This window comes from Choloepus didactylus, chromosome 1 (assembly GCF_015220235.1).
Source record: "Choloepus didactylus isolate mChoDid1 chromosome 1, mChoDid1.pri, whole genome shotgun sequence".
NCBI classification, from domain to species: domain Eukaryota; kingdom Metazoa; phylum Chordata; class Mammalia; order Pilosa; family Megalonychidae; genus Choloepus; species Choloepus didactylus.
The window spans coordinates 191,851,326-191,973,221 of record NC_051307.1 but is presented as its reverse complement, the minus strand read 5'-3'; the positions used below and the strand labels follow the sequence as shown (position 1 = coordinate 191,973,221).

The window sequence follows — 121,896 nt, the reverse complement described above, 5'->3', positions numbered from 1 at the left end:
AGGGGGCAAGATAGCGCAGCTCATGAGTGCCTCACTTGGGTGTACAGAAGTGTTTGGCTCAGTATATAGCAGATCGAAGGCAGAAAGTGCCTGCATTAGCAAAACTCCAGATCCTTCCATTACTGCTTGCAGGCTGGCTAGATTTAGCTGGCGTTCTCTCTCACAGGACTTGGCTCAAAGCAGCCAAGAAAGGGCTGACATAAACCACTATTCTGGATCTTTCTTACCATTTCCTTAATGCCTCAGATTTGGTCAAATTGTGTTGGACCCTCCCAAGTAATTCAGGCCTCTGCACCTGACCGAACATTCTATTACCATGTAACATGAGGTCCCAGCTTCTTAGCCTGGACACGGCCAAGTATCAGTGGTTCTGTTATTATGGAAGAAGGGAGGATGGACGTTGGCAGACTGCCAGTCTCCTGGCCACAGCTTCCTTCTGGCATCACTTTCTTTTTTCCTTATTAACACTATTTTTGCTTTCTTGAAAAGCCATTATATTATCCTAATTCTTGAATGACAGAGTTGGGTTGACCACTTGTTTTTCTCATTCTGTCTTCAGGCTGACCCTGTTGGTGGGGAACAGTCGGGTGTCCTTTTCTCCTTGGCTGCTCTCAAAAACCCTTTTGTTTCTGATGTTTCTGTTATTTTTCTGCAAAGTAATTAAGGAAAGATTTTTAAAACTTGATCCTATGCACCGTACATTGGGATTCCTGAATTTGTGGATTCATGAGAATTTCAGAAAATTCTCAATCTTATCTCTTTGGTGATGAGTTTCCCTATTCTCTCCCATCTCTCCTTCTGGAGCTCCAATTAGATTGTTTTAGACATTGTATTTTACCTTCTATATATCCTAATTTATCTTTCCTATTTTCTGTCTCTCTGTCTCTATTCTCCGTAGGGATAATTTCTTCATATATATTTTTTCTAGTTCACCAAACCCCCTCTCTCCAACTATGTCTTATTGTTTGATCAGTCCATTGTGTTTTAAATTGGGGTGATCATATTTTTCATTTCTGAATTGCAAAAGCATATGCTAGCACAGAATATAGACATTGTTTAAAATATATATCAGAATTATATTTGTATGAAATGATATAGACTGGTACCCCAAAAAAAAACCCTCCAGAAGGGATTTTGAAGCATATAAAATTTCAAACCAGCCCATTCATTCCTTCAGGCCCCAAACCTGTGAGGCCCCAGTGCAGAGTTATGCATATGGCGATGGTGGTCTGAAGGGCTACTTTCCCATGCTGAAGGCTGAAACTTTCTTTTGCAGATCATTTTTGGAAGAAACCCCTTGGGTGGGGATAGAGTATTAGATGGAAGGAAATGCAGAGGTCAGTGTCTGAGGAGGCGGTGGAAGGACTTCTAGTGAGGACATGGTAATGGATGGGTACTTTGGGCAATGTTGGGTGCTCTTTGCACCAGTATGAACTGAGCCAGACACTGTGAATGGGGAGTCTTCCATGGGCAATTTTCTTTCCATGAGAGGGCAGCAGGGAGCAGGATAGAGCAGATTTCTGTACAATTTTCCTATTCCCGAATTCACTTCCAGACACATCTAAAAGAGAGGAGAGAGAAAACTTAGCTGAGTTTCCATGGGTCAGGCAGTGGAGGTCTGCACCCCTCACAAGGCTTGTGCTTCAAGAGACCTCGTGGTCTCCGACAAAGGCCCCAGGTCCCCCATGAGAGCATCCCTTGCTGATCTGGGGCTGAGACTTCCCCTCTCCGGGGTTTCTTTACTCTCTTTTGGTTCTCTCCAGTGATTCTCTCCATTTGTCTACCTTTTCTATAGCTTGATGCTTATGCTTCTTGCTCTAGACAAAAGCCACCTTCTTGTTTCCATTGTCTCCTCTTCTGTTCCCATAGAAAATAAATGGTTTACTAGTTTGTTATCTGCTCCCCCAATCAAAATGTAATTTCCACAAGGTCAGAAGCTTTGTCTTCATTCACTACTCCATCCCCAGTGCTTAGAATAATGCCTGGTCCAGAGTAAGTGCTTAATAAATATTTGTGGAATGTTGAATTCTTATTTTACTTTGAGATTCTTTGAAAAAGTAGAATCAGATAATTTGGGGGTTATTCCTTAGTGAATCCTGCCAAACCTAGCATATTTTGAAGTGCTGCAAGTCCTGCTCTACTAAATGAATAAACGCTTGGCAGGTATGTTTTGAACAGGCTTTTCATGGATAGAGCTTAGTAAATCTCAACCCTGCCTCACATAAAAGGTGTGGATTGCTCAGGCAGGGTCAGTAACCCCATGAAAATAGTGATATTTACCACTGGACGTCTGTGTTATTTAGAATATGGGTTCAGGTGTTCCAACAATATTCTTCATAGTTTCTTAACCAGGGTAAAACTTACAATAGCAAAAACAAACAAAAAAAATACAAAAAACTCAAGTAACCTAAAAATAAAATTACCAAAAGATGTGTAAAACCTCTACAAAAAAATTATAAAATTTTATTGAGGGACATAAATAAGAATATGGTGACATATATATTCGATTTTCGTAGATTGAAAACCCCAATATTGTAAACCAGTCAATATGTTCTAAATAATTTATAGAATCAATGCAATCCCAAAAAACTTCAGAGTAGAACTGGTTGATTAGAAGCCTTATATGACAATGCACAAGGGTCAATAATAACCAAGACTCTGTTGGAGAAGAGGAGCAAGGTAGGGGGATTGCCCTACACTGTCACAACAGATTATAAAATTCTAGTAATTAGGGCAGAGTAGTGTTGGCAAGAGAATAGAGAGGATTAGACCTTGGATTTTTGAGAGAGAGCAGTTCTGAGCAGTAAAGAAAGGATGGTGTTTTTAATAGACAGTGCTAGGTATTGTGGCTGTGTTTAATAGGTTTTTATGTATGATTGTGAAACTGACGTTATCTGGTGAAGGCAGAGTTTTAAATTGACAGGAAAACTCATGTGCACCAGGATCTGTTAAAGAATGTTCAAAGCAGTCCTCTTGCTAATGGCCCAAACCTGGAAACAACCCAGATGCCCACTACAGTTTACTGATGGCATGGAATGCTCTACAGGCACACAACAGCCAGGCATGAAAATCACAAAGGTAACATTGAGGGAAGGGAGCAAATCACACAAGAAGGTATACTATGATTCCACTTACAGAAAGCTTGAAATAGGAAAACTAAACAATTCATGACTGAAAGTGGCATACATAGGTGGTGAATGATAAAGTAAAGCAAGGTGTTACAAGCATAGAAGCTCTGTGGCCTCGTGGAGGACAGAAAGGCTTTCTCAGGTCCTAGTACCTTCTCATTTCAAAACATGCATCGTGGTTACAGAGGCTGTAACTTGATTCTTATTCAAGAATGTACAGATGTCTTTTCTAATCATTTGCGTGTATGATGCATTTTGCAATAAAAATTATTCTAATTATTAATAAAGGACGTGATGCATTGGATGAGTGTTTGCTACAGTGTCCAGGCCAGGCTAATCATTGTGCCCAACAATCTCCTTTAATCGCAACAGCCCCATGTGTAACTTCACTTTATGGCCAAGCCACTTAGGTCCAGAGACATGGTGTCTTGCCCAGGGCCACACACTAGGAATGGGCAGAGCAGGGCTTTCATCCCAGGTGTGCCCAATTGGAGCCTACACTCCCATGCTCCTCACACTGATGGGAATTTAATGTCCAGAGTCCCCTCCAGCCACGTGGGAATGTGAGAACCACCCTGGTACTGGGCCATGGCCTGTGTCAGACCCGGTCCTCTCACCTGCTCACCGGGAAACCGCAGGCCAAGCCAACCTTAGAGTGCCCCACATCCTCATAACACTGTGAGTCAGCAGCTCTGATGACGCGGCTGCATTAAACACCCTAGTGAAGGTTAGAGAGGGTGGTGTAGCCACGAACACCAACAGAAAATTTGTGAACTCCTGGTAAGGGGTAGAGCTATCACATAGATCCAGCAGTGCTTATGAACTGCCTGTATCACATGGTAGTGAAAAGAAAACTATGTTTGGATTGGTAAAAAGATAGCTATTTCAGCTCATGCCAACTCTGCAGTGATGGCTCCACTGCCATGGGGCAGCTGCTGGGTCCCACAGTGAAGAATGTCCCAGGCCTAGGGCAGCTTGTGATGACCTGGGAACATTCTCAATGAGACATGGGCTGTGAAGAGGATGTGAGACCCAGGGTGGTGTGAGAGTGGATCTCCGAAGCTTCCACTATGCCGAAAATGAACTAAACCTGACAGGAGGTTGTCTCATGTCCCTTAAATTCAGACTCTAGGGAAAAGAAGGTTGTTTGCATAAATGTTATTGGATAGAGGCAGCAGCCAGAAGGGGGCGAGAGACAAGCCACGAGAGGCCTGTAGATTATGGATACTGGGCATTGACAAAACAGGACTGGGGTGGGCTGGGGTGTTGGGGTGTGGGAAGTGGTGGATGGGTTAGTTCTGCAGGAGTCAGCAGTTGCCAAATGGAAGTCAGATCTGTGGTAGGATAGGATGTGCTTTCCACAGTGACGATAAGGTTGCCAGGAAATGATCATCGGCCTCCACCCCTCCTTCTCTAGGTAGCTGTCTGCACAGCCTCCTCCGTTCCAGAAGCTGCTAAGTGAGCTTCTTTCTCCTTATACATTTGTCCTTCCCACTCCTGGCACCAGTGCCAGCCAGTCTCTCCTACTCCCCTCTCGTTCTCCCCCTTCCAGGAATTGTTGACACCACCCGCGGCCACAGGGACTTATGAAGTGAGTGGCGCGATCCTGAACACTGCTAAAGCTGAAAACTGGTAGGATTTCCCAACTTGCTCCTAATAACCACGAAGATGCTTAACTCTACAGATCTACCCCATGTTACTTCCCCACTCTATTAGCAGGCTGTGACCCCTTCAGCATCAGAGTAGCAAGACTGCCCATTTAAATCTCAAGAAATTTTGCCTCAACACAACCCTCCTCCATTCCTCCCTGGCTCCATCACCCTTCCTGGAATTTCCAGCCTTCAGCCTGCTGGTCATTAGGGTCACCAAATTCCTCACGAGCCAATTCCTTATAATCTTTTATGTATATATACACCCACTGGTTCTGGTTCTCTAGAGCAGGTTCTGGTCACTTATGAATTTACTATATAACTGGCAAATAGGATTGTCAGACAAAACCTCCTTATTCTAAAATCTGGGTCCTGTAGGAATTATCAAGGCAAATGGTAATAAAACATTAGGACATTTTTAGAATGGACCACCTCTGAGAACTGGCAAACACACATGCCACTTCTGAAGTACTAGCTGTCTAATGTTGCAACAACCCATAGCTCTTGTGAAAAGGTGAAATAGCTGAGATCCAAGACTGATCTGAATGTGAAGCTCTGACAAAACATACACCAAATCTTGAGAAGTTTTACCATATCTTCTCCAGACAGCAGAGTGAGTTAATGAAATCAAATGAGGGAGCAACCCTATGCCAGTGGCAGCAAGCAGGATTTGTACCACTGTTCACCCAGCTTGTTTCAAAGGGAATGCTAACAGTTGAGTGTTCCTTTTCTCAGGTCAGCACACTGCAGGCCACTCTTTACTCCTAAGTCAAAGCTAGATTTCTGCTGGATAGCCCTATGATGATAGTACAAAATAGCAAAAAGGGTAAACAGGTGGAGGAAAACCTCCCAGATTTTCTAAAACTAATTCTCATATTTGTGCCACATCTCGATTCAGGGATCAAAAAGAAAAAGTTGTGTCCAAATAGTTAAAATTGACAAACACCTTTTTAAAAGAAGGGAAATACAATTTTAGAGCAGAAATGAGGATGGATACAGAACACTAAGACAGCGTCCTCCACCTGTAATAAGAATGCCATAAATCCTTGACCTTGGAAAAACATTCCTGGTGTTGCCATGTGTATGTGTAACCACTCACAGCCCTTTTTTCACTTACATGGAAAGACACAAATTCAGGAAAACTCCCAAGTGGAAAGCAATATACTTTTATATCTACAAGGGGTTTTAGAAGCAAAACTATTGTCAAGGGACCTAAAACAATCTCCAGGATTCCAGATCTGGGATAATAAATAAATGCACATAAGTTATAGAAACTGTTGTTTATTTTCCGGCAACCTTATTTCCACTTTCATTTAAGAGCCTGTGGAAGAAAAGCTTATGACCACTCGGTGGTTGTTCCTACCCACTCAGTGGCCTGAGCAGTGGGGGCTGCAGACCAGTCTTCAGTTGCAGGCTGAGCACTCCAGTCTTCTGTTAAGAAAATAGCAAAACAAGTCATCAGCCCCCAAAAGTACTAGTTTCCTCAGCATACCCGCCCCCTCCAGCAATCTGCCTTGGGTTTCATCAGATAGCATTACAAAGAACAAGGGCAGCCCATTTCAAAAGCACCTAAACCCAACTGTATTAGCACAGCCATAAGGCCATGGGGATGGTTTGTGGATGCACCTGAATGCTGACACATACCAGTAGGGAACTGCTGAATAGGCACAGAGGGGACCTGCACGCCTTCAGACCAGTCTGTGACCTCGGGTTGAGCAGCAGTAAATTCAGGAGCTGGAGCAGTCCATTCGCCCTGAAATTCCTCCTTGGTCACAGCCTTTTCAGCAGCAGCCTGTTCTTCCTTTTCAATCTGGTTTATAAAAAGGTTTAGTAAGAGGTTAGTAACTGACAATTTTTACTTAGTAGAAGCACATACCAAAGTTGTCAGACTTGATTATGTGACCCCAAGCCTGTGTGGAGCTCACCTCTTCAGGATCTCTGTAGAAGTAGAGATCAGGCATGACCTCCCACGGGTGCTCACGGGAGATGGTGCCACGCATGCGCAGAACTTCCCGGGCCAGCATCCACCACATCAGACCCACTGAGTGAGCTCCCTGCAAAAACCAGATAGGTTATTAAAATGTTTAAAATGTTGATACCTGGTCAACCCAACAGCAAGCACCTCTCCATCACCGAACCTGCCCCTCACGTCTTTTAGTTTCTGAGAGCACAATAATGACAAGATTATTCCATAAATCTGTGGTTCTCCACCTTGACTGCACACTGGAACACGGGGATATTTAACAAATACTGTTAGTCAAGGCCTCAAATCAGGAACAAAATGAGACTGGTATTTAAATAAAAAACCAATGTGAACCATAGGCAACCCACCTTTTTTTTAGCATCTTATAGCAGGATTCATCAAGTTGGTCTGAAAACAGAAAGACCAAGTAATACCCGAGAGACCCACATGGAGAAGAAAGTAGGACATGCTTCCTGGTCATTGTCAAATGTTTTAATGTCTCCCCAAGGCTCCTTTATACACTAAAGTTATACTTGTAGCAAGGTTTACTATCCAACTCCACTCACTGGGCCAGGGACCCTCGTGGTGTTAGCGAAAAACCTGCCCATCATGTAGCACACTACCTACACTTGAGAGTTCATCGGCCAGCCAGGGGCCTCAGCTCCAAGCTCTAACAATGTGCACAGAAAGATCCAGCTGTTTCTAGAGCACTCATTAGCAAGCTCTAATCTAGGTCATAAAATTACCTTGTTGTTACATGGGATGGCAATGTCCACATAGCGCAGAGGAGAATCAGTATTACAAAGAGCAATGGTGGGCAGGTTAACATAGGACGCCTCTGTGAGAGGCTGATGGTCAGCCCTGGGATCAGTTACCACCAGAAGACGCGGCTCCCGGAAGGCTGCCTGAATTTGGTTGGTGAAGGTTCCAGGAGTGAAGCGTCCAGCAATAGGAGTAGCTCCAGTGGCAGCAGCAAACTTCAGGACAGCCCGCTTGAAAAATAAGAACATTAATTCAGAAAGTTTTTTTAGGAAATTCCATACTGATGCACCAACACCCAGTTCTATGATCTCTTGAAGCAGCCTGTAGAGTAGGAAACCTTAAATAAGCCCTTCTTCAAACATGAAGACATCAAACACCTAATAACATCCTATATTCCCTATGTCAACTGACAAGACTTAAAAACCATACCAAGAAAACATGTTAAGCATGCCCTCACCTCCTGCAGATGTCTGTGGCTCACTGGCTTCATCACCACCTCTGGAGGCTCCAGAGCTAGAGGTCAGACTGACTGGTTCCAAGAACCAGGGAGGCCACTGTGAGTGACTTTGGTAAGTTAAATGTCTCCAAGTTCTTCATAGGGAACTTGAAAATTAAACGAATACACTGAACAGCGCCTGGTACCTATTAACCACTTCAGGTTTCTGTTCAAATTTAATCACAATCACACGATATGAAGAAGGAACATACCCCAGCTTTCTTTACCCTCCAATACTGTTTCATTTTTCTCCAGAGACTATCAATTTCATTTTCCATATCCTTCAAAAAGTTAGACATGGTTTTCCTACTATATCCCAAGCATCTATCAATACTGACTAGCCCAATCTAGATGTTCAATAAATTTTGTTTAAGGAGAACAAAAACATGAGTAGTTGGTTAGTTCACTCAGAGATAATTAAAATCGCCTTTACTATGCACCAAACTATAGGGGCTCCACGTCACAAGCCAGCCTCTGGGGAATAGCCCTTTGCAAAACACACCTTAAGTTCATGGAAACAAGTCCTGTCAATCTAGAACATTGAAATAGGAAAGGATGGTCTTGCTACACAATTTTCCTATCTTCTCAAAAACAAGTATTTTTAGAAAATTAGAATGGGATGAATAGTCTTGTTGGAGTGCTTATAAATCAATCTTCAAGAAATCCACTAATACCTCAACAAACAAAGTAGAAATGGGCAAGTAGAAAAGACTCAAGTTCTATCTCATTAGACACTTAAAAATACAAATTTAATCAGTCATTTCTAGATATTTAGTGACACAAGAAAATACAGAACAAAATTAAAAACATACTATTAGAAACCAAGTGGCTTTTAAGTATATGAAATCAACATTTGTCGAAAAATGTTGAATATTGGCCATTCTTATGGTTCAGGCCAACTTAATGGTTTCTGAACTGCGTACTATTTTTATTTTCTTATACTTTTCTACACATCCCAAAATATCTCCAGACTTTATTGTTTTTATATTAAAAACCAAGCACCCCGTTTCACAGACCTGGCCAGTATTCCTGGAGGATATGACGCTGACATCAGCAGGGTTTTCAATGGCAACAATGGCACGAGCTGCCAGCAGAAGCTTCTCCCAGGTCCTCTTCAGATTTATGATGTAGATGCCTAGTTGTGGGCAGAAGGTTTTATGACACCTGATCTAGCTTTGCAACGGACATTCTTCTAGTAAGTTGAGCGTATGTGGCAGTGAGTACTATCAAACTCCAGTCATGGAGGCAAGCTCTACTGGTGTTAGCGAAAATCCTGCCATTAATATAGCACACTTCCGACACTCAGAAGTTCACTGGCCAAGACTGGCCTCCACCCTGAGCTTTAATAGTGTGCAGCCTTGGTTCAGGAGGAAAAGAGCACCTTCTTTCTTTTCCTCCAGTAGTCCAATGGGCCCCCATCTGGATTCCTACAAGTTCTTAACCACTTCTTGGCTATTTGCTCTTGCCATTCTTCCCTCTACACATTATCTAAAATAATGCCAGATTCACTCTAACATTCCCTAGCTTAAATCCTTCGGCAGTTCTATCTCTAAGCTACAGAACTGCCTTAACCAACTTAATACTTTTCATATTCTCTTTACAATCTAAGTTCCTTTTCTTTTCTTAAATCCTTCCAAGCACAATTAGGTTTACCCCACCTCTTGCCCTACTTTTCCTGCATCTGTACCTATGAAGCAGAAGGCACTATGAGAGATAAAAGAAAAAGTTATTAAGGACTCAGCTAATGAGATTACCCCTCCTTCACAAACCAACCCATTCCATGATCTAGTAATCGTCACTGGAGCCCAGAAATCCTTCCCCAAAGCCACCAGAACACTTAGTTTTGGGACCTGCTATTATTACTTAGCTGCAAGTCCTCTGAGACAGGTATCTTAAAAAGTTAATTGCTCCACCTACTGCTGCCCCTCAGAATAGCAGGATCAAAATTTCTACCTATAGCAAGAATGGCAAGAAAGTTAAAGCAAGGACTGACCATCACTTTTCCTTTTGTAGATGTACTGTTCCATTTGGAAGTCAAGGTTAGTGCCACCTAAGTGGGTTCCTGCTGCAAGGAATTTGAGGACATCCTCCTCCTTCATCTGCAGGACATCGAGGGCTCCGGACATTGTTTAAGTTTCCCTTTAAGTTACGACGGGAATCTGAAAAACAATACTTAGTGTTTTGCTTTGTTTTTTTTTTTTTATTCCAGCTATTTAAGTGGGTGAAGTATATTTGAAATTGTGCTGACATTTAAACCACCTTCATACTTAAATGCAACCAAGGTGGGTACCTCCTACAGTGTCAGCCATTGCACTTAACAGTCTAGTAAGAGACAACAGACATATACCACATATTATACAACCGTGGCAAATCTTGCTGAAGAAAGAGGGGCATGGAAATGGGCAGAAAACAAAGGTAGTATTTCTCGAGATACAAAGATAGAAAGAAAAAGCTATGGATGAGTAAATCTAACAACCAAGTGTGAAGTGAAGTCATGTGTGCGGACTGCCAAAGTTCAGGAGGTACGGGCAAATACAAGATATTTTCAGGCAACTATAGGAGGGTCCTTCGGAATCACCTCTCGGTGCGGTAACCAGTACTCCTCAAAACTCTGCAGAAAGCCGTAACAACTCCTGACTGAATAACTTGAAAGGGAAAACCGACCACCTCACAGTAATCAGTTTAAATCGACGCGCCTAGGCCTCTGGAATCCCGAGTCGGGGTCCGAAGCGATCGCAGTGGGTACGCTGGGTCTGCTTTCCCCACCCCTGGCCGAGAGGCCGGCCCGAACCCCAGCCCAGCGCCTGGCACAAGCGCGACCTCCGCCCGCTCCCGGGGCATTGTGGGAACCCGCGCGCCCGGGTCCCGCCACGTGCGGGCGTCCGGGCCTGAGGCCGGGCGCGCGGCGCCGGAGCCAGACCTGCTATATCCACCGGCCCTCGCTCCGGGTCTTTGCGTCTATCATCTGGAAAGGAAGCTCGTCCAGGTGGTTTCGGGAGGCACCGCAAACCAAACAAGAGAGAGACTCACCCAGGACAACGCCGTATGGACCCTTCTCTTGAGTAGCGCGGAAAGGACAAGAGAGCGGAAGTGACGTCCTTATATAACCTGCTGTCAGCCAATGGCAAAGAAAGCCGAGCGGAAGAAGGGGGGAACTAGGAGGTGCACTTTGCAGGCGGAGTTTTTCCTCCAGGAAAGAGGGCTGGCGGCGCAGACTCTGCATTCTGAAGTATCGGATCTTAGCCGTGGCCTGGTGGGATCCGGGAAGCTTTCGCGTTTGGGTCTTTTTTGCACCGCAGCAATGCCCTGCGATAATTCGCGGCAAGAACGTGGCTCTGAAACTAGTCACGCGTTTTGCACTTGTGAACTAAATCCTTCACCTTTCTAAGCTGCAGTTTCCTTACCCGTAAAGGAAAGAAGTGTTAAATTCAAAACTCCAAGGGTTCGATAAACAAAAGCTGGAGAAATGACTTCAGATTTTTTGGAGGATGACTTAACAGTACGTAATTAAGATTTTAAATGTTCACTTAGGGTAAATTTTCCTGAATAAATAAAAAAGAACAAGACTACAAGATAGTATACATGAGCATTTTTTTGTTTTTGGTGGAAGAAAAAAATTGCAATATCCATCAGTAGGGGATTAAAGAATTATTCTGTTCAATGCAATACTATGCAACCATTAAAAATATCTTTAAATATGTTCTAGAAAACAAAGAATTGCAGAATGAAGACATGCAAAAATCTTAAAAATTGAAGACTTTTACATTGAGATAATTGTAAAGAAAGAGCCAAATTGTTAATAATTATACACTAGTTTTAGCCCTGGCTACACTGCAGACTCATTTGAAGAGCCACATACCCAACCTCAAACTAAAAAAACAATCTAATTTTTGAAATAGCTTTCCAGGTAACACTAATGTGTAGCCCAGGGTAACAGCCACTGACGGATATAAAAGAGGAACTGGGTGATTTTGTTTACTTCTATCTTTTAGTATTTTCAAAATTTTCGAAGAGGAACAGTCTGTTTTAAAATTGAAACAAAGAAAAACCCCACTGCATTTTAATAAAGAACTGTCATAGAAGAAAAGGAGTAAACTTAATCATTGTGTCTTTAAGAAACTGCTAAAACATCTGGAGACATTTTGGCTCTCAAAATAAAAGACCTGTAAAAATAGCCATCTGAAAACTGGCTGGCTTCATGCATGGAGTTTTACGTCACTGCGGACTTCTCTGGTGGGGTTTCTGGGACATCTCACTTTAGCAACCACCTTAATAACTCATTCCCCTATGCACCATTGATTCTCATGAATAATTCCATTATAATCACCAGGATATTGACTGTAATCATGTTTAGGTGTGTTTCTCCACAAAAATCTTCTTTTCCCATAAAGTAACTTTGTCCTTGAGAGCTAATCTGCATGATGCAAATTCCTAGTCAGGAATGAGTTAAGAAAAGTCCAAAGATTAAAAATGTAGTATAGTGGTTGTAAATCACAGTGAGAAGCCCTTGGCCCAGGAGATAATTGCAAAGGAGGGTAGCAGGTTCCCAGCTATGTGTCCTCCTGCCCACCACCCAGTCCCCTGGTCTTCTGAATACCAGCAGTTTCTCCAGCATTTTTTTATCCATCTCCATTTTTTATAAAACTCCCAGAGCCTTCCTTTTGTAAACTTTGGTATCTGGGGTATTCTTTTTTAATATAAAATAATTATAGGAACTGCTTTTGGGAGCTACATTTCACATGGCATTGAGTGGCTAGCAAAGAACCCCAGTTCTTATTTGAAGCTCAGAGTCCAGAGACATGAAATACAAGGCACCTACCTAGCTGACCCCAGGCATCAATTTCATCTTGGGCAACCTTTCCCACCTTCCCTTCTACACCAGACTTCCCGCCTTGCTCCTCTTCATCAGTTTGTCTGGTATCCAGTTGTCCTACATTCCTTGCCACCATCTTACCTATAATTGCCTGAGCAATGTTCCAAAATTACTCTTCCCCCCATCCCTCATTCTCTCAGTCAAATGGTATGGTCCCTTCTGTCTGCCAAAGGCATTCTGTCTATAAGTTTTGTCTATCACTTGGTACTTTTTGTCTTCTATTAATTAGTCTATACAGTGGAACCCCAGTTCTATCACGTACTAACTGTGGCTCTGAACAAGCCCCTTAACCTCTCTCAGGAAAGAAGAGCTGTTATTATTGCTCAATATTGTGCAAGCCTGCTGTTCAGCTGAAATGAGCCTCTATGCCAGGAAATCCTGGAGGATGCAAATGAACAGAGAAAGTTCCACTGATGTGCACATCTTCTGAAACAAAGAGATATTTTACTGGTCAATACCAAAAAAAAAAAAAAAAAAAAAAGAAATTACATATCAAATATCAAAATTTGATGGTTTAAAAATTAAACCTCACAAAAAATTAGGACACATATATTTAAGAAATCACATTAACTAAAAAGGACACAATTATCCCTGAAATGAAGATAGGACTGGAGATTCTGGGTTACTTCAGTGAATTTGGCCTCAATCTTCAGAGCATTCTCACCAAGGATCCACATTCTTCTCTAAGTCCAACAGTCTTATGCAACTGCCAACTTGAATTCCTAGTTTCAGGAACAGCCACATCTCCAGGATGTTAATAAGCAAGTTCTCTAGAAGTCAGAGCTCACTAAAGTCCAGCTGGATGAGTTCTCAGAGTCAGCTGAGCCAAATCTCTTATACAGATTTCTATATACATAAATATAAAGTCCAAAGCTACACAGAAAGTTAGAGCACAGTTACAGTTAAAACTCATGCCCAGTCCAGAGTTCGTTACTCTAAACACAATGGTCTACACACAGGTTTTCTTTAGAGTGGGATGGGATCCAAGCTGCACCCTGAAAAATGCATAGTATTGAGGAAGCATACAGTAAGAAGGACATTTCAGGCAGGAATGACAGAATTAACTATGATAACATATCCGTGTTCATTTAACATTCATTAATCCACAAGCCCTTAGTGAAGGAAGGGTGAGTCATCTGGTGTGGCCAAGACCCAGGACAAACAGGCAGTACATTAGAAATGTGGGTTGAGGCCTGACAGAAGCGGACTTGAAATTTTTTCCCTAAGAGAATCTGGGATAGGCAGCGGGTAGTCAAAGGATTATTGTTAAATGGGGATGGGTTTTATGAAGAGACTTAGGGGAAGTTTAAGTTAACTCCCAACTTACTGAATTAAAGTGGCTGTGAAACATGCAAGTAGGTGGAGATGGCTAGCAGGTGGCAAGGTATGCAGAGGGAAAGAGCCAAGTTCTGAGGAATGGATAGGAGAATTAAAAGATAGGCATCATTCATTCACTATATATTTATTACATGGCTTCTCTGTGCCTTAAGACATGGATGGAACCTGGGGCTACAGTGATAAATAAGACACAACCTCTGCCTCATGGAACATATGATTGAACTGGAGAGAGATTAAACAACCACTGCACAATCATTTAATTACAGTAGGCTAAACGCTATTAAAAGCATAGGATTTCTTATAAGAGAAAGAGCTGACCTAGCCTGAGGAGTTGGGAAAGTGATGTTTGACTCAAACCTTGACAAACAAAAGGACTTACCTACATGGGGTGGAGAAGAGTGTGACGGGCAGAGAAAATGACAGGTCAAAGGTTCTGGGACAGTAAACGGAAGACTGAGAGCATCAAGGGCACCAAGTACAAGCAAAGACAGACAGGTAAGATTTGAGGATGGTTTACAGAGTCAAAAGAAGATCAGTCTGGCTGCAGACAATGATGGGGGTGGGGAATAAGACAAAACAGAAAATAAGACTACCTTCTGTGTTTTAGCAGTTCCTCAATAGGAGGCTGAGAAAACAAGGCTTAGTACCAGCAACAAATTCGCAGTGGATGGGGTGGGATGTAATCAGCAAGGGAAACATGATAAAACAGTACACAAATAACAGATCTGGACTTCCATGTTTTGATAACAGTTCAGAGGAAAAAACTTCAGAAAACACAGTGATCTTTTTTTAAAAAAAGTAAAATTATTTACAAGTATCAAAAAAGGACAGTTAAAAAAAGCATAGTTAAATCTCAGAAAAATAACATATATACAAAACAAACTGGAGAAGTACCACTTATGACAGAAATAATGCAAAATGATAACCATCAAGACAATGGTAGAGACCCCCACAGCTCATTAAAAAGTCTATTTCAAAGCAGTCCTTATATTTTAAATTTTCCTAATGTCAAAAGTATACAGATTTGGTTAAAGTTGATTCCATTACAAGTGATACTTTTATTGGTTCCTCCTGTAGATGAAATTCACTGTGCACCACTCTGTTATTCACCTGTAAGATAAAAGCACAAGTTTTCCAAAAGAATGTGAAGTCCTGAGCAAAAAACCCGTTAGTAATCCCCATAGGATGTGAGGGTAGAATTCAATGACTAAGCCAGGAGAACAAACATCGTTCTAAGGAGCATGCTCCAGTAAGTGACGGAAGGCAGTACTGTGGGGTGGAAGGAACACTGGACTGAAGATCCTGCTGACCTGGGTTTGAGTCTCAACTTGCCACTGTGTAATATCAGGCAAGATATTAAACCTCTCTGAGTCTTAGTACCTCATGGTAAAATGAGAGTTGGATTATCCCTAAAGGATCCATGAGTTTCACAATTCCAGGGTTGGTTTTAAGTGCATCTGTCATCTGCTACCTTGTTACTTCATGCACATTTTTGGACTTTTTGCCAGTGTCTACTCAGTAAAGTGCTTTAAAAATGAAAGGTGTTAGAAAAGCCTTTAAACCATCTTGAAGAAGAACAAAGCTGGAGGACTCACACTTCCTGATTTCAAAACTTAATACAAAGCTATAGTAGAAGCAGTCCAAATATTCATCAGCATATAAATGGATAAACAAAGCATGGTACATACATACAACAGAATATTATTCAGCTATAAAAAGGAATGAAGACATTCATTCAAAAAGGAATGAACCTTGAAGACATCATGTTGAGTGAAATAAACCATATACAAAAGGACATATATTGTATATCTCACTAACAAGAGAATAAGCAAATTCATAGAGTCAGAAATTAGAATACAGGTTACCAAGGGTCATGGTGAGGGTGAGGAATGTAGACTTAAAAGTTTAATTGGTCTAGTGTTTATGTTTGGGGTGGTGGAAAATTTTGGTAATGGATGGTGGTGATGGTAGCACAATGCTGTGAATGTAATTAGCATCACTGAATTGTATATTTGAAAGTGGTTAAAATGGGAAATTGTTACCAGAATAACAATTAAAAAGCCATAGAACTATAAAACACAAAGAGTGAAATCCTAATATAAACTATGGACCACAGTTAATATAATTACACTAATATTGTTTCATCAATTGTAACAAAGGTACCACACTAACACAAAATGTTAATAATAGGGAAAATGGTGGGGGGGGGCAGTAAATGGGAGCTTTGTACTTTTTGCATATTTCTGTAAACTTGCAACTGCTCTAATAAAAAAAATTTTTTTTTAAATAAAGGGTGTTTGTTAAAGACTTGTTAACGAACATTGATCAGTAAAATAATTTTTTGGTTGGCAGCTAAAATGGATTTATAATTTCAGGTTGGTTAAATCTGTCCTTATTATTACATATTCATGAAAAGTTGACAAGAAACTATTTTCTTAAAGAGAGAAACTGAGCAACATGAGACATCAATAATATAGTTAGAATGACTGTCAAAATAGCTAATAGTTCTCCCCTTCCAAGATTTCCCTCCCAAGAGCTTACCTCAAATGAGGTACAAAAGAGTTTTGAAAACTGGTATCATATGTAAAGTATTAACATTAAATCTTTTTCTTTTCTTCTTCTTTTTTTTTTTTTAAGAAATAAAAATAGTTACTAAACCTTGGGGAAATGAGGAGTAATTGTAGCCAAGTGGTTAGGGCACAAATTCTAGAATCATTCTGCCTGGGCTGGAATCTCAGCTTTGCCACTTACTACCTCTGCCACTTACCAGCCCTGTGCCTTAATTTCCAACTATCTATAATAACAGATGTGAGTCCCAGTACTCACCTGAGGGTGGTTAGAAGGAACAAATGAATTAATATCTCTAAAGTGCAAAGAACAGTAACTGGCACAGAGTGAACCATATAATAAATGTTAGTATTGCTGTTGCTGACCTCATTTAAAACTTTTTCTAATTAGCTTTCTCAAGTACAGAACTCCCAGATTAAGAAGGAGATTACTCTTCTATCCCAATAAGATGAACCACTATAATCAGGATATTCTCCAAACTACAGTTCATGTATAAATCGGCTGCAATTCTTGGCTACTCATTCATTCAATGAACATTTACTGTGGGTTACAAGCTGGAGAGATGGGGATAAATTCGACCCAGTGTCAGTCCTCAAAGAAGCTCCCAGGTACTGATGGGGGAGCTGAGTCAAAACAAAGCTGACACCCATGACTGGATTTTAGAGCAGGCAAGAATTTTAGAGTTCATCTAATATCCAATTTATATGACCAATGAATAGCAAGTGCCACTATCAGTTTTCCTTTCCTTTTTTTTCCTTAAGCTTTTATTTTGAAATAATTTCAAAATTACAGGACAGTTGCAAAAGTAATATAAAACCCATCACCCTCCCCACCCCCACACCGCCAGATACCCAGATCCACTAATTTTAACATTTTGCCACTCTTGGTCTTCATTTCTGCCTTCCTTTCCTTTGCTCCTTTCTATCTTCCTTTCTCTCTCTCTCTCTGCCTATCTCCTAAACCTTTGAGAATAGGTTGCATACATCATGTTCCTTGAACACATTAAGTAGAGCCATGTATATTTCCTAAGAACAAGAATATTCTCTTAGGTAACCATCTCAAGTACAGTTATCAAGTTCAAGAAATTAAACATTAATATAGTTTATAGTCTATTTTCCAGATTTTTCATATGTCCCAATAATGACCTATTAAGCCCTTTCTCCTCTATTATTAGATCCCATCCAGGAGCATGTACTGCATTTAATTGCCATTGCCTCTTTAGCTCTTTAGATACGTTTTGTTGTTGTTGTTGTTGTTGTTGTTATTGTTAACTGTGGAAATATATATACAGCATAAGCTTTTCCATCTCAACCACCATCTATACCAGAACTTTCTCATGGTCACAGTCAGTTTTCCTCAGCATCTGGCTGAGCCATGTTTTCAAAACAATCCTGCCATGCTCATTTAAACAACTCATTACCAGCCCATTATTTAAATGAGACTTTTTAGTATCTCTCAGGTTTTCATAAATAAAGTAAATCTTCTCGTGGAAATCTTCTCATAAAATGCATTGGCTTTAGTGTGTGGTAATGAAGGTGTCAGGGATTGATTTTGGTGATGAATGCACAACTATGTGGTGGTACTGTGAACAACAGAATGTACGCTTTGTTTTGTATGACTGCGTGGTATGTGAATACATCTCAATAAAACGGATAAAAAAATGCATTGGCTTTAGAATGAATGGAGCACATGTTCACTTGGAATTTACTTACTTTGGTGAAAAAGTCAGCAATGTGCCACTTTTTGCCATACTGTTTAAAGACCTCAGTCATTGCTTCAATCATCACAGAACCAGTGCGGGGGTGCCGTAAAGCAACATGATCTATAAAGGAAAAACAAAAATAGGTTGCCCACTTTTCTCCTCTGTTTGCAGTCAACTTGGTCTTTTACCTACAGACAAAACCCAGACAATGACTTTGATCTGAGAATACAGAAACACTCTTGAATTAGCAGGAGGGTGCCTCAGGGCATACGAAACAAAAGCACAAGCAGGGGAGGCACCTGAGCCCCACCTCCCAGGGGCCAGGTGGCAGCAGCTGGACACCCCAGTGATCAACAGCACACAATCCCCTCAAGAGGGCATTCTCTATACATGCGGTTTTTAAATGGAAGTCTTCAAATGTATACAAAAATAGAAGATTATAACAACTCATTTCTCAGATTCAATAGTCCCCGTATCTTGCTGTATTTGCTTCATTTTCCCTTTTCCAATTTTTAAAATTTTTTATTGCTGGGCTATGCTATAGCATTTTAAGCAAGTTCCTGACATGTCATTTTACCCCTAAATACATCTGCGGAATTTACTTTGGAGTCCTCAAAAGTTTTAACAATTGAAATTATTTTTATTAGATTAAAAAACATGAAAAATGTCTGTTTAGTGTGGAAACTTGATGAGAATATCAGAATTGCAACCTGTCATAGAAATCTGGGTTGGAACCAGAAAAAAAAACAAATAAAAAATAAAAAAGCGAGGGGCTATCTGTTCTAGTCAGATATGCAAAGACATGCAAGTCAGATATCTAGTCAGATATGCCAGAATGCAAAACACCAGAGATGGATTGGCTTTTATAAAAGGGGGTTTATTTGCTTACACAGTTTATTTGCTTACACAGTTACAGTCTTAAGGTACCTTCACTGGAGGATGGCCAATGGTCTCCGGAAAACCTCTATTAGCTTGGAAGGCACGTGGCTGGTGTCTGCTCCAAAGTTCTGGTTTCAAAATGGCTTTCTCCCAGGATGTTCCTCTCTAGGCTGCAGTTCCTCAAAAATGTCACTCTTAGTTGCATGTTGGGATATTTGTCCTCAGCTTCTCTGGAGCAAGAGTCAGCTTTCAACAGCAGTCTTCAAACTATCTCTCATCTGCAGCTCCTGTGCTTTCTTCAAAGTGCCCCTCTTGGCTGTAGCAAGCTTGCTCCTTCTGTCTGATCTTATATAGTGCTCCAGAAATTTAATTCAGACCCACCCTGAATGGGTGGGCCAACACCTCCATGGAAGTTATCCAATCAGAGTCATCACCCACAGTTGGGTGGGGAGCATCTCCATGGAACACTCAAAGAATTACAATCTAATTAACACTGATAGGTCTGCCTACACAAGCTTACATCAAAGATAATGGCGTTTGGGGGACATAATACATTCAAACCAGCACAATATCTTTGCAACCTCAGGATAGGCAAAAGTTTCTTAGATAGAACAAAATACCCCCCAAACCATAAAAAAAGTGATAAATCGGACTTCATCAAAACTAAAAGTTTGCTTTCTAAAGACATTAAGAAAGTGAAAAGGCAAGTCACAGATAGGGAGAAAATATTTGTAACACATATCAGACAAAGAACTTTGTTCTAGTTTGCTAAGCTGCTGAAAGCAGATACCAAAGTATGTGTTGGCTTTAACTTAGCAGCTTATAAATCCACACCACAATGCAATACAATTACACACTCATTTAGATTGGATAAAGTTTTTAAAAGTAATTATTCCAAGTATTGGACTGGAACTCTCTCATACACTGTTGGTAGAAACATAAATGGTGCAACATATACCTACAATACAAACCAGTCATTCCACTCCTTGGTATTTACCCAAGAGAAACAAAAATATATATCCAAAGACTTGCATAATGAATGTCCATAGCAGCTTTATTCGGAATAGCCCAAAACATGAAACAACCCAAATGTCCAACAAGTGAATGGATAAACAAAATGTGGTATATCCATACAATGGAATGCTACTCAGCAATAAAAAGAATGAACTATTGTTGCAAAAAACAACATGACCAAATCTCAAAACTATTATGCAGAGTGGGAAAAAAAGCCTTACTTTATTATATCATATAATTCTATTTATATAAAATTCTAGAAAATGGAATCTAATCTATAGGAACAGATGGCAAATCTGTGGCTGCCTGGAGAAGGGGATGGACTATAACATGAGAAAACTTTTCAGAGTCATGGACATATTTGCTTATCTAGATTATGGTGACAGTGTCATGAGTGTATACTCAGGTTATATCTAATCAAATTGTATTACTTTAAATATGTGCAGTTTATTGTACTTCAATTATGCCTCAATAAAGTCATAAAAGATGGTATATATCTGTTTGGGGTGGAAACTATAGGAATTTCAATATTGCTCCCTCTTATAATAAATTAGGTTGGAACCACTACAGCATAAAGCTTGACAGTAGTAAAGAAATCAATTTAATAGACTGAAATCAGCATTTTAAAAAAATGGTATAGAATGGGATATAATAGAAAATATTAAATTGTATGAAATGTATTAAGGGCAAGTACTGTTTCATGAAACTAGTGTTTATGTTACATATATATTTATACTTTAATATAAATGCATGTGAGAGATCATAATGTATTATGCACTTCAATTCTAAGATGCATTTTTTTCACTTTAGCATCTCTAAAATCTAGATTGCTGTATAATTTGTGTGTCAGATTAACTGGTAGCTTCTTCGTTACAAAATAATGATACATTTTACTATTAGTGTATTAGATTCATTAAATTTGATAAAATAAAATAGGTATTTATTATTGTGGGTTATGGAAAATAACATTTGAAAGCCTCTAACCTAATAGTCTGTTATTTTTCTGAAGAATCATATACCACTGCTTTGAAAATAATCAGCGATGCTAAGTCCATGGCCACAGGTTAAGTCCTAAGCACAGATTCTAGACCAGAGGTATGATCTGATGAGTGAAAATGAGAACTTTAAATTCCGACTAAAAGCTAGCAAATGTTCACAGATTTACCAAACCAGGTAAAATAAAAGATTGTGAGGCCACACTGACTGGGATCCTCCCATCCCTTGCAATTCAATAATTTAAATCACTCTGGCCATGGAATATGGGCAATAATCACTCAAGGCTAATACAAACAGCCAATAAACAAATGAAAGCATGTTATACTTCATCAGTTGTCAGGGCAATGGATATATGAATAAGCTTCTCTTACATACACATTGACATGGTTATGTCAGAAACTAAGTGTGACCAACTCAAGGACTTATTGGGTTCAGGTAGCTGGTATAAAGGTGTAAAATGAGCTAGATATCAGAAATTTGAATTTTTGTGTGAAATCCCCCAATTCTTAAAAGCAGGTAACTAACTCAATTTTAAAATGTTTTAACTTCATTTTTTGAATAGATAAGACATTCATATGATTTGAAATTCAAGTTATAAAAGGAATATAGCCAAGTCTTCCTCCCTACCATTTGCCCCAGAGAAAACTAATAATTTCTGTTGTGCATCCTTTCAGATCTATTCTGTACATCATGTAGAAACTTATATATGTGAGTGTGTATCCATCACCACACCCCCCAACCCCTACACAAACAGTGATACATTATACAAGCTGTCCTAAAACCTGATTTTTCACCAGTTCCTCTTGGAGGTTGTTCCATATCAATACATAAAGAGCTTTTTCCTCCAGTTACATATGAAGTACCATAATTTATTTAACCAGTTGACTATGGATAAACATTTTGGTTGTTCATAATATCTTGCTATTATAAACAATATACAATGAATAACCTTGAAAACTCATCATTCAGACATGTACAAAAACATCTGGAAGGTAAACTCCTAGATGTGGAATTGTATATTTCTAATTTTGCTAGGTAATTGCCATTTGGTCCTCCAAAGAACTGACACCAATTTACAGTTTCATCAGTAATGAATAACAATATTCCCTAGTTCTCCAGTGTATATTAAACTTTTTGATCTCTATCAGTCTGATAGATGAAAAATGGTATTTCAATGTAGCTTCATTTACTTTTATGAGTAAGGTTGAACATCCTTTCCATGTTTAAGGTTGAGTTTCTTCTCTATGTTAACCGTCTTCCCTGGGAATTGTGGGACAATAGCCTGTGTCCATTTTTCCATTGGGTTATGGTCTTCTGCTTATTGAATTATGTATTAGGGAAATTAGCACCTACCTGTGTGTTTTACCAGCTCCCATTCCCCCATACAGAAACCAGTAATCTTTTTTTTTTTTTTTTTTTTTTAATTCTTAATTCAGTACACCTTTTAATTAACATTTAGCTTTGTACAGTAAGACTCGACATGCAAGAAGTAGTTGGCTGGAGCTGGCTCGGACCACTTGTGAGCACAATAGTAGGTTGCTAAATTTTAGGAATTTTGTAAACCAGTTCTGCACAGCCATCCTTGAAATCAGCTGGAGTGGGAGTATATTTTGCAAATCAGGGCTTTTTTTTCTTCTTTTTTTCAGTAGAGCCAGCTGTTAAGTTGTTTTTTTTTTTTATTATTAAATTCAGTTTTATTGAAATACATTCACTCACCATACAATCATCCATGGTATACAATCCACTGTCCACAGTATGATCACATAGTTATGCGTTCATCACCACAATCTATCTCTGAGCATTTTTCTTACATCAGAAAGAACCAGAACAAGAATAAAAAATAAAAATGAAAAAAAGAACACCCAAATCATCCCCCCCATCCCACCCCATTTGTCCTTTAGTTTTTATCCCCATTTTCCTACTCATCCATACAGTAGATAAAGGGGGTGTGATCCACAAGGTCTTCACAATCACACTGTCACCCCTTGTAATCTACATTATTATATAATTGTCTTCAGGAGTCCAGACTGCTGGGTTGGAGTTTGGTAGTTTCAGGAATTTACTTCTAGCTATTCCAATACATTAATACCTAAGAAGTGTTGTCTATGTAGTGCATAAGACTGTCCACCAGAGTGACCTCTCGACTCCATTTGAAATCTCTCAGCCACTGAAACTAATTCGTCTCATTTTGCATCCCCCTTTTGGTCAAGAAGATACTCAGTCCCACGATGCCGGGTCCACATTCATCCCCGGGAGTCATATTCTGCATTGCCAGGGAGATTTACAACCCTGGGAGTCAGGTCCCACGTAGGGGGGAGGGCAGCGAGTTCACCTGTCGAGGTGGCTCAGTTAGAGAGAGAGAGGGCCACATCTGAGCAACAAAGAGGTACTCAGGGGGAGACTCTTAGGCACAATTATATGTAAGTTTAGCCTCCTTTGCATTAACGAGCTTCATAAGGGCATGTCCCATGATCGAGGGCTCAGCACATCAAACAGCCAGTTCCAATGTTTGTGACAACATCAACACCAGTCCAGGTGAGGAAGTCCTACACTTCTGCACCTTTCCCCAGATCCTTGGGGCTGGGGAGGGGGAGGCTGTAAATATATTTTTTATTATCTGCCCAAATTACTCTGGGATGTGTCACTATTTTACTCCAGCCTATACTAACCTACCATATCTCACTTCCTATTCAAAGTTCCATGCAATTGTGGTGTTTGAACAAATCGACTGTAGAGTTGTACCGTTTAGAAAATTTACATCCTGTACCAAATAGATTATCTCTTCCCTTGGTCTCATATGGAAGTTGAAGTTTTAAAACACAGTCAGTTTCGACCTTTACCCTTTGGCCTGGCTTGCCCTGGTCTTATCCAGACCTGCTTCATTCATATCACTAATTGAGGTCTGGACTCTTTTTCAGCTTTTTTCTTTTTTTTCACAGTGGCTGTATGCACTAATACTGACATTCATATCTGCCGAGCTCTAGCTCTGAGTTTCAGGTGTCTCAGAGATACGCATTGTTCCAGAGACCAATCAGGTTATACGCTAAGGGATCAGCATCTCAAAGAGAAACCACTAATCTTAATCTTGTATTTACTATTCATGTTTTAGAAAAATTAATATAGTTTTAGCACATATACATGTATTCCTACACAATATACTGTGAGGTTTTGCTTGTTTGGGCTATTTTCTAGATAAGACAAAAGTCTACTATGACTTTTCTCACTTAATGATATATTTCTAAGATAGATACTTTTTACTGCATGTAGCTGTAGTTCCAACACCCTTGAACCCATGATTTTGTCTCCATCCCAAACTATTTTTTTCAAGACCCCCAATAACTTCCACATTTCTAAATCCAATGGTGAATTATCTGCTCACATTTTACTTGGCTGGTCAGCATCATCTCCCTCCTCCTTAAAACACTGCCTTCTTGAGGCTTCCAGGACACCATATTCTCTCAGTTCTCTTCCATATTGGTGGGTGCCCTTAAGTCTCCAGAGCTGATTTTTCTTCATCTCGACATCCTACACATGTTGGAGCAAGTCCTGGGATGTCATCTAGGCCTATGGCCTTAAATAACATTACACGCTGACAACTCCCAAATTTCTTTCTCCATTGCAGATGACACACCTGAACTCTGGACTTAAATAAGTGACTGCTACTTAACATGTCCACTGGGACAGCTAAGCTCACAGCCGAAATGGAACTCTTGATTCCCCATTCCTCTCAGAAGTCCCCTTCCTGCTTTCCCTGGAGTCTTCCCAATGGAGGAAAATGGCAAATTCTTTCATGCATTTGAAAAACCAGCCTAAAATAATGAGGAATTTCCCAGAAAATCTCTCAGTCTCAGGCAAACTGGGATGGTGGTCACCCAATCTCTTGTATACATGTGCAGGACATTCTTTAGGGCAGATATTGCCAAACTTTCTCAGTTCACAGTGCCTTTAATGTTTCAATCATTTTTTCGCGGTGCTCCTAGGTCAGAAGATCTGAGAGATTGGTTTATTAAGTAGTTAGGTCTAAACTTAGTATATTTATGTCCTAATAACTTAGTAGCTATGTGACAAAATACTCACAAATACTGAAAGAAAAATAATTTTTTTATTTCATTCTTAAATAACCACAACTACTTACTAATGGGATGTGTGCACCTGTCGGGCACCGCGTAACTTCTCAGCCGAAAAAAACACTATAGTAGTTGCTTTTTATCTCGGCAACCCCTGAAAACCCAGCTACCCAAAGATATGACATTAAAAGGAATGTGGTGTGCTCTAATTGTTAAAACTACCTTGAGCTAGTAGTACACATGCTGTCTGATGGAATTCAAGTATAGCAATGTGACTTGACTATGGCACCCCAGTTTGAGAACCACAGCACTAAGATACATATCCAGAAGTGAAATTGCTGGGTCATAGAATAAACATATTTTCAACTCTGGTAGTACTAATTTATTCTCATCAATGATAGATGAAGTTCCTGCTGCTCAAATCCCCACCATTGTTGGTACTGCTAGACCATTAATATAGTAGCTTCAAGAGGTAAAAATAGGTGACTATAAACATTTTAACACATGATGCAGTTTTTCTGCTTTGACGTAGGATACTTTAACACTCCAGCTCTTGATTAAATAAAAAAACTTTAATGTTATTCTGTAATTAATGGAAATCTTCAAGGCACCCTGTTCCTCCAAATGAGGGGTTGAAACCTGAGCTAGGAGCAGAAAGCAACCATGACAAACAAAGCTGGAGCGTGCCTAAGGAAAATACTGATATCAGCATAAAAGCCTTGAAGGTGTGGCTCAGAGGTAAGGGAGATGAATTTAAAATTCCTGCATTAACCCTGACACTCTGAAGGGAGCTAAGAAGGTCCTAGGTGAGTGGTAATTCTCTATAAAGGAAAATGCTCCCTATTTATGCTCCCAGGATTCCCACAGTTTAAGTTCAAACACATGAGCTACGAGTTCAAGCACACAAACAAGCTACCATAAGTGAGAGTGAACAGAAACAACCATATAGTGACCACCAAGGACTTCAGATACTGGAATTATTAGGTTCAAAATACAAAATAACTGTGCATGGAATGTTTAAAGAAATAAAAGATATAATCACGAGAAGGAATAAGCAAGGATACTTTCCAAATAATCAGCCAGATTTAGGTAAAAAAAAAAAAAAAAAAAAATGAATTGACCACTATAAATTTTCCCTAAAGGAATTTCTAAAGGATATACATTGAGAAGAAGAAAAATGAGCCCAGAAAAATGGTCTGAGATTCAAGAAAGAATAGAGAGCAAAGAAAATGATAAACACATGGGTAAAATCAACAATATTAAACTGTATAAAATAATTAGAATAGTGTTCTAATCTGTAGGGTTTTTAAAAAGGGATAGACCGGGGGCGGGGCAAGATGGCAGACTGGTGAGCTGTGTGTTTTGGTTGCTCCTCCAGGAGAGCAGGTAGGGGGCCGGGAGCTGCGTGGCCTGGACAAGCGCGGAGCAACTCTGTAACTTTGGGCATACTTCATATAACCCCTCATGAAAACGTGGAACTGCTGAGATCAGCGAAATCTGTAAGTTTTGCAGCCAGGGAACCCGTGCCCCTCTCTGCCAGGCTCAGTCCCGTGGGAGGAGGGGCTGTCAGCTCTGGGAAGGAGAAGGGAGAACGGCAGTGGCAGCCCCTTATCGGAAACTCATATCTGCTGATCCAAACTCCAACCATAGATAGACGGAGGACCAGACACCAGAGAATCTGGGAGCAGCCAGCCCAGCAGAGAGGAGACAGGCATAGAAAAAAAACAACACGAAAAACTCCAAAATAAAAGCGGAGGATTTTTGGAGTTCTGGTGAACATAGAAAGGGGAAGGGCAGAGCTCAGGCCGGAGCTCAGGCCCTGAGACGCATATGCAAATCCCGAAGAAAAGCTGATCTCTCTGCCCTGCGGACCTTTCCTTAATGGCCCTGGTTGCTTTGTCTCTTAGCATTTCAATAACCCATTAGATCTCTGAGGAGGGCCCGGTTTTTTTTTTTTTTTTTTTATCCTTTTTTATTTTTCTAAAACAATTACTCTAAGAAGCCCAATACAGAAAGCTTCAAAGACTTACAATTTGGGCAGGTCAAGTCAAGAGCAGAACTAGGAGAGCTCTGAGACAAAACGCAATAATCCAGTGGCTGAGAAAATTCACTAAACACCACAACTTCCCAAGAAAAGGGGGGTGTCCGCTCACAGCCATCATCCTGGTGGACAGGAAACACTCCTGCCCATCGCCAGCCCCATAGCCCAGAACTGCCCCAGACAACCCAGTGTGACGGAAGTGCTTCAAATAACAGGCACACACCACAAAACTGGGCGTGGACATTAGCCTTCCCTGCAACCTCAGCTGATTGTCCCAGAGTTGGGAAGGTAGAGCAGTGTGAATTAACAAAGCCCCATTCAGCCATCATTTCAGCAGACTGGGAGCCTCCCTACACAGCCCAGCAGCCCAGAACTGCCCTGGGGGGACAGCACTCACCTGTGACATAGCACAGTCATCCCTCAACAGAGGACCCGGGGTGCACGGCCTGGAAGAGGGGCCCACTTGCAAGTCTCAGGAGCAATACGCCAATACCAAGGACTTGTGGGTCAGTGGCAGAGACAAACTGTGGCAGGACTGAACTGAAGGATTAGACTATTGCAGCAGCTTTAAAACTCTACGACCACCAGGGAGATTTGATTGTTAGAGCCACCCCCCCTCCCTGACTGCCCAGAAACACGCCCCATATACAGGGCAGGCAACACCAACTACACACACAAGCTTGGTACACCAATTGGACCCCACAAAACTCACTCCCCCACTCACCAAAAAGGCTAAGCAAGGGAGAACTGGCTTGTGGAGAACAGGTGGCTCGTGGACGCCACCTGCTGGTTAGTTAGAGAAAGTGTACTCCACGAAGCTGTAGATCTGATAAATTAGAGATAAGGACTTCAATTGGTCTACACATCCTAAAAGAACCCTATCAAGTTCAGCAAATGCCACGAGGCCAAAAACAACAGAAAATTATAAAGCATATGAAAAAACCAGACGATATGGATAACCCAAGCCCAAGCACCCAAATCAAAAGAACAGAAGAGACACAGCACCTAGAGCAGCTACTCAAAGAACTAAAGATGAACAATGAGACCATAGTACGGGAGACAAAGGAAATCAAGAAGACCCTAGAAGAGCATAAAGAAGACATTGCAAGACTAAATAAACAAATGGACGATCTTATGGAAATTAAAGAAACTGTTGACCAAATTAAAAAGATTCTGGACACTCATAGTACAAGACTAGAGGAAGTTGAACAACGAATCAGTGACCTCGAAGATGACAGAAGGGAAAATGAAAGCATAAAAGAAAGAATGGGGAAAAAAATTGAAAAAATCGAAATGGACCTCAGGGATATGATAGATAATATGAAACGTCCAAATATAAGACTCATTGGTGTCCCAGAAGGGGAAGAAAAGGGTAAAGGTCTAGGAAGAGTATTCAAAGAAATTGTTGGGGAAAACTTCCTAAATCTTCTAAACAACATAAATACACAAATCATAAATGCTCAGCGAACCCCAAATAGAATAAATCCAAATAAACCCACTCCGAGACATATACTGATCACACTGTCAAACACAGAAGAGAAGGAGCAAGTTCTGAAAGCAGCAAGAGAAAAGCAATTCACCACATACAAAGGAAACAGCATAAGACTAAGTAGTGACTACTCAGCAGCCACCATGGAGGCAAGAAGGCAGTGGCACGATATATTAAAATTCTGAGTGAGAAAAATTTCCAGCCAAGAATACTTTATCCAGCAAAACTCTCCTTCAAATTTGAGGGAGAGCTTAAATTTTTCACAGACAAACAAATGCTGAGAGAATTTGCTAACAAGAGACCTGCCCTACTGGAGATACTCAAGGGAGCCCTACAGACAGAGAAACAAAGAAAGGACAGAGAGACTTGGAGAAAGGTTCAGTACTAAAGAGATTCGGTATGGGTACAATAAAGGATATTAATAGACAGAGGGGAAAAATATGACAAACATAAACCAAAGGATAAGATGGCTGATTCAAGAAATGCCTTCACGGTTATAACGTTGAATGTAAATGGATTAAACTCCCCAATTAAAAGATATAGATTCGCAGAATGGATCAAAAAAAATGAACCATCAATATGTTGCATACAACAGACTCATCTTAGACACAGGGACACAAAGAAACTGAAAGTGAAAGGATGGAAAAAAATATTTCATGCAAGCTACAGCCAAAAGAAAGCAGATGTAGCAATATTAATCTCAGATAAAATAGACTTCAAATGCAGGGATGTTTTGAGAGACAAAGAAGGCCACTACGTACTAATAAAAGGGGCAACTGAGCAAGAAGAAATAACAATCGTAAATGTCTATGCACCCAACCAAGGTGCCACAAAATACATGAGAGAAACACTGGCAAAACTAAAGGAAGCAATTGATGTTTCCACAATAATTGTGGGAGACTTCAACACATCACTCTCTCCTATAGATAGATCAACCAGACAGAAGACCAATAAGGAAATTGAAAACCTAAACAATCTGATAAATGAATTAGATTTAACAGACATATACAGGACATTACATCCCAAATCACCAGGATACACATACTTTTCTAGTACTCATGGAACTTTCTCCAGAATAGATCATATGCTGGAACATAAAACAAGCCTCAATAAATTTAAAAAGATTGAAATTATTCAAAGCACATTCTCTGACCACAATGGAATACAATTAGAAGTCAATAACCATCAGAGACTTAGAAAATTCACAAATACCTGGAGGTTAAACAACACACTCCTAAACAATCAGTGGGTTAAAGAAGAAATAGCAAGAGAAATTGCTAAATATATAGAGACGAATGAAAATGAGAACACGACATACCAAAACCTATGGGATGCAGCAAAAGCAGTGCTAAGGGGGAAATTTATAGCACTAAACGCATATATTAAAAAGGAAGAAAGAGACAAAATCAAAGAACTAATGGATCAACTGAAGAAGCTAGAAAAGGAACAGCAAACCAATTCTAAACCAACTACAAGAAAAGAAATAACAAGGATTAAAGCAGAAATAAATGACATAAAGAACAAAAAAACAATAGAGAGGATAAATATCACCAAAAGTTGGTTCTTTGAGAAGATCAACAAGATTGACAAGCCCCTAACTAGACTGACAAAATCAAAAAGAGAGAAGACCCATATCAACAAAATAATGAATGAAAAAGGTGACATAACTGCAGATCCTGAAGAAATTAAAAAAATTATAAGAGGATACTATGAACAACTGTATGGCAACAAATTGGATAATGTAGAGGAAATGGACAATTTCCTGGAAACATATGAACAACCTAGACTGACCAGAGAAGAAACAGATGACCTCAACCAACCCATCACAAGCAAAGAGATCCAATCAGTCATCAAAAATCTTCCCACAAATAAATGCCCAGGGCCAGATGGCTTCACAGGGGAATTCTACCAAACTTTCCAGAAAGAACTGACACCAATCTTACTCAAACTCTTTCAAAACATTGAAGAAAATGGAACACTACCTAACTCATTTTATGAAGCTAACATCAATCTAATACCAAAACCAGGCAAAGATGCTACAAAAAAGGAAAACTACCGGCCAATCTCCCTAATGAATATAGATGCAAAAATCCTCAACAAAATACTTGCAAATCGAATCCAAAGACACATTAAAAAAATCATATACCATGACCAAGTGGGGTTTATTCCAGGCATGCAAGGATGGTTCAACATAAGAAAATCAATCAATGTATTACAACACATTAACAAGTCAAAAGGGAAAAATCAATTGATCATCTCAATAGATGCTGAAAAAGCATTTGACAAAATCCAACATCCCTTTTTGATAAAAACACTTCGAAAGGTAGGAATTGAAGGAAACTTCCTCAACATGATAAAGAGCATATATGAAAAACCCACAGCCAGCATAGTACTCAATGGTGAGAGACTGAAAGCCTTCCCTCTAAGATCAGGAACAAGACAAGGATGCCCACTATCACCACTGTTATTCAACATTGTGCTGGAAGTGCTAGCCAGGGCAATCCAGCAAGACAAAGAAATAAAAGGCATCCAAACTGGAAAAGAAGAAGTAAAACTGTCATTGTTTGCAGATGATATGATCTTATATCTAGAAAACCCTGAGAAATCGACGATACAGCTACTAGAGCTAATAAACAAATTTAGCAAAGTAGCGGGATACAAGGTTAATGCACATAAGTCAGTAATGTTTCTATATGCTAGAAATGAACAAACTGAAGAGACACTCAAGAAAAAGATACCATTTTCAATAGCAACTAAAAAAATCAAGTACCTAGGAATAAACTTAACCAAAGATGTAAAAGACCTATACAAAGAAAACTACATAACTCTACTAAAAGAAATAGAAGGGGACCTTAAAAGATGGAAAAATATTCCATGTTCATGGATAGGAAGACTAAATGTCATTAAGATGTCAATTCTACCCAAACTCATCTACAGATTCAATGCAATCCCAATCAAAATTCCAACAACCTACTTTGCAGACTTGGAAAAGCTAGTTATCAAATTTATTTGGAAAGGGAAGATGCCTCGAATTGCTAAAGACACTCTAAAAAAGAAAAACGAAGTGGGAGGACTTACACTCCCTGACTTTGAAGCTTATTATAAAGCCACAATTGCCAAAACAGCATGGTACTGGCACAAAGATAGACATATAGATGAATGGAATAGAATTGAGAATTCAGAGATAGACCCTCAGATCTATGGCCGACTGATCTTTGATAAGGCCCCCAAAGTCACTGAACTGAGTTATAACGGTCTTTTCAACAAATGGGGCTGGGAGAGTTGGATATCCATATCCAAAAGAATGAAAGAGGACCCCTACCTCACCCCCTACACAAAAATTAACTCAAAATGGACCAAAGATCTCAATATAAAAGAAAGTACCATAAAACTCCTAGAAGATAATGTAGGAAAACATCTTCAAGACCTTGTATTAGGCAGCCACTTCCTAGACTTTACACCCAAAGCACAAGCAACAAAAGAGAAAATAGATAAATGGGAACTCCTCAAGCTTAGAAGTTTCTGCACCTCAAAGGAATTTCTCAAAAAGGTAAAGAGGCAGCCAACTCAATGGGAAAAAATTTTTGGAAACCATGTATCTGACAAAAGACTGATATCTTGCATATATAAAGAAATCCTACAACTCAATGACAATAGTACAGCCGGCCCAATTATAAAATGGGCAAAAGATATGAAAAGACAGTTCTCTGAAGAGGAAATACAAATGGCCAAGAAACACATGAAAAAATGTTCAGCTTCACTAGCTATTAGAGAGATGCAAATTAAGACCACAATGAGATACCATCTAACACCGGTTAGAATGGCTGCCATGAAACAAACAGAAAACTACAAATGCTGGAGGGGATGTGGAGAAATTGGAACTCTTATTCATTGTTGGTGGGACTGTATCATGGTTCAGCCACTCTGGAAGTCAGTCTGGCAGTTCCTTAGAAAACTAGATATAGAGTTACCATTCGATCCAGCGATTGCACTTCTCGGTATATACCCGGAAGATCGGAAAGCAGTGACACGAACAGATATCTGCACACCAATGTTCATAGCAGCATTATTCACAATTGCCAAGAGATGGAAACAACCCAAATGTCCTTCAACAGATGAGTGGATAAATAAAATGTGGTATATACACACGATGGAATACTACACGGCAGTAAGAAGGAACGATCTCGTGAAACATATGACAACATGGATGAACCTTGAAGACATAATGCTGAGCGAAATAAGCCAGGCACAAAAAGAGAAATATTATATGCTACCACTAATGTGAACTTTGAAAAATATAAAACAAATGGCTTATAATGTAGAATGTAGGGGAACTAGCAATAGAGAGCAATTAAGGAAGGGGGGAACAATAATCCAAGAAGAACAGATAAGCTATTTAATGTTCTGGGGATGCCCAGGAATGACTATGGTCTGTTAATTTCTGATGGATATAGTAGGAGCAAGTTCACAGAAATGTTGCTATATTAGGTAACTTTCTTGGGGTAAAGTAGGAACATGTTGGAAGTTAAGCAGTTATCTTAGGTTAGTTGTCTTTTTCTTACTCCCTTGTTATGGTCTCTTTAAAATGTTCTTTTATTGTATGTTTGTTTTCTTCTTAACTTTTTTTTCATACAGTTGATTTAAAAAAGAAGGGAAAGTTAAAAAAAAAATAAAAAAACAAGGAAAAAAAAAAAAAGATGCAGTGCCCCCTTGAGGAGCCTGTGGAGAATGCAGGGGTATTCGCCTACCCCACCTCCATGGTTGCTAACATGACCACAGACATAGAGGACTGGTGGTTTGATGGGTTGAGCCCTCTACCACAGGTTTTACCCTTGGGAAGACGGTTGCTGCAAAGGAGAGGCTAGGCCTCCCTATGGTTGTGCCTAAGAGCCTCCTCCCGAATGCCTCTTTGTTGCTCAGATGTGGCCCTGTCTCTCTAGCTAAGCCAACTTGAAAGGTGAAATCACTGCCCTCCCCCCTACGTGGGATCAGACACCCAGGGGAGTGAATCTCCCTGGCAACGTGGAATATGACTCCCGGGGAGGAATGTAGACCTGGCATCATGGGACGGAGAACATCTTCTTGACCAAAAGGGGGATGTGAAAGGAAATGAAATAAGCTTCAGTGGCAGAGAGAATCCAAAAGGAGCCGAGAGGTCACTCTGGTGGGCACTCTTACGCACACTTTAGACAACCCTTTTTAGGTTCTAAAGAATTGGGGTAGCTGGTGGTGGATACCTGAAACTATCAAACTACAACCCAGAACCCATGAATCTCGAAGACAGTTGTATAAAAATGTAGCTTATGAGGGGTGACAAGGGGATTGGGAAAGCCATAAGGACCACACTCCACTTTGTCTAGTTTATGGATGGATGAGTAGAAAAATAGGGGAAGGAAACAAACAGACAAAGGTACCCAGTGTTCTTTTTTACTTCAATTGCTCTTTTTCACTCTAATTATTATTCTTGTTATTCTTGTGTGTGTGCTAATGAAGGTGTCAGGGATTGATTCGGGTGATGAATGTACAACTATGTAATGGTACTGTGAACAATCGAAAGTACGATTTGTTTTGTATGACTGCGTGGTATATGAATATATCTCAATAAAATGAAGATTAAAAAAAAAAAAAAAATAAAAGACATAATGCTGAGCAAAATAAGCCAGGCACAAAAAGAGAGATATTGTATGTTACCACTAATGTGAATTCTGTGAAAAATGTACAATGTTTTATACTGTAGAATGTAGGGGACCTAGAGATACCAATTAGTGGAGGGGGAATGATAATCTAATAAGAACAGATAAACTATGGAGGGTAATCTCAATGTTATGGGAATGCTCAGGAATGATTATGGTTTGTAAACTTTCTTCGATATAGGAAGGTCATGTTGGAAGCAATAGAGTTATTTTAGGTTTTTTTTTTTTTCTCTTATTCCTTTGTTTTCTTAGGGGTTGTTAATTTTCTTGGGGTATGGTAGGAACATGTTGGAAGCAATGTAGTTATTTTAGATTATTTGTTTTTCTTACTCCTCTGTTTGGACATGGTTTATTAATTTTCTTGGGGTATGGTAGGAACATATTGGAAGCAAAGTAGTTATTTTAGGTTATTTGTTTTCCTTAATCCATTGCTTTGTTTGAAATGTTGTGGGGTTTTTTTTGGTTGTTGTTTGCCTGTTTGTTTTTAATTTTTTGATAAACAAAAGTTAAAAAATTGAAAAAAAATCAGTAGAAAAATGGGAGTAAAAACTAAATGACAAATAGGGTGGGATGGGGGGATGGTTTGGGTATTCTCTTTTCACTTTTATTTTTTATTCTTATTCTGATTCTTTCTGATGTAAGGAAAATGTTCAGAAATAGATTGTGGTGATGAACGCATAACTATATGATCATACTGTGAACAGTTGATTGTATACCATGGATGACTGTATGGTTTGTGACTATATATCAATAAAACTGAATTTAAAAAAAATAAAAAATAAAAAAATAAAATAAAATGTGGTATATACACACGATGGAATACTACGTGGCAGTAAGAAGGAACGATCTCGTGAAACATATGACAACCTGGATGAACCTTGAAGACATAATGCTGAGCGAAATAAGCCAGGCACAAAAAGAGAAATATTATATGCTACCACTAATGTGAACTTTGAAAAATGTAAAACAAATGGTTTACAATGTAGAATGTAGGGGAACTAGCAATAGAGAGCAATTAAGGAAAGGGGAACAATAATCCAAGAAGAACAGATAAGCTATTTAACGTTCTGGGGATGCCCAGGAATGACTATGGTCTGTTAATTTCTGATGGATATAGTAGGAGCAAGTTCACAGAAATGTTGCTATATTAGGTAACTTTCTTGGGGTAAAGTAGGAACATGTTGGAAGTTAAGCAGTTATCTTAGGTTAGCTGTCTTTTTCTTACTCCCTTGTTATGGTCTCTTTGAAATGTTCTTTTATTGTATGTTTGTTTTCTTTTTAACTTTTTTTTCATACAGTTGATTTAAAAAAGAAGGGAAAGTTAAAAAAAAAAAAAAAAGAAAAACAAGGAAAAAAAAAAGATGTAGTGCCCCCTTGAGGAGCCTGTGGAGAATGCAGGGGTATTCGCCTACCCTACCTCCATGGTTGCTAACATGACCACAGACATAGGGGACTGGTGGTTTGATGGGTTGAGCCCTCTACCACAGGTTTTACCCTTGGGAAGACGGTTGCTGCAAAGGAGAGGCTAGGCCTCCCTATGGTTGTGCCTAAGAGCCTCCTCCCGAGTGCCTCTTTGTTGCTCAGATGTGGCCCTGTCTCTCTAGCTAAGCCAACTTGAAAGGTGAAATCACTGCCCTCCCCCCTACGTGGGATCAGACACCCAGGGGAGTGAATCTCCCTGGCAACGTGGAATATGACTCCCGGGGAGGAATGTAGACCTGGCATCGTGGGACGGAGAACATCTTCTTGACCAAAAGGGGGATGTGAAAGGAAATAAAATAAGCTTCAGTGGCAGAGAGATTCCAAAAGGAGCCGAGAGGTCACTCTGGTGGGCACTCTTATGCACACTTTAGACAACCCTTTTTAGGTTGTAAAGAATTGGGGTAGCTGGTGGTGGATCCCTGAAACTATCAAACTACAACCCAGAACCCATGAATCTCGAAGACAGTTGTATAAAAATGTAGCTTATGAGGGGTGACAATGGGATTGGGAAAGCCATAAGGACCACACTCCACTTTGTCTAGTTTATGGATGGATGAGTAGAAAAATAGGGGAAGGAAACAAACAGACAAAGGTACCCAGTGTTCTTTTTTACTTCAATTGCTCTTTTTCACTCTAATTATTATTCTTGTTATTTTTGTGTGTGTGCTAATAAAGATGTCAGGGATTGATTTGGGTGATGAATGTACCACTATGTAATGGTACTGTAAACAATCGAAAGTACGATTTGTTTTGTATGACTGCGTGGTATATGAATATATCTCAATAAAATGAAGATTAAAAAAAAATCAAGTTAAAAAAGGAAAAAAAAAAAAAAAGCTAAGGTAGAAACAGAGGGAGTTAAGTGAAGAAATGAAAGTGTTTATGCCCGTATTCTTACAGACGCATTTAGTAATCTGTAAGTGAATATTAAATAAGGCCGTGAATAAACTTTTTCTTTTCCTCAAGGAAAAAAAAAAAAAAAAAAAAAGATTTCAAACAGAACTGATAGAAAAATAAAGAAAAGATACAAATAATTACTAAACAGAAGTAGCACTTAAGTGTGGAGGAAGGTGAAAGGAGTTAAAATGTTCTAAGGTTCTTCATATCATTGCGGAGTAAAAGTAACGTTTATTAGCCATAGATTAAGTACACAAGGATCGATGCCCAACCACAAGAAGAAGAGATATAGAATGTATAACTTCCAAGTCAGGAGAGGGAGAAAAATGTAGGAACAATAAACTAAACTCATAATCAATAGAAAACAAGATCAATAAAGAGGACAAAATCAAGGAAAAATGGATAAATAGACAAAGTAAAATGTAAAAGTCCAAATATATCAACAGTCACAATAAATGTAATTGTCCTAACTTGCCAGTAAAATGATTGATAATGTCAGGCTAGATTAAAAAACAAAATCCACCTATATAAGTTTTAAAAAGAGACCCTACCTAAAACTGAAAAGCACAGAAAGGTTAAAAATATTAATTTCAAAGGAAATTAATATGAAACAAACTTATACAAACAAAACAAAATACTATTAGAGACAGTAGGTTCACTATACAATGACTAAAAGGTTTATTTCACCATCTAAGTATAAGAATTGTAAAACTGTATGCCTCTAATAAAGTTACCTCAAAATACATAAAACAAACAGATAAAATAAACAAGAACTACAGAAGAAAGCGACAAATTCACCACCATAACATGAGACATTAACATACTTCTCTCACGTACTGACAGGTCATGCAGACAAATTTAGTAGAGAAATAAAACATTAGAATAACACAGTTAAGCTTGATTAATAGAAAAATATCGGCTGGAGCTACTCGGACGGCCTGACCTAAGCGAAGAGCCCGGAACCTGGGGCTGGAGGGGGTCCTGCCGCCTCCTACTCTTTGCCTCTGGAGCGGAGGTCAGCCCCGCTCTCACGCAGCCCAAGCGTCGCCCCTGGCCCGCCTAGCCCGGGAAGAGCAGGCTCCTGGCTGTGTTGGGGGCAGAGCCCGGGCGGCCGTCCAGGAAGGACTCCGGCGGGGCCTCAGGGTTCCCATGCCCAGCGTCAGGCTGGCAGCACCCGCCGCCGCATCCCTTGGGCTTGGCAGCCTCCCCTCTCTCCAGTCCAAATAAGATGCAGACCTTAATTTTTGTCCGAAAAACAGAAGCAGCCTCCGTGTAGGACTGGGCTCAGCGGAGCTCCCCTTGCTGGTTCCCAGGGTAGGTGGCTACCGAGGCACTGCTCTTCTCTAGTCTAGGAAGGTCCGGATGTCCTCGCTGAGGTTGCCTAGCATGAACAAGATCCCTGGAATGGATTCCTGAATTTGCAGGGGTGCCGCATGGGAGAGTGAGAGGGGTGCTCTGAGGGCCAAGGGTATTCCACGGAGTCTGGGCAGGAAGCGGCAAAGCCTGGTCATCCCCAGCCTTCAACTTAGCCAAGCAACTGAGTCGCAAGGAGCCCCTCTACCTCCCAAAGGGGCTGACCTGGGCTCCCAAGCATAATGTCTGTGCACATGTTCTGTGAACCCACCCCTCACCTCAGCTGCTCAGCCTCCGTAGTGGACTGGGTTGGAAAGGAGTAAGCAGGTCAGTGCCCTTGAGAACCTCACTTTGGTGCAAAGTCAGTGTCCATTAAGCCAGGGCCCAACAGAGAATCCTGTAGACAGCAGGCCCACAGCCAGGAAGCGGGTGATGGTGTTGGGAGCAGTCTGCAGAAGGGCAACCCCTGCCCTGTCACTTTCTGCCCTTCTGTAGACTGCCTTCTAGCCTTATGTATGGTTGGGGTGCGGGTAGAGTACCTCCCACCCCAAGTCAGGTACTGGTGGAAGGGGTATCCAGGGCTGGATGAGCCAGAGCAGACCTGTCCCCTGTCCCAGAAAACAAGCCAGGCCAGCTCTGGCCTTTACGGAAGTCGAGTAGAAGTCCCACAGCCTTGTATGCCTGGCTTCCTCACCTTACCAATGCAGTGTGGGCACACGGGGGGAACATCCTTATTCTGTCACAATTGGTGCATGGAGCCTGTACGGGAGGGATGTGTACAGTGGCCACTCTGTGGGAGGACCCTGGCATGAGCAGAGCCTGCAGACTAGGCAAAGCTGAGACCACACTAGGAAGATGACTCCTAATTAGGGATCCAGAGGACTGAGGAAGAATACTGCAGTGGGAGAATTTCCGTTTGGGAGGAAAAATAGTTTAGAAAAGTCACAAATTGACAGCTCCAGCCCTAAACAGCCCATGCAGTCCCAGAGGAGCTAGAGAACTAGATTTCCAGGGTTCTAACAAAATAAGACTGAGGATGTCCAGTTTCAACAAAAAATTACAAAACATGCTAAGTAATAGGAAAGTATGGCCCGGACACAGAACTTGCCAGAAACCATCCCTGAGAAATCTCATACATTTTAACTATTAGTCAAACACTTTAAACCAATCATTAAATATGTTTAATGAGCTAAAGGAACCCAAACTCAAAGAACTAAAGAATATAAGAAAAACTGCCCAAACAAAACAGAAATGGTAGAACCAAACAAATCTTGGAGCTGCAAAATACAGTAAAATGAAAAACTACACAGATACAATAGCAGATTTGAACAGACAGAAGAAAGTATCTGCAAACTAAGAAAAAAAACCTGAAGAAAAATGAACAGCCTGATGGGCCTGTGGGATACCATCAGGTAAAATGGCGTAAGCATTGTGAGAGTCCCTGAAGGACAATAGAGAAAAGGGCAGAAAAAGGATTTGAAGAAATAACGGCTGAAAACTTCCCAAACCTGAATAAATGATTATCCACATCCAGGAAGCCCAGTGACCTCCAAGCAGGATCCCACAGATCTACACAAAGACACACTATATTGAACTCTCAAAATCCAAAGACAAGGAGAAGAATTCAAAAACAGGAAGAGAGAAGTGATTTGTCACATGCAAGGTTGCCAATAAGATTAAGAGCGGATTTCTCGTTAGAACCCATGGAGGCCAGAAGATGGTGGGATGACACATTTAAATATTTAAAGAAAAAAACCTGTCAACCAAAATGCTGTATCTGGCAAAACTGTCCTTCAAAACTGCAGGCCAAATTAAGACATTTACAGATAAACAAAAGCTGAAAGAGTTCATTACCTGAAGACCTGCGCTACAAAAACATGCTAAAGGGAGTTCTTCATGCTGCAATGAAAGGACACTAGACAGCAACTTGAAGCTGTAAGACATAGAACTACATAGGTAATATAGAAACGTCTTACTGCACTTTTGGATCGTAACTGTCCGTCCCCCCCCTTACTGAGGTTTTAAATCTGTGTTAAGGGGCAGAGTGGATGAGATGCCACCTGAGCCCAATGCTGCCAAGGGGGAGTCTGCAGGTGATGCAGAACAGTCCGTACAATAACCGCTTTCAGCAATATGGAGACGACATGAAGAAACACAGCAACAATACGGTTGGAATCTCAAAATATACATACATGAATAAAAGACAAAAAACAAAAAAAAAACAAAAAACAAAAAACAAAAAACAAAAAACAAAAGAAAAATATCAAATCCTGCGCTCAATAAGCAGAGAATACATAGTCTTGAGCTTACGGATATTTATAATAGTCCAGTAGTTATTAAAGAAATATACTACATAGCTTAGGTATAGATCAAGTTGAAACAGATTTCATATTGGTACCATAGTCTATATTCTTTCTTAGTTCACAGTGCATACACAGTAGACACCAACAATGAAAGGATAAATTTAAAAATCCCAACCATCAAATTTACAGACAAATTTCTAAGTAATTAATGGATAAATGAATAATGGAAATTTAAGAATTCTTAGAACTGAATAATAAGAAATATTACATATTAAAATAAAAAGGATACAGTGAAAGATGTACTTAAAGGGGGAATTTATAGCCTTACTGATGTTTACATTTTTTAAAAGGTAGAAAATTTTTGAGCCAAGTACCCAACTGAAAAAGTTGGGAAAAGAGTAGAATAAACACATAAAAAAAGGAGAAAGAAGGAAATAAAAAGGAACAAAATTAATGAAACTGAAGGCAAATATAAACTAGGATTAATAAAGCTAAAAGTTTATTCTAAAATAAATAAATAAGTCACTGGTAAGACCGATCCAGAACAAAAGAAGCCACAAATAAGCCATAAATAAACTAAATATTAGAAATAAAGAAGGGGCCATAACAATAGACAGATTAGAAATTTCACACAATTAAAGATACTATGAACTTAATGATAAGAAATTTGAAAATAAATTTTTATGTTTTCTCATTTGAGAAGCCAGTTTTCCCAGCACCATTCACTGAATGGCCCATCCTTTCACTATTGATTAGTAACAGCTCCTTTGTCACATTAACTAGTTTCCTTTTATATTTGGTTCTAGTTCTAGGTTCTCCATTCTATTCCACTGGCCTTTTTGTTTATATCTGGGCTAATACACACAGTTTTTATAATTGTTTATAGTTAGTATTCATATCTTATAAGGCAAATTCCCTCAAATACCTTCATAGCTCATTTTCTCACATTCTTCAAATCTTTACTGAAAAGTCAACTTCTCAGTGGGGACTTCTCTATACATCCTTTTAAAAAAAAAACTATATCCACTCTCATTCCTCAAAATTCCCTTTCCCTTTGTTCCGGTTTGCTAAAGCCGCCATTATACAAAATACCAAAAATGGATTGGCTTTTACAAAGGGGGTTTATTAGGTTACAATGTTACAGTTCTAAGGCCATAAGAAGTGTCCAAACTAAGGAATCAACAAGAGGATACCTTCACTGAAGGAAGGCCAGTGGTGTCCAGAACATCTCTGTCAGCTGGGAAGGCATGTGGCTGGTGTCTGCTGGTCCTTTGCTTCTGGGTTCTGGTTTCAAAATGGCTTTCTCCAAAATTTCTCTAGGCTTCTGTCTCGGCTTCTCTCAGCTCTCTGCTTGGTTCTCCTGGGGCGTTTCTTTCTAAGCCTCTGGGGGTCCTCTCTTAGCTTCCCTGGGGCAAATTCTGGGCTTCATCTCTTAGCCTAGCATCTCCAAATGTCCTTCTGTCTGCATCTCCCAGTGTCTCCAAGCATCTAGGACTGTGTCGGCTCTTAGCTTCTCCCAGGGGCAAACTGGATTACTACCTTAGCTTCTCTTCAAAAGACTCCCTCAGCTTCTCTGCAGTTCTCCTCTCCATGAACTCTCTTCAAGTCCTCCAGTGAACTAATCACTGAATGGGTGGGGCCACACCTCCATGGAAATAATTTAATCAAAGGTCTCACTCACAGTAGGGTGAGTCACATCTCCATGGAAACACTGAATCCAAAGCTTTCACTCCAATTAAAAGACTAATAAGTCTGTCCCCACAAGCCTACATTAAAGAGTATGGCTTTTATGGGGGACATAATAGATTTAAGCCAGCACACCCTTACTCATGTATTATTTTTCTCCACAACACTTATCTCCAGCTTACATATTTTATATACATACATATATACATACATACACATACCTATACACACATACATACATATATATATAGATATATATATGAGAGAGTGTAAACTTACCACTGAAGGGTAACTATCATAAAGAAAGTGCTCAAAGCATAAGGACATAGAATAAGTCAATGAATTTTCATAAAAGGAATACACCCATGTAATCAGCACCCTGATCAAGAAGTGAAAGGTACCAGCACCCCAGAAGCCCCTTCCTGCCCCCTTCGGGTCATTACCAGAACAAGCACACTCCGCCCCCAAGGGCAGGCAGTATTTTGACTTCTAACACCATAGATTATTTTGCCTGTTTTTGAATTTTATACAAATGGAATCATAAAGTAAAACAATATAGTTTATCTGTTTGTTTACTGACTCTCTCCCCCACTAGAAGGTAAACTCCTTGAGGGCAGGGATTTTTAGCACTTCTGCTCAGTTCTGAGTCACGAGCTCTTAGAACAGCAACTAGCACACAGTCATCCATTCACAAAATTTGAGCATGAGGTTCATTCTCTGGACTCCCAACTGTTCCTTGACAATTTGGGGATTAGTTTGTCAAATTCCTTGGAGAAAACACTTTGGAATTCGATTTATAGATTAATTTGGGAAAACTTGTTATCTCTATGGTATTCAAATTCCCCATCTCATCATTTAGTCAGGTCTTCTGTTATTTCTTTCAGGAATGTTTTGTAACTTTCTCTAATAAGGTTCTTGTTCATCTTTTGTTAGTCATTCACAGACATCATTCACTAAAACTGGAAAAAATAACAAGTATCCTTTTATTTTGTATTATATATTGTAATTGATTATTGCTACTGTATTCAAAACTATTGTTTTCTAGTATATTGATCCTTACACATTTTTTTATCTTAATGCCTTGGCTAGCATCACTCATATATTAAACAGTAATGGTTAGAGGGCATACTTGTTTACACCTAACTTCTTTTATTTTTACAGCTTATTTAAGTATCATTAACAACTGACAATCATTTATACCTATTTTAAATATACAATTTGATGTTTTGACATAGACATATGCATACTTCTGTGAAATTATTACCACAATCAAGATGATGGATATACCAATCACCCCTAATGTCCCCTGGATCCTTGGTAACCCCTCCCTTCCAAACTGTCCCCCCATCTCCAACCCCCACCAATTTGTTTTTTGTCACTATAGATTAGTTTGCATTTTCTAGAATTTTATATATATGGAATCATATGGTACGTACTTATTTCTTTCACTTAACATATTATTGCAGCATGTACCAGTTCATTTCTTTTTATTGCTGAGTGGTGTACCCAGTATGATATACCACAAAATATAACAATTTGTTTATCTATTCATGTGCTGATGGACATTTGGCTTGTTTTGAGTCTCTGACTATTTCAAATAAGGCTGCTATGAACATTCGTCTGCAAGCCTTTGTGAGGACATATGCTTTCATCTCTCTTGGGTACATAACCAAGGAGTGGAATCTTACATTTAACTTCAATGGGGACATTTTTAATGTCTCATCATTATGTATGTTTCATTTTACTTTACTGCTTTTATATTCCTTTCCTACCATTTTTGCACTAACATTTTATCTTGAATTTCATACATGTATTTAAGTAAACTACCTTGATCGTTTTTGAAGGAAGGTAAGATAAAATTACATAAATTAATGTTACAGACTACTAAGTCTTATCTTCTCCACATTTTCTTGTTTCCTCTCATAAGTGACTCAAGGCCACCACTTCAGCATACAAGAATCTTTTGGGCTTTAACTTATTATTAGTAACAGTATTAATAATAATAATAGAAGTTATTGACATAATATAGTTGTAATAATAGTTATATTTTTTCTTTTTTATATTTACTGTGCCAGTAAGTGTGATAAGCACAATATCTGCATTACATAATTTCATTTATACACCATCCCAAACACATAAGTAAATTTCATCAATCCCATTTACATGAAGAAACTAACATTTCTAAATCTAAAATTACTAAAAAATCCCAAAGCTAGTATGTGGTAGAACTAGCATTTGAACCAAGATCTTTTTCACCTGAGAGCAAATGATCTTATTTACTGTGCAATACTTTGCTAAGAAGCTGGTGCCTTCTGGGAAGTAAAGCACAGAAGATGCCAACCTGCAGGCCCTGCCCCCATCAAGATGGTAGAGTCAGACACTTCAGGGCTTCATCTCCCTACAGGGGCTCCAAACAACCAGCAGGAAGTGGCAGAAACATCTTTGTCAAACCTCCAGAAAACAGTTAAAGGACTGCAGTAAGAGGACAAGTGTCGAATCAAGAAAATGTTTACTTAAAAGATGTATGATCTCATGCCGCTCTGGCTGGCCCTTGCCCTGCCTCTATAGCTCAGCCAGCTCACACTCCCAGTGTGGATCCCTGGTCCCAGTTCTGGAAGGAGCAGAGTAAACCCTCATGTTTATCCTGGGAGCATGTATGTCCAGCCCAACCTGTCTAGTGGCAGAAGGCAGTTCATACAGCTCTTCATAGAACCTTATGGGACAGCAGTCAAGTAGTGCTGCCCAGGGCAAGGAATTGTGGGCTGTAGGACATAGAGTGAAGTGCCTGGGACCTTGAGGAAATGGTTTCCTAGGGAAGAGGTGAAATTTGGAACCATATAAATGAGAAAATTCCTAGGACTAGACCTGCATGTCTAGAAAGGATCAGGGAGGCCCCTATGCTTTGGCCTGGAGCTATTCTCTAAACTCATTGTACAAATAAATTCTGAAGGAGAACATTTGCACAGGTCAATCTGCAAAGACTGAGAAAGGTGTTTTCTTTTTTCCTCTTTCTTTTTTGTTAGCTTCTGGCATTCAAGGAAAGCTCTGTCATAACATTAAGCGGCTATAATCTTAAGGAATTGATACCTCAAAGTCTAAATTCCAGCAGTAACACATTAAAATATCAAAATACCCAAGTTTCAACAAAAGATTACAAAACATACAAAAAAAGGAAAAAAGAAAAGGAAGCAATGGCCCAGACAAAGGAGAAGATTAAAACATTAGAAATCTTCAATGAGGAGGACCAGACCTGGAACATTCCAGAAAAAGACTTTTAAAAAATAGTCCTAAATATGCTCAAAGAGCTAAAGGAAAACACAGACAAAGAACTAAATGAAATCAGGAAAACAATAGGTGAAAGCAAAGAAAATATCAATAGAGACATGAAAATTAAGAGAAAAAGTACCAAAAGAGCTGAAGACCATCATAACAGAAATTTAAAATTCCCTAGAGATGTTCACAGCAGACTGGAGCAGGCAAAAGAAAGAATCCGAGAACTTAAAGATAAGCAATTGACATCACTCAGTCCAAGGAGCAGAAAGAAGAATGAATGAAGAAAAGTGAAGAGCCTGAGGAACCTGTGGGACACCGTCAGCCATGCCCATATGTACATTGTAAGAGTCCCAGAAGGAGAAGACAGAGGGGGATAGGCAGAGAAAATATTCAAAGAAGTAATGGCTGTGAACTTCCCAAATTTAACAATAGACATGAATATACACATCCAAGATGTCTGACAAGCACCAAACAGGATAAACCCAAGACAGACCTACAATGTGGCATATTAAAACCAAACTGTCAAATGCCACAGATAAAGAGAATTCTGAAAGCTGCAAGAGAGAAGCAACATGTCACATACAAGGGAGCCTCAATAAGATTAAATTCCGGTTTCTCATGAGAAACCATGGAGGCAAGAAGGCAGTGGATGACATTTAAAACACTGAAAGCAAAAAATTTCCAACCAAGAATTCTATATCTGGCAAAACTGTCTTTAAAAATGAGTGAGACTCAGTCCCACACAGCTTAAGAGTCCCACAGAGGCAGCACGGCATGGTCCCTCATGCCTTGGATGCAGACCACAGACCCACTCACAGCAGCACGTTAGAACCCCACGTATATCCAGGCACAGGCACCCAGGCCCACTGAGACCCAGGGTGTAGTACAAGTGACTAAGGACTGCTGCCTACAAAAGTGCCTCCATGGAAAAAAGAGCCCACGGCAGAACTGTGAGCAAGAGGCACACACACTCAATCCAGTCTCTGTTAGGCTAGACCACCTAATTGCAAAACAGACCATTCTGGGTTGATCCCATCTAGTTTACCAGGGCAGGACATACTAATGGGGAAGAAATGCAGGCAGAAAAGCATTGCTGGGGTGGGGGAAGTTGGATGGAGTGGGTGGGACTGAACTACTGCAAGACAGAACAGGTCCCAGAACTGAAAAAGGGGACACTGAATGAGGGAGAGAATTAAAATAGATCATAGGAGCTGGAGAGAACGTTCTACACAAAACAAACAGAATAGATCAAGATACCTGAGAACAAACAGAGGAAAGGAAGCTGTCTCCTGGACGTCAAAGAACTTGCACACAAAAAGGCCATCTTAAAAATTTTACCACATATCCAGGGCAAGAATCAGGTGCAGAAGAGTTAAGAAAATCTTAACAGTTAAACACAGGATAGTCTAAAAGTCCAGAATACGTTAGACAAAACATCAAAGAAGAGCCTTAACACAAAGTCAGTAAACAATAAAACCCGAGGCAAGAGGGAGAAACTGACCTTCAGAGTTAACACATCAAAATAATCAGATGTCCAGACATCAGCAAAAAATTACCCAAGCCAGACATCAGCAAAAAATTACCCAAGCCATACCAAGAAACAGGAAGATATGGCTCAGTCAAGAAAACAAATTAAAACTTCAGAAGAGACACAATTTGGAACAACTAATCAAAGAAATTGAAACAAACCTCCTAAATCAATTAAAGGAGATGAATGAAAACGTTGATAGAAATAAACTAAGGATGGCTAAAGAGCTAAAAGATATTAAGAAGACATTGTGTAAGCATAAAGACTTTGCAAGTTTAAAAAGAAATGTAACAGAAATTATGGGGATGAAAGGCACAATAATGGAGATTTTTAAAAAAAGGGAAAAAACTAAAGAGACAGTGATATTTATACGCAATATATGATTCAGGGTGGGATCTAGCAAAGGAATAGGCTCAAAGGGACATTACGTAATGTGAAAAAATTCAAAAATAGACTGTAAGCTTTATATCAATGTTAAATTTCTTGAACTTGATAAATGCACTTAAAGTGGTTACATAAGTGAATATCCTTGTTCTCAGGAAATGTACATGTCAGTATTAAGTGTTCAAGGAGCAACACCTACACTCAAGTGTTCAAAAAATGGATTAATAGACAGACAGACAGAAAGACAGACAAGATGGATGGATAGATACAATGAAAGGGCAAATGTGGCAAAATGTGGTAGATCTGGGTACCTGGAGGAGTGGGAAAGCAGTATGCTGAAATTCTCTGTATGTGGTTTGTATTATTTTTGTAACTGACCTGTAAGTTTAAAAGTATTCAAAAATAAAAAATTAAAAAAAAAAAAAAAAGTGCTAACCTGCCATCTCTGAAAGCAGGAACATTTTTTTAAAAAGAGATGGAAGGTGCCCTCCCCCCTACATGGGACCTGACTCCCAAGGGTGTATATCTCCCTGGCAATGCAGGATATGACTCCCGGGGATGAATCTGGACCCGGCATCGTGGGATTGAGAACATCTTCTTAACCAAAAGGGGGATGCAAAATGAAACGAAATAAAGCTTCAGAGGCTGAGAGATTTCAAATGGAGTCGAGAGGTCACTCTGGTGGATATTCTTATGCACTATATAGATAACCCTTTTAAGGTTTTAATGTATTGGGATAGCTGGAAGTAAATACTTGAAACTATCAAACTCCAACCCAGTAGCCTGGACTCTTGAAGACAGGTGTATAACAATGTAGCTTACAAGGGGTGACAGTATGATGGTGAAAGCCTTGTGGATTGTACTCCCTTTATCCAGTGTATGGATGGATAAGTAGAAGAATGGGGACAAAAACTAAATGAAAAATAGGGTGGGATGGGGGGATGATTTGGGTGTTCTTTTTTACTTTTATTTTTTATTCTTATTTTGACTCTTTCTGGTGTAAGGAAAATGTTCAAAAATAGACTGGGGTGATGAATGCTGTTCTAGTTTGCTAATGCTGCCGGAATGCAAAACACCAGAGATGGATTGGCTTTTATAAAAGGGGGTTTATCTGGTTACACAGTTACAGTCTTAAGGCCATAAAGTGTCCAAGGTAACACATCAGCAATCGGGTACCTTCACTGGAGGATGGCCAATGGTCTCCGGAAAACCTCTATTAGCTGGGAAGGCACGTGGCTGGTGTCTGCTCCTAAGTTCTGGTTTCAAAATGGCTTTCTCCCAGGACGTTCCTCTCTAGGCTGCAGTTCCTCAAAAATGTCACTTAGTTACTCTTGGGGAGTTTTTCCTCTCTTAACTTCTCTGGAGCAGAAGTCTGCTTTCAATGGCCATCTTCAAACTGTCTCTCATCTGCAGCTCCTCTCTCAGCTCCTGTGCATTCTTCAAAGTATCCCTCTTGGCTGTAGCTCCTCTTCAAAATGTCACTCATAGCTGCACTGAGTTCCTTCTGTTTGTCAGCTCATTTATATGGCCTGTGATTTAATTTAGACCCACCCTGAATGCGTGGGGTAACACCTCTATGTAAATTATCCAATCAGAGTCATCACCCACAGTTGGGTGGAGCACATCTCCATGGAAATACTCAAAGAATTATAATCTTATTAACGCTGATAGGTCTGCCCACACAAGATTACATTAAAGATAATGGCATTTGGGGGACATAATACATTCAAACTGGCACATTCCACCCCCTGGACTCCAAAATGACATTATCTTTCCATATACAAAATACATTCATCCTATCACAATATCACAAAAACTTAAATCATTTCAGTAAAAATACGTAAATACAAGATCCCATCAAAATCAATTACAGACATGGTTTGTCCTAAATCAAAATACCCCTCTGGCTCCAGACCTGTGAAACTTAAAATAAGCTATCTGCTTCCAATATACAAAGGAGGGACAGTCACAAGGTAAACATTCCCATTGCCATAAGGAAAAACTGAAAGGAAAACAGGGTTCACAGGATCAAAACAATTCCTAAAATCTGCAGGACAAACTCCATTAGATTTCAGAGTCTGAGAGTCACTTACAGAAGGACTTGCATCCTTGGGGCTTGAGAGAGCGGGAGTTTAACCCTTCCCAAGGGCCTTTTTGGCAGCCCTTTCCTCTCCAAACACTGGGGTGAGTTCTCCAACATATCCACACACTGGGGAGACCACCTTCTCGGGTCCACTCTCCACAAACATTGGGGCAGCACCCAGATTCCCTTCCATCTCCGGGGCACACACTCAATCCCTTCAGAACAGTTGGGTGGCAGCCAGGCTCTACCCAATTCCCTGGGAATGTGCTCCACCTTCTTTGGGGCCTGGGGTGGCAAAACTCTTCCGGAGCATCGAGGTGGAAGGCTCACCCTCGACCTCTGGGGCAAACTCACCCTTTCCATGTGTGTGGGCCACTCCACTCTCCCAGCCCAAGGCCTCCTGACTCCAGAGCTCAACCTCCACAGCTCTGTCTTTGAAGAAATTTTTCCTTCAGTTTGTTCCTTGTCTTTCTCCTCCAGTCCCAACCGGCAGTAGCTCTGTCTATAAAGATCTCACAAAAACTCTGTTAGCTTCACATGAAGCACACGGGTCAAAGCCGTCAGACAATAGGACTTTCCACAAATCCTTTCTGCTTAACTCCTTTTCCAATCTTGGATTGTACTGAAATGGTGGCTGGATACCATGTTTGGTCACATCTTCATGTTGGGCTGTAGCTTCTGGGATTCCACCCCCTGGAAGCCCGTAATTTTCCAAGCCATCAGCTTCTGGTTTCTTTGAACCTAAGAGTTCAGTTCTAAGTTTATCTCTCTCCGCTTGCATTTTACTATAAGCTGCAAGGAGAAGCCAGGGTACATCCTCCACACGCAGTCTGGAGATCCCCTCAGCTAAGTATTCCAGGTTGTCGCTTTCAAATTCTTCCTTCCATCTGACACCAGGACTCAATTTTGCCAAATTCTCTGCCACTTTAAAACAAGGATCACCTTTCTTCCAGTTGGCAAGAACACATTCATCATTTCTGTTCAAGTCCTCGTCAGAAGTATCTTTAGAGTCCATATTTCCATAAACAGTCTCTTCAAAGCATTTAAGGCCTTTTCTATCAAGCTCCTCACAATTCTTCCAGAATCTTCCCCTTACCCATTTAAAAAGCCATTCCAGCATGTTTGGTATTTGCAAACTCAGCAGCACAAGCACCCCACTTCTCTGGTATCAAAATCTGTTCTAGTTTGCTAATGCTGCCGGAATGCAAAACACCAGAGATGGATTGGCTTTTATAAAAGGGGGTTTATTTGGTTACACAGCTACAGTCTTAAGGCCATAAAGTGTCCAAGGTAACACATCAGCAATCGGGTACCTTCACTGGAGGATGGCCAATGGTCTCCGGAAAACCTCTGTTAGCTGGGAAGGCATGTGGCTGGCGTCTGCTCCCAAGTTCTCGTTTCAAAATGGCTTTCTCCCAGGACGTTCCTCTCTAGGCTGCAGTTCCTCAAAAATGTCACTTAATTACTCTTGGGGCGTTTTTCCTCTCTTAACTTCTCTGGAGCAAAAGTCTGCTTTCAATGGCCATCTTCAAACTGTCTCTCATTTGCAGCTCCTCTCTCAGCTCCTGTGCATTCTTCAAAGTGTCCCTCTTGGCTGTAGCTCCTCTTCAAAATGTCATTCTCAGCTGCACTGAGTTCCTGCTGTTTGTCAGCTCATTTATATGGCCGCAGTGATTTAATTTAGACCCACCCTGAATGGGCAGGGTAATGCCTCCATAGAAATTATCCAGTCAGTCATCACCCACAGTTGGGTGGAGCGCATCTCCATGGAAATACTCAAAGAATTACAATCTAATTAACACTGATAGGTCTGCCCACACAAGATAACATTAAAGATAATGGCATTTGGGGGACATAATACATTCAAACTGGCACAAATGCTTAACTATACGATGATACTGTGAACAGTTGCTTGTACACCATGGATGATTGTACGGTATGTGAATTATTTCAATAAAAGTGAATTTAATTAAAAAAAAGAGAGATGGAAGAGTTAATGAAAATTTCGCCATATATGTCAATTTGAAAAGCATAAATAATTTTCTAAAAAAGGTTTTAAAACATTAGAAATAACCAAAACCTTCTGGAAGAATGTGTATCTCAGTATCATATACTCTCATCTTACCTGGCTGGGTAGGATAGATGATGAAATAATCACTGAATGTGGGCAGCCTCCTCTTCTCTGATATGTTATCAGAGTCCATGGGTTCGTCATCCGTTTCAACACCACTGTCTCTTTTCTCTATTTTTTGAGGAAAAGAAAATGCAAGCCATAAAATTTACACAACAGACACCAGTAATCTTTAATGAAAACCATCACAAGCTTCTATCACAAGAGAGAGAAATATTCACAAAAGCTGTATGTCAGATGTTAGTCCCCAAAGCCACTTGGAATCACTAGGATGACAGACATCCCTTGGAAATTACACACAGACACCACCATCTCCCTTTAAGTTTGAGACCCCCCCACCCTACCTCATGAAGTTAGTAACTTGTACCCTTTCTCAGTCTAAGTTTACTATTCTATCCCAGTTAAGTTTTCCTTCCATTCTTTCTGCCCTGCTGAAAGTCCCTAGTATCCTACCCAACCAAAGTTATATCAGCTAAGCGTCTGTGCCAGTTTGGAACTGTTATGGACCCCAGAGGAGACATGATCTTTTAACCCAACCCTGTCGGGTGGAAACTTTTGATTGTTTCTGTGGAGATGTGACTCACAACTGTGGGTGAGACATTTTGACTAGATTATTTCCCTGGAGGTATGGCCCCGCCCATTCAGGGTGGGTCTTGATTAGTCCACTGGAGTACTTAAGAGAGCTCAGAGACCAACGCAGACACTGATGCCTAGAGATGCTTGTAGGTGCAGACAGAAGGATGTTTGGAGACACTAAGCTAAGAGATGAAGCCCAGAGTTTGCCCTGGAGAAGTGAAGAGAGGACCCTCAGATGCTTAGAGAGAAACACCCTGGGAGAAAGAAGCAAGGGCACACAGAAGCTAAGAGAGAGGAGCGAAGACAGAAGCCCAGAGACATTTTGGAGGAGGCCATTTTGCAACACAATCAGGGAGCAAAGGATCAGCAGACAGAGGTGTTCTGGATGCTATCAGCCATTCTTCAGTGAAGGAATCCTCTTGTTGATACCTTAGTTTGGACACTTCTATGGCCTTAGAACTGTAAACTTATAACCTAATAAATCCCCTTTACAAAAGCCAATCCATTTCTGGAATTTTGCATAGTGGCAGCTCTAGCAAACTAGAACAGGGTCCTCTGTTAAAATACAAACAATCGCATATACTTTTTTTTCTCTTCTTTTCTCAATCATCTAATACAAAAATTTTCTAGAAACACAACTATTACAAAGAAGTCTCCATTTACCTCCTCTGCAGGCCTGAATTATAAAGATCTTTGGTTTCTCTTGAAGTGCTGGGCAATTTTTATTGTTAAACATTTCAAAAATGTCTTCCAGGCTGACTTTCTCACCATCATTCATTTTAATAAAGCCTTTTTCTCCATGAGACATAAGAGTAACAAGGCAACAGCCAATTTCATCTTTAGTTTCATTTAGACAATCACGAAATGATGTTATTTTTCCAAGTAACTCCTGTAAAACAGTATAATACATTAAAAAGAATAAAAAAACCACAAATCTGTAAGTGGGGGTTAAAATCAGAAATGCTACCAAGATGGACCCTTTGCTAGGTGATCCAATAAGATAATAAATATGAAAATATTACGTCTCTAACAGTAAACACGAGGTAAATATTAGTTCCTTAACCTGTCACTTCTCTTTTGGCTACTCTCAGAATTCATATGATTTATTCCTGTTGTGCCCCTGGCTCTTGTTTGACATAATTAAGGTTTTTCTGTTTCTCTACCACAGACCACAACAGAATTATAGTTCACCAAAGGGTTAATATATTAAAATTTCATACTATTAACTTATTTTAATATATACAAATTATTTTATAACATTAATACCTTCAATAAGCTAGAAATGGAGGAATACAGTCAATAATGTATACCTGCCAGAATCTACCAGAAATGTCATCAGTATTATTGCCACTAAAAAGAGAAGACACAGAAATGCTGCTATCCCAACTCCTACACATGTTGCACAGAGATACCAGCCATTCCATTAGGGCAAAAACAAAAATTAAATTAGGTTTAAATACTAGAAAAAAAAGAGCCAAAATTCATTATTTCTGGAAAATGCTTATCTAGAAATATAAAACGATCAACTAAAAAACTATTGGAACTAGAGATAAGCAAGTTGACTGGATATAAGGTTAACTTACAAAGATCTATAGCTCTCTAATTATTCACAAGGTCATATAGAATGGATATTGCTCAAGAATGATTTGAAGCAAAAAAAAAAAGCAGTGAGAGGGGATAGATCCTATGACATTCAGAATGTATTAGAAAATCATGGTAAATAAAACTGATAAATGGGCATAAGAATAAGCAAAAATACAGATGGAATATTTTAGGCTCCAGAAACCAATCCAATTTAGTTTATAATAAAGGCGGAATTTCAGAAACGTGAGGAAAGAATGTACCATACAATGAATGTTGAAACAACTGACTATCCTTTTGGAAATAAAGTTAGACCTCCTACCTTACACTGTTCCAAAAATAAATTCCAGACAGTAAGAGGGCAAACTATAAAAATATTATAGAAATATAATTTTAAAATCTTGAAGCGGGGGTGGGGGTGGGGGCTTGAAGTTTATCCAAGACACAAAACCAAAAAAGCCAATGAACAGAAAGACTGACAAGTTTGAACTTGCAAAAATAAAAAGACTTCCATATGACCTAACAAACCAAAAAAAGTTAAAAGGCAAGTTAACAGTAGAGGAGAAAAACATTTGCATGCTATTTTGTAAATGAATATCTAGGAGAAAGAACTATGGAATAAGAAAAATAAAAAGAAAATACAATAGAAAAAAGGGCAATGATTACCATAAGGCATTTTACAGAACAGAAAAAAAAAAGGCCAAAAGATACTTAACCAAATTAATAATTGGCAAATTAAAACAATGAAATAGTTTTGCCAGTCAGATTGCTAAATATTTACAAATAAGTGTTATTAAGAATGTAGAGAAGACCTCTGGGAGAATAAACCAAAAGAACATGGGCAACATCTGCCATCTGTAGGGAAAGCACTGGATTAAAAATCATGTAAGGTGAAAGAAAGTCTGGTACAATCCTTGGGGAAAATGAAATCTGTTTTTTTAGCTTTGAAGTAAAATAAAATAATTATAGTAATTGAATAATTACTACAAAAGCCAGGTACTATTCTGAGAACTTTACACTACTCATTTAATCCTACAAGGTAAGTACTACTATCATCACCCCTATTCTAAAGATGAGAAAGTAATTAAATAATTTAAGGCAGGGTTTAACACTGCTGACATCTAGGGCTGGATAATTCTTTGTTGTGTATAGTGTCTTGTAGTATGTTTAGCAGCATCCCCGGCCTCTCCCCACCAGATGCCAGTAGCAACCCAAGTCCCAGTGGTGACAATCAAAAACATCTCCCGACATTGCCAAAGGTCCCTGGGTGGGCAAAAATGACCTGTGGTGAGAACCGCCTGTTTAAGAGGCAGAAATTCCATTCTGGCAGTCCAGAGCTGCAGCCTGTGTTCATAGCCCTTCTGCTATGCTGGTCCTTGAGGTTCAGTAGCAGTGATTCGCTGGCTCTATGGAGGAATTTCCTACGTTATTGTCCCCAAATATGGCAGGTGTGGGCCATGATTCAGTCAGGGTCAGAGAGATCAAAATGGAGTTTCCCTCCCACCCACCACCACCCTTAGACCTATATTTTCTGTGTCATCTGGTTAGTCAGGGCTCTCAGCCCCATCTATCCCCATACCCCACACTGTTCCAGGTGAGTCCCACAAGGACTTTTCAAAGTCACTGGGTTCCAAGGCTGCCAGGAATCCCTTGGGCCTGTCCTGCTAATCCTCTCGGAGCTGTTTCCTTGGTCTCCCCTGTTCTCAAATGCTCTGGTCCTTGCCCACGCTGGACTCACAGCTTGCCCTTGGACCTCTTTGCCCACCCAGCCTGGGATACCATCATCAGCTCTCTTCTCTTCAACTGTGCAGCCCTAGCTGAGGTGAGAGCCCAAAAGCTCCCTGCTTGACTGGAAAGGTTGCTGGGCGGCCACACACTTAAGTCTACAAAAGCAACTGCAATCAGGTAAGCTGAGTAAGAATTCCAGCAAGTTCATGACAGAAAGTACATGGCACCATTCAACAGGTCCTGGTCGTAACCAGAGAGTAAAACCCCAACAAAAAAAAGGAAAGCAGATTTTAAAATCCAATTGTTTTCATTTTCAGTTTTGTTACCATTTTGTCGGGATCAATGCACGATGTATGTTCAAAATGGCACTGGCCAAGCCACTCCTTCATCAGTATGATGTCCCGGTGAGCCCCTGGCCTGTTCTTCTTCACACACATGAGGAAAGCCTTCCGAGAACCGCTCAGATCATAACAGTCCTGTTTTCATGGAAAGCCCAGAAACAAGATTTAAACCAAACCAAACACAGACAGCCAAATATGCCGTATACATGGGACAAGTTTTCTCCGGGATGAATGGTAAGGGCACAAGACTAACTGACTCTCTTATCAGTTCTGGGGATAAAAGGCATGACTTGATTTGTTATGCTTTCAGTTACTTTTATTGGATTATGACTAATAAAACCAGTCTCATTTTTCAATTCCTACAGCCATAACCACCAGTTTAAGGAAATAGAGAGAGGACACGGTAAATGACAATACAGGGCTGAAGCCATCTGAATCCAGAAACGTGGGACCTTCTACAGAACAAATACCTGGTTCCTTCACAAATAAATGACAAGAGAAAAGCTTTAAGGGAGGCAGAGTTATCATAAATTGAGTCTTAGACAAACCAATCAAATGCAATGTGTAGACCTTGCTTGAATCCTGATTCAAACCAACAAACCATAAAAGACCTAAAAATCAGTCAAGGAAATCTGAACATTAACTGCAGATTTGTTTTAAGGAATAATAATGGTATTGTGGTTATGTTTTCAAAAAGCCTTTCTTAGAGATACATACTGACGTATTTACAGATGAAAGTGATATGCTGTCTGGATTTGCTTTAGAATAATGAAAGGGAGGGGAAGAGATGAAACAAGATTGCTAATTGTTGAAGCAGGGTGATGGGTACATAGGGCTGGAGATTGGGGAGGTTCATTTTTCTATTCTCTCTTTTGTGTATGTTTTAAAAACTGCCATTAAAAAAAAAATCCTGTAGCCAGTAGTTTAGATAGGTTGCCAAAGTCACAAAACCAGCCATTTTATCTCTCGGTGCCTCACTTTCCTTATTTGTAAAATGGGGATAATAACAGTGTCTACTTCAGTTGGTTAATGCAGGCCAAATGCTCAGCAAAGCATGTGGCATATAGCGTTTTTAAGTTAATGTTTTAAGCTAATGTTTTTACTATTATAATAGAAAGCAAACAGATCTGACCACTTGAGACAAGCACACAAACCGCCCCCTTTTACCCAAAAGGAGCAGCAGAAAAAATGTCCAAATGGTGACTAAATACCATCTTTAACCAGTGTGTAGTGTTAGAGTAAGACTCAAAATATTTACCAATTCATCTTCCACACTGTCATAGCTTCTCTTTAGAATCTTTCTTGGAATCACTGAATGAATTTTCACAAAGAGAATAAAACAGAAAATGAGCATCATTATTTCTCATCTTTTACCTTTTTAATCAAAACCTGCTGTCCCTCTTCTTAACAATACCCCCACACCACCCCCAAGGAGCTCAAATGCCTTTTAAGCTTTGGGGTTCAGCAGGCCACAATCTCATCTTGGACTAAGAACACCCGTCCCAAACCCATGAAGCTGGAAACTCAAGGCAGAACTCCCTTAGACCCCAGTCAGGGGCAGCAAGACCAAAGCCAGAGGTTAAAAAGACAACATGCACTTCCCAAACAGGAGACCAAGGCATCAAGGAAGACAAAGAGGAAGTAAAGTAACTAGACCCCATCTTATTATTTTTTTTAAATTTAACATAATCTCTTAGAATTTAATTCAAATATTTCTTGAGTGTCTACAACATGTAGCCATAATACTGTGTAGTTTGGATGACCCTGAAAAAACACTGCCAGTAAAAAAAAAGTCACAATCTAAAAGCTTGACAATAAAAGTGTGACACATAGACAACCAAGCGCTGAGGTACAATACAGGTGCTGTGCAGGTGCCAAGGGTAGAAGAGTAAGGGAAGGGAGATCAAAGGTCCCACAGGGCAAGGATTCTGCCTACAGGCCATGTTTTGTGGCAATTACACCTGTCCTCCGTTATAAACCTAAAAATACCAGCAACATACCTAAAATCAACGGGAGTCTAAGCATGCTGCCGACAGAGACCACCAAAGTACTTTAGTGTCTACCTCAATGCCTGCATATAAGTGCTTCTCTCTTATATATATATATATATATATATATATACACTCACACGAATATTTATTTAATGGGGAGACTAACCTCCCTCAACCTGTTACTCTATTTCTTAAGCCACACCTTCACAGATTCATGGCAAATTGTGCACAAGGGGATGGGGGCCACCCACTCTTTCTCACACACACACCAACAATCGATGTTGTGGAGGGGAGTTCATCATTCGGGTTCTCACTACGTTAGCTACAAACTTCCCATATCACAATCACTTGGAAGTACTTGTCTAAAATGCATAAAATGCAGACCTCTTCCTTCATCTCCGGCCTGCTGAGTCAATCTGATTTATAAACCCACTGGTAGATCGTGAAGGACACTTCGACTGGACACTCGGCTTCCACGCCTGGGAACGGCGATGCGCCTGCTCGCCTGCCCACCCACCCCTTCAACAGGGTCCCTCAAAGCCCGCCTCCTGGTCAAGCCGGGTACTCCCGCCGCTGACCTGGGCTCCACGCTGCCCCTCGGGACGGGCCGAGGAATGTTCAGGGCGACCGGGCTAACCCTAGGCCCTTCCTCGCCACCCCCACCCCCACCCCCACACAGCTTCCACCCGCCCACCGGGCCCGGGAATCCCCGGGCAGCAGGACAGTTCCCCGCGCTCACCGGCGCCCTCGCGGGCTGCGTAGGTCTGCCAGCGCGGCAGCAGGTCTGCGCGGCGCAGCTGCTGCAGCACCTTGGTGACAACGCGCGGCGCCGCCGGCAGGTAGTAATGCTTGGCGAGGAGGCGGGCCAGCCCCGACGCGCTGTCGCCCTCCAACTCCAGCTGCAGCGGGCTCACGCGAGGCTCCTCGTCCAAGTTCTTGAGGATGACGCGGAAGGTGCGCAGCTCCTGCGAGGACAGCACATCCAGGGTCTCCTGCAAGCGGCTCTGCAGCTCCTCCATGGCCCGCGTCGATCTCTGAGGCGCCCGGGAGCTGTCGGACCCCGAGCGGGGACCGCTTCCCGGGCCTCCCTCCATCTTCTCCAAACGATGCTGAACCGCCCAGAGGCCTGAAGGACAGGCCCAAGGAGGTCGCAGCCCCTCGCGCCGCACACGCCTCCCGCTTCTCTTTGTTTTGTAAAGAGGGGGCGTTTCCGCTTGTCTGTAGAAACCCAGCTCGAAGGCCGCAGAGGCCTGGAAGCTCCCGCCTTTCCGTCTCCCGGGCTCCGTTACGCCCCCGAAGCCACGCCCCCCTCGGCTCCCCGCCCTCAGCTTCCTCCAACCGGAGCTACTGCCTCTGGAGGCCACCTGAGTGTGCTCCGGGTTAACCCTTCGAGTCTCGGTTGGGAGGAGCCGAGTGGTGAATTCTGACCTGCAGGGCTCGTGGTTCTCAGCCTTTGGCTGCGCAGTGGAGTCACCAAGGGAACTTTTAAAACTTCCCGTGCCCAGGCCACAACCTACGCCGATTACATCAGAATCTCTGGGGGTGAGACCCAGGCATCAAGAGTTTTTAAAGCTTTCCAGATGATTCCAATATGCAGCCAAATTTGAAAACCACTTAAGACTCCAGAATATATCATCAGCTACCTAAGCCAGTGATTCCCCAAGGAGCAGGGAAGGAGAACTTGGAAGCTGAGCTAACACCTAGAGGCTACTGCATTGAGCCAGCTTTGGGACGTGTGTGTGTGTGTAATGGGTGGTGACAGGGAAGGCAAAGCTGGAAAAATATTGCTAAGAAAGAAAAGCAGGGATTTGAGAACACAGCCTTGTTGAATTTTAAAGTCAGCAAGAAATTAGAAAAGCACAGTGCTCAGTCTGGGTGCTTTGGAAGAGGCATTACTATGGTGAGCTGATGTCAGTTTTGCAACCCCCAAAGTCATTTTTTCTAGGCGCCCCTCAGGAATTGACTCACTCGAACCTTGGTTTGCCTCAAAATTAATGTCCCTCATAAATGCCAGTGGAAGAAATCTCAAAATCTCCTCCTGTCTCTGGGAAGGAAGCAGCTGAAGGAGAGAAATAGAAGTTGCATCTGCACTCACAAGTTTGCCGAGTGAGAGAACCCCTATCATGCCGTTTCAGACTTTTCATCTTCCGTGGCAGCTCCAGTAATTCTGTTAGCCAGCATAGACTGAGTAGCAGAGAGAGGGGTTTGGACACAGGCCCTGAGGCATCCTTGAGCTTGGCTGACCTGTGCCCAGAGGAAGGCCTAGGGCACTCCCTTCATTCCACTTGAATAGCAGGATGGAGGAGAATCCCTTCCCTTTGAACCGTAGAACAGAGCACTGACTCCAGCAACTTGGTTAGATCCCAGGCTTGGTTTTAAAACTCTTCAAAGGAAAAACGTGTGTGGGTGTGTGTGTGTGGGGGGGGGTGCCAGTTTTTTACTTTTTTTTGTTTCCCAGCACCACTCTGATCTGACTGCAAGGCCGGGCCTTCCACTGGCCATCAGAGTTCCCCTCCAAGAATGAAGATAGTTTAGCAGTGCCATCAGAGGACTCTAATCCATCCTCGTTGGGCTGGTGGCTGAAGATATGGGAAAGATACATAAAATTTCTATATGAAATAGGGACCGTGAGCAGATGTCAAAGTATATTGTGTATTATGGAATTAGATTGTGGTGATCAGTGCACAACTTTGTGAATATACTAAATCCCACTGAATTGCACACTTTAAAAGGACAAACTTTATGATATATGAATTACATCTCAATAAAGCTGTTATTTTTTTAAAAAGGCACAACATCACTTCTTGACAAAAATTTATAACCTTAATCAAATCATGGAGAAACATCATACAAACCCAAATTAAGCAAACCTGAAATGTTAAAAAAAAGTCAATGTCATCAAAGGCAAAAAAAGAGAAAAAAAAAACGCTGAGGAACTGTTCCAGATTAAAGGAGATTAAAGAGAAATGATGACTACATGCCATGCTGTTCTTGGATTAGATCCTAGATCAGGAAGAAGAATCGCTCTAAAGAACACATTTTGGGGACAACTGGCAAAATTTGAAAATGGGCTGTATATTAGAAAATACTATTGTGTTAATGTTAAAATTCCTAAAATAAAACATATACAGTGTAAAGGGTACATTCTCTCACTCACTCGAACTCTCCCCTTCCCTAAAGCCTGAATAGCAGGGCTGAGCAAAGTAGGCAGTGGGGAGGTATCAATATGAACTTGTGGTTTTCAATATATATAGATGGACACAGAAATAAACACAGATATCAATGTCTGTATGTGTGTATTCCCTAGCTCTGTCTAATTACAGGGCCTGGGACCAGCGATTCCCCACCAGTGCCAAGATTTTGGCTTCCAAATCCCATTTTTCACTAAAAGGAACTGGGTCAAGAAGGGGGATAATCAATTTCCCCACCTATCCTGAAGTTAGGCAACAGTCATGGCCAAGTGGCTTGCCTTGACCTCGAAATATGAGTGGAAAATGTAAAAGTCAGGGTAGAGTCCATGTTCCTTTCCCTCTGCCAGGATTGCAAAGACTCCGTTGCCCAGTTTATTGAAAATATGGGGGATAGAAGAACATGGTTTCAACATAAGGGGAAAAGAAACCTATAGCTAAGGCTTGAATTGACTATTGATAGATTTAATAGTTATGTAAAGTGTATGAAATTTGCTTGGAACTAGATCCAAAAAAAAACCAACAAAAATAAGCATGAGACAAAAGGAGAAAGCTGAACAGTGACCGGGTATTTGATATCTTTAGGAGCGATACTGTCTATGTAAAGAAAACGTCTGAAATACTTATGGGAGAAATGAAGAGATTACTTCAAAATAATCCAGCTAGTAGGATACGGGGAATGGGTGGGAAAAGAGATGAAACAAGACTGACCATAGGTAGATAACTGTTGAAATTGGGTGATGGGTATATTGTGTATATGCTCGAAAATTTTCATAATCAAAAGTTTAGAAAAAATGATTGAAACACATAAAAACCCATGAATTCATAATGCTAAAACAAAAACCACAATAACAACAGAAACACACAAGAACTACTCCCCCACCTTCACCCCCAAAAGAGGAAAAAAAACTAATTGATCATTTTTGGAATGAACTACCACACCAACTTCAGATTCAAAAAATTGATATTAAAGATAAGAATTCTGCATTTGTCTTGCCTTTCCTACACTGGCTGTATTTCAAGGCAATCAAATTGCCTTTGTTGATAAGGGAAAGTTCTTATTTACAAACGAATTCCAGTTAATAAATATGGGAGATAAGATACAACTAGAAAATCTCCATTTTGCAAACATTAATGAAATAATTGATTTAGGTAAACTACTAATAGATGAAAAGTTGATTGAAATTTGCAATGAAGGGATTAAGCTGTCACCACATGAACCCACTCATTCATTTTAGCATTAATAAAAATGGGACAGCCAGATCCTCAGGGTATCCTGTTGCCATACAATCAGAGTTATATAGCACCAGTCCCAAACTATTCTTGTCTTGTAACAGTGAGTTTAAAAATATAATCTAAAACTGTAAGCAAGCAGGAAATTGTAAATTAACCTTAAAATGTACCCTAAAGCAGCTTTTAAATATAATCTTAAAAAGTAGGCAGGGAGTGAAAATCTTTAGTCTCACAAAAGAGCAAGATGTAAAGACTGCAGCTAAAGCCTAAACAAGTTCTCATCTATGGTCCCCAGACCTCCCTTTTCATCTATCTCCCTAGACACCTAGGAGGAACTTTTTACAAGTGTTACCTAGTTCCTAGAGGAAATAGGAAATAACTAAATTACTGAAATTCTCCAAACCTTGGTTACATGTTAACTAAAATGATTAACTCTTTGTCCAGCTCTAATTTGTTTACCCAATTAAAGAATTACTTCCAACTCTCCCAGAAATAGATAAGCCTTTGTCTATCATTCTTGTTGCATGTTAATTAAATGATTATCTCTCTTTGTCTCTAAACCTGCATAAAAGCCAATTGAAAAATCACTTGTGGGAGGCAGATTTGGGAAAGCTTCCCCTGTCCCCTACCAGCATAAATAAACCCTTTTCCTTCTCAGCCTGGTTCGGTGTGACTTCTATTAGCCGTGCGGAGCTTTGAACCCAAATTTGGGAAGTGCCCCTTCTACAGTCTAAGAATTTGGACCTGAATCTAATCAGGCCATTAGAGCTAACATCCAGTTTATAGAAACTATTCAAGAAAGAGGGACAAGTTAAAACCTCAAGAAAACAGACAAATCCAGAAAGTAGGACATTCTACAGGACAGCAGGGGACAAAACAGCAGGGAGGAAGGGGTGCTGTCCTGGATTAAAGAGACTTAAAAAACCAAACACCTTGTGTGGACCTAGTTGAATCCTGATTCAACTAAACCAACTGTAAGAAGGTATTTTTGAGGCAATCAAGGAAATCTGAATAAGGCTTGGATATTTGTGAATATGCAAAAGATTTCTCTTAAATTTTTCCAGGTGAGATAATTACACTTCCGTATTACAGTTTTGTAAGAAAATACATAAGTGTACATTACATTCATGTAAGAAAATACATAAGTGTACATTACACTTATGTAAGAAAATGTCCATAATTTTAGAGATGCATACTCAAGTATGGAAAGGTGAAATATTATGTGTGGGATCTGCTTTGAAAAGTTTCATAAAGGAGAGAAAAAAAAGGGAAGGGAGACAAGCAAGCATGTTAAAACCTTCCTGGCTTGTGTCCTACTAACCTTTATCTTCAGTTGCCAGATGACTGTTTTTCCTCCACAAAGCCCCAACTCTAAATAATTTGCTTTAGTGTGACGTAACCAAGAAGAAAACAAAACAAAACAAAAAGGAAATAGGCAGTTTCCAAAGGCAGATGAGGCTTACTGGCAACTTCCTTTGTGAATAGAGTGAGAGCTAGCACAAATTAATAATCCTAGTGTGATGCAAGAGAGCAAAAAAACAAGTTCTCGGGCCTGGGATATGCTCTGGGGTTACTTGTAGCTGGAGTTGGGATTCAGGGGCAGATTTCAGTTTTACCCCATGTTTAGAGGATCTTAGACTATTTGCACGAATTTTACCATGATTATTTGCTCAAAAAAAACAAAAAACAAAAAAACAAATGAGGAGCACCTCAGGGGATGATGGTGGTCAAAATTCACCATCCAAGTGTAAGGAGAGTAAATCTGCATTGGAAAAAAACTCACACCTCCCAGCCTATCTGTGCCCCTTCCCTACCAGGAGCCTCTGGCAGGGCCCTCACTGGCATGAGGTTCCCAGGGCTCAAGGTAAGCGGAAAAGGAGGTGGAAGAAGAGGGCCTCGAGAAAGGACCTGTAACACCCTTCCCCAGAGTCCAAGTTCTTAGGAGGTGGCCCCATCTAGGTGCATCATTTCCAATCCCAAGAGCTCTCCTGCTTTCCCCAGCATGCACGCTAACAAGTTATGCTACTGACAGCTTAGTGCCATTATCAAATTGGGACCCTACTTTATGCTTTCCCATACCTCTACTCAAATCATTATTTTGAAGAGTGTATTTTAACCTAAAGCCTTAAGTATGAAGTTATTTTACACCGATAAATCACAAAATATACTTAATCTGTGCCAGAAACATTTTCTCATTTAACCCTCATGACCACCCTAGGAGGGAGGAAATATTACTATCCCCATTTCCCAGGCAGTTCCAATAATGTGTCTAAGTGGCGAGCCTGGGGGCTCCCTTGATCCAGAACCCATGTTCTCAACCACTAGACCAAATTTACCCCTTTCACGATGAAAATCAGTTTCTACAGCTTGGATAATATAATAGCCCTCTTCTAAATTTGAAAGTTGGTAGAAAAAGTTGGGCTAACCTACAGAATGGCTATAATAAATTTAAAAAAGACAATAACAAGTATTATTGAGGATGTGGAGAAATCAGAACCCTCATATACTCTGGTGGGAATGTAGTGGTGTAGCAGTTTTGGGGAAACAGTCTGCAAGTTCCTCAAATAAGAGTTACCATACGATCCAGCAGTTCCTCTCCTAGGAATCTACCAAACAGAAATGAAAACACATGTCCATATAAAAACTTGTACATGAATGTATAGCAGCTTTGTTCGTAACAGCCAAAAAGTGGAAACAACCCAACTGATGGATAAAGTGTAACATAGTCATAAATAGGATATTATTTGACCATAAAAAGAACAAAGTACTGATACAAGCTACATTATAGAAGAACCTCAAAAACATTATGGTAAGTGAAAAGAAGCTAGACAGAGAGACCACATATTGCTGGTCCATTTTATGTATATGAAATGTCCAGAAAAGGCAAATTTATGAGACAAAAGAAGATTAGTGGTTGCCTGGGGCAACAGGGATGAACTAGAAATGGGCTGAGAGATATTAGATAAATACATTCTAAAACTGATTTATGGTAATGGATGCACCACTCAGTAAAGTTACTAAAGAGTCACTGAATTGTACACTCAGAATGGGTGAATTGTGTGACATATAAAATAAAGCTGTTAAAAAATGGGGGGGGGGTTAAGAACGAATACAGGTCAAGAGCCAGCCATCCTAGAACTATTCATTATTTTAAAAGAGTGACGCTATTTAGGTTTCCCAAAAGCTTTCAATGATAAAATGCCTCATTGTATTTATCTGGACTTTAGTTGCAGAAAATGCCAGAACAACTTAGAGTTGAAACAGTTCAGACCAAAAGTTCACACCAAAGACCAAAAATTTTATTAGGACAATATTTAGAGGCTAGGAAGCCACTGTCCCCATTCTCTAGAGGCTCTGAGAAGTTGATAAGGAGCCAATCAATGAACGGCATCTTTTTTTCCTCATTCTAACATCCTTCCTCTGAACATCACCTCAGACACAGTTGTCACCGTGGTGACAGGAGGTCCCCTCCCCTCAGATCCAGTCTTCCCCAACTGGAGCGCCTCAGGCACAGCAGACAGCCAACAGTGTCTCTGGTTTCACAATTCCTCACCCAATAATATATCCAGGGAGGCATCATGGTGCGGCTCGGCGGCTGAAGCGGAACCCGACAGAGCTCTCTCAGGGTGATGCCTCTTTGAGTGGGCTTTCAAACCTTCTCCCAACTCCCCAACGTGATGTATGTGTTGGAGACTCTTCTTCTGGGAGATTCCGAAGGCTCAGGTAAGGCCCTTTTCTTTACTCGAATGGGGTGACTGAAGGCATCATCTCTGCCTGGCTCTCCAGCTAGGACTCACCTTCTTACTCCAGATGGTGAGATGAAACAGCCCTTGGCAGAAACCAAATAGGGCAACAGATCTCACCCTTTGCCAGCCCTCTCTTGGTCAGGACTTGAGGCCCATCTTGGCCATCATTTCTTCGTAGACTGTCCATGCCATTGCTGCCATCAGAGTTCTGCGGAGGGCCCGGGGGAGGCCGCCTTGGAAGAAACCACGCAGCCCATAGTCCTACGAAGAAAATGAATGTCAAAACTCCAGAAGCAAAGTAGCAGGAGAATCAATTACACACTTGGCACAGGAGAGAGAACCATTTTTGATACTTAGTTTCTAGACCTTAACATAATGCCAAAACTGTGAATAATGGGTCCAAGGAGATAACCAATTGAACTTCAAAAAATTTTTGGCATAGTTGCTATGCTTTACCTTTTTAAGGTTTGCTCTATCCAGAGGAATTTATTTTGTAATTAAAAATCTTTGTAGAGGAGTACTGTGTCCAAGGTCTACAGTTTGCACAAAGGCACTGAATCCCAAGTGGCAGCTGAATCCAGACAGTGGTGTGCCTGCCTAGCCCCAGGCCCTGGCTTCAGTTTGAAGGAAAAGAAGCCTTTTTGCGATCTGTCTGTCTGGAAAGAGGACTTGCAAATAATTCACTGTATGTTCTTAGCAGCCCCTATCTTTGTAACAATTAAAGAAATAACACCTTCTCCCCCTCCCTTATAATCCAAACTCATTCCTATTATTTTCATTCCTGCAATTGTCACATATATTGAAGAAAATGTGATTTTCACACTTCAGGATTTTAGGTATTAAGAATAAGAAAGCAGGCAACCTAAGCAGTGTTGAGGAATAATTTCAGATTCACAAATATTTGATTATACCTAGGGTAAAACAGAGACTTGATGTATATGCTTATGTTCATCTGTTACAAAGAAAAAAGAAAAATCTAAAGATGTAGGGGACACATTTACCTTTAACAAGAACATCTGATTTGTGATAACACTACATGTTCCAAAAGGGCCACCCTAGTAGCTTTTAAACAGTACTTTAGTGCACTTCACATCTACTTTTTATCTTCAATAATAGCATTTGTCCACTTGTATTAGAGCAAACCTAGAAACAAAACAATGTGTTTGTGGTTTTTTTTCCTATCTACATTTCTTCCTACATCTTTAGATTCATAGGTCCGGCCTGGATTGCGTGATTCAATAGGTCTGTGTCAAGCCCCACAATCTGCAGGTTTAACAAATATCATAGGTGGTCCTAACTTACTTATCCTATCTTCTTCCTCTAAAAAAAAAATTAAATATATGTCTCTATCAATGGTTCTCAACTTTAGCTACATATTGTAATCCCCAGGGAGCTTTAAAAACTACTGATGCCAGAGCTCTATCCCTCAGAGATTCTGGTGTAAGCAGCTTAGTTGCGGTCTGCTAAGGGGAAGCTGTTAAAGTTCCCCAAGCGATTCTAATTTGGGTGAAAGATGAGAACACCAACACGTATTCTACAGCCTTACTTTGAAAATCAGCATAGCTGTTTGGCTAATCCAGCGGAATTTCATGGGGGAAAGCTGCATGTGAGTTTTGATAACATCTGCAGGTTGAGTTACCAGTGAGGCCAGAATACCAGCAAATATCCCACAGCTGAAATTTACAAAGGGAAGAAGGGCTGCATCCAACTGGTCTGAAATAAGACAAAGGAAACATTCAGTTATAAACCTCATTCATGAGATAAAGGTCAATGCAAGTCATCCACCTATTCTCCCCAAAGCCCAAAAGGTCTGGATTCAAACAAGGATAAAAATTAAAATTGTAGTGATACAACTAGTAAATGTAGCTAGAATGATGGAGTTTGAAAATCCCCTTTTCACAATCATCAGAATAACGGATTCAGGCAAGAATTATTAACTGACGCTAAAACATGTAGGTAAAGGAAACAATATTTATATAGACTCAAAGTGTCTCCCCACAAAGATACTTAAAAATTGCAAAAGGAAAAATAGTTACGTTTTCAGTGGAGATACCTGGAGACAGTACCTGTTAACATCACCCACCCCACCCCCTCACCCACCCCCATCAGTCAAACAGATGTCATGAGCTTCCTGATGTAATGCACTGAGGACACAACACTGGTCCTCTTGCTACAACTGTACCACTGAATCTGGTATCTCAAGGAAACATCAGAAGAACACACATATTGACATTCTACAATGTAACTGGCCTAGACCCTTAAAAATAGAAAAACAAAAATCGACACAAAGTACCATTATTGGAACAACTGGAGAAATTAGAATATGGACTGAAGATTAATCAACTGTATATTATATTCCCTGAATTTGATAATCAAACTGTGGTTATATGAGAGAATGTCCTTGTTCTTAGAAAATACACTCTGAGGTATTAAAGGATAATGGGGCATCAAATCAGCAACTTTTTCTCAAGTGATTCAGAAAAACAATGAAACATATAGAATGAGTTGTTTGTATTATCCTTGTGGCTTTTATGTAAGTTTAAAATTATTTCCCAACACCAAATTAAATATATATATATTTAAGATGGGCTGAGTAGTTAAAAGACCTTTGTCACAATTCCTTGTTCAAATTATCTAGTTACCTACCTGAATGCAATCAGCCAAAGAAGACTGATCTTTCCAAGGGATGGGTTTCTATCAATAACTTGTTCTGATTGGATGGATGTTTACCACCCCTCGAGTTTGCCCATTTCCAGTCCAGCATGAGCTTACTGGTGGGTGGATCTGCTAGAATGCCTGAGGTGTCTGGATCTCAAGATCTGAGACAGCTCCATCCAAATGGAAGGCTCAAAACACATTAACTAGACACACAGTAGGGGAGGTGAAAATATTTTCCTTCAAATTCCTAGCCCATTCGTGTTTCCCAAAGAAGTCTGGCAAGAATTACATCAAATGCTCCTTGTAAAATACAGATTCCCACGTCTCACTCCAAAGCTTCTGATTTAGGAGGCCTTGGGTGAGACCCAGAAATCTTAAGATCAGACAAATCTGGGAAATACTGTTGCAGGACTTCTGTAAAATATGCTTTACTCTCCCTCCTCCCCACCAATTTACAATACTGTAAACACTCTATGACTTAATAGGATATAAATAGTCTCATTTACCAGAGAAAGTGGTAGATTAGAGGATGCGACCCCTGAGGGTTATCTGTTTCCCACCACCCCTGCTGCCCCTTCCTTTATCCTTACCGTGGGGCATTATGTTTCTGGTCTGGTTGTAAAACATCAGATAGATTCCAGAAAAGGGGGCGTCACGAAGGAGGGTGGCTGTCAGCCCACTGAAGAGGCCCCGGTGCCCCTCACTGTGGCAGATGCTCCTCAGGGCTGCATAGATGCTTTCGTAGCGGTACTGCCCACTCTGCAAAGGGAGCACAGAACCAGGGACAGGCGCATGTCAGCACTGAGCCACATGGACTTCGGGTTATGTGGGTGACCAGGCCACCCGTGGGCTCTCATCCATATTTAACCACACCAGTCTCAAATCTAGATAATAAATTGGGAAGTGGCTTCAGGGGTCACTTGAGCCAATTCTACTCAAGCACTCAGGGGCTCTGCTTTTCCACTCTGAGGCCCCACAGCGGCCAACTCACCTCGTAGCGTGTCTTGATCACAGTGATGGGTGACATGCAGACCCCAGCGATGGATCGAGACCCCATCCCCAGGATGACTGACTCCAGGGCAGTGGGGGGATGTCCCCGCAGGAAGTACTGCTTCAAAGAGTAGAGGGTGCCAAAGTAGATTCCAACACCAGGGACACATCTCACAATAGACTGCAGGAAAAAGCCAGAGGGGAGAAAGAAACCAAAGGCTGAACACTATAAGATACAGTCTTGGCTAAGCTTTTCTCAAGGAACATCCCAAGATGATTTGTATGCAAGTAATTTATTTAGGGGTAGAGGGAAAATAGGGGGGCAGGAGCAGGGAAATAAGACACGAGGAAAGGCAGTCAATAAAGGGTGTGTTATCAAACCAGTGACTGCAGTGGGCCACGGGAGCTTAATTCCTTTCGGGAACTCTTGAGTCAGAAGAGAGCATGGGCCTCAGAGTTATCCCTCCACCCAAGGCGGGAGGAAAGAGAGGTTTTAAACATCGACTCCCATTTTTCATGGGTTGAGGGCTACTGTGGGGTGGAGGTGGGCTATTAATTTCCTGGCACTTCTAATAAAGTGGGTTCCTAAGGCCAGAAAAATCCTTCAGGGAAAGAAATGCAGGGTTGAGGTCCCAACCCACCTGCACTGAAGTGGTGAGCTCAGCAGACAGGGCTAGAGCTGCACCTGCTCTAGAGACTATGCTGCACTACATATCAGTATAAGGCACACAGACGCAATGCTTCCCCGAGTCCTCAGACAAGTTAGTGATGGTCTGAGGGATGTGCAGGGTGACCGTGAAAGTACTCCCACCACTTCTATCTCATATATCCTTCAAAGCTGCTGAGGTGGGTGAGGAACAACTGGTTATCAAAGGAGAGAGCGAGAGAGAACCCAGACCCAAAAGGCAGCTTACAGGGGACATCCCTTTCCAAAGGCCCAAAAGGCTCTCCGTGCGAACCACCTTCAGGAGCACAGCCAACATCCCCATGTGCCTGGCCCTGAGGGCAGAGAGAAAACAAATCACTTAGACCATTTCCACTTAAAAGAACTCCCAACCTAAAGACTTCTTTGTGTAGACACTAGTATGCTCACATTTTCTAGAACACTTTTTTAAGACTCTCTACAGCACATCCTGGAATTACTCTGCGTTCCTACGGTGTTCCTGATTTTGCATGCCAGTGTCAGTCTGCCCAGTTACGCTGCAAGCAAATTGAAGGAAGACTCCTGTCTTATATACATTCTGTATACTTCCCTCAGTGCTGGGCTCAATATGGGGAAACAAATCAGACACTCAATACTTGCATCATTTACAGAAAACCACCTGCGACTCTTACTAGCCAGTGCACTTCATGTTACAAGCTAATACAATAAAATCTGATAGTGGTGTGTAAATGTCACCCAGGCAGATCCCAGGAAGCTGCTCAGGAAAGGACCTCATTAAATTAATTGGAAATACCAGATGTAAAAAACATTCATGGAAAAGAGAATGCAAAACACATTACATGGAAGTCGGGTATGGCCTGTGTTTCCTTCAGAGCATCCAACAGAATGGAAGTTGTTTTAACGCAATAAAGATGTCTGAAAAATTGGTGAAATCAGTTTTGCAGTGAAATGCGGGGCTCGGGTACCTACCCATGGACTGAGGGCTGGAGAGTCTGGAGGCGTGTTTTCAGGAGGTCCAGAGGTTGGAAAAGGAGAGTGGAGCAGGTCCCGCTGATGGACCCACACATGAAGGCTTTGATGGCTGGATGTAACTGCAAGACAATAGCACATGGTGTCAACAGCTTTACCTCAACAACCCTCACCTTTCTGCACACTGAGACCAATGAATTTCCTTTGGAAGGGTCTCTCAAAAACTCAGGTGGTGGCACCTGGTATTATCCCCTTGCTTCGGAGAAGGGAAAAGTGTAGCCAGAAGTTAACAATGCTGGAAAGTTGTTGAGAACATTGTTTATGCTACAAGAGGTGTCTCTCTGAGGCTTCTCAGGAGAAATTTCTTTCCAGTCTTTGTACTGCTACTAATTTCCTTTCTACTGAGCCGCCTGTTTCCATCTGTGAATCATGTTACTGACCACGCCTCCTTATTTGACTTGCAGCAAAGTTACTGGCCACCTTCTTATTGTCACAAAAGTAAAATCAAGTGAATGTGGTACTTTAACTCAGAACTTTTGGTTTCCAGGCTCCCATGGCTGTGGGACCTGTAGATATTTACAGGAGCAAGCCAAAGGAAATGAAACCTAAGGTCAGCCACAATGTAAATGTATGTACCACTTCCTTTGCAACCTACTACTAATTTCCTTAAACACTTTCCCCTACCCTCCTACAAACTCTCCCATCTCATTAATCGCACCCCGCCAGCGGAGTCATACTCTGGCTAATCTAGAGGCACCACCCAGAAGAGTGGGGCTTCCTTAAGGCGCACTGTACCGCCCTCAGCATGCTTAGCGGGCCTCAGCTCCCAGCCCTAGTGCTGCCACTGAAGGACAGAGTCCTCTTTCTGGGCACCCAGAATCCAGCCTCAGATTTCACAAATGATTGTGAAAAGGCACTTTTAAAAATCCAACCAGGAAAGAAAAGATCTCTTCTCCAAAGGATACACATCGTCTCCAAAGGATATAAATTTGATGGCAAGTTCCATCAAAAACACCTCTCCCTCATTAAATAGCTTTTGTACTATTGTATTTTAATAAATGGCATACTGCAGTCCTAAAACACTATTAAGATGAATATAAAGTTGTCTCTTATACATAACCTACCCAGAACTGAAAATCCAATGTCCTCTTCCCTCCCAAAAAAGGTGTCCTGCTCTTTTCCTCACCAATATTCCCACTAGTTCTGTGTTTCTCAGCCTCACCCAAGACTGTGTGGCATCAGGAACCCCTCTTCCCAGCACACCAGGCCTCTCCCTTCCACAGTCTGGAAACCAAAGCCTCCCATCTTTCCAGCCCGACTCCACACCATCTCTGCTCCCGTTTCACGAGTCACTCCTGAGGCCTCCACATTTTACCGTCCAGCCCCGCTCCTCCCCTCAAGCTGCCTTCACACCCTCACCGCCCACCAAGGACCCACCACAGCCCAGGGTCCCTTTTCCATCCTTAGCTTACTTGGCCCCTCAGGTGCATTTGAAACTGCTGAGGGCCTCTACTCTCCGTTTTTGCTTTCTGAGAGAGCACTCTCGCCTCCTTCTCTTCCTCTTTTCTGACTGCCCGTCTGCATGTCTCTTTCCTCCATCTGCCCTCAGCTGTTGCCGTTCCTCTTATCTCCCAGCTCTGGAGCCCTCCTGGGGCAACTTTACCCACACCCTAACTTCACATGCACAGAAGCTGGCAACACCCACATCTCCAGCCCAGCCTGGTCCACTCTCCAGACCTCCCCATCCCAACGCCTTCTTTCCTCCCCTCCAACGGACCACTGGCATCTCAAAATCAACATGTCCAAAATGGAAACTTGGTCAACAGACCTCCACAAACTTGCCTCTTCCCCAACCCATACTGGGATACTCCAGACGTCCAAGCTGGAAATCTGGTAGATAACACTCTATCTACTGCTTTATGACCAATCTTCTCAAAGCCTGCCCAAGCCAATCCATCCCAGTGGCCTCTTTAGTGGTCTCCAGCCTCAACCGGGCCAACCTGCCTTCCACTGGGCTCCCAGGAGCACTGGCTGGGGCATCTGTGAACACCACTTCAAAATCTCACAACATCCTTAGGAGCTAGGTATTTTAAACCTGATTTACAGATGAAACTGGAACCCACGGGGGTTATAAATGTGTCCTAAATCACGAGGTTGAAGCCGTTGGCTAGGAGTCGAAGTTCATACTCTACAGTCCTTTCCTACCCCCTCCAGTGTGAAGTGAAAATCTATAGCCCACTCAGCTGTGTTCCACTGTTGACCACTACTCGCTCCTTCTTGAAACACTCTCTTCCTTTGGCTTCAAGGATTAAAACTGTTCTGATTTTCCTCCCACTTCTCTGGCCTATCGTCCTTTAAACAGAGATCTCCTCTTCTTTTCCTGAATGCTCCCAGCCCTGAACAATCCCCCCACACTTCTCCATCCCCTCCTATGGCTTCAATTTCCATCCTTCTAACCACATTTGCAACTTTCTTCAGAACTTCAGACCCACCCATTTACTTATTCAGATGTCCACAGGCACCTCAGATGAACTTTCCAAGCCTAAACTCATCTCTCTCCCTTTTCTCCAATCTGCACCTCCTCCAGGGTGCCCTTTCCCAGTGACTGCCCTCTGCGTCCAAGCCGCCCCAGCCAGAAACCCAGGCAACATCCCTGACTCAGCTTCTCGCATTTGTTCATTCTACCTCTGAAACAGCTCTCAAATTCACCCACTTCCACCCATCCCCAATGCCATTCCCCTAGTTCACAGTGCTGTCATCTCATGCATTGGTAATTTGTGTGTGCAATTTGAATTTACCAACTTAAAAAACAAAGATATAAAAGATAGAAGCAAATATAAGTAGTGATAAGTATATTAGAAACCACAAAACATCATATCTTTGTCATGAACAATCATTGAATTAAAATGAAAAATAAAACACCACCTTTTAATTGTTCCCTATCACTCTCAGGATAAAGTCCAAATTCCTGGCCGGCAAGGTTTTTCATAAATCACATGGCCTCTTCTTATCTTTTTGGCCTGTGCTCACCCTCCTCCCTCTTATACACCCTGCAGCCATAATGCAGGGCTCTCTGCCTTGCTCTCCCTTCTGAAACCTCTGATGTGTTGTCCCTCCAGCCCAGGTCCTCCATGGTAATTCATCCACAGAGACCTCTGTTTAGACCTCACCTCCTATGGGAAACCCCTCTGAACTTCCAGGTCTGAGTTCAGCGCCCCTCCTCGACACTTCCACAGCACCTGTGCCCTGTCTACTCGCTCATCTTCCCCATGACGGAGGGTCCAGGACAGCCAAGACCACAACTCCCGTCTGTCCTGTTCATGGCAGTTTCTGGAACGTGAACCACAGAGCCTGGTCCACAGTAGGCACTCATTTTGGCACTAGCAGGAAACCTACACATGGCTCTCCTTTGAGCATAATCCCACAGGATAAATCTTAGAGGCCTCTGCCTGGCTCCGTGGGCCCTGAACGCCCCATCCCTGAACAGGTTAATTGCCCAGTGCTTCCTCCAGCTCCCTGCTCCACCAAAGCTATAGGAATGATCTGTTGTTACAGACTACTGAGAAGTCCTCTTGGGTGCTGCTTCCCCAAAGCAAATTTGTCTTAAAAAATGTGTCTTCCTCCCTCCCTCATTTCAGGAACTATCCTCTTTATGCCTTTATTTTCATAGCACAGTGCTTGGACATGTTCTTGACTCAATAAATATTTTTTGAATGAATAAATTCCTTAAGAATAGAGCCCAGACAATGGGACTGGGAAAGCCATAATGACCACAGTCCTCTTTGTCTAGTTTATGGATGGATGAGTAGAAAAACGGGGGAAGGAAACAAACAAACAAACAAAGGCACCCAGTGTTTTTACTTTAATTGCTGTCTTTCACTTTAATTATTATTCTTGTTATTTTTGTGTGTGTGTTAATGAAGGTGTCGGGATTGATTTTGGTGATGAATGCACAACTATGTAATGGTACTGTGAACAATTGAATGTACGATTTGTTTTGTATGACTGCATGGTATGTGAATATATCTCAGTAAAATGAATATATATAAAAAAAAAATATGCAGCCCCCTTGAGGAGCTGGTGGAGAATTCAGCTGTGTTGGGCTTCCCCACCTCGATGGTTGCTGATGTGCTCACACACATAGGGGACTGGTGGTTTGATGGGCTGAGCCCTCTACCACGGGACTTGCCCTTGGCAAGACTGTTGCTGCAAAGGAGAAGCTAGGCCTCCCTATAATTGTGCCTAAGAGCCTCCTCCCAAATGCCTCTTTGTTGCTCAGATGTGGCCCTCTCTCTCTAGCTAAGCCAACTTTAGCAGGTAAAATCACTGCCCTCCTCCCTACATGGGATCTGACACCCAGGGGAGTGAATCTCCCTGGCAATGTGGAATATGACTCCCAGGGAGGGATCTAGACCTGGCATCATGGGGTTGACCAAGAGGGGGATGTGAAAGGAAATGAAATAAGTTGCAGTGGCTGAGAGATTCCAAAAGGAGCCAAGAGGTCACTCTGGTGGGCACTCTTATACACAATATAGACAACCCTTTTTAGGTTCTAATGAATTGGAATAGCTAGCAGTAAATACCTGAAACTATGAAACTACAACCCAGAACCCATGAATCTTGAAGAAGATTGTATAAAAATGTAGCTTATGAGGGGTGACAATGTGATTGGGAAAGCCATATGGACCACACTCCCCTTTGTCCAGTGTATGGATGAATGAGTAGAAAAACGGGGGCAAAAAAAAAAAAAAAAAGGCACCCAGCGGTCTTTTTTACTTTAATTGCTCTTTTTCAGTTTAATTTTTATTCTTATTATTTTTGTGTGTGGCAATGAAAGTGTGCAAAAATTAATTTTGGTGATGAACGCACAACTGAATAATGGTACTGTGAACAATTGAATGTACATGTTGTATGATTGCATGGCATGTGAATATATCTCAATAAAAATTAATTAAAAAAAAAAGAATAGAGCCCATAACTTTTTAAACTTTATCATTTTCCAGGGTGCATTAGTACAAACCAAATGCTAAACCTACACCAGCAGTATAGAGATTAACCTCTAATACATTTAAAACACAACAGGTATACAATAGCTATTAAAAAAAGAATTTACACTTTTCATTATGAATGGTCTTAAGGTATTGCCAATGATCGATGGCACATTGAAACGTGGACTTGATTTTTTAAAATAGCCCGAAGTTATTCAAGGTAAATAAAACGAGTAATCCAGTTTCCTTTTTTTTCCCCTGGAGGTGATGGCAAAAAGAAAAAAAAATACACTCGCGCAGAAAGGCAACGAGTAGCACTTAATTCGCAACTGGTTCCTAAAGCAATTACTCCTCTTTGAAAAAAAAAATCCTAAATCCAATTCAGATCAAGAGATCAAGAGGTCAGAGCTGGAAGGCCAAAAATGAGAAACAGATAAATACATTTTCAAAGATGTCAACATAGCGCCGCCGCCGCCGCATCCTTTTTAAGGATTAAATTAAAAAAAAAAATCTTTCCTGTCCCCTCTTTCCTCACCACCACGCGGGTCACAATCAGGGAGACGCAGGCACCACGCTGGGACCCAGGACCCTCCCTGTCCAAGGCCAGGCCGCGCTCCAGCCTCCACGTTGCAACCTACCCACGAGCCACGATTCAGTCAGACGAGCCTCCCGGAGACACGCTTTCACAGCCCCGCCTTCACCTCCACCAATGGTGGCCCGGCGACCCAACCAGCGGCAGCCAATCAGGACGCAGGAAAGGGGTGGCTCGCGACGCCGGGTTACAACACCCTTCCGCCGCCGGCCTGGAGGTGGAAACCTAGAGGATAACTCTAGCCGAGACGGCAATGATCCCAGTGCTGCCGCCCGCCGGCGCAGTGTACTCCTGGGTCACTTCCCTCGGGTACTGTCGGCTTCTCTGGCTCGGCGCTGCCTATTACCGGGCCTTGGATGAACCAAATATCCGCCCGGGTGTCCTCCCTCCTCTGTTACCCCACGGATACAGCGCAAAGCAATGTCGCGTTAGACACACACCTCATTCAGGGCCGCGTGGGCACGTTCCCCCAACGCCCCCACTCATCAAGGTCCTGGCAATTTCGCGACCTCCAACCAAATACCAAAGCAGCACTGGGACCTATGTTTGGCCGTCCCAAGGGTTGCCCCGCAGCTCTCCTTTTCCCCATCCCCTTGTTTTAATGCCCTGAGTCAAACTCCACCTTTCCCACCACGTCCCCAACCCTGTGCGCATCCAGAACGCAGAAAAGGTTTCTCGAAGGTCGCTGTCACTTAGCAACATCACAATTCCCTTCCGGAGTCGGCAGGTCCCGAAATCCCCGCTTCCCCTTACCACGGAATTTACCATAAGCGTTTCCACCCTGTCTCCGACATCTTGAGGTTGCAGCAGCGTGGGGCGTGACTTCTGAATCATTGGAGAAGAGGCCAGTGAGTGTACGGTGCGGACGGCAAGAGCTCAGGCCCCGCTCTGGGGACTTTGGAGGTGAAAGCTATGGGAACGCGTTTTAAACCCCGGGCTCTCTGACCTCTGCACTCATCAAGCACCAAACCGTCCAGAGTCCGGACCTGTGCATCCCGGGGCTGCGCGCCAAGCTCCCGCGCGCTGCTCCAGAGCACCGTACGATCCTGCACGCTGGAACCCACCACCGCTCTTTACTCGCTCCACAGGCCCCGACGCGGTTCTGCGCTCCAACCCATCATGCCCCGCCGCTGGTTTAAACACCCGAAGAGATTAAGTATGTGTGTGTGTGTGCCCGCGCGTGTATGTGTATCCGGGGGTGGAGCAAACCAGAGGAACTAGATGGAACTGAAGCATTTAGCTTCCGGGGTTGGATTCTCTTAGCACTCCTAGTGAGGGCATGCTCCTTAGTGCCACCTTGTGACAACGTCTAGAACTGCAGGACCAGAGTTTTTCCAGAGTCATTGCTTAGTAGAATATTTTCGGGAAGTTGTGCCTACGGATGGAACGCCTGAACGTAATTACAGTATAGACTTGCTGTGCCCAATATAGTAGTCACTAGCCGTACGTGGCTATTGAGCACTTGAAATGTGCTAGTTTGATTGAAGAAACGAATTTTAAAATTTATTTAATTTTAATTAATGTTTATATTTAACAACTGAAGCAGCGTGGAATATTTTTCCTTTAAATACAGCTTTATTGTTTTTGTAAGATCACATTTCACTTCAAACACTGACAGTTTAGTGTATAAGTTGGTATATGCTATAAGTGTAACCCAGATTTTTAAAACAGTACAGAAATAAGGTAAATATCTCATTAGTAATTTTTTATATTATTATCTGTTGAAATGATATTTTGTACATAGTAGGTTAAGGGAAATATATTACTAAAATTAATTTCACTTATTTCTTTTTACTTTTTTTAATATGACTACTAGAAATTTTAAAATTACACATTTGACTTGCATTGCATTTCCCTTGGACAGCCCTAGTCTGCGTGGTTAAAATTCTGGTTTTATCCCTCATATGAACTCTGTCAATAGCCTTCTTTTTGGTTTCCCCCTTCCCATTATGCCAATCTGGCTAATCCATGGAAAAGCATTATTGCGGAATCCTTACCTCCTGTGAAAAACCTCAGGCACACACCTTCAGTCACCCCAATTATCTACAGAATGAAGTCCAAACTGTTCATATGACAGCCTTTAGTCATTTATGATTCATTCTTCACCCAGGATATCTAGATCAGAAAAGAAACTGATGGTTTAGGGAGTGCGATGCTATTTTTTCAGGCTTCATTCAGTTTGCTGCTGAGGTGCATACAACAGGCAAAGAAAGTGAGTCCTTAATCCATAGAGGATTAAAGAAAGCATAGACATTAAAAAAGAAAAGTCAAAAGTCCTGACATATTCAGGGCTTTGGCTTATCTTTATTTTTCTTAATTTTTCTTAGGTGACAGGTTCTCGGTCTGGTATCAATGACAACATTATAAATTATTAATATTCACAGGGTTGAATATAAATTCACAGGGTTGGTTGAAAATTTTGCTCCTCCTTCTTCTAAACTTCAGGGCTCATTTTCCTTTGTGCAGTGCTGATGAGTAAACTGAAACTTCTTTTTAAAGAAAGAACTATTCCCCCAGCCCCCACCCCCACCCCCTTGTAGGCCAAGGATGCCTACTTTTGAGGAATAACAGGTTGGCTTATTTTTGAGGCTGCTCTTGACCACTCTGGGAGTGGGGACAGAGGTGGGACCTAGAGTTAAAGCTTGCTTTCTACCAACCCACCATTGACAGGTTTGTCCCCTGCTAGGATCTAGGCCCAGTAGAAATGCACTGGGTCTGCTGGGTTTCTCTCTATCTGTTCTTACTATACCCTCACTCAGGGACCCCTGGAGTCCAGGGTGTCCTCCCACTGCCCCCTCCTGGAAGTTCTTGGGACGGCAGAGATATACAGTATAATTATCATCTACAAGGAGCATTCCTTATCCATCAGCAACAAAAGAGTGAGGGCTTTGGAGCAGTACTTACGTGATGGCAGGACTTGGGGAAGTGAATAAAAAAAAAAAGAGAAAAAACTTTACCTGGTGAAAAAAAATATGTATGATTTTAATTCAAAACAAAGTCATTAACATTGAACAAGGCTTCTATGACTTATCTGCAGTCAAGGGTGATTAGGCTGCTATGTCAAAACTTCCACCCAATTACATATTGGGTCCTTCAAAGAACCAATCTGCCCTTACTTTCCAGGTTGAATATTAAGATCACATGATACTTTCCCATTCCATTGGTTGTAGACATCCTTCTATCCGGGAAGAAATACACATATTTCAATTTGGATACATGACTCCCTGTGATGGTTGGGAGGTTTTGTGGACCCCAGAAGAGATCATGTTCTTAAAGCCAGTCCGTCCCTGTTGGATACTGTGGGTGGGACCTTTTGATTAAGTTATTTCAGTTGAGGCGTGTCACAGGTAGGTCTTGATCCTATATAAGAAATGGAATTCAGGGAAGCAAACAGAGAAGCTGAGAGAGAAAAGCCAGAGATGCTGAGAGAGAAGGACACACAAAAAACAAAGAGAAACCACAGAAATAAAGAGAAGCAGCTGGGAGAAAGGACCAGCAGACACCCACCATGTGCCTTGCCATGTGACAGAGGAGTCCCAGATCCCTGGTAGCCAGTCTTCAGGGAGAAAGCATCACCTGTTGATGCCTTGATTTGGACATTTTCACAGTCTCGGAACTGTAAACTTGTAAGTTAACAAAGCCCCATTGTTAAAAGCCAGTCCATTTTTGGTATATTAAATTTTGGCAACTTTAGCAAACTAAAACACTTCCCCACCAAAACCCACCAACTGACATCTCACCCCTGTCCCTGCTCTTTGACCAGGAAAAAGCCAATATAAGCTGCCAGCTGGGATGACCCTCCATGCCTTACCCAGGCAGCCCCTCCAAGAGAGGCCCAACTAAAACAAGCAGATAAACTTCTTCTCTGAATGGTTGTGGGAGATAACATACTCAAAGCCATGTCTCTCCATCTCGGCAAACCTGAGGAAGAGGCAGGTGTTTTATATCATTTGGACTAGAGAGGAGTCAAGTCAGTGAGAGGGATCCCGGGCTGAAGTCTGACCCTTGGGGGTGGTGAGGATCTCCAGACAGAAAGCACTTGATCAGGGGAGATTCTCAAGAAAGCCCACTGCCCTGATGTGCCAGTTTGGATGTATTATGTCCCCCAAGAAAAAGCCATGATCTTTTGATCCAGTCTCATGGGATATTGGGATTGGGTTGTTACCATGGTGCTGTGACCCACCCAACTGTTAGTGACACCTTTGATTAAGGTGTGACCTCTTGAATGAATGTTTCCATGGAAGTGTGGCCCCGCCCATTCAGCCTGGGTCTTGATTAGTTCACTGGAGTCTTATAAAGGGGCTCACAAACAGAAGGAACACAGAGAGCTGCAGCTAAGAGAGGACAAAATGCCCTAAGAGCAACATTTTGGAGAACACCATTTTGAAATGTAACCTGAGAGCAAGCGGATGCCAGCCACATGCCTTCGGAGCTAACAGAGGTTTTCCGGATGCCAATGGCCATCCTTCAGTGAAGGTACCCTGTAGTTGATGCTTTACCTTGGATGCTTTATGGCCTTAAGACTGTAACTTTGTAACCAAATAAACCCCCTTTATAAAAGCCAATCCATTTCTGGTATTTTGGATAATGGCAGCATTAGCAAACCGGAACACCTGAGTATACCCTCTGCACCTCCTGGAATGTCCTCACAGTCCTCTGAAGGAGGAGAAAGTCAGCTTCTGGGGAGGGAAGGGGTTAGCAGCATGAGAGGCAGTGAGGAGTGGTGAACTGCCAATGAAACCAAGGTACAGCTTGTGTTAGGTTGAATTCTGTACCCCCCAAAACACATGTTCTTGGTCTTAGTCTGCATTCCCGTGGCTGTAAGCTCGTTGTAAATGGGACTTTTTGAAGATGTTGATTTAGTTAGGGTGTGGTCCAACTGAATGAGGGTGGGCCTTAATCTGATTACTGGAGGTCTTTCTAAGTAGAATAAATTCAGACATGGAGAGAAAGCCACAGAGAGGAGCCAAGAGCCAGAAGTCAATGGAATCTGGGAGAGAAAGGAGAGGATATCACCATGTGACAGAAAATCCAAGGAACCCAGGATTGCTCGCCAGCCAGAACAGGTTGTCACCACCTGGAGGAAAGCAAGCCTTCTAAACTCTGAAACCATGAGACAATAAATTCCTGTTTTTTAAGCTGACTCATTTTGTGGTCTTTGTCTTAGCAGCCTGGCAAACTGAGGCACAGCCTTTCTATCAGTTTAATAATATGAAATATGGCATTCAAGGAATAAGCATGAGAAAATTCTTTCAGTAAGATAAGTGGATCTGTCCCCTCCTCTAGTCTCCACAGGTTTGGGATTTCAGTGATAGGTGTCTATGCAGTATGACCCCCAAGGAAGATGGGGAGGTTTTATGCATCTTCACTAGAGGTCAAGAGTGATGCCTCTCACCTATAATATACAAACACTTACCAAACTATTTATTCCTCAAATACTTATTCCTGGCATTTTTGCCAAGAATCTCAAAGCAGAATTTCTAATGGCAGATTAGGTATGGAGAATTAGAAGTCTTCCAACTGACTTACTCTTGTCTCTTGAAAGCCTTTTACTCCATCTTCTGCCATTCTTTTCTTTTCTTATTCCTTCACCCATTTAGGAGCTTGGCTCATATTGACCACTAGAGGGAGCATGTGTCTCCACTGTATCTGGCTCCTGGCCTTGGGTGTCAGTGAGAAACTTGAGGATCCCATGGGCAGCATCCCTGAGTTACCAGGACCAAGGCACTGGCTTTTAATCCTGGACACTGCCCCTTCCCAATTCTTCACTTCATGCTGTGCCTCTCTGGTCCGCAGAGGAGATGGTGCAGTGGACAGATATAAGGACATGTCAGGAGTGACGCTGGAGGTGAAGAGTACTGAAACAGGAGTCAGAAGTTCCAGATTCTAGTTCAGGCTCTGCCAAAAACTTTCTGAGTCATCTCTCTAGGCCTTAGTTTTCTCACTTGTAAAATGAGGGGGTTGATTGAAGTGACCACCGGGTTCCTTTTCTGGCCCAATATCATGTGCACCTAGGAGCACCATGCCCAGAATACCTTGGTGCAGACTAATGCAAGTGGCAAAGGAGGTTAGGAGCTGGGCTGAGGCAGATCACTTGGAGGAAAATGCACACATGTAAGCAATATTTTGCCAACAATTCTGTATTATTGAGAAGACCCCCTGCCCAGTTTAAGCACATCTGATGTAGGGAGTTGGAACATACCAGGCACAACTTTGGCAATCCTAGAGCAAGGTCTCCCTCATTAAGGTACTGCACAGAGTGCCAATAAGCTGGAAGTCACATCCATGACCCATCCACAGTCTTCTCCATGAGCTCATTATACAGCTTCATCACGACTGGGCTCCAGCTGGCTTTGGGGAGGGAATAATCCTTTGTATCTGACTAGAGACAGCTGCTTGAAACCTGAAAAGTCCAAAACAGGCAGCAAATTGTGTCCAGTACAATTCCAATTTGATTCATTGATTCATGTGCTTATTTAATAGATGTGCCTGTTTCACCAGGCGGAGTGTGTAAGATTACCCAGAGGTAAGAGAGAACATGTCAGGTTTCCAGAACTGTAGAAGTGGAAATGTATTGTAGTAGGGCATGAGTGACAAAGGAGGAGGCCAGAGAGAAAGCCTGGGCCAGCCAGGCCAGCCATGTTCAAGAATTCGGGCTTCATCCTGAGGAATTCTAAGCAGGAAAATGACATGGTCAGATTTATGTGTTGGGAGCATGTAATCCGGTCCAGCCTCAGTGAGTCTGGGAGTCTGGCTGATATACAATGCAAAGACAGTCTTTTTCCTGCCTCTTTCCTTCCCAGTCTGCAACTCCTCTGGGCCTCCCTTGCCTGGCCCTCCCCATCCTCCAGTTCTAGTTCGAAGATGGTTCACCTTTGCTGACTATTTAGCTCATTGTGCCTCCTTCCTGTCCATTACAATCAGGAGGCTCGACCAGAAACTACCTTTTCCAGCACACAGAGGTGAGGACTGAGTCCAGGTAGCCAGCTCTCCTCCTGGAAATTTTGTATAATCTATCATCTGGCAAAACCTTCTTGTACCCTTTACCTGATTATTGCTTGTATTTACTGGTGCTGCTCAGTCCTTCCTGTTCTTGATGCAGTTTCTACATTTTCTAGCTCATTTAACCTGGTTACTCACAGTTCCCTGCATATACCCTTCCCAGACTCTACAGATGGAGACAAATACAGATTCTTCAATTATTTATAGATAGAAAGGCTTTTAAGAAAGAAAGAAAAAAACCCCACAGAAAGCATAACACCTAGGAATGATTGGCAATCGTATTTCCCTCTTGCATGGGGAAATCTTTTGTGAGCTAGTGAATTGTAGAGTGTGGAGACACGGAGGGTCCCCTGGCTTGATAGATTATACATAGGGCCCATTTCCCAAAATCTGGAAGCCTGAAGGCGGGCACCAGGCTGGGAAAAGGCCAAAGTTTTGCATGTCTGAAGGCAGACAGCAATTTAGATAAGGGCTTCTTGCTGGGCTCCTTCCGTGCTCCTGTCTCCCACTCCTGCTATCTCCTGTCTAGCCCCAAAGAAATTGTCCCTTGAGATTAAGGATATGTAAATACACCTTATGGCTTTAGAAAAAATGTACCTTCCCTGAATATTTCTGATATGGAAAAGTTTGTTTGCCAATTCCCAGAGGGATCTGAATCAGTGAAAGGAAATCTGAACAGTGGCAACTCAAGGAAAAGCAATAATTACATTTCGATGAGGTTTTTCCTGGACCAAAAAATAAGGTAGGCAAAAATTGAAAATTTTCAATTTTCATGTAGGCAACTACCTTGTATGCTATAAAACCTGTAGAATAAAGCTTTCTTTTGCAGGAACACAGAGGATGGAGTAGGCTCCCTTCTTGCACAGTAGAGTGGCGATTGAACCCAGTCTCCAAAACATGTTCCCATTAATACGGTAAAGTGAGAATAACACCATCTACACTGCAGGTTGCTGTGAGGACTGTGTAAGGTAATGATATAGGAGTGAACCTGGCTCAGTACCAGGCCCAGAGCAACCTTTCCAGATGTTAGTTTCATCTCAATTCAACAGGATACACCTCCCCTTTGCTAGTTTGATCCCAACAAATCCTTTCCTAGCACTAGTCATGCTAAACAAAGACCAGACTCAAATCTTTCTGGAATGAGAAGCAGTACAATTATTCGTGTTGTGAAAATTTGAAAGGTGTGACAGCCAATTGGCCCTGCTTATTATCGCTTAATTTGCACAGTGTTCATTTTTCAATTTTTGCCTACCTTATTTTTTGGTCCAGGAAAGACCTCATTGAAATGTAATTATTGCTTTTCCTTGAGTTGCCACTGTTCAGATTTTCTTTCACTGATTCTGATCACTCTGGGAATTGGCAAACAAACTTTTCCATATCAGAAATATTCAGCAGAGACTACAGGATTGCCACAGAACCAGTAAAAGTGGAGGGCTTCCAAGTGCTGTTTCTAAACCTTTGAGGGCTTCAGTCTGAAAGCCCTGGTGCAGATCTCCCTGAGCATAATATAGCTGAGTGGAATGAGCACCTCCTAAGGATTGGGGGTCCCAGCTCTATGTCTTAGTTCTGCCAACAGTTGCGGTAGCCTTAGGCTGGCCACCCTGTGTTGGTTTCCTCATTTGTCAGAGGAGAGCACTGAACTGAATGATGTCTAAAGTCCCTTCCAGCTCTCTCTTTCTGGGTCTCTGTGACCAGCCTTGCAGCTGATGGTGCCTGGTGATGGATGAGGATGGGCTGGTTTGGCATGGGGGCCGAGATGAGTGGCCAGAGCTTGGAGAAGGAGCACTGCATGTCAGTGTCCCACCAGCCATCTGAGACATCTCTGCAACATGACTTCCAGCTCAGATCTGCCAACTCGACCTCTGACAAAGGGTAGCTTTCTTCCTAGTAGGTGGGCACTGACCTGAGGCTATGAATCAGCCTTTCAGAGCCCGCCTTTGTCCCTTTAAGGGCAGAGAAAGCACAGCAGCAGCAAGACCCACTCCATGTTCCCTCCCCAGGCAAAGCTGTGGGAAGCAGAACTAGAAGGAATGTTAGCAATCATGAATTAATCACAATGCATTTGATTTTCAGAGCTTTCAGATGCATTTTCAGTTGTGTTAACCAGGTGCCTGGGACATCTAGGTCAATCTTAGAATGTTTTGCAGAAAGGGGTGACTGGGGTGGCCAACAGCAACTAGGAACCAGAGTAGACACCCTCAGCCCGAGCCTGTGAGAAGCTGATGGCCATGGACTCCTCACCATAGCTTTTTTTTCCCCTCCCTTCTTCCCTTCCTTCCTTCCTTCCTTCTTTCTCTCTCTTTTTCTTTCTTTTTATTAAAGAAGTTGTAGGTTTTCAGAAATATCATGCAGAAAACACAGAGTTCCCATGTATCCCTGTTCAGGTTTGCTAAAGCTGCCGTTATGCAAAATACCAGAGATGGCTTTTATAAAGGGAATTGATTAGGTTTAAAATTTACAGCTCTAAGGTCATAAAGATGTCCAAACTTAGCCATCAACAAAAGGATACCTTCACTGGAGAAAGGCCAATAGTGTCTGGAACACCTCTGTCAGCTGGGAAGGCACGTGGCTGGCATCGCTGGTCCTTTGCTCCCAGGTTCTGGTTTCAAAATGGCTTTCTCTAAAATGTCTCTGGGCTTCTGTCTCTCTTAGCTTCTCTCAGCTCTTGCTTGGTTCTCCTGGGGCATTTCTCTCTAAATATCTGGGGGTCCTCTTTTAGCTTCTTTGGGGCAAACCCTGGGTTTCATCTCTTAGCTTAGCATTTCCAAACATTTTCCTGTCTGTACCTTCCAGCATCTGTGTCTGTGTCAGCTCTTAGCTTCTCCTGGGGGCAAACTCTGGACATATCTTAACTTCTCTCCAAAATGTCTCTCTTAGCTTCTCTGAGCTTCTCCACTCCATGAGCCTTGTTAAAGGACTCCAGAGATCTAATCAAGACCCACCCTGATTGGGCCAGTAACATCTCCATGAAAATAATTTAATCAAAGTTCTCACCCACAGTTGGGTGAATCACATCTCCATGGAAACACTCAATCAAAAGTTTCTACCCAACAAGATTGGATTAAAAGATCATGGCTCTTCTGGGGTCTGTAACAGTTTTAAACTGGCATACCCCTCTATTAGTAACACCTTGTATTAGTGTGGTACATTTGTTACAACTAATGAGAGAACATTATTATAATTGGACTATTAATTGTAGTCCATAGTTTATATTAGGGTTCACTGTGTTGTACAGTCCTATGGTTTTGTTTTATTTAAATTCTAGTAACATTTATACAACCTATGTGCCAGCTGGAATGTATTGTGTCCCCCAAATGCCATTATCTTTGATGTAATCTTGTGTGGGCAGACGTTATCAGTTTTGATTAGATTTCTTTGAGTGTTTCTTTGGAGATGCGCCCCACCCAGCTGTGGGTGATAACTCTGATTGGATATTTCCATGGAGGCATGGCCCCACCCATTTAGGGTGGGCCTTGATCAGTGGAACCATATAAATGAGCTGATGGGCAGAGGGAACTCAGTGCAGCTGTGAGTGATGTTTTGAAGAGGAGCTACAGCCAAGAGGGACAGCTTACAGAGACATTTTGGAGACAGCCTTTGAAAGCCGACTTTTGCTCTGGAGAAGTTAAGAGAGGACAAACACCCCAAGAGCAACTGAGAGTGACATTTTGGAGAGAAGCTGAAGCCTAGAGAGGAATGTCCTGGGAAAAAGCCATTTGGAAACCAGAACTTTGGAGCAGATGCCAGCCACGTGCCTTCCCAGCTAACAGAGGTTTTCCGGATGCCATTGGCCATCCTCCAGTGAAGGTCCCGATTGCTGATGTGTTGCCTTGGACACTTCACGGCCTTAAGACTGTAACTGTGTAGCCAAATAAACCCCCTTTTATAAAAGCCAATCCATCTCTGGTGTTTTGCATTCCGGCAGCATTAGCAAACTTAGAACAACCTAAAATTTCCCCTTTAAACCACATTCAAATATGTAATTCAGTGGTGTTAATTATATTCACAATGTCGTGCTACCATCACCACCATCCCTTACCAAAACAGGACAAGTCATCTAATAGATCCCTTGCAATTTCTGCTCAGGAATGCCTGGTATGGTTCAAGATCCAGAGGTTCATCTCATTTTACAAGTGTTAAACATGTTAAAAGTGTTAAACAAGTGTTAAAAGTGTGCTCAAAATGCCTCTTGCTGGGGTCAGAGAGAACAGAGTCCTGGCAGGCGACCATCCTGGCTAGAGGGTAGAGGGACCCCTCCCCAGTTCTCGCACCAACCGCAGAGCTGCTGTGCCCAGCATGGTGACCACTCTCATGGTGCTGGCTGCCAGGAGGTCAGGGAGCTGGCTCCTCCCAGGGGAGTGTGTTCCAGGACATGGCGTGAACCAGCCAGGCTGTAGGGCGCAGAAACGAGGAGCACAGGGCACCTGTGGACAAATGGTGGACTTGCTGCCAATGCAGGAAGTAGGGCAAAGAGCCCATGGCCTTGGAGACATCCTATGCTGGCATTTCTGTTTGGCAGCCTCCTGAGATAACAGTCACCTTGAAGGATTCTTTCAAGATTAAATGAGTAAATGCTGGTTATGTGTCTAGCTCAAAGTAGGTACTTAAAAATGTATGTCCCTCTGTCCCCTTCCCCATATTCCTCCTGTTCTCATCATTTCAATTCAAGTATTAATTGAGTCTTACACTTCCAGTGTGAGAAATGCAATAGCTGGAAAAAAAAAAAAGCACAATATTATATATATGTATATATCACAATATTTTATATATTTATATACCCATATATTATAATGTAGTAGCTGAAATAAAGAGCACAATAGATGGAATACAGCTGAGAAATGGAATAGAAAATTGCAAGAGCAGATGGAGGAACTCTCTAATAAAGAAAGAGAAAACAAAAGAAATTTGCAAGATATGGATAAGAGAAGTAGAAATGCTAACATCCAGATAACCGGAATTTGAGAAAAAAGTAGAAGATAAAAAATGGAGAGGAAGAACTATTTGAATAAATAATTGCTTTAGTTTGCTAAAGCTGCTGAAATGCAGTTACCATAAAATGGGTTGGCTTTTACAATGAGGATTATTAGTTTACAAGCTTACAGTTCTAAGACTGTGAAAATGTCCAAATCTAGGCACCATCAAGCAGATACCATCTTCCTGCAGACAGGCTGCTGGTGATTGGGGACTCTTCTGCCACATGGCAAGACACGGGTGGTGTCTGCTGGTCTCTCACATCTCTTCTGGGCTTTGTTGCTTTCAGCTTCTTGCTTCAGTGGTTTCCTTTCTGTTTCTGTGGTTTTCTCTCTCAGCTACTGTGTCCTTCTCTCTGTCTTCTGTGTCTTTCTCTCCATGTCTTTCTCTGAATTTCATCCTCTCATACCGGACTCCAGTATTAAGACCCACTTGGGGCAGGCCTCAACTGAAATAACCTCATCATAAGTCCCACCCACAATAGGTCTACACCACAGGAATGGATTAGCTTTAAGAACACGATCTTCTGGGATCCATAAATCCTCCAAAGCATCACAATAATGGAAACGTATCGCAGAGAATTCAAGTTGGGCCAGAATGGCTGGAATGCTACAGGCAAGGAGAGTTGAGTGAGGTGAGATGAGGTGGTGGGGCAGACTGTCCATCTCTACAGTTTTATAGGCCATGGCAAAGAGTTTCAGTTTATGTATTTATGTTTTCTGGAAGGGGTGCATTTTTATTAAGATATATAATTTACATACAATTAAAATACAACCTTTTTAGTGTATGGTTCTGAGTTTTGACAAACATATACAGTCATGAAATTGCCACCACAACCACTTGTTCCCTGACCCTATGGTTTTGCCTTTGCAAGGATGTCATACAAATGGAACCATATAACGTGCAGCGTTTTGAGTCTGGCTTCTTTCCTTCAGCATAATGCACTCAAGACCTATCTGTGTTGCTGCTCATAAGGAGTCTGGTTTTACTCTAAGTGCAGTGGGCAGCCAGGGCTAGCTGTGGACAGGCTTAAGCCCACATCTGACACCTGGATGTTTGAAGTGGGGGAGGAGTAAAAGCTGGGGGACCCACTGGGTCTGGGTTCTGGCAGGGAAAGTGCAGACCAGTCCTAAGAAAACATTTATGGAGGACCCACTAGGTGGCAGGCACTGTGCTAAGTGCCAAGTCTTTCCCTGATTTTTTTTTTTTTTTCATAAGTAGCTATTGTTATTACCCCATTTTACAGATAAGGAAAATTGGAGCCTCAGAAGTTGAATAACTTGTCTTGATCATAAGGGAAGGAGCAGAGTGGGGAGCTGGACGGCTTTTAAACACTGCTCTGTTGTAGGTCAGGAAATGCGGCTCTAAGTTGAGACGTTCAGGTGGGGCTTTTTAGAAGAGGTGAAATCTTGAGACCACCTTGGGACAGGTCAGCCTGGGGAAGACAGCTTTGGAAGTAAACACTTTGCAAGGAAGTGGACTTGCATCATTAAAAGCCAGGAACAGAGACAGGACACTGCTTAAACCCAGGTGGCACACCCTGGGTCGGGAGGTAAATCTTTTTGTAGAAGATACAGGAAGGTGAGAGAAAAGAGATGAATCTGATAAAGTAGGTCAGAGCTAGGTCATGGGGGACCCTGAAAATGAGGTGTGGTGGGGTAATATTCTGAAATAATATTCACAATGCCTGTTGCCCTGGTGTTTTCCCCCTCTATTCTCCTCTTTCAAGCAGGCAATCTGCTCTGACCCATTGTCTCAAGGGGGAAGCATGTTGCAGGGCAGGAGAACAGAAATAACTCACCCATCTTTCTAATTTTTGTTTTATGCAAGTTTAAATCCATGGGGGAAGGGGATTCCATGATATATACAGAGGGTCTTAAAGAAATAGGCAGGTAGAAATGATTCCTCCAATTCAGAATGAGATTGCTCTCTGCTGAGGGGAAACAAGGAAAGAGAAGGGGTGAGAGGGTCCTGGAACAGTGGGGGAAAATGGTTGGTTGAGGACCAAAGAGAGAGAATATGTTCCATGCAAGGGACACCCCATTTCCCTGATCTCTAAATAAATCAGATCAGTTTAAGTGGTAGTAAAAATATACATGCATTCATTCATGAAATAAACATTTCTTTATTGCTAAAGACCTGCTGGTGATCTGAGCCTCCATAATTTTTCACATTCCTGAGAGGAAAAGGAGGATAAGTAAGAGCAGTCTGAGCAACTGGGGCACTTGTCCCCTGCAGGCCAGGTTCATAGCTGGGATGTACTTCCAGTCTTAGTACTGCCCAGTCCTGATTTCCCCTTTCTCACTGTCACACGTACTTGAAGTCCCAGCATTCTTTCTCACTGATCTCAGATTTATAAAAGTCACTTCTGAAAGACAATTTCTCTCCCATTTTCTCTTTTAGAATTTCTAAAATTTATGAAAACTCTGTACCCATCAAGCAACAATTCTTCTCCTTCCCCATCTCCCCAGCCCCTGGTAATCTCCAATCTACTTTTTGTCTCTATGAATTTGCTTTTTCTAGATATTTTCATGCAGTATTTGTCCTATGTTCTTGCTCATTTCATTCAGCACAATATTTTCAAGGTTCATCCATTTGTAACCATTTTTTCTTGATTCCTTGTCCAGATTACCCTCCTTCCCAAAGATGCCAGAGAACTGATGCTTACAGATGCAAACTTTAATAAACATAACCTTTAAAGCCTCTTTCACCTAAAACAAGTGAGTCCCTCTGTAATCCCAAACTACCATTAAAATTTCCATAGCAACCAAATCCAAGTGCTTTAAGGTTACATCCACACAGGTTACGTTATTTTCTCTTAGTGTAGTGTCTGACTGCTGGCACCCAGCTTGCCAGGCTAAACTGCAGCTCAGAAAGAGAGACACCTCTTCCCATCTCCAGCGGAGAAGTCTCACCACATGGAGGGTACCGAGAGCATAACAATGCCTGCCACCAGGAGCAGCAGTCCCAGGGTCCCAGCACAACCCATGGCTTGCAGTTCTCAGGGTCACCGGCAAAGCTTGACTCACACAGGCTCTGGATGGAACAACATTTCCTCATATGGAGAAGAGACACAGCAAGATCAGCTTCACTACTGGGTGTTGGCCCCCCACGGCCAGCGGGTCCCAATCTGCAGCCGATGCAGGAGGAAGATCTGATCTATGCACACCATAGTGGAAGGAGGGATTTCCCTCGCCAGGGAACAGATGCAGCAGTGGGGGTGGGCCACGTTTGGGAATCAGTTTGGGGATGTTTAGATGTGCTCGGGGCAAAAGGAGAAGGAATGTGCTGGCAGATCACTATCTGCCGTGGGCTGTACCCAAGAAGAGAGTCAGCCCACATTTATCATCCTGTCCTAGGAGCCAGGCCAACACATCAGGTCCTGAGTACAGGGTTTATCCTATAGCGAAGTCTATCAGAAACAGCAGGGAAGGGCTTCTGCGCTGCACCTCCCATGCAAAACCCTTGTCAATGCCTCTGGATATTTCCTCATACCTGTGCCTGTAGCCATAACTCAGCCGTTCTGTCGGGCAGACAGATGCCATTTGGCTGATGAATGGACAAATGGAACAGGCTGTCCTGACTATCCCTAGGCAGTCTCTCCGTAAACAAGGATAAGATTCAATTGTGGGAACTGAACTGGGAACCTTGAGTTGTTAGTAGTCAGCCGGAGGCCACGCTGGAGACACTGTCAACCTGTGCCCCTGACTGATGTAGGGCCTACTTGGGGGACCCAAATAATTTTAAGCAACACTTTCTTCCCAGGGATGGCATGGACTGTACTTCCTATGTAGAAGCCAGGCATTAACTTATCTTCTTCATGAAATCACAATGACTTGCCCCTTAGGATTTGTCTTAAAACACCTTCAGTTGTTTTAGGAAACACTACAAATAGAGCAGGTAACTTCCAGATGACTGTGAAGATCTCTCCAAAATGAGGCTATTCTCAGTTACTCTGGCTTCCCAGAGAAATAATGAATGACTCATTATATATGTGTACCTTGCAGGCAGCTGTCTCTATGTGCTGGTTTGGATATATTATGTCCCCCAAAAAGCCATGTTCTTTAATGCAAGCTTGTGGGGGCAGATTTATTAGTCTTTTGATTAGGTTGGAAATTTTTGATTGAGTATTTCCATGGAGATGTGACTCATCCAACTGTGAGTGATCCTTTGATTAGATTATTTTCATGGAGGTTTGGCCCGCCCGTTCAGGGTGAGTAGTTCACTGGAGTACTTAAGTGAGAAACTAAGAACCAACACAGACCTAGATGCTTGCTGATGCTTGGAGATACTTGGAGATTCGGACAGAAGGATGTTTGGAGATGCTACGCTAAGAGATGAAGCCAAGTTTTCACCGGAGAAGCCAAGAGAGGACTCCAGACAGAGAGAGAGCCACTGAAATCAGAAGCTGAAAGCAAAGCAACCCAAGAGCAAAGGAACAGCAGACACCAGCCACATGCTTTCCCAGCTGACAGAGGTATTCCGGATGCTGTTGGCCACTTCTCAGTGAAGGTATTCTCTTGTTGATGCCTTAGTTTGGACACTTTTATGGCCTTAGGATTGTAAATTTGTAACCAAATAACCCCCCCTCATAAAAGACGATCCATTTCTGGCATTTTGTATAATGGCAGCATTAGCAAACCAGAACACTCTATGATAGGAGTCATTAGTTACAAAAGGTCATTTGAAATTTGTCTCTGAATTAGTCAACAACATCTTGGCCTTGAAAGGCATCAAGTCTGCCTCAACTCACTGGACATGGTTGTTATGGATGCTAGAATCATAGATTTTGCTTTTCAGGCCAAAGTGGAGGCTGATGTACCTGGATTCATGTCTTGGGCCAAGTGAAAAGGTCAATACTGAAAATTAAGGAGACATCTTCCTGGATTTTAAGGTAGGCACAGATGGTTTATGGATTTGTTCAATTAGTTGAGTATGTGAGGCATGGTTGAGATCAGTGCTGCAGATTGGCATCCCATTGATAGTATATGCTATATGAGACAAATTGAATAATTTGAGTCCTAGCTCCTGCCAGTCTGATTAATCGGAGTGACTGATGGAGTGGTGTGCTCAGGGAAAAAATTGCCAGACATCAAAATTGTGTAGAGCATGAGGGGAGGATGTTGTTGGATACAGTTTTCTAGGTATCTCTTGCATTTCTGCATATCTAGCCAACAGAGGCTGTGACAGTTTTTTCCTGGATTATCTTTGAAGGCTCTTTGTATAGAAAAAAGCCTTGGAAGATATAGTGTCTCCCTTCAGGGCAGAGGACAGATTAGTTTGTCGTCAGGGTAATAAAGAAGTCTCCTTCTGGGACAAAGATTGGGAAGGTTGGCTAGAAGCCCTTTAAAAGAGTGGGGTTTCCTAAGCTTGGGTTTCCTCAGTTGTGATGCAAACCCACTATATGTGCATTACCACCTAGGCCCACCTCCAGGCTGCCCCAGGTGAATGGATGCAAGTATTAAGCTCATGCTTCCTGCTGTACTGTGAATAATAAAGTCCTTCATCTCTGACCCAGTAGTCCATGTCTTCTGCCAGCACCCTTGAAACTGTAGCAGGCTCACTTCACTTGCTAGCTTGCAAGCAGGATAAAATCTCAACTCTGCACAATTTTCAACAAGGACATAAGCAAGCCAGGTTGCCAATGCAGCTGGCATACACAACATCCACCCAGGCCATGCCACATCACCCCCTTGGGACTTGTGGGTCAAGGGGAACTGATTCCAGGGAGCAAGGGGGTGGGGTGGCCAAATGAAACAGGGAAGGAGGTGTATCCGAAAGCAGGGCGCTCAATTAAGTTGGCTGCTGTTACAGGGGACTGGTTGCTTGATTTCTCAGGAACTCTGAGAAGTGTTATGAAATGCATCTTGGAACCATCCATCTAGGGGAGAAAGGGGGATGCTTTAACCTCGGTTTGCATCCCTTTTAGGTCAAGAGTTGCCCCATGGGACGTTAACTCTCCTACTCTTCGGGGCTGTGCCTGTGTGAGTGCTGAGCTGATACTTGCAGTTTTATACCAAAAGCAGGACCAGAGAGGGCCATAGGGCAGTGCTCTCAGGATGTGACTTCTTGAAAGGGGTTGCCTGACACTGGCTGCTTCAGGTTGCCTAAAATAAGAGGTGATGTTGGGAGAATTGGAAGTAGATTACAAGAGGTGTCTGATACGAGAGCAATTCACTCTACCTTTACATAACTAGGTGGGACATTCAAGTGACACTTTGCAGGCAAAAAAAGATGGGCTCCAAAATGCTGTTCTCTCCACAGAGCTTCTCTCAGTCAGAAAGTGTGCCCTACCTGAATAATAATCCTGAGAAACATGGTGATATAGAGGGGGTGTAAACAAGATGATCCACTAGGGAATAAGAGGGTAGGTTTTAAAAATATTTTTCCCACACACAAAAAAATCAAGATTCATTCATTTGGAACTTTCCACATTGTTGATGGGAATGCAAAATGGTATAGCCACTTTGGAAAACAGTTTGGCGATTTCTTAAAAAGTTAAATGTACAACATATACTCACCATTTGACTTAGCAATTCCACTCCTGGATATTTGTCCGAGTGCAATGAAAAGCTACACTCACGCAAAAGCTTATATGTAAATGTTTATAGTGGCTTTGTTCATAATTGTCAAAACCTGAAAACAACCCAATGCCCTTTAACTGAATAGATAAACAAACGGTGCTGTGGTCATATAATGGAATACTACTCAGCAATCAAAAGGTACAAACTACTGATATAAGCAAAAACGTGAATGAGTCCCTAGTGCAGTATGTTAAATGAAAAAGGCCTGACTCAAAAGGCTGCATACTGGTACTCAATGACTCTGTTTCTATGACATCCTAGAAAAGGCAAAACTGCAGGGACAGGAAACAGATCAGTGGTTGCCAGAGACTGGGAGTGGGGGGAAGGTTAAAGGGAATTTGGGGTGGGGGAAGGTATGGAATTGGTCTACATCTTGATTAGGGTGTCAGTTACACAACTGTATGCATTTGTGAAATCTGCAGACCTGTACACTAAAATGGGTGACTTTTACTGCCAGTAAATATGGCAGCCAAAAGAATGGCTTCAACTACAGGGAGAATGGCTCTAACTACATGGAGCATAATAGACCAAAGGCCCCAGTTGTTGTGCTCTGAAACCCGTTTGCCCTGAGGTCACATATATTTCACATGTGCTCCCCATCAATGACTGACTGAGGATGGTAGATACTAAGGCAGAGTAGTCATTGCTTCTCAAATCTTAATGTGCATACAAATCACCTGGGGTTCTGCTTAAAATGCAGATTCTGATTCAGTGGGTTTGAGGTTCTGCAGTTCCAGCAAGCTTCCGGGTGGTGGAGATGTTGCTAGTTCATGGACTACACTTTGCATAGCACTGCAGTAGTACAAATATATAATTAACAAATAAAAATGCACATCGGACACAATACTCCAGCTTTTCCACTGATGAGGTACACAAATAGTTTCGACATCATGATCTGAGTTTTCTTGTGAAGTTTTGCAAATTAACCTCACTAGACTAAGGAGTCACTTCTTTCTTTGTCTGATTCAAGGGCAGTAGCTGAAAATACGTTCAGGCCTTAGTTTTCCATGGAATGACTTTAAGCCATTGAGTCAGTTAGGATGTTTTTTAATCAAAATAACAAAAATAACAGTATATCTGCCTATAAATGGCTCAAATAATAGTTTTTAAAACAGTTGTTTTTAATTGTGAAATATACCCACATTCATAAAATTAACAAAATAAAAATATACTGCTTAATTATCCCAAAGCTGATGCTTGTATAACCACTACCCAGATCCAGAACCACTACCCAGATGCCAGCATTTCAGAAGCCCCCTATTTCCTATTTCAATCAGTACATCATTTCCCCCTGGCCTTGCCCCATCCCGCCTAGACACCTACAATCTTGGCTTCTGCAACGACCCTCTACTTGTTTTTCTTTACAGTTCACCTCCTAAGCACGCATCCTTAAACAGTATTAATTAGTTTGCCCGTTTTGAACATCTAATAATTGAAATTGTATCGTATGCTTTCTTTTGTGTCTGGCTTCTTTTGTCAGCATCTCCTTTGTCAGTTGCATCCATGATTTTTGTATAGCTGTAATTCTTTCATTGTCATTATATAATTATCCATTTTTGAATATTGCATAATTTATTAATTCATTATCCTATTGATGAACATACAGATTATTTCCAGTTTGGACTCTTATGAGTTATGCTGCAATAGACATTCTTGTACATGTCTCTTGGTGCATAAAAACCTGCTTGTTCCTTGAGTGTGAACATAGGGCTGGAATTGCTGGGTCATGAAGCAGGCGTATCTTTTGTAGGTAATGCCAAATAGTTTTCGAAAGTTGTTCGATCATATTACATTTCCACCAGCAGTTTATGAACGTTTCTAAATGTTCCACCAGCAGTTTATAAACGTTTCTTCTTTCCAAAGCTTGGTATTGTCATTTTTACTTTGAGCCATTCCGTTGGATTTAATATGTATTAAATCATGATATTCATCATGCCTTTAATTTGTTATTCATCATGCCTTTAATTTGTATTTCCCTGTTTACTAACAGAGTTGAGCGTGTTTTCATTTGTTTGGGGGGCATTTTAGATATCTTCTTTTATGAAATGTCTGTTGATATTCCTTGGCCATCATTCTACTGATTATGTCTTTTTCTTATTGATGTGTGGAAGGTCTTTATATAGTTTAAATATGTGTGCATCTCGGTGTCAATTCTCCATAAGTCTCTATCATTTCTCCATATCTTCTGAGCAAAGACATTGCTGGCTTTTATTCCAGACTGTCCTTTTAAGGCTCTTTGTGTAGCAAAAATCCTTATAAGGTAGTGTCTCCCTTCAAGATGGGGACAGATTTGTTTGCTGTCAGGATAGTAGAGATCATGTCTCCCACTGGAGCAAAGTTTGGGAGGTTTGCTAGCAGCCTCTTAAAAAATACTGGGGTTTTGTTAGCTTGAGATTCCTTAGCTGTGATGCATACCCATCACATGTACAACATCCACCCAGGCCAAACCACGTCACTCCCTTGGGACTCGTGGGTCAAGGGGAACTGATGCAAGCATAAAGCTTGTGACGCCAGCTGGGCTGTGGGTAATAAAGTCCCTTGTCTCTGACCCAGGAATCTTATGCCTTCTGCCAGCATCCACAACACTGTGGCAAGCTAACTTATAAGCTTGCAAGAAGGGTACAATTTCAGACCCTTCACAGTTCTTGACAATGCATTATCAGGCAATTGTGTTACAGAATTCTTCTCCCATTCTAGGCCTGCGTTTCCACTCTCTAAATGGTGTCTGTGGTAGGTTGGTTTTCCTGAGATGCAGATTGTGAAAATGAAGAATTGTATGCAGGAAATTTGAGAATGCTTGGGATTGACAACTGTGGAAAGGCAGGGAAGGGAAGGAAGAAGGATTGAGCAAAGGGGGACGTTGAGCTACAATGTAATTTCAACAGAAGCTTCAACTGAATCTACCTTTCAGAGGTTGGGATGAGGTGGGCTACGACATTATAACCTCGTGTCCATTGATCATCACAAGCTGTCCTGTGAAGGGGACAGATGAGGTAATCCCCAAGGTGGCCAAGAGCTGAGTGCTGTCTGCTGATGACTCTCCCAGCAGCTGGAGCAATAAATCCTGCACTCCTAAGGGATGATATGGGTGGCACATCATAGCATTCAGCTCTCTGTCTTTTGTTTAATAGAAGTTCTTAATTTTAACGCAGGAAACTTTCACTTATGGTTTGTGTTTTTTACTCCTGTTTAAGACATCTTTCCTTACACCAAAGTCATGAAGATCTTCTTTTATATTATTGCCTAGAAGTTTTATTTTCATTATTTTGACTTATCTATACATGACACTTCACATTAAAAAATTAATTATGAAATGTTTTATGCTACTGTGATTCCTAAAGTATATCTTAACTGGGTATCAAATTCTATTTTCTTTTAGCTTTGTAATGATATCATTCCTTTGTCTTCTGACTTTCATTGTTTCTGTTGAGGTCTGCTTTCACTTTAAATGCTGTTCCTTTGAAGATAACCTTTCTTTTTTTAATCTGGATGCTTTTTAAGAATTTCTTTTAGTGTTTGGTTTTCATCAGTTCCTGATATGCCTAGCTGTGGCTTTGTTTTAAAAATCCTACTTGGGATTGTGGGACTTCTTGAATTTGTCTCTTGATATCTTACTCGAATTTTGGAACATTCCCAACCGTTACATCTTCTAATATTGCTTCTGCCATATTCTTTCTCTCCCCTCTTTCTCAGACTCCTAAAAACATGTTAGACCACATCACCTTATGTTCTAGGTGTCTCATTGTTTCCATTATATTTTTCTTTTTGTCACTCCAACTCTATAAATATTCTTGGTATTTTCTACTTGCCTATCTCCCCATTCACTAATTCTCTCTTCAGTTGTACCTAATTTCTTGGAAAACCCATCCACAAAGTTCTTAATTTTAATTATCGTATTCTTCAGTTTTAAAACTTCTATTTAGTTCTTTCTCAAGTCTGAGATGTCCTTTGTAAAAATTATAGTTTCCAATTCTCTGCCAAAATTCTCAAACTTTTCTTTTGTGTATGCAAACATAATGAGCATGATGATTTTAAAATCTGTGCTTCATAACCTCCATCTCTGGAATTCCTGTTGGTCTGTTTCTATTTTCTCTTCCTACTAGTCTTTCTTGTTTGTGGTGTCTTGTCTTCATTTGGTCAGTTAGTTTTATTGAGTGCCAAACATACAATAAAAATATTCCAAAAAATATTTGAAAAACTGTTGGTAGAAATGACTGAGGGGTAGGACAATATTGTCTTCCTCCAGAGGGGATTGATGTTTGATTCTGTCAGGTTCTTGGAGGCTGGGGGGTGGGCAGTAGTTACCAGGATCACTCAAACTGATTTCTAGGGGTTGAGATACCTGAAGCTAGGTTCCAGTGCCTCCAAGTGCTGGTCTATTTCTGGTTCACTTTTAATCCTAAGGTATAGCCTGCAGGATTTCAACCCAAAGTGGAGGAGATTTACTAGTCCTAGAATCCAATTTTAATCTCCATACTCTTGTGAGTCAGTTAGTAGTGCTACCCAGCATCTCAGCCTTGCAGAAGCCTCTTCTGAAATTGGCAAATGTCTCCAAGAAAAAAGGAGAGCCAAATACTGGGTTCACCTCTCTGGATTTATGTCTTTTCCAAGATCTTATGGTTACCCATTAAGTTTCAAACAAGAGTATACATATATGTTTTTAATTTCTGTTCAGATTTTCTAGTTTTCCTCAGTAGAAGGGTTTATCTGACTTACCTAGTCCATCACTACCAGGAGTGGAAATCAGGAATAATTTTTCTCACATAAAAAGAGGTGTAGAGGTAGAGGTTTCATGGTTAATTTTGCAACTCAATAGTATCAGAGCTTTGGATAATTATCTCTATTATGGATATGGTTGGGTTTAATTCTATCATCTCGCTATTTATTACACCTTTGGATGTATCAATAATTATTATAATTCCTTTCCCCCATTGGCTTTTTAGTTATGTATTCTTGTACTCTTTTTACTGGTGATTCTAGAAATTTTGATAGTCATCTCTTACTTACTACACTGTAACTTAGGTTTAGGATTCTTAACACTTCTTGAAAAATGCAAGAATATTACAAATGTTAAACTGCATTTACTCCTCCATTTACTCCCTCCTGTCTTTTGTACTATTGCTTCATATATTCATATTAAATATAAATGAATTAAACATTTGATTAAAAGACAAAGGTTATTAGACTAGATAAAGAAAACACCCCAGTTAAAGAAAGATACTAAATACAGATAGAGTTTGTTTTAAAGTAAAACAATAAAAAGAGATACACAAAATGTACACTAATCAGAAGAAAGCTGGTGTGACTATATTAATAGTAGGCATAGTAGACCTTAAGACAAAAAAGTATTAATACAGAAAAAGACATATTTGATAATACTGAAAGAGTCAATTTCATAGAAAGGCATAGAACCCTATATCTGTATACACCTAACAACATAGATTCAAATTATATACAGCAAAAATTAAAATTAACAGAATTAAAATTAAAATTAGACAAACCCACAATCACAGAGATTTTTATATACCGCCCTTAGTAACTGATAGATACAAGTAAACAGAAAAAGTCAACAAGAATACCAAAGACATAGAAGACTGAACAACCCAATTAACCAGCTACACCCAACCACCACAGGATACACATTCTTATCAAGTGTATTTTGAACATTTACCAAAATAAAGCATATTCTGGGCCATGAAACAATTTTTAGCAAATTTCAAAAAACAAAGGATAGTTTGTTGTTCAGAACAGTGGAGTCAAATTAGAAATTGAAACACAAAGTTGATTAGAAATCCCTAAATGTATGGAAATTTTAAAAAAATAAATTGCTAAATAACTCATGGTTCAAAGAAGATATCATAATGGAAAATAGAAAATAATTAATCTGAAAATTAATGAAAACATATCATATTAAGTGACGTAGCCAAGGCAATGATTAGAGTCATTTGTAGCTTTAAATGCATAATTCATAGAAGAACAAAGGTTGACAGTCCTAGGAGAAAAAAAACACTAAATTAAACACAAAGAAATCAGATACAATAAAGATTAGAGCAGAAATCAATGAAAAGATAAAAGCAGAAAATCAGCAAAGATGAAGATTGGTTCTTTGAAAAGAGTGGTAAAACAGATAAACCCTACAAAACTGATCAAGAAAGAAAAAAAAATACAAATTACCAATATCAGAAATGAAAAGGGGCATTAGGTAATCTTGCATTAAAAATATTATAATAAGATATTATGATAATATATTAATAATAGTAATATATAATATGATAATATATTTGACAAGTTAAAGAGAGCAATTTCCTTAAAAAAATCACAATTTTACAGAACTGAGACAAAAAAAATTAGAAAATTGAATAGTCTATATCTGCTAAAGAAACCTAATATATAATTTAAAATCTTCCCACAGAGAAACCCCAGGACCAGCTGGCTTCACTAGTGAATTCTACTAAATATTTAAAGAGGCAATAATACCAATTTTTTGTGGCATCGAGTTTTTCAGGGCATCTAGAAAAAGAAAACATTTCCTAACATATTTTAGGACATCAAACCCGATCAGGACATTACAAGAAAGGAACATTTCAGAACAATGTCTCTCATGAACACAGATAAGAAAATCCTACGAGAATCTAGTTATCCATTAAAACGGTCATGACCGACAGGTTATTTTTCCAGGAAAAATATAGTTTGACTTAAGAAAAGGAAATCAATCAATGCAGTTCACCAAATTAACAAAATAATAGGAAAAAACTATATGATCAACTCAATAGATAAAGGAAAAACATGATAAAATTTAATATTTGTATAAGACTCACAGAAAATTAATAGAAAGAAACTTCTTTAATCTGATAAGATTATCTTCAAAATACCCTACAGCTAACATTATACTTAATGGCATAACATTAACACTTTCTTTCTTAATTCAGGAAGAAGTCAGGGATGTTCACTATCACCAGTTCTTTTTCAACATTGTATTGGAGGTACTAGCCAGTAGAACAAGGCAAGAGAAATGAATAAAGTTATCTAAGTACAAAAGTAAGAAGTAAAACTATCATTGCTCACAGATGACATTATAAGTATAGAAAATCCAAAATAGTCTACAAAAGCACCATTATTACTAGATGATTTTAGCAAGGATATTGGATACAAAGTTAATATACAAAAATCAATTGTATTTCTGTATACTAGCAACAAACAAACTATTGAGATATTTTTAACACCATCGCATAAAGAAGCATCAATTACCTATGGATAAATACAACAAAAGATATTCAGGACCTCTACACTGAAATATACAAAATACTGTTGAAAATAAAGAAGACAAATGTAGAGGTACACCATGTTTGTGTACTGGAAAACTTAATATTCTTAATATGTCAATTTTCCCTAAATTGATTTATATATTCAATGTAATCTTATGGAAAAAAAAAACAGCAGGCTTTTATTTTTAGAAATTGACAAACCCATTCTAAAATTTATACAGAAATTCAAAGCTATAGAATGGCAAAGAATCTTGTAGAAGGAACAAATTTGGAAGGATTACATTTACAGATATCAAGACTTACTATAAAGCTACAGAAAGCAAGACGGGATATTGGTCCAAGGAAAGACAGTTAGAAATAGATAAACGGAATGGAATGGAGAATCTAGAAATAGACTCATCTGATTTATAACAAAGTTGTTTCAACAATTCAATGGGCAAAGGGTGGCCTTCTCGGTTGAATATTTGTATGGAACAAAATAACTTTGACCTCTACTCATCAAACAAAAATTTTTCTTGAATTGGATCACAGATTTAAATGTGGTAAAGTAAAATAAGCAAGCATATAGAGCAAATCATATGTGAATATCTTCATGACCTTGGGATAGGCAAAGTTTATTTTTAACAGTATACAAAAATCACTATCCATAAAAGAAAAGATTGACAAATTGTACTTTAATCGAGTTAAAACTTCTGTTCATCTCAAAACACCGTCAATAGAGTGAAAAGACAATCCGCAAACTGGGAAAAGATATTTATAATACTACAGGTATTTGACAAAGGGAACATATCAAGGATATATTTTTAAATTCCTAAAAATTAATAATAAAAAGATAACCTAATAAAAATAAGCAAAACATTTAAACAGGCACTTTCCAAAAGAGGTATCTACATGGCCAATAAACATTTGAAAAGGCACTCAACATCATTATTCATCAAGTAATTCCTAATTAAAATCACAATGAGATGTGAGTACATACCTACCAGAATGATTAAGATTAAAAAGACTGACGATAAAAGTGTTGACAAGGTTGTGGAACAGTCAGAATTCTCGACATTGTTGATGGGAGGGTAAATTGGTACATCCATTTTGGAAAACAGTTTGGTAACACCTGATAAATCTCAGCACACTTAAATGCTATGATTCAGAAATTCCATCCCAAGATATATCTCCAAAAGAAATGAATGTTTTTGCCTACCAAGAAGTTCTATTTATAATACTAAATAGTACAATGGACCCAAAATTTTTGGTATATTCATACAATGGAATACTATGCAGCAATAAAAATGAACAAACTACTTCTACAAGCAATGGCATGGATGGATCTCACAGACATGATGACTGAAAGACATGAGGACTAAAAGAAGCCAGACACAAAAGACTACACATGCTGTATGATTTCATTTATATACATATTTCAAAAACTGGAAAATCAAATCTATGGTGATCAATGTCAAAATAGTATTTACTTCCCCTTAGGGGAGAATTACTGGAAGGGGCAGAAGAAAATCTTCTGGGGTGTTAGGGGTGTAGAAACTTCTGTATGTTTCTGCCACTACTTGCAGACTCTATCTAATATAAGCTCAAGTTTCCCAAAAGAGAAAATCCCATTTGGTCACTGCCCATGCTGAATAGTCTGATGCCCCTGAGCGATAGATTGGCTGCCTTGGTTGAAGAGCTCACTTCCAACCAAAGAGCTGTGTCTACGGTAGGAGAAATTTCCAGAATGATAGACCCTCCCAGAAGGGAGACTGTGTAATTCTCGAATTCCTTCCTTGGCCTGTCCTCCCAGAACCTGTTACAGTTTTCTGAATTGGTTGAGTTAGGGATTAAGACTATGTTACTTCATGTGCCTTTGGGTTATTTATCTCTAAGTGCAATAATGTTTATGAAATCATGGAACTTAGAAGTTGGAAACTGTCTCAGATCATTTTTATTCCTCCCCCCAGTCTGGGAAAGGGGAGAGGTAAAGTGACTTACCCAAGGTCATGTTAGTTATAGCAGGATAGAAACTACCCAGTCATGTTGCCTTTGATAGACCGTGCTTTTTAATTACCATACCTGTTGCTGCATGAAATTAGCTCAGAAATAAAGGGAAACCAGTATTTTATTAGAATGGCAGGAGGATGGGTATTTTCCCCTTAAGTTTCCCTTAACAGTGTTTTAAGAAAAATTAAATAATAATAATAATAATAGTAAGTGATGTAAGCCTAGGCTTAGAGATTTCCCAATTTGCCCTAAACAGAGAGGTAGCTCCGCACAGTGATTAAGTTCTGCTACATGCAATGTAACTTTGGGCAAGCAGCTTAACTTCTTCAACTGTAATAGGCCCTAACTTATAGGGTTATTATGAAGATTAAATGAATTGATACATACAAAGCCTTTAGAACTAAACTCCCACTACCTATTAACTATTGTTATTAGAAGTCATGTTTTTTTTGTCCCACCCTTTTTGAAAATGTTGTCTGGTTTTGTTTGCATTGCTTATAGTGCCTACCACCGCCACTACCCTCCCCCTAACTCCCATCACATAAAAGGTATCCAAAATAGAATATTTCTAGAGAAGATTAATTTGCAATAGTAGGAATTCATTAAATGCCATTTTGTGTCTTTCTTTTCTTCTCCTAGCTTGTTGTTTTAGAGATACATTCACACAATACTCATAAATTTAACTCATTCTTTTAACAATGAACAATTTAAAGCTGCAGTGTTGTGTTGTGTTGAGTCTGTAACCCATGTTCTAAGAGTTTCTCTTTATGAAGCTTCAGAATCCACCATAAAGAGTGGTGTGAAGCCAGAGCCCACCAGAGGCACCTCCTCATAAGATGTAGTCTGTGCTGGAGGAACGTGACGAATGCTGATGCAAATACGATGACCTTTCCCAGCCCTCCTTGGAGACTCGTCTCCCTGTGCAGAGTAAAATATGGCTGCAACTTTTCTGAAATATTTCTGAGAGGTGTTTCTTGAATTTCTCACCCATGAAAGCATAGATAAGAGGGTTCACACAGCAGTGAGTGAAGGAAATGGTTTCTGTGACATGGGTGGCATAAATCAACCGCTGGCTCATGACACATCCATCCAAGATGTGCATGTTGTGCAAGGAAGTGAGGAAGAGAACCACGTTGAATGGGACCCAGAATAGTAGGGACACAACGACAACAATGAGCACCAGCCTGATGGCCTTGGTCTTGTTGTGGTTTTGGCATCTCTTCAGCTGGAGCAGGATGCTGATGTAGCAGAAAATAAGAATGGTGAATGGGATCAAGAGGCCTAAGATATTCATTTCAAAGTGGGTGAAGATCTTCCACTTCAGTGTCTGGTGATTGTAAAATGAATAACACTGCAGAATGCCATCTTCAGAGGCCACTTGGTAAAACACTAGCAATGGGCTGGTGGCTATGACGGCAGTCAGCCATGCTGCCAGGCTCAGGGCTGTGCCCATTCTGGCTGTCCTTACCTTCATGGCATACACTGCATGGACAACAGCCAGGTACCTGTCCACACTCATGAGAGTGATGAAGAACATGCTGCTGAAAAAGCCAATGTAATAAAAGCCAGAGATCACCTTGCACATCACAGTCCCAAACACCCACTGGTCCAGATGATAGTGGGTCTGAAAGGGGAAGGAGAAGACGAAAAGCAGATCAGACAGGGCCAGGTTCAAGAGGTACACATCCGTGATGCTCTTCAACTTCTTGCAGGTGACAAGGACCAGGATGACCAGGCTGTTTCCCAGAAGACCAAATACAAACAGGAGGCAGTAAAAGATAGCAAGACACCAGCTGTTTTCTCTCTGAATAAGTTCCCCATCACAGGGGCTTGAGAAGATATCAGGATAGTAGAAGTCAGTTATTGTTGTCATATTGGGCTCCAGTGTATAATCCATCAAGGCAGGAGGACCTGGTGACAGAGGCACAAAAGTGAGACTCATTCCTTCAAAATATTTTTATTGAAAAGAATGGGAGGAAGGCGAATGAGAAAAGCCAAAAAGTACAAAGAAAACTTAAGAACCTATAGTTCCACTTGGCAGAATTATTTGCAAATTATATTTTCTTTTGCTTTTTTTTCCTTTTCTTTTCTTTTTTACTTTTTAATACAAAAAAGATAAAAATAAAGTTCTCTCTAACTATAAAACCCATCCCCACCCCACCCCCAGAGGCAACTATTAATATCGTCTTGGTATGCATTGTTCTAGCTTCCCTCTATACTTTTACATACTTACATGTATCCATAAACAGGATATAGTATTGTTTTGTGTCCCTGCTTAACTTATATAAATATCGTATTATATCTATCATTTTTGTCTTGCTTTTCTTTTCCCCACATGTTGTTTTAGAGATATAGCCACATGATACTCAGAAGTTTAGTTCACTCTTTTAACTGCTTTTCTAAGGATGAGTGTTAAACAATTTAAAAATGCAATAGAAAAAAAATGATTCCAGCAGTAACAGAAAAAAAAATTACTAGGATGATTTGTAGTAAACCTGAAATACTGGAGAAGATGACAGAACTTTGTCGAAGGACATAAAAAAAGGCACAATTAAGAGGAAAAATATAATAAATTCATCAAAGAGAAGACTCAACGTTGAAAACATGACAACTCTCCTCAACTGATATACAAATTCAGAGCAACTTCAATTCAGACTTATTTTTCCAAGACATTTGTTTGCTTTACATTCACATAATTCAAAGTCCTCTTAATCCCAAACACAAATATGACAAAGTTTACAAAGTGCCTTGTGCCATGCCAAGTATGAGTCTCATAATGGGGTGACCAAACATCCTGGTTTGTCCAGGATAAAAAGAGGCGGAAGGAATATTCAAAGGAATAATGGCAGAAAACTTCCAAAATTTAACAAAAGATATGAATATACACATTCAAGAATATGATAAACTCAAAGAGAACCATGCCCCATAGTCCAATGCCAAAGACAAGGAGAGAGTTCTGAAAACATCAAGAGAAAAGCAATGTTGTGTGTGGTGAGGAGCCCAATAAGATTAAGTCCTAATTTCTCATCAGGAACTACAGGATATGAAGGCAGTGGGACAACATATTTAAATTGCTAAAAGAAAACAATTGTGAGCAAAGAATTTTATATCTAGTGAGAATGTCTTTTAAAAATGTGAGAGAGATTAAGACATTCCAAAATAAATAAAATAGGGAGTTTGCCACTATTAGATATGCCCTACAAGCAATACTGAAAGTTCTTCAGACTCAAAGGAAAGGACAGCTGACAGTGCATTGAAGAGGCAAAAAGAAATTAAGACCCCTGGTAAAGTTAACCATATGGGTAATTATAAATGCCAGTATTATTGTATTGTATTTTTGGTATGTAACTCTGCTTTTTACCTCTTATGGGTTCTAAAAGGCAAATTCATAAAAAGTAATGATGCACCTATGGTTTTAGACATATAATGTATAAACATATTATCTGTAACAAGTACAACAAAAAAGTGAGGTGATGGAGGGGTATGGAAAGAGTATATATTTATGCCATTGAAGTTAAGTTGGTTTCAAATCAAATGTTATTGTTCTAGATTTATGATGTTAAATTTAAGCCCTATGGTAAACACAAAGCAAATATATGAAAAATATATACAGAAAGAAATGGGAAGGGACTGAATGGTATAATAAAAAAGAATAAAATAAATACAAAAGTAGGCATTAATGCAAGAATTGAGGAACAATAAAAGTATAAAATTTATAAAGACAAAATAGCAAAATGAGGAAAATCAGGCATTCAGTACTTATTTTAAATGTAAATGGATTAAACTTTCCAATCTAAAGGCAGAGATAGGCAGAATGGATAAAAAAGAATGACCCAACTATATAAATAGAAAAAGAAAGACACAAGTAGGTTGAAAGTGAAAGGATGGCAAAAAATATGTACCATGCAAAAGTAATCAAAGAGAGTTGGGATACCTGTATTAATATCAGATAAAATATGCTTTAAGTCAAAAATAGTTTTGAGGAACAAAGAAAGTCACTATATACTGATAAAGGGGTCAATTCAACAAGAAGACATAACAATTATAAATATATATGAACCTAATACAGAACCCTCAAAATATAGGAAGCAAATATTGACAGATTTGAGGGGAGGAATAGATAGTTCACCCAACCACAGTAGAATACACGTTCTTCTCTACTGCACCTGGCTCATTCTCCAGGATAAACCACATGATAGATCACAAACAAGTCTCAATAAATCCAAGATACTGAAATCATACAATGTATCTTCTCTGACCATATTGAAATAAAGCTAGAAATCATTAACAGAAGGAGAACTGAAAAATTCACAAGTATGTAGAAATTAAACAATGCACTCAAACACAAAATGTCAAAGGAGAAATTACAGGAAATTAGAAAATGCCTAGAATGAATGAACATAAACACAGAACTATGGGATGCATCAAAGGCAGTGCTGAGAGGGAAATTTATAGCTCTAAATCGTACATTAAAAAAAAGAAAGATCTCAAATTAGAGATCTAACCTCACAACTGGAGGATCTAGGGAAAAAAAAGAGCAAACTAAAACTAAACTGATCAGAAAGAAGGAACTAGCAAACATTAAAAAGAAGAGATAAATAAAATAGAGAATTAGAAAAATAGAATCAGCAAAACAAAAAAAGTTGGTTCTTCAAAAAGATCATTGATATCGACAAAACTTTAACTAGACTGACAAATCCAAAAAAAAGAAAGAAAGAAAAAGGCACAAAAAACTAAAACCAGAAATGAAAGGAGGGATATTACTACCAAACTTACAGAAATTAAAAAGATTATAAGAGGATACTATGAACAACAAATTAGATGACCTATGTGAAATGGACAAATTCCTAGAAACACACAAACTGCCCACACTGACTAAAGAAGAAATAGAAGATTTCAACAGACCAATAACTAGTAAAGAGCCTGTAACAATAATAAAAACCTCCCAACAAACAAAAGTCCAGGACCAGATGGCTGCAAAGCTAAATTCTACCAAACATTCCCAGAACTAACATCAATCCTGCTCAAACTCATCCAAAATATTGACAAGGAGGGAACACTCCCCAGCTCATTCTATGAGGCCAACATCGCCTAATACCAAAGCCAGATAAAGATTCAACAAGACAAGTCAGATAAGGACCAATATCCTTTATGAATACACATGCAAAAATCCTCAACAAAATACTAGCAAACCAAATCCAACAGCATATTAAAAGAATTACACACTATGAGCAAGTGGGATTTATCCCAGGTATGCAAGAGTGGTTCAGCATAAGAAAATTAATTAATGTAATCTACCACATTAACAGAACAAAAGGGAAAAAACATTTCAAATGACACAGAAAAGGCATTTCATAAAATCCAGCAGTCTTTCTTGACAATAAACACTTAGAAAAATAGAAATAGAAGGAAATTTCCTCATGATAAATGGCATATATGAAAAACCCAGAGCTAACATTATGCTCAATGGTGAAAGATTGATACCTTTTCCTCTAAGACTGGGAACAAGATAAGGATGCCCACTGTCATCACTGTTATTTAACATTGTACTGGAGGTTCTAGCCAATTAGGCAAGAAAAAGAAATAAAAGGCATCCAAATTGGAAATGCAGAAGTAAAAATTTATCTACTTGCAGATGACATTATCCTATGCATAAAAAATCCTGAAAAATCCACAACAAAGCCACTAAAGGTAATAAACAAGTTCAGCAAAGTGGCAGGGTAGAAGATCAACACTCAAAAATCAGTAGTGTTTATATACACTAGTAATGAGCCATCTGAAGAGAAAATGGAAAAATTCTATTTACAATAGAAACTAAAATAATCAAATATAAGAATAAGTCCAACCAAAGATATAAAGGACTTTTACACAGAAAACTACATAACATTGCTAACAGAAATCAGAGAAGACCTAATTAAACGGAAGGGTTTTCTGTATTCATGGATTGGAAGACTAAATATTGTTAAGATGTCAATTCTACCCAAAGTGTTTTACAGATTCAATGCAGCCCAATCAAAATTCCAACAGTCTTCTTCACAGAAATGGAAAAGCCAGTCATCAAATTTATATGAAAAGGTAACAGACCCTGAACAGTCAAAGCCATCTTGAAAAAGAAGAAAGTTAAAGAACTCACACTTCCCAATTTTAAAACTTGTTACAAAGCCACAGTCATCGAAACAGCATGGTAGTGGCACAAGGACAGACACATAGACCAATCAAATTGCACTGAAAGTTCAGAAATAAAACTTCAGCTCTATTGCCAATTGATTTTTTAAATTCAGTTTTATTGAGATATAGTCACATACTATACAATCATCCACAATGTACAATCATCTGTTCACAGTACCATCATATAGTTGTGCATTCATCACCCAATCTATTTTTTTTTCAGTTTTATTGAGAAATATTCACATACCATACAATCATCCATGGTGTACAATTAACTGTTCACAGTACCATCTTATAGTTCTGCATTCATCACCCCAATCTATTTTTGAACATTTTCCTTACATCAGAAAGAATCAGAATAAGAATAAAAAATAAAAGTAAAAAAGAACACCCAAATCACCCCCCCATCCCACCCTATTTTTCATTTAGGTTTTGTCCCCATTTTTCTCCTCATCCATCCATACACTGAATAAAGAGAGTGCGATCCACAAGGTTTTCACAATCACACTGTCACCCCTTGTAGTCTACATTGTTATACAGTTGTCTTCAAGAGTCAAGGCTACTGGGTTGGAGTTTGGTAGTTTCAGGTATTTACTTCTAGCTACTCCAATACATTACAACCTAAAAAGGGTTTATGCACTATGTAGTGCATAAAAATGTCCCCCAGAGTGACCACTCAATTCCATTTGAAATCTCTCAGCCAGTGAAACTTTATTTCATTTCATTTCGCATCCCACTTTTGGTCAAGAAGATGTTCCCAATCCCATGATGCCAGATCCAGATTCATCCCCAGAAGTCATATCCTGCATTGCCAGGGAGATTTACACCCCTGGGAGTCAGGTCCCATGTAGCGGGGAGGGCAGTGAGATCACCTGCCAAGATGGCTTAGTTAGAGAGAGAGAGCCACATCTGAGCAACAAAGAGTCACTCAGGGGGAGACTCTTAGGCAGAATTATAAGCAGGTTTAGCCTCTCCCCTGCAGCAACAAGTTTCATAGGGGCCAGCCCCAAGACAGAGGGCTCAGCATGACAAACCGTCAGTCACCAATGTTTGTGAGAACATCAACAACAATCCAGGTGAGGAAATCCAACACCTCTTCATCCTCCCCCAGCTGCCAACTGATTTTTGACAAGAATACCATGTCCACTCAATAGGGAAAGAATAGTCTCTTCAACAAATGGTTCTGGGGAAACTGGATATCCACATGCAAAATAATGAAGGAGGACCTCTACCTCAAATCGTATAAAAATATCAACTCAAAATAGATTACAGCCCTAAATATAAGAACCCAAACTATAAAACTCCTAGAAGAAAACATAGGGAAACATCTTCTGGACCTTGTGTTAGGCAATGGTTTCTTAGACTTTATATCCAAAGTACAAGTGACAGAAGAAAAAAGAGAAAAATGGGACCTCAGCAAAATTCAAAACTTTTGTGCATCAAAGGATTTTATCATGAAACTAAAGAGGCAACCTACAGAATGAGAGAAAATATTAGGAAACCATATATCTGATAAGGGTTTAGTATCCAGAATATAAAAAGAAATCCTACAATTCAACAACAAAAAGACAAACAACCGAATTAAAAAATGGGCAAAAGACTTGGATAGACTTGGAAATAGCCAAAAGCATGTAAAAAATGCTTAGTCATTAGAGAAATACAAATCAAAACTACAGTGTGATACCATTTCACACACGCTAAAATGGCTACTCTTCAAAAAATGGAAAATAGCAAGTGTTGGAGAGGATGTGGAGAAATAGGAGCACTTGTTCACTGTTGGAGAGAATGTAAAATGGTGCAGCCATTGTGGGAAACAGTTTGGTGTTTCCTCAAAAAATTAAGTATACAATTATTATATGACCTGCCAATCCCACTTTGAGGTATATATCCAAAGGAATTGAAAGCAGGGACTGGAACAGGTATTTGCACACTGATGTTCATTGCAGCATTATTCACAATTGCCACAAGATGGAAGCAACCCGAGTGTCCATCAACAGATGAATGGATAAACAAAATGTGGTATCTACATAAAATGGAATATTATTTTGCCATAAGAAGGAATGAAGTTCTGATAAAATCGACAAGATGAATGAACCCTGAAGTCATCATGTTAAGTGCAATAAGCCAGGCACAAAAGGATGCATATTGTATGACCTCCTTCATATGAAATAATTTGAATAAGCAAATTGATAGAGTCAGAGAGTAGAATGCTGGTTACCAGGGTCCGGGCTGGGGTAAGGAAATGGAGTTAATGCTTAATTGGTACTGAATTTCTGTTTGGGGTGATGGAAATGGTCTGGTAATGGATGTGGTGGTAGTGACACCACAACATTGTGAACATAATAAACATGAAATAAATTTTGAAAGGGTTAAAAGGAGAAATTTCAGGTTGTATAGATGTTACTAGAATAAAAACTTAAGAAAAAAATCATAGGACCATCCAACACAAAGAGTGAACCATAATGCAAACTATGGAATATAGTAAATAGTATAGTTGAAATAATATTCTTCCATCAATTTTAACAAAGGAACCACATTAATGATAGTTGTTAATAATGGGGGAGAGGTATATGTGAACTTTGTGTTTTCTGCATATTTACAACTTCTCTAATAAAAATAAATCACATTAAAAGATATAAAAGCCAATCTTAAACTTATGAGCTATACCAGACCTGACTTACTACATGGACCATAGTCTGACAACCCCCTTCTACATGACTACATTCATATGACAGTTCTAAAACAGGTGGGAAAAAATTCACAAATCATATTGCCTTAGGAAGACAATGGCTCAGGGACTGACTGGAAAATAGTCATGCGGAAACTTTCAAGGACCTGGAATCATCCATGTCTTCAATGGAGTCTTGTTAAGAGCTATACGAATTTGTCAAAACTCACCAAATGGTCCATAATATTGGTGCATATTGTTGTATATAAATTTTACCATAAAAACCCTAAAAAATTGTAAAGAAATATTTAAGTCTAATTCATGACATGTATCCTGAAGTGTCTTGGGGGTTAATTATACTAACACCTGAATTTACTTTGAAATGCTGCCAAAAAAATATGTAATCTGATAAATTCATGAATAGAAGGAGAAATATGCAATAAAGCAAATATAGCAAAACCAAACAATTTTCAGTTCACCTCCCTTCTGGTCCCATCTCCTACAGTAAGAGTAGATTCTTGACCCACTGCCTTCCCCAGCTTCCTCCTTCCTCTTTTATTAGTAAAGTCCATGGAAAGTATTGACAAAATCTATCATTTCTGAATGTGGACCAGGTGTTTTAGGTGTATTGCCTCATTTATTCTTTGCAAAACCCTGTGAAGCAGGCACTTATATCTGCTTTCTATTTCTGGAGTTGAGATTATATCTGAAACTCAGAGAGTTTCAGTCCTAAGACCCAAGTCACAGAGCAGCTGAGGCGATAAAGCAAGGACCTGAAATCACATCTGTCTTATTTTCCATATTTCTATATTTTACGGGTAGATTAAAAAGCTCCAATCTTTCGGAATCTAGGTCACCTGACTTCCAATCTCTAGATTTATCATTTGGGAGCACCTGTAAATTGGGGCTCATTTTAGAAATTTTGCCTCAGAATCAATTGTGAAAAGGGCTACTAATGTTTTTCAAGGTTTGGAGACAGCTAAGTGAGATAATTTAAATCAGTGTCTAGTTAGAGATGAATGTTTGCTTGCCAGCTTCCTTCCTGCCTGGCAAACAATGCCCACATGTTCTTCAGTTGTCTGGTAGAAGCATTGCACCCGGCATAAGGACAGATACCCTCCAATGCCTGGCAATTCAGGGATCTTTTCTTCTCTGCCTTCCCTGTCTTGCTTCCACTCCCTCCTAGCATCCTGCAGAGAAAATGGCATGGCTTGCTCCCCTCAGCCAGAGCCATGGACAGCCACCAAGATGTAACGCAAAATTTGTTGACTCTGGAGACATGCAAAGATCACAAAAGAAATGTAGCTCTTTGCCAGACCTCTGAAATATTGGTCTCTCCTTGTCTCTCCTCCAAGAACACAAGTGCCCTTGCCTCCTCATATCCTTTTCCCACAAGATTATTTTTAATACATACCTTAAGAGCCTTTGTCCTGGAAGTCCCAGTGTGGCTAATTTCTTTTTCTCAGGGTCGGTACCCTTCCGTGTGTGGGCAGTTTGGTGAACAGCAGCTCCTCTGTGGGTATCTTATTATCTGTGGTGAGTGACAGAATGGGGGTGGGCCTACGACTGCATCCTGCAGTTAAGAAAAAAAAAAAAAAACCTTTAAAAAAAATACTGAAAGCTATATTAACTCCCTCCAAAGTTAAATAATTTTGCCTGGGCTTGCTTTCCTCCATGGCATGTAGCATGCATAAATGTGTGTATGTGTATAAACATATATATTTGAATTATAATGGCAGTGACAATAACTTCTATCAGAGTGATTCCATTATTCATTTGTTGTGCCTTGCAAATATCATAATCCTTTAAAAATTCCCTTTTTCATCCTATGGCAGCAAGAATAATAATGTAATGGCCATGTTGCTTGTGTCTGCCAACATTAGATGAGGGAAGAGTCAGAGTCACCCCACCCCCACTCTGTATGGTACTGGTTGGGCTTCCAATCACATCGCTATAAAAAAACACTCACATACACACCATTAAAAGGGAGGCTTAGGACTGGGGTCTGTCAATGAGAATATTTCATCTCCTGGTTTACCATGACTGTTTCAGAAAATCAACATCTTGCTCTCCACATCAAAGAAAATTATTTGAATGATGAAGCCAAATATGAACACTTTATAGCTGAGAAATGGAGAGACAATAAAATTCTGATGACATTGCTTGTGTCCCCGGATCCAGACAAGCCTAAAGCCAGTACACCTCTAAAATCAATAATTGCATGATTTATTAATGTCCCTCCCCCCTTTTTTAGTTTCAGCTACTTTAAATTGGGTTTCTGGTATAATTAAATTATTTGAGACTAATACAATAGCTTCTATTTATTGAATGCTTCTTCTGTACCAGTTCCTTTACATACCTAATCCTAGTCTTTTCTTACAAAAAATTTGCATGGTAAATTTTTGTTGAAGGAAACTGAAGTGTAGAGAAGTTTGTGGACTTGCTGATGATCACCCAACAAGTAAACTGAAGACTAGACTTCAAATCCAAGTCTGACGGACTCCAATGACCAAACTCTTAATTTCATATTCTTAAAATTGTCAATAGCAGTGCCTTTGGGTCACAATGCATGCTGTGTCAAAAATGGGCATAAGATCCAGAGAATTTCAACAGGAGAACCCTTATAGATTCACTTAGAGGTCCAGAATTGTGAACATGAGTCCCCAGAATTGTTGAAAGGGAGCTATAGAAGTTCCAGAACCTTCTCATTTCCAACTCTCCGCTTCCTGGAAGGATGCAGTTGTCTGATGGCATTCATGGTTCCAATGCTTCACTCCTCCCTGTATCCCACATTTTGCTCTCTAACTTTGTAGTGCCCTCTCTCACTGACTCTGGGCCCAGCCATGTGACTTGCTATGGCCAATGGGATGTTGGCAAGCATGATGCAAGTAGAAGCTTGAAAGGTACTTGCTTAATTGGGAATACTTATTCTTACATTGTCCTGATAATATGCCTGAGCTAGTCCACTGGAGGATGAGAGACACAAGGAGCAGAGCCAAGATGCCTCAGTCATCCTAGCCAAAGCCAACTTAGATCTACCCACAGTCAGCCAACTCGAGATATGTGAGTGAGTCCGTCTAGGATCAAAAGGGCTGCCTAGCTGACTAGGCTGATGTGTGAGCAATAAATGGTTATTATGATTAAGTACAACTGAGGTTTTGTTGTTTAAACTAACTGATAAAAGGGTTCTCAAGGATTCAGGGGCCGGGCAGTCTCGTGATCAAACACATATCAGAAAAGAACCCTTTAGAATTGGGGGAGTTTGGGAAAAAGAAAGTTTGGGAACATGTGAGAGCAATGACAATTGTAAATTTCACTGCTATATTATTTTGAAATGCAATCAGGTTCACAGCTCATTAGTCTCCCACATTAGCATCTTGATATGTAAAATGAGGATTATAGCTTCCTTCTAGAGTGGCTGTGAGAAAAAAATTGAGAAAGCATGAAGGGTGGAGTACAGAGCAGGCCTTCCCCCAATAGTAGCTCTAGCCGACTTAACCTCACTCTTGAATTGACCCCACCTATCTTTTCACCCCCAGTCTGGAGTGTAGGCAGGCAGGGGGGTTATCACCATTCCTCAAGATACCGTGATTTGGGAGAAAGTTGCCCAAAAATGATATGTTAATATAGAACCCAAGAAATTCAAAGAATATGCTGAAAACAGGAGATAATACGAAAACCACCAAAACAACTAGGAAAGTTGCTTGCCGCATCCGCCCTGCAATACAACATCTGGTCAAAGGAACATAAGAACTCAGGTGAAGATAAAATGTGGGAGTCTAAGAAGAACACAAAGTGTCCTGGAGAAACTTTGGAGCAACTTTTGGAAATCTCAACTAAGATAATAATCCAAATGCAGGTGGGAAAAAAAGCTTATCTACAAAGTTACAGTATAGTATAATTTGTAATAGAAACCATTTGGAAGGCCCTGAAAGGCTAAAAAATCAGTAGACTGCCTAATTATACTGTGGTTCCTGCACAAACGTTCAGTTATCTAAAATGTACAATGTTACATGGGGAAAAAAATCCAATAATACAAAATATCACATATTTCTCCATTTTCTAGTTTCTGCTAGAATGATTGCCTTACCTAACTTAATCCTGTAATGCTTTTTTCCATTTAGTGACAGTAACAGGCATTTCACAGACAAAAATGTGAACTGATGAGCACGTGGCTTATTTCTGCTGGTTAAGATGAGGTCAGTTAGTTAGGGGACAGCAAGCTTCTTGGAGGATGGTGTCCTGCCACATTCCATATCAAGGACAAGGACCCAACTGAGCCCAACAAGAACAGACCCACTTGCTCAACTTACCACAGAGAACCCATTAACACAACACCTTTGCTGTGGGATTTATGCCATCCCAGGAAGGCCACAGAGAGATGGGGCCCATCCCTCTGGTTCACATGGCCTGTGGATGACAATGACAAACTCTTCCCAACCTGCCAATCCTGGAGGTTTATCCTCCTCCTATTAGGAGAAGCAAGTGAGGGGTAAAGAGGAACCAGAAGTGTTCCTTCCCCTACTGCCTCCCCCCACCACTGTGGGTTGTGGAAATTCCTCATGGAAACACAAGAGGGGAGAGAAGAGTGCACCCCAATGTACAGGTGAAACCCATTTCATTGTTATACTTCAACTGCTTTCTTTAAAAGCAATTGCAGAATGGCCTTATATTCCTCTTGCTTTGTGACCCCTGAATCCAATCCATTTTGCCTAACAATTTCATATCTCAGACACATCTTCTGTGACTGGGGCTCATAACTACACAGCTACCTCACCGACATCATTCATGTTCTGACGCAGTTTGGGGGAAACCCTAGAACCTTTATGAGAATTCTGTATGTGTCAAGCAGATCAGTGGGGAGATGACGGTGTGACTGGACAGCGTGACTCGGAGCTCCCAGGTACTGCTGACCCATGTCATGATGGTGGAAACTATGATACCTGTTTCACAGGCAGTGGTGATGTGGGAGCCTTGTTTCCCTCCCCAGCCCAGCTAAGCAGGGCGCCAAAGGGTGAAGTTGGAATTTCCCCAAGCTCAACTTCCAGGTTGGGACAGAATGAGAGCACTGCACCTGGCACAGATGCAATGCTTCATACCAGGTGACTGATGGCGACACGGGGAAATCAGTGGTCATGGGACAGCTTCCATTCACATCTCCTGACTTCAACAAAGATGGACTGCTTGGTAAGGCCTAGTTTTACAAAGAAACTTGACGTGGGCAGGACAAAAGCCAGTCAAGGGAGGGGATTCCAGGGCCAATTTATACCCAAAGAATCTTTGAGATTTCCTTAAGATTCTTTTATCTCCTGCTCCTCCACACTTAGCACGGTGCCTGGCACACAGCAACTTCTCAATAAATGGCTCAAGGGGGAGTGCAGGAGTCAGGTTGTGGGGAAAAGGACTGCACCACCAGGATCCAAGGGCAAGACTAGGAAAGATGCAAGGTGGTGACTAGTGTAGGAATGGGCTGAGGAAGGCTTCACGACCTGCAAAGACCCTCCTTCTGTGGTGCCCAGGACATAGCCTAGGGCTGGTATGGGCCCCGGTAAGGCTGGGCACTGCCTGCTCTGCCTGTATAATAGTTTCCTGAGGCTGCTGTAAAAAAAATTATGGCAAACTTAAAATATTAGAAATTTATTCTCTCAGTTTCGAGGCCTGAAGTCAGAAATCAAGGTGTCAGAAGGGTCATGCTTCCTGCGGTGGCTTTTGGAGGGAATCCTTCCTTACCTGGTCCACCTGGGCTGGGGGCTGCAGCGCTCTCATCTCTATCTTCTATCTATCACCTCTATCTTCATGTCACCTGCTCCTCTGTGTGTCTGTGTGATATCTCCCTCTGCCCCTGTCTTTTTTATTAATTAGAGAAGTTGTAGGTTTACACAAAATCATGCAGAAAATACAGACTTCACGTATAACCTGCTTATTGTTAACATTTTGCATTACTGTGGTGCCTTTGACACAATTCATTAAGGAATATTATAATAATTTTACTGTTAATTACAGTCCATATTGACATTAGGGTTCACTTTGTGTTGTACATTCCTATGGTTTGATTTTTAAAACTTTTTATTTAGTAACATATACTATTTAAGATTTCCCCTTTAAAAATACATAATTCAGCACTGTTAATTATGTTCACAATGTTGTGCAAACATCAGCACCATCTATTACCAAAATATTTCCATCACCTCAAACAAATTTTGTACCAGTTAAGCATAACTCCCTGTTCTAGTTTGCTAATGCTGCGGAATGCAAAACACCAGAGATGGACTGGCTTTTATAAAAAGGGGGTTTATTTGGCTACACAGTTACAGTCTTAAGGCCATAAAGTGTCCAAGGTAACACATCAGTAATCAGGTACCTTCACTGGAGGATGGCAAATGGCGTCCAGAAAACCTCTGTTAGCTGGGAAGGCACGTGGCTGGCGTCTGCTCCAAAGTTCTGGTTTCAAAATGGCTTTCTCCCAGGACATTCCTCTCTAGCAAGCTTGCTCCTCTTCAAAACGTCACTCACAGCTGCACTGAGTTCCTTCTCTTTGAGTCAGCACATTTATATGGCTCCACTGATCAAGGCCCACCCTGAATGGGTGGGGCCACGCCTCCATGGAAATATCCCATCAGTTATCATCTACAGTTGGGTGGGGTGCATCTCCATGCAAACAACCTAATCCAAACGTTCCTACTTAATCCCCACTATTATGTCTGCCCCACAAAGAATATGGCTTTTTCTGGGGGACATAATACATTCAAACCGGCACATTCCACTCCCTGGACCCCAGAAAAACATATTCTTTCCAAATACAAAATACATTCATCCTACAATACCACAGAAATTTAAATCATTTCAGTAACAATAGTTAAGTACAAGATCCCATCAAAATCAAATATAGGCGTGGTCAGTCCTAAGGCATACTTTTCCTTTAGCTTTGGATCTGTGGACTTAGAACAAGTTATATGCTTCCAATATACAAAGGAGGGACATTCATAGGATAAACATGCCCATTGCCATAAGGAAAAACAGTAAGGAAAACAGGGTTAACAGGACCAAAACTGTTCCTAAAAACTGCAGGGCAAACTCCATTAGATTTCAAAGTCTGAGAGTCATTTACAGAACAACGTTGCATCCTTGGGGCTTGAGAGAGCGGGATTCTAACCCTTCCTAAGGGCCTTTGTGGCAGCCCTTTCCTCTACAAACACTTGGGTGAGTGCTTCAACATATCCACACATTGGGGAGACCACCTTCTTGGCCCCACCCTCCTCAAACATTGGGGCAGCTCCCGGATTCCTTTCCATCTCCGGGGCACACGCTCAACCCCTTCAGAACAGTGTGGTGGCAGCCAGGCTCTCCCCAGTTCCCTGGGAATGTGCTCCACCCTCTTTGGGACCTCGGGTGGCAAAACTCTTCCAGAGCATCGAGGTGGAAGGCCCACCCTTGACCTCCCGGGCAAACTCACCCTTTCCATGCATGTGGGCTGCTCCGCTGTCCCAGCCTGAGACCTCCTGACTCCAGACCTCAACCTCCATGGCTCTGTCTTTGAAGAGATTTTTCCTTCAATTTGTTCCTTGTCTTTCTCCTCCAGTCCTGACTGGCAGCGGCTCTGTCTATAAAGATCTCGCAAAAATTCTGTTGGCTTCGCATGAAGCACACAGGGGTCAAAGCCATCAGACAATAGGACTTTCCACAAATCCTTTCTGCTTAACTCCTTTTTCAATCTTGGCTTGTACTGAAATGGCGGCTGGGTTCCATGTTTGGTTATATCCTCACACTGGGCTGTAGCTTCTGGGATTCCACCCCCTGGAAGCCTGTAATTTTCCAAGCCATCACCTTCTGGTTTCTTTGAACCCAAGAGTTCAGTTCTAAGTTTATCTCTCTCTGCCCACATTCTACTATAAGCTGCAAGGAGAAGCCAGGGGACATCTTCCACACATAATGTGGAGATCTCCTCACCTTTCTTCCAGTTTGCAACAACACATTCATCATTTCTGCTCAAGTCCTCATCAGAAGTATCTTTAGAGTCCATATTTCCATAAACAGTCTCTTTAAAGCAATTTTGGCCTCTTCTATCAAGCTCCTCACAATTCTTCCAGAATCTTCCCCTTATCCATTTAAAAAGCCATTCCAACATGTTTGGTATTTGCAAACTCAGCAGCAAAAGCACCCCACTTCTCTGGTACCAAAATCTGTTCTAGTTTGCTAATGCTGCGGAATGCAAAACACCAGAGATGG

General features: G+C 40.8%; 4 protein-coding genes and 2 non-coding genes across 7 annotated transcripts; all 6 read right to left on the bottom strand.

Annotated features, from left to right (window-relative positions):
- Positions 1 to 6,042: 6,042 nt before the first annotated feature.
- Positions 6,043 to 11,128, bottom strand: RPSA (ribosomal protein SA). Its single transcript, XM_037847585.1, has 7 exons — positions 11,029 to 11,128; positions 9,992 to 10,157; positions 9,015 to 9,133; positions 7,487 to 7,732; positions 6,703 to 6,831; positions 6,422 to 6,587; positions 6,043 to 6,208 (listed from the first exon to the last, which is right to left on the bottom strand). The coding sequence occupies exons 2-7, from the start codon at positions 10,122 to 10,124 to the stop codon at positions 6,114 to 6,116; spliced, it is 888 nt and encodes a 295-aa protein (XP_037703513.1). The 5' UTR covers positions 10,125 to 10,157; positions 11,029 to 11,128; the 3' UTR covers positions 6,043 to 6,113.
- LOC119510575 lies at positions 7,272 to 7,425 on the bottom strand. The gene has a single exon (XR_005211971.1). It is a non-coding gene; the product is annotated as a small nucleolar RNA SNORA62/SNORA6 family (small nucleolar RNA).
- LOC119510580 lies at positions 9,205 to 9,355 on the bottom strand. Its single transcript, XR_005211972.1, has one exon. It is a non-coding gene; the product is annotated as a small nucleolar RNA SNORA62/SNORA6 family (small nucleolar RNA).
- Positions 11,129 to 13,361: 2,233 nt separating the features above from the next.
- Positions 13,362 to 59,276, bottom strand: LOC119543000 (caspase-14-like). Its single transcript, XM_037847573.1, has 7 exons — positions 58,735 to 59,276; positions 57,263 to 57,315; positions 55,990 to 56,139; positions 53,018 to 53,243; positions 51,773 to 51,889; positions 18,490 to 18,599; positions 13,362 to 15,319 (listed from the first exon to the last, which is right to left on the bottom strand). Exons 1-7 carry the CDS (start codon positions 59,087 to 59,089, stop codon positions 15,218 to 15,220), a joined length of 1,113 nt encoding a protein of 370 aa, XP_037703501.1. The 5' UTR covers positions 59,090 to 59,276; the 3' UTR covers positions 13,362 to 15,217.
- A 6,417-nt stretch (positions 59,277 to 65,693) lies between these two features.
- Positions 65,694 to 78,213, bottom strand: SLC25A38 (solute carrier family 25 member 38). Of its 2 annotated transcripts, XM_037847549.1 has the most exons (7): positions 77,789 to 78,209; positions 71,444 to 71,565; positions 70,725 to 70,809; positions 69,812 to 69,991; positions 69,411 to 69,579; positions 67,709 to 67,875; positions 65,694 to 66,423 (listed from the first exon to the last, which is right to left on the bottom strand). In XM_037847549.1, the coding sequence occupies exons 1-7, from the start codon at positions 77,855 to 77,857 to the stop codon at positions 66,301 to 66,303; spliced, it is 915 nt and encodes a 304-aa protein (XP_037703477.1). In that variant the 5' UTR covers positions 77,858 to 78,209; the 3' UTR covers positions 65,694 to 66,300. The 2 variants fall into 2 exon arrangements, with proteins under 2 accessions (XP_037703477.1, XP_037703488.1); XM_037847560.1 differs by lacking the exon at positions 67,709 to 67,875 and having other exon boundaries at positions 77,789 to 78,213.
- Positions 78,214 to 103,631: 25,418 nt separating this feature from the next.
- On the bottom strand, positions 103,632 to 115,156 carry CCR8 (C-C motif chemokine receptor 8). Its single transcript, XM_037828816.1, has 2 exons — positions 115,085 to 115,156; positions 103,632 to 106,745 (listed from the first exon to the last, which is right to left on the bottom strand). Exon 2 carries the CDS (start codon positions 106,729 to 106,731, stop codon positions 105,664 to 105,666), a length of 1,068 nt encoding a protein of 355 aa, XP_037684744.1. The 5' UTR covers positions 106,732 to 106,745; positions 115,085 to 115,156; the 3' UTR covers positions 103,632 to 105,663.
- Positions 115,157 to 121,896: the final 6,740 nt, after the last annotated feature.

Bases quoted from the DNA above. Each gene is read 5' to 3' on its own strand.
- RPSA (XM_037847585.1), bottom strand. From the start codon at position 10,124: ATGTCCGGAGCCCTCGATGTCCTGCAGATGAAGGAGGAGGATGTCCTC. The intron at 9,134-9,991 runs GTCAGTCCTTGC...GCCCACAACTAG, and splicing joins CTACAAAAGGAAAAGTGATG to GCATCTACATCATAAATCTG. The intron at 6,209-6,421 runs GTATGTGTCAGC...TTTTCTTAACAG, and splicing joins TATTCAGCAGTTCCCTACTG to AAGACTGGAGTGCTCAGCCT.
- LOC119543000 (XM_037847573.1), bottom strand. From the start codon at position 59,089: ATGGAGGGAGGCCCGGGAAGCGGTCCCCGCTCGGGGTCCGACAGCTCC. The intron at 56,140-57,262 runs GTAAATATTTTG...CCATGAAAACAG, and splicing joins ACAGTGTGGAAGATGAATTG to GACTGTTATGATCTGAGCGG. The intron at 18,600-51,772 runs GTAAGATGAGAG...TTTCCTTTATAG, and splicing joins CATCTATCCTACCCAGCCAG to ATCATGTTGCTTTACGGCAC.
- SLC25A38 (XM_037847549.1), bottom strand. From the start codon at position 77,857: ATGATTCAGAAGTCACGCCCCACGCTGCTGCAACCTCAAGATGTCGGA. The intron at 71,566-77,788 runs GTAAATTCCGTG...ATTGTCTTGCAG, and splicing joins ACAGGGTGGAAACGCTTATG to TTACATCCAGCCATCAAAGC. The intron at 66,424-67,708 runs GTAAGGCTGTAG...TTTTCTTCGTAG, and splicing joins CAGCTATGCTGATTTTCAAA to GACTATGGGCTGCGTGGTTT.
- CCR8 (XM_037828816.1), bottom strand. From the start codon at position 106,731: ATGGATTATACACTGGAGCCCAATATGACAACAATAACTGACTTCTAC.